General features: G+C 37.2%; 1 protein-coding gene across 2 annotated transcripts; it reads left to right on the top strand.

Moving 5' to 3' along the window:
- The first annotated feature begins 57,483 nt into the window (after positions 1 to 57,483).
- On the top strand, positions 57,484 to 132,828 carry RANBP3L (RAN binding protein 3 like). 2 transcript variants are annotated; one of them, XM_007487447.3, is made up of 16 exons: positions 57,484 to 58,274; positions 58,646 to 58,861; positions 83,499 to 83,557; positions 84,688 to 84,724; positions 85,452 to 85,523; positions 86,802 to 86,876; positions 93,269 to 93,340; positions 93,920 to 94,065; positions 96,372 to 96,472; positions 97,807 to 97,888; positions 99,704 to 99,806; positions 100,471 to 100,595; positions 101,071 to 101,191; positions 115,771 to 115,913; positions 122,798 to 122,987; positions 125,033 to 132,828. In XM_007487447.3, the coding sequence occupies exons 2-16, from the start codon at positions 58,729 to 58,731 to the stop codon at positions 125,074 to 125,076; spliced, it is 1,503 nt and encodes a 500-aa protein (XP_007487509.1). In that variant the 5' UTR covers positions 57,484 to 58,274; positions 58,646 to 58,728; the 3' UTR covers positions 125,077 to 132,828. The 2 variants fall into 2 exon arrangements, with proteins under 2 accessions (XP_007487509.1, XP_007487508.1); XM_007487446.3 differs by lacking the exons at positions 57,484 to 58,274; positions 58,646 to 58,861 and adding an exon at positions 70,824 to 71,798.
- Positions 132,829 to 144,179: the final 11,351 nt, after the last annotated feature.

Raw genomic sequence — 144,179 nt, 5'->3', positions numbered from 1 at the left:
CTCACTACAAATTCCTGTTAATCTAATCTCAACTCATCTCATGTTAATCTAATCTGAAAACATGAATTCTACTCCCAACTCCTTTGGTTGTCATATTTTTCAGGGTTTAATCTCATCACTCTGCCCCCATAAATTTACCACCTTCCTTCCTCCCTGGTCCTATCACTTTCCAGCACCATCTTATGCATTTGTTGAGTGTAGTGTAATGATTAAAAATTCCAAGAGAATGGATTCTGGGTAAGAAAATTAATTTATTGATCAGACTAGAAATAACCAAGAAATTAAATGGTCAATGATCTCTCTTTGTAATCCAAGTCAAAGACATACAGCATTTTGAATCATTATATACAATTTTGGAAGCTCATTATTCAGCCCTTCCCCTAGACAGCCCAAGACATCTCTAATTGGTGAATAGCTAATGAGAAGTGGGTCAAAATTCTCTTAGTCACTTTCTAATTCCTTGATAGTGATGGGAAATCAATGGGCCCAGTCTTAGGGTTGAAGAAATCAAGTTCTACCCAGTTAAAAATGACTTTATTCAATACTTTTCAATGTGAGACTCAAGGATGTTGTCCTGCTGCCTGCAGATGTACCTGACCTAAACTGAATTTTGTTCACTGGGCAGCATAGAACTTATAATTCTACTTTTCAATCAACCCAAATTAATAGAGAATGTGAAGAGCTTTCCTTGGATTTGTCAGAAATAAAGTAATAAGGAATGAGGTTTGAAAGATAGACCTGACTTTCAATAGCAATAATTCAATACAGAAATAAATCTTTTCAGTAGAGATTGTTTTGCTTCTTTGTATTTATAAATCCAGTGGCACAAATTAAGTGCTTAATAAATACTGTATATGTCTATTTCTCTATCAATCAGCTAGCCACACAGCAAAAATCTTAGGCTTCCATGATTAACTCTCAAATTGATTCCACATAGCAGTTCTTCCAGAATTTTTCATTCTCATTTTCATTCTCATTTTGAGTCTTCTTCATGTTCCAATCTCATTTTCAGTTAGCATTTGTCCTTGTCTCCTAGTTTACTGAAGAAACAGAGCCCATTAAATATAAGTTCCTGCTTTTCTGTTGTTCCATGCTTTTAAATACTATAAGAATTTAAATTTAGGTTTTATACTAAATACGAGAATTCTAAAATAATATTGTGGTCACCAATTTAAAAATGTTACAGCTTAAGTCGAAATGACCTTTAGCAGCTAACTTTATTTACTAAGAGGTGAAGAGTTAAAGTAGAAAAATGTAGATAAAGAGACAGAGTACTGCCTAGCTACCAATACCCTGAGTTTAATCCTAATGTCTCCAGATTGCAAATGCAAATCCAAAAGCAAATCTCACCAGAATCCAAAATCCCAATTAGGAAGCTGAAATCAGAAGAGCCAGGAGACACTGAAGAATCCATAGAGAACCTTCAATGTGCATGAGGCTAAGATCACTAATAATCTCACCAGAACTCACACTGAAGGGAGTATCCCACCAAAGTGCCAATAAGCAGAAAGGGTCTCCTCACCAAAGAACCAAAGAGGGAATAATTCCACTCACCACCACAGGATCCAAAGAAAGAGACTCCTCCTCTAGTCCACCTCACCTACACAGAGTCTGAAACTGAATCCTAGAGATGGCCTTTTAAAGCAGTTTTTTCAATGGCATTTTCTGTAGCTCCCCCACTTTACAGGAACCAATCACAGGCTTTCAACTTGCCTAGTACTGAACAAGTGGGGCGGGGTGGGAATGGGCAGTGGCCTCTGGAGTTGTCACCCACTCTAGCAAGTGACTTGTGGACTCTCATACATAGTGACTGGTATGATATTAAGTAGGGGTACTTAAGTTTTTTATTGATTAGCTTAAAATTTGCTGATTGATAGACAAAGAGAGTTTGATTCACTCTTCACAATACCTCTATCATCCTTCTGTTTGCCAAAGTCATCTGATTTGTGGCCTTGATGCCCTCTTCTCTTATCTCCTAAAAAGACGTGCCTTTGGATCACTTCTCAATACCAAACAATCTATCTTCTTATGCCACTCCCTGAGAGAAACTACTCTCTCTCAAGTTAATCATCTCTTAAATGTTAAACCTAGAGGGGTTTTTTTTCCATCATTTGTTTTTTGCCATCCTTGTTTTCTTTTGCCTCTATGAATCTTTTGGTATTATTGACCATCCCCTCATAGGGAGTCTCACTTCCCCTGGCTTTCATGACCCTGCTTTCTTCTGATCACTCCTCAATTTCCTTTGATGGATGATTATCTAGTTATTTTCCTCTAAGTGTAATGGAGGTGTTGATTGGACAGTACTAATGAGAGAGAGAATGGAACCCCTCCAGTTAAGGACAAGGGATGTGAGGAGTAGATGTTATTCTGCCCCAGGAGGTAGGATGGGGAGATGGGTTTGTTTCCTCCTTCAGTCCTCTTCAGAAATGTCTCCTCACTAAACCTGCCCTTTCCCTTTCTTCTGATTTGGCTCTCCATGTACCCTTACTGATCAATATTTTTATTGCTTTATGATCTGAAAAGGTTGCATTTATTATTTCTGCTTTTCTGCATTTGAGTGCCATGTTTCTGTGACCTAGTGTATGATCTATTTTTGTGAATGTGCCATGTGGTGCTGAGAAGAAAGTGTATTCCTTTTTGTCCCTATTTATTTTTCTCCATATATCTATTAACTCTAATTTTTCCAAGATTTCATTCACCTCTTTTACCTCTTTTTTTATTTTTTGGTTTGATTTATCTAAATTTGATAGTGGTTGGTTCAAGTCTCCCACTAATATGGTTTTACTGTCTATTTCCTCCTTCAATTCTCCTAGTTTCTCCATTAGAAATTTGGATGCTATACCATTTGGTGCATACATGTTGATTAGTGATATTTCCTCATTGTCTATACTCCCTTTTAACAGAATATATTTACCTTCCCTATCCCTTTTGATCAGGTCTATTTTTACTTTGGCTTTGTCAGATATCATGATTGCAACTCCTGCCTTCTTTCTACAAGTTGAGGCACAAAAGGTCTTACTCCATCCTTTAATTCTAACCTTGTGAGTATCAACCCGCCTCATATGTGCTTCTTGAAGACAACATATGGTAGGGTTTGGGGTTCTAATCCAATCTGCTATTTGTCTATGTTTTATGGGTGAGTTCATCCCATTCACTTTCAAAGTTATGATTGTCATTTGTGGATTCCCTGGCATTTTGATATCTTCCCCTAGTTCTGACCTTTCTTCTTTAGCTATATCCTTTTGAACCAGTGATTTACTTTAGGTCAGTCCCCCTAGTTCCCTCCCTTGATATGCTTCCCTTTCTAGCCCCTCCCTTTTTATGCTCCCTTCCCCTCCCCCCTCTCCTTCCCTCCCTTTTTATACTCCCTCCCCCCTCCCCCTCCTTAATTTTCCTTTCTTTCTTGCCCTAATGGATAAGATAGAATTCAGGTCCCACTAGATCTAGATGTTCTTCTCTCTCAGATTTTATTTCACTGAGAGTAAGGTTTAAGTAATTCCACTTCATGCTCTCTTCCTCTCCTTCTCATATGAGAGATCTTTCCCTCCCCTTACCATGTGTAGTCCCCCCCTATTTCTTGAAGTAAATCTTAGTATTGTTGACGCTTCCCCCCTCCCTTTTCCTTTCTTTGCCCCCCCTTCCACCAAATCTTCTTGATGCCCCAATCTTTCCCTATGCATGAGTCTTCTAACTACTCTTATGGTGCATATAATTTTTGAGAGTTACACAATACATTTTCCCCACATATTAATATATATAATTTGATGTAAATGTAGTCCTTATAGAAGAGAGTTTGACTTAAAGAAAAAGATAAGATTCATCTCCTTTTCCCTTTCTTTCATATTTACCTTTACATGTTTCTCTTGCTTTCTGTGATTGGATATCAAATTTTCCACTAAGTTCTGGTCTTTTCTTAGCAAATGCTTGGAAATGTTCTATTTTGTTGAATGCCCATACTTTCCCCTGGAAGTATATAGTCAGTTTTGCTGGGTAGTTGATTCTTGGTTGGAGACCCAGCTCTCTTGCCTTTCTAAATATCGTGTTCCATGCTTTGAGGTCTCTTAGTGTGTTAGCCACTAAGTCATGTGTGATCCTTATGGGAACCCCCCTATATATGAAGCTCCTCTTCTTGGCTTCTTGTAGGATTTTCTCCTTTTCTTGGAAGCTCTTGAATTTGTTGATTACATTCCTGGGGGTTGTCTTTTGGGGATTTAGTATAGAGGGTGTTCTATGAACCCTTTCTAGTTCTATTTTGCTCCCTTGCCCCAGAACATGTGGGCAATTTTCTTCTATAATCTCCCATAGTATAGCATCAGGGTTTTTGTTTATCTCTGGTTTTGGGGGCAGACCAATAATTCTCACGTTGTCTCTTCTTCCTCTGTTTTCCTGGTCTGTGACCTTTTCAGTGAGATATTTTATGTTTTCTTCTAATCTTCTAATTCATTAATTTTTTGGCTTTGCTTTATTAATTCTTGCTGTTTTGCAAGCTCATTGTCTTCCAGTTGCTTAATTCTGGTCGTTAGGGACTGGTTTTGCTTTTCAGCTTTGTCTGCCCTTCTATTAGATGCTTCCAGCTCTTTCCCCAATTGTGAAGTCTTGTCTATCAGACTGCTGATCTCTTTCTCCCATTTTCTTTCCAGAAGGTTTCCATCTTTTGGGTAAGCTCCAATTTGAGTTCTTCCAGAGCTTGTGGATAATTTCCATTTTGGGAGGCATGTTTTGATTTTGTTTGGATTTCATCCTCTTTCTCTTCTTTTCCTTCGGTACTCCCACCATAAAAGTTTTCAATAGTCACTTTTTCCCTTTCTTCCTGGAGGCTTGATTTTGGGCCATGTGAGCCATCCCTTTGGTGGTTTTATTCCCCTTTCCTTTTTGGTCTGGGGTCTGGGTGATATGGGTGGGTTTTCCATGAATTTAGGTTGCCTCAGACTAGTTCTTCCCAGCCTCTGAGGTTTCTTAGAGCGCAGGCCCCTGTGCTCAGTGCAACCACCCCTGCGTTCAGTACAGCTGCCCCTGTGCTCAGTGCAACCTCTACTGTGTTCAGCCCAGCTGCGCCTTTGCTCAGCACAGGATTCTCCTGTGAAACCTCCCTGAGAGGTTATTTCCTAGCAGTCTTTAGATCCCAAGGACCCTAGTGTGCCCCCCCAGACAGAGATGTTCGTCACTCATTCACTGTCCCAGTGAGCGCTCTGATACCTTACTCTGGTTTGGTGGGGGAGGTGGGGGTGGGGGGGAAGGGAGGCCCAGTTCATGTTTTTTGTGCAAGCTTTTCTTCCTTCTTATAGTGTGGAAATGTTCAAACCCCAAGGACCTTTGTTTCTGTGGAGTACTGGAGAGTCCCTCTGTTCTTCCAAAGGTGATTTTTATGCTCTTTTTAGGTAGTCTATTTCAATCGGTGCCAGGGAGAGGAAACGATTCACATCTAGATTGCAGCCATGTTAACCCGGAAGTCTCCCCTTTCTTCTAATAACTGTGATTTGAAATATTCTTCTTCCCTAGTGGAAGAGAGAGAAATCAGTTTCTCTCCCCTCAGCTGAGCTAGTGTTCTTCACTCACACTGAAGTCTGGATGGTAGATAACAGTCTTTATTCTAATAATTAAGTGGTCAGACTTAAACAGGAAAAATAGCTACAGGGTTTTGGGGTCTAGAGAAAAGAGGTGAAAGGAATCCCCTGCCTAAGTTTCCTTTCCCTCCCTCTCAGAGGTTCGGGTTGGGTGAACCCTGGTCTTATCACGGCTGAGCAATATCCAGATCCAGGGCATCACAGGGGTGTGATAGATCTTGAAAACTACTTCTTGCTTCTTTCAGGTTCCTGCCACCTCTCTTTGGGGATCTTTGAGGGTATGATGTTTGGGTTCAAATAGGGATCAAGTTCAGTGCTCAAGAGCTGGTCTCCTACCAGACCTTCTCCTTTGCCTTCTCAAGACTGAGAGACCCAACTGTTTTCCTCCTAGAATCTTCTCTTCTTCAGGATTCCAAGCCCTTTTCCCCATCCCCTGCTGTGGATGGAAACCTTTACAGTTCTTCCAGTTTCTGCTAAATCAAGTCTCAGGATCCTTCCTCTATCACATTTCCTGGGATCTCTGTCTTGATAGATCACCATTTCGTTCTTTCCTTCTTAGGACAAATATTCCCTGGGATTTCTGTCTTGATCTTCCCTTCTTTTTCTTCATTCTCTCCCTAATATCTCTTTAACATCCTTGGATCTATCCAATAAAAATTCTGTCACACATCATCAGCCAGCCATGGTGCTATACTCCTGTAATCCTGGCTATGAGGCTGGTGGATCAATTGAGTTTGGAAGATCTGAATTTTCCTATTTCTTTTGAGGAAATAGGAAATCACCATCATTCAAAGCACCCAGTTCCATAACCTGAGTCATACTTGATACTTCCTTTTCTCTTGTCTCCTCTTAACCTGCATTTGGATATCTGCAGGTGTCACAGTGGATTTCAAATCCTAGATTTAGAGGGAATAGACCTTCAAAATCATCTAGTATAACCCTTAATTTTACAGTTGAATTGAAATGACTTACCCTCGGCCACCCAGATAATAAATTGTAGAGTTAGAATTTGAACCTATTTGAACTCTGACTCCAGTTCACCACACTCTTTTCTACAATACCATACCACTTCATGGAGTTAGAGGAATTGAGTTCAAATTCAGGTTCTATAACCTACAACCTGTGTATCCTTAAGGAAGTCACTTAACCTTTCTGGATCTCACTTGTAAAATTATGAGGGTAAATTAGATGACTTCTAAGATCTCTTTCAGATCTAAATCCATGGTTTAATGATCCTTGATTCTCCCTGTCCAACATTACTCCCATCTTTTCCCTTATCCCCATAGGCATGACTTAAGTCCCTCACTCATGCAATAACCTCCTAAAAGATCTCCCTCTTTAGCCTCTCTTCTCTCTAGTCTACACACAGATACCAAAATAATTTTCCTAATGAACAAGTTTAACTTTTAATCCAGTGCTCAAAACCATTCAATAGGTCCTTATAAAATATAAACTTCATATTGTTGTTCAGTTGTTTTTCAATCATGTCCAACTCTTCATGATCCCATTTTGGATTTTCTTGGCAAAATTTTGTTTGCCCTTTCCTTCTCCAGCTCATTTTACAGGTGAGGAAACTGAGGCAAAGGTCACATGGTGGGAAGCATGTTAGACCAGATTCAAACTCAAGTCTTTCTGACTCCAGATTCAACACTCCATCCACTGATTTGATTTAATCTTGCTCCTACAGATCTTTGTAGCCTTACTTTATACTATTCCTTCTTATAAATTCTTTCAACCAAACAAAACTACTAGCTGTTCTCCTGACTCCTACCTCTCTGCATTTGTGAAAGTTTTGCACCACACTAGGAATGCACTTCTTGCACTTCTCTAATTCCTTGACTTCTTCCAATACTCAGGTCATAAGCTACTACCTCCATGAAGACTTACCTGCTTTCCCAAGTTGTTAGTGGTTTCTCCTTCTTCACTTCCTCTTGTACTATATTAACTGGAGTCCATGTAATATCTCCCCAGTAGAATAGAACAAACTTTCCTTGAGAGCAGACTTTAATTTTTATCATTGTATACTCCCATTGACTAATCATTCCTAACTTAATTACAAGAGGAATTTAATAAATATTTGCTGAATTAAATAGAATGGCACTTCCCATTAGACTATAGGTCCCCAGAAGATATGACCAAAACTTTTCCTGAGCTTTGTGGCTCTCCCATGACACATAGTAGGCATTTAACAAATAATTTGCTGAGCTGAATTGAATGGATGAATATTGAATTTCAGCAGAAGTGCTTGAAAAGAGAAAAGCTTTAGCTGCTTTTGCATTGTGGTCTTTGATATATCTTCTGTTCTAAAAAAGACAGATTGAGTGACTTGCTTGAGCTTTACAGTACAAGAAATTAAGAAAACAAAAACTCACCTTCTGCTTTGCCTTGTCAGAGACTATAGGAAGAATCTCTGAATTTCTTGGCTATGCAGGCCAAAAGGACATCAGAAGTGAGAGATGCCAAAGATAGCAGCTGGTAAGGGGCTCAACTGAAAACCCAGGGCAAAGGAAAAAGCCCTTTATAAGGAAAAGAGAGGGGAGAGGGGGAAATGCCAGGCAGTAAATGGCCCATTTTGGATTGCATACCAGAAAGCTTCTCAGGGAAATAACCAGGGGCAAGTGAATAGCCAAATCCAAACAGAAATGCCCCAGGTAAAAACATTTGGTAACCCCTCATGGTGTCCATAATATGCCTCTACACCCAGGAGACTTCTCTCAAGGGTTAGATCAATAACTCTCTTAGGATTTTTCCTAAAATTTTGAAGCCCTACCAGAAAAATAATATTCAGGCAAACCCATCCCCAGCCAAACCATGCCTATTAATGAGGTGGCCAATTCCCAGACAGTACTCTTTCCCAAATCCATCTCGGTTTCTAACTGTGCAGCTATGCACTCCACTGGGAATTTCATAAAAGCCAGTGGAACCAAGTAGAAGTAAAAAAAAAAAAGTTCCATATTTTTTCAAATGAACTCTCCCCAAAGTACTCTGAAACTCTTTTTTTAAAAATCATTATTTTATTTGGTCATTTCCAAACATTATTCATTGGAAACAAAAATCATTTTCTTTTCCTCCCCCCCCCCCACCTCTTCCATAGCTGACGCACGATTCCACTGGGTATCACATGTGTTCTTGATTCGAACCCATTTCCGTGTTGTTGGTATTTGCATTAGAGTGTTCATTTAGAGTCTCTCCTTAGTCATATCCCCTCCACCCCTGTAGTCAAGCAGTTGCTTTTCCTCATTGTTTTTACTCCCACAGTTTATCCTCTGCTTGTGGATAGTGTTTTTTAGATCCTTGCAGATTGCTCTGAAACTCTTAAAGCACGGATTCTTTACCTTTTTCTGTATCGTGGACTCTTCTGGCAGGCTAGTGAAGCTCAACCTTCTCAGAAGAATATTTTTGAATTCTTAAAACAAAATATATACAATTACAAAAAATTCAATTATTTCAAACTGGGTTTTCCCCCCTTCCAAATTCATGAAACACATAAAATATATTCAAAGATTTCTTGGGATCTACAGATCCCAAGTTAAGAGTCTCTCCCACAAAACATTCTCATAATAAAATGACTCTAACAATTGTTATTAGGGACATAATTTCATTGAGAATTTCATTGGGTATCAGGTACTCTTAGTGAGTAAACTTCTTTTATCAATTCAGATCAGATTGTAATACAGGTCAATTTTTCTTCAATTTATAGCCTGGGAGAATGATTGGGGACACTAAAGAGTCACATAGCCAGTATGTATCAGGAGCAGAATTTAAACTCAAGTCTTCCTGAAGCCAAAGTTCAACCTCTATCCATGCTATGCTTATTATTAACATTATTAGCTATAAACAAAAATAGGAAGCATCATCTTGTCTTAATGTTTTTTTTTTTCAAAATGGTACTATAAGACCTGAAGTTTCTTCAGGACTTTTTTTTAAAACCCTTACCTTCTCTCTTAGAATCAATACTGTTCATTGGTTCCAAGGCAGAAGAGTGGTAAGAGCTAAGCAATGGGGGTCAAGTGACTTGCCCAGGGTCATACAGCTAGGAAGTGTCTGAGGCCAGATTTGAACCTTGAACCTCCTGACTCTAGACTTGGCTTTCAATCCACTGAAGTGCCCAGACTGTTTAGTTCAGAAGATTGAGAGCCAGGCCTAGAGATGGGAGGTCCCAGGTTCAAATTCGGCCTCAGACACTTCCCAGCTTTGTGACTCTGGGAAAGTCACTTGACCCCCATTGCCTAGCCCTTACCATTCTTCTGCCTTGGAATCAATACACAGAATTGACTCCAAGATGGAAGGTAAGGGTTTAAAAAAAAGAGAAAAAAGAAACCACTTAGCTTGCTATCATGTCCAAGGTGTTACCTCTGTTAATTCTAATAGCCTATTCACTTTGGGATGACAGCATTTACAAGATGGAAATATGCAAGTTTCCTTGTAAGTCAATCACTACAAAATCCCATGAGTAAAAGTACAAATCTAAGAAATTGTGCTGTTACGTTTCTTTTTGAGAGGAGTTCCGATTCAGCTGATATATATGGGGAAAGGTACAGGACAAACTGAAGTGGGCTTTTCTCTTTGGAATCCACATACTGAACATTAAGAATTTGGGTTTGTGACTTGGAAGAATGGAGAAATCATTCCTGCCTCCCGAAGTAGAAGAAATGGTCTTTATCCTCTTTAGCAATGGATAGTGCATTAAGTTCACACACAGCCTAATGACAATTGATTGTGCTAAATTCTTAAGGAGAGAGGATTCCTTGCACTGTCTTGTGCTGCAGAGAAACAGCTGAAATAATATTTTTTCCCAATCTGTGCAATTAAAGGAAACTTAGCATAGTCAAATTTTATGTGACCTATGAGGCAAAACATCCTGTGACTTTTAGCCTTTTTTTCCTTCCATGGAAGTGACCAATCTGGAAAATTATGTAAGTGGACTTTGCATTGGCTGGAGACTTTACATGCCAATTATGTGATCCCTTCACATTAATCCAAATGCTTTCTTGCCAGGAAAGGATAAACTACTGGAAGAAATGAAGGTTTTTCTATTTTGAAGAATGAGGTAAAGAAGGAGGAAGAGAAAGAGGAAAAAGAAAAGTAAAATGAGAAGAGGGAAAAAGATGATGATGATGATGATGATGATGATAAGCAAGCTCCCCAAATCCCAAGGGATCAAGATATCTTTCTATTTGAAAAGGCCTTGGAAGGAGAAAAAGGATCACCACAACTGAATTGAACTTTGATTCTCATTGATTATAAAAATAGATCATTAATGGATTAGCCTGCCTATGGTCTACTCATTTCCCAGGGATAGACATAGACCTCCATGAGTTCCCGGATTTTATTGTTCTGACACAAAATGTGATAAATATGTTTAAAATTATTTAGCCCACTGGGTGATTAAATAGATTACCACAGAAGAATAGGAGTTTTGAAGAGATTTCTCATATCTCTTCCAAGTCTAAATCCTATGTTACTTATGTGGGGCTTAAAAGTGGATAAATGCTTTATACACAGCATCTCATTTAGGGCTTATAACAACCCTGTGAGATAGATTTGACAAATATTATCATCCCTCTTTCATTGATAGGGAAGTAGAAATTCAGAGAGATAGTGAGTAACTTACACATGGTCAAAGTTGGAGTCAGAGACAGGTTGTAAATCTCTGCTGTCAGTCAGCGAATCAGTTAACAATCACTTATTAAGTGCTTACTGTATTCCAGGCACTGTACTAATGGTTAGGAAGACAAAGAAAGACAAAATGTAGTCTTTGCCCCCAGGGAGTTCACATCCTAATGTGGGGAGACATTATGCAAACTTCTATGTATGTAGAGAAACATATAGGTGTCTATCTGTATATATTCTGTATGCATGAAAGATCCATACAGAATAGATAGAGGGTTATCTGAGAAGGATGGCACTAGAAGTGTGGGATTTGTACTGAGTCTTGGAGGAAGCCTAAGAAACCAATAGGTTGAAGTGAGAAAGGAGAAAATTCCATGCATCAGGAATAGCCACTGAAAAGGAGATGGAATGTCATGAATGAGAACAGCAAGGGCAGTATTTCTGGATCACAGAATACATTGAAGTAAAATATAAGAAAACTGAAAAGATAGGCAGGATCCAAACTGTAAAGGACCTTAAATGTTCAATAGAATATTTTGTATGTGATACTGAAGGTGTGACAGAGGCTGGCACATAAGAAAAGTGCCAGGCTGAAGAGTGCAGGGTCTGATCACCTCAATGGGGGAGGGGTCTGAGGAGGATGGAATCTTGAGGAGAAGCCAGAAGTTCCTTCTGAAGAGCAGTTGGTCTCTCTCAGTCTGGAGAAGCTGAAGAGAGAAGGTTGAATAAGACTTTCTCCTGAGGGTTACCTACATTTTCCTGCTTGTGACTGGAAATTCTTCCCCCCAACATTTTCCGATTGAAAGAACTTCTTGAAGAGAAACCTGATAAAAGGCATTTTGAATCTCTATCAGACTTTACCGCATCTCCTGTTCCCCTGGGTCTGAACTGTGGCCAAGGGGCCAAACTCAGGGTCAGACAACCTGACTATCTCTCAAGGGGCTCAGGCTGCCAAAACCCAAGTTCCCCCCAAATTTGAGAGAGGGAAAAGAGTTTAGATAGAGACAAGGACCCCCTTTCCCCCCACTATCTGTTCCCATTCTCCCTGTCAGTTATTCCTTTGTATTACCCTGATTGAGTTAATTGACATTAAATTGGTTATCTTTTCCCCAAGCTGTGAATCAAGTGTGAGTGAACAGATCAAGGGGAAGAGACCTCTTCCTAAGAAGAAACCCTTTGGTCTCAAGTAGTGGAGGGGGGACAAGATCAAATCTGGGAGAGCAGCCATAGTTAAAGAGGGAAGGCAGAAGGGGGAAAATCTTCAAACTCCCTCCCCTCTCTCTGAGCCAACCCTAAACATCTGCTGTCTCCCCTGAACCCTGCTTTGAGAAGGGAGGTCTCCACTCTTTTCCTCTCTCTCCATACTGAAAGTTACTTAACCCCTAATTACCACCAAACCATTTCTCTGGATTACAAAGGTAATAGAGAGCCACTGATGTTTATTGAACAGGGTGCAGCATGGTCAAGAATGTCCAGAAGTACAGAAAACAGTGCAGTAGCTTCTGGATTAGTAAACGGCCTGGCCCATGATAGATGCTGATGTTGACTTGACCTAAAGATCAAAGTAAAGATGATCCAAGACAAGCTAAGAGTCCAGTAAGGCGCATGTCCAGAGGAGTTTGAGCTCCTGAGAACTAGTGCTATGTGGCACTCTGACTCTTCCAAAGGTGACTGACTGCATTGCACATTAAGACCTAGGGTAGGGACTTGCTTCACTCCCAACTCCCATCATCTGAATGGGCTTTAGCTGTGGACAGCTCCCGGGCAATGCTACTGTTTTCCAATAGGAAACAGCTGTGTTCTTGTGATAGCAGATTAAACTAGTCCACCTCTTTGAAAGAAGAAAAATAGGTGGGGGTCATAAGGATGGACTTTAGTCAGGGTCTTCTCTATGGAGTTAACCTGACCCTGCTTTAAATAGTAATATTAATAATGTATAGTAACATAATAAATAATAATTTATTTATAAATAACAATAATAAATATAATATTATAAACCAAATACTGAGTAACAAGTATTTTTTTTTGCCTCAAAAGTAGAATTTATTCCAACTTCATGAGCAGTACCCTTTTTCAGTTTAGGAAATTATTCATTAGAGAGAATAGATAATTTTTCCAAATAATGCTCGAGAGCCTTTCTTGTCTATAGTTCTCATTTTCCTTACTGGGAACTATTTGGGGTCAAGGAATAAAGTGTTATATTCCACTCATTAATTTTGAAGCCTGGGTTCTTTAGAATGGCAAAGAAATAGTGCTGTGGGGTTGTCTATTCATCAAAGACATAGACAATTCTCTTTTGGAAGGTAGGGACAGATATAAATGTAAATGAAATAACAATTGAGGACTACTCAAAAAAGATAACTAATATTTTTTGGGTTTTCTCTGGTAATTGAAGTATCATTTAGAGGCTCTGGTCACCTGCTTCACATTAGATCATGTATATTATAAAGTATCTGATAATATTTATAATAAGGCAGCTAAGTGACTCAGTGGATAGACTGCTGGATCTGGAATTAGGAAGTCCTGAGTTCAAATTTGGCCTCAGTCATTTACTAGCTGTGTGAACCTAGGCTAGTTGCTTAACCCTATTTGTCTCAGGTTCCTCATCTTTAAGATGAGTTGGAAAAGGAAATGGTAAACCACTTTAAGATCTTTGCCAAGAAATTCTTAAATGGGCTCACAAAGAGGCAGACACAACTGAAATAACTGAACAACATGTTATTTATAATAATAACAGTTGATATGAGCTCTGTGATTTGTAAAGTGGTACTTTATATACATTACTTCATTTGATCCTCACAACAACCTGGTGAGATGGTTATTGGAAAGAGAAGGGAATACGCATTTATATAAGAGCAGTTAAGTGACTTGCCCAGGATCACAGACAGTATCTGAGGCTAAATTTGAATTCAAGTCTTTCTGACTCCAGACCCATCATTCTACTTACTATACCTGATCCTGTTATAGTGTTGCCTCTATTATATTGTTGATATTATTAACCCCATTTTACCAACAAGGAAGCTGAGACTCAGAGAAGTTAAGGGACCTCCCCAGGATCATTCAGATAGAAAACACTAGAGGCAGAATTTGGATATTCCTTCCCAGACTCTACATTCTAGCTAAACTACTTGCCCCTCTTCCCACTCTTGCCCTGTACTTTTCTGCATCAATGCCTTGGCTCACAGCATTGTCCATACCTAGAAAGAGATGCCTTCCCAGCTCTGCCTGTTGAAATTCAATCAATCCATTATGATCCCATTGAATTGCCACTTTTTACTTGAAACTTTTTCTGAAACCACCAACTAGGTATTTGGGTCTCCTATGAATTATTATAGCTCTTTGTATTCCTAATATACTCATAAAACTCTATTTTGTTATACTACTTAATACACATAACTTATTTCCCCTATAGACTATAAATTATTCTAGAGCACAAGTTGCTTTATTTGTCTCTGCATCTCTATCAGCATCTACTATAGTTCTTTGTCTACTTAGTAGGGAGTCATTGACTGGATTTATGAAGGAAGAAGAGATATTTTTAAAAGATGTGGTACTGAACTTGAGGTCAGATAACCTGGAATCAAGTCAATCAACCAGTCAGTTTTTGAAAATCCACTTGGCACTATGCCAAGCGTGGGGGGATACAAAGACCGGTAAAAGAGAGAATCTATTCTTTAGGAGCTCACAATCTAATGGAGGAGACTGTTTGCAAATCATTATGTACAAACAAGGTAGATATACAGGATAATTAGAGAAAATCAATAGAAGGAAAGCATTAGAATTAAGAAGGATGGGGGTGGGGGTGGGGGAGGTGGTTTCTTATAGAAAGGAGGATGTTAGCTGGGACTTTAAGGAAGTCAGGGAAGCCAGGAAGTAAAGATAAGAGAAGAAAATACTCAATAAAATTAAAACTAAATTAACCAGAAAGGACACATCTCTACATGAAAGGTATAACTATTGGGGGAAAAAACACAAGGGGGCCTAAAGAAAGAACTTCTTATAATAAAGAATTTACAAGAAAAAACAATCTATGGACTGGAATATCCCAAGGAAACACTGACATACAAGGAAAACCCATTTAAACATTTAACATTTAAAAAGCATCTTTGATGCTTCTATATAATTTGTATTACACACCAGTGTCTAAAATAACCATTATCAGAGGTCTCTTTTGCAACATTTCCTTTCCATAGGCAATAGAATCCTTGGGAACTGAATAATTCTTTTATTCAACAATACCAATGAAGCAGACTTGTAGATTTGCCTGGGGCACTCATTTTTTTTCAACGCTTACCTTCCATCTTAGAATCAATACTGGGTATTGGTTCTAAGGCAGAAGAGTGGTAAGGGCTAGGCAATAGAGGTTAAGTGACTTGCCCAAGTTCACACAGCTAGGAAGTGATAGGGGTACTCTTACTTATAGAGTAAGTAATACACCTAGACCAAAAGCTGCTTGAGAACTAAGGCTGTGTCCTTATATGTATTTGATTCCTTAGCATCCCTAATTATATATATGATTTCTCCATATATTTTATGTCTCCATATATATTATGTCACACAAAGTAAAAATAAATATTTTAATTTCAAACCAATTTTTATGGGGATAGTCAAGTACAGACTTGATACCTATGCCAATTGAGGAAGATTTTTTTGTAATAGGTGGTATTCTTTTAGTAATACCATATTAAAGAACAAGTATAAGAATGTCTGACCAGGTTATAACATTTCTCCACTGACACAAGCCAACAACTCAACAGAGACTTATTAAAATAGGGAGTTCCTGGCATTTCTTATTTCTCCAAGTGCTTTTAGAGTTCACATTTTAACTCTTTATTACTGCAGATAAGGGAATCCTCAAGGGATGCCATGACAACAAGATGGATAAAATAATTTTTGAGGAAAAGGACATGGAACCTCAAAGATGGTATTTCTACTTTAGCCTTTTTATGCTTCTCTTGAATTTTGTATTTGGATATCAAATTTTCTGTTTAAATCTGGTTGTAAATCCAGTTCCCTTGCCTTCTGGAAGTATATATTCCAAGCTTTCCAGTCCTTCAGTGTAGAAGCTGCCAGATCCTGTGTAATCCTTACTGGAGCCCCATGATATTTGAATTGTTTCTTTCTGGCTGCTTGCAATATTTTCTTTTTGACCTGGATGCTCTTGAATTTGGCTACAATATTCCTGGGAGTAGTCATTTGAGGATTAATTTCTGGAGGTGCTCTGTGGATTCTTTCAATTTCTATTTTACCCTCTTGTTCAAGAATACCTGGGCAGTTTTCTTGCATAATTCCTTATAATATGATATCTAGGCTTTTTTTCTTATCACAACTTATCACAGTCCAATAATTCTTAAATTGTCTCTCCTAGATCTATTTTCCAGGTCTTTTTTTCCATTCTTTTGATTTGATTTTATTGTTTCTTGATATCTCATGAAATCATTAGCTTCTGTTTGTCCTGTTCTAATTTTAAAGAATGAATTTCTTCCATGAACTTTTGATTCTCCTTTTCCTTTTGGTCCATTCTACTTTTCATGAAACTCTTTTCTTCATTGGATTTTTATGCTTCTTTTTCCAGTTGACCAATTTTGTGTTTTAAACTGTTATTTTCTTTTTGCATTATTTTCATTTCTTTATCCCATTTTTCTTCCATCTGTCTTATTTGACTTTTTAATTCCTTTTTGAGTTCTTCTAGTGCTTGAGACAAATTTTCATTTTTCTTTGAAGTTTTGCATGTGGTTTCTTAGATCTCATCATCCCCTACTGACTCTGTACCTTGCTCTTTGTTGCCATAATTTTTTTTTCTATGGCTAGGGGTTTCTTTTGGTATTTGCTCATCTTCCCAGCCTTTTTTTCCTGTGGCCTGGGAGTTCTGAAAGCTGATGATTCTGTCTTCTTTGTTGATGGCTTGCAGGCCTCAGCACTCTGAGCTATTTTGCCTTAGAGCTAAGTACTTCACAATAGTACAGGCTTGAAAGGGCTAAAAGCTAAGAACTTTCAGGCTTCATTGTGTGCTGGTCCCAGGGCCTGTGATTTCAAGGGGGTGGATATGGGATGTGAGACGTTCTGTTCTTGGTATAGGTGGGATCCCAGGATCCCGAAGTTGGCCTATGCCCACACTCAGAACTTGGCAATTGTTGGTCAGTGGTCAGCCACTACTCCTTTGTGTAATGCATTATTTAAAATATCTAAGTGTCAAGAGTCAGGATTTTAACCTATGTCTTCCTGACTCCAACACTGATTCTACTATACCACATTGTCTCTCTGATGGGAAATCTAAATGAAAATACTATGTAAGAGATAGAAATATAGGTCAGGAGCAATAGAAAGTTATGAATTAATGATAAAAATTTGGAAATCAACTGCATGGAGTTTAAACCATGGGAAAATTAGAAATGTTAAAGAAAGAAACTACAGAGAAGAGAAGCTAAAAATTAAGCTTTAGGGGATAAGAGGAAGACGAGAAGGTATAACAAGAAGTAAATCAAAAGTACCACAAGTATAAATTCACAAAGGAACATGAGACTCTTTGTCATTCCATAGCTATATAGGTATGACTCAGAGAAGAGCCATTAATGTTCCTTTCAAGGAAGGAGCAATCCTGTGTTAGATAACAGCAGTAGCTCTATGGGAAAGCAAACAGCAATTTCAGAGTAAGAGATGTTTCAAGATTCAGCCCTAACAATGTATGCCATTTGTCAAGGATTAATTGAGGTGGACAAAGTTTTGTACTTGGAATAAAGAAGACTTGATTTTAAACCCCACCCTGGACACTTACTGCATATCCCATTTAACCTAATTTTTTTTTCCTTTGTAAAATAGGAATACTAATAGCTCCTACCTCATAGGCTCAAATGAGATCAAGTATGTTATCTCTAAAATACTATATGAATAAAAGTTATTATCAAATCCCTTTTACTTTCAGGTATTATGTAATCTGTTTTGATCTAATGAGAACTGAAACTAGCATAGGGTGGCATGGGCTAGGCTATTGGAGACAAGAATGGGGACACTTTCTCCCTTGCAGAATGCTTGCTACTATTTTGCACTATTCTTTTGCCCTTTCTCAGGCTTCCCCCTCCCCAAGTTCTATGACCTTCACACCTCAGACCATTAGGAACCACTCCTCAGAGTAGAGAAGGGAATCAGTGCATTATAGGCAGCTGAGAAAAAACTCCCCACTGTCAACCTTTCTCATTTGTAAGATAGAGCCTACCTATTCACTTTAGAGGGTGGTTAGGAGGAAAGAGCTCTGAAAATGGTAATGTGCTATATAAATGCCAGCTTGCTAGATCATACCTTCAGCGAGCACCCAGGGTCCCACTTCAGTTCTAAAGAGTAGCACTGATTGAAAATATAAGCAATATATGAGTTTCCAGGAGGGAAAGTAGCTTAGGTTTATACGTAGTGATCAATGTCCTTGCAATTTAGAGATCAACAAAAAAGATCATCTAGTAGTCCAACCCATTCATAGAAATAGAATTGAAAGGGACCTAAGAAGCCATCTAACCTATTCCTACTGATATTCCATAGGAGAAAACTGAGACCCAGAATGGTCACTTGGCTTGCTAAAGCTAGTTACAATACTAGGCAGACACTTGGGGTCTTGACCTGGTTTTGCCATTTAAAATAATGTGAGAACCAAACTAATTAAATTATATTTATGACACTGAATAATATGGAATTATGAGGATTTATTCAAAGGAATATTTATTTCAATACCTCAGTGATCTATGATTTCATCAATGAGGGTTCTGCTAGGTCTTGATTAGTATGAATAATGAATTCCGTGAAAAGATTGCATTATCTGAATTCAGATTGATTGCAACCTAAATATATTTCCCCCACTGATTCTGCTCACAAGCTTTCTCCTAGGATAGTCTTTGAGAGTTATTGATCAGCCTGTGATGAGACTGGTGTTAGGTCTCTATAAACTCAGCTAGTTTAGTCCTTGGACAGCAGTCATTTTACTTGTCACTGTACCTTGATAAAGAAGTCCACCTCTGATACTTCATTGAGTGTGAGGGTGATACTGGGCTCTCAAAGATTTTCCCAGCAGGATTCAAAGCTTTGACAAGATTAGCCAAACTGAAAATATTTCAATATGAACCTGATTATTATTAGAAGGAATATCTGATGTTTTAAAAGTCTAATAATATGATGATCAATGAGATAAGCACTACCAAGAAAATGATATACACAATGTCTATAACACTGTTGATGAAAAGAAAAGATCAGAAGGAGAGAGAGACTAAAAGAAATCTGGGTGTTGGTCTTCCAGTCCCTCCGCCGGGTCAGTGCCCAAATCTCCACATGCCCAAATGTCTGAATCTCTGAATGTCCGTCTTCCATCAGCTCCGAGTGACTGATCCTTCACTCCAAGGACTGACTATCCTTTTTCAGTCTTTTTTCCTCTACTTAAAGACCAATCACAGCAGACACTTTTCTCCACGACTGCCCATTCTTTAGCTCCCACCTTCTTTGGTTAGATTTTACCTTTTTGGGTTACTTAAAACCTTTTTTGGTAAGTTCACCTTCTGTAGTTACTTAACACCTTTTTGTAATTAATTTGCCTTTTGTCGTTACTTAATACTTTTTTGTAGATTAAAATCTAAAAATAGATTGTAGCTTACAATTCTAGCTTCACTATAAAGTAAGAGCTAAATACCTTCATTGTTACAATCAAGAGATTACAATTTTATCTTCACAATAAACAAAGAGCTAAATATTTTCACTGTTACAATCAGGAGACAGCTAAATCCAATCTTCACATTGTTCTGCATAATTCTGTAACTTTCATTTTTAATTGTTTTATGATTTTATTAAAAGTGAGAGGTTTTTTAAGAATTAGCAATTAAAAAAAAAAGAATTTGAAGACCTGATCATGTTTGTTGATGGAAAGTGAAAAGACAATGCATTTACTATGCTATGAACAGGAAAAATGGAGAAAGGGAGGCCCAACATAATCACCATCATAACTCTATGCTCCACAGGTTTTGGTATATGCATTCTATTATGTAATAAGAAACAATTAAGGGGATAGTTTCAGAAAAACTTCATGTAAGTCAGAAAAGACTTACATGAACTGGTGCCAAGTGAAATGAGCAAACCCAAGAGAACAATGCATACAGTAGCAGCAATGTTGTTAAGGTGATGAACTTGGAAAGATTTAGTAACTCTAATGAGTTCAGTGATCGACCACTTATGATAAAAAATCATATCCATCTCTAGGTAGAGAACTGATGGATTCAGAGTGCAGATTGAAGTATATTTTTCTTCTTTTCTTTATTTTTCTTGCTTCTTTCTTTTGGAACATGGCTAATTCAGAAATATGCTTTCCATTTTTTCATATGTATAATGGATCTCATCTTTCTTGCCTTCTCAATGGGTGGAGGAGAAGATGTTGGGAGAGAGAGAATTTGGAACTGAAAATAAAAATAAAATTGTAAAATGAAAAGAGAGATTGGAAAAGATAATTACCTATAACATCCACTACATAACATCATTGGCTTGATACCTCTTAGTTGCTATTTGGGGGCAAGTTAGAACTTGTATCTATCTATATTAGTGTTTTAGTAACTCAATTAAGAGACAACATATTAGAGGAAAGAGTACTGGATTTGGAGTTAGAAGATGTAGCATAGAGTCACAGGCAGTTAAATCTGAGTTTAACTAAAGAGGCTTCAGTTTAAGCCACCTTTTTAAAATTAATTTGTTTTAGTTCTTTAGTTTTTAGCTAAAGAGAAGCAAAAAAAAAAAGAAACAAGTTTTCCTTAAATGCCTAATCTTTGTGCATTTTCCTAAGCATTTTATACATATTATCTCAATTGATTCAAACAACAAACCCAGGAAGTAGATGCTATTATTATTCCCATTTTACATATGAGAAAACTAAGGCAGAGTGAGTTGAAGTGATTTGCTCTGGGTCACAAAGCTAGTAAAGTGTCTGTGGCCATATTTGAACTCAGGGCTTCCTACTTCTAGAACAACTACTTTATCCACTATACCACCTTGAGACAAAGCAACTGGAAATTGTGTCCTAAGAATGTGTGTTTTGCCTCAGGGCAGAGGTGGGGAACCAGATCCAAATTCAACAAGAGAGATCCACACATGAGTTAGGCATTAGTACCAAATAAATACATACCTAGAGGAAGCAATTTCAATGGAAATTAGGAGGTTGAACCAGAAGAACCCAGAGAGCCTTAAAACAAGAACTGAGCTAACAAATCTAATGCTCACATGGGATTTCGGGGATTAGGTTCTAGGGTTACTTGTGGCATATATTCACTTGCAAAATAAAAATGTTTTATTGCCTTCTGTTCTAATGCACAAATATTCACATTTCCTTTCCAGACTCCCCTAGACCAGCTGTATCTTCCAAAAAGGGCTAAAATAGATGTAGAATTTGATTAATTGGCCAATTCTTATTAAGTTTGTTGGGATAGTGGTCCATGTTTAATCTTTAGCCTTAATTATAAATGGCATGCCCTGTTCTCAGTTTTCCTTCCTCTTTCATTAGCTTTAATTTCTATACCACCCCAGTTGATTCTGTCAATTTGGATCATAGTTTCTTGCCAAATTCTCATTCAAAACTTAGCATACTAAACTCAGAAATGATGTGACTGCATCTCCACTTTCGAGGTAAAAGCCCCTTAAAGGGGCCGTGAAAAAATTGTATCAAAAGATCCAAAATATTTAGCCAAATGTCTCTTTCATATCATCTCTGTACATTCAGAGAGCCCAGGATGTGGGAATTTAACAGCCTGAGAGGAAGATGTTGTCCTAAGCAACATACAGAGAGTACATAGGTAGCACAGTGGATAGAGTGCCAGGTTTGGAGAGGGTTCAGACCTGGCTTCAGACACTTCCTGGCTATGTGACCCCAAGCAAGTCACTTAACCCCATTTGTCTAGCCCTTGGCCTTCTATCTTATGGTTGTTACTAAGAAAGTAAGAACTTAAAAAAAAAGTTCTACGCAAAAAATAGCCAAACATATGACATCACTTGTCACTGTACATATGGGTATACGATTTAGGATTTGGGCTTTAAAAGATTGCTCCATAGAAAAAATGAATAATGTGGAAATAGGTATCAAGCGAAAACATTTTTGAACAACAGTGGAATTCCTTGTCAGATCTGGGAGGGGGGAGGAAGAGAGGAGGAAAGAAAATGAGTCTTGTAAACATGGGAAAATATTTTAAAATAACTATTTTTTAAAGTTCTAGCAAAGATAGCTAGAAAAATAGTAGTTATTACTGTCCAAAGTGAACAATATCTTCAGCTGGGTTTATTCTTCCTCCCTGTTGTCTAGTGGCTTTTAATCTAATAGTAAAATGACGATTCCTACAAAGGAAATTACACATATGAATGCAGGTTTAAAGGCAGAAGCATTTAATTAAGAGTTAAACAAAAACACATGAGGAAATTGGGTTAAATAAATGGAATTACCAAAGAAATTTTATTTGAATGCCTAAGATGGCTTTAAATCAGGGCTAAGAAAAAGGTCCAATATATTAGTTTTCTTCACACATTTAATGCCAAGTAATGAAAGCAAGAAAGTGAACAATCCTCCAAATGCCTCAGCTTGGAAGTGAATTTACAGCTTAGTTCATGAGCATTTGAAGTCCTCGCTGAGAAGGTGGGGGAGAAACTGTTCAGATGAAATGAGAAGTGACAACATTTTTTAAGGTCTGCAGAACTTAAGCTTCCCACCGTCCTCAGCTCACCACCAAACATCACTTTTCGTCTTCATGCATTCCTGCATTTCATGATCCTGGATGGCAGCCAGAGATGAAATATTTGAGAACAAGTTTGTTCCTTGAGTGTTTGTGGTCTAACCCAAGTAGAAGGCAGTGGTAGTAGCAAGCTATGTAAAACTGAGGGCTGGGGCTTAGAGTCTGTCAGACTCTGTGGCTTGAGCTCCAAAGTTGTTGGGTTTGGCCTTTAGCACAAAACCAGCAACTGCCATGTGACTGAAAGAAATATATAATTGAACAAAATAAAAATAATTATGACAAGTAATACTTAGGTAGATGTCATGAGGCTACATCAAGACTCTTGTCAATATTTATGCTTAAATGGTGCATCACAATTCTGGTGACACCCAATATATCAATGAAGATTTGCTTCAACAAACTCTTATTAAGCACCTAATGGGTATAAGGCACTGTGCCGGGTCCTGAGGTCCCTTATGAATAGCTAAATAAGGTAAGAAAGCATATGTTCTAGTATTCAATATCTCTATTTCTCTCCTAACCTGGTCCATGAGAGACATTGAAGATCAAGAATAAGTGGGGTGGAGGGAAAGCATTCAGGGGGTTCAATGGTGGGAGAATTGTTTTCAACTTGACAACACATATTTCTTACAAAGATTTTCTTTTTGTTTCTTTTCTTAATGTGTGTATAAATGGGTTTCAGAGAGAAAATAAATGCTCCTTAATTTTAACAAATAGTTTTTTAAAGTGATGCAACCTCTGTTATATTAGTGAAAGTCAGTGAATAAAAGAGTACTGTATAATCAAATTATAAAATTGTTTACTTTATCCATATTGTCTGGTTATAATTTTTTAACTTCCAATAAAATATGAATTCTAAATAGAAAAAAGAGGTGAAGGAATCAAAATACAGATTAATTTATATTTTGGGACATGGCCAACATGGGAATTTATTTTGCTTCAGTATGCACATTTGTTGCAAGGTTTTTGTTTTTCTTTTCTTTTTTTCTTTTCAATTGATGGTAGGAATTAGAGATAGGACACCCCACAATCACCACCACTACCAAATGAGAAGATAAATAGAGGAAAGCCAGAAGGAATCACAGTCAATCAGGACAGCTTTGAAGGTTCCATTTTGAATTTATTATTTAATCAAAAAGAAAATATGTAAATTTATAGTTTTATGATAACCTCTTTCTTCTATTCTATAGTATACATGGAAATGTTCGTTTTAATTGGTGTTTAAGTTCAGTACAGTTTTGTAACATTTTTGTAATATAGTCCCCTATAAATTGTAGAAGATCCACCAAAAGCACAAGTGGTCTTCCTTTAGGTCTTTTTATATTTTACATGTTGAAAGTACCCATGTAGTACTTGTGCTGTTTTATTCCTTAGTTGTTTAGTATGTCTGATCTTCTTTCTTTTCAAACCATAAATGACCTCAATGATATTTTTATGCCACTTCTTAAAAATAGATCACCAGTAGAAATAAGCTACAGTTTACTTGCACTACTAATGCATCTTCCCATTACCCATCAGGTCATCCCAAACTTTATTCCTCTAAGGCTGTAATGTTCCAAGATTTGTACCATAAATCATTCTAATAGAATGCTTGGATTGAAAAGATGGACTTTTCAAAAACAACAAGCTTGGGATCATTAAGAGTGATGCATAGACTCATAAACCTATTCTACTGTTAAATTAAGGGTTTGACTAAATATGTGAGAATTCTAAATTAATATTGTGGTTGCCAATTTAAAAATATTATAGTTCAAGCCAAAGGGACTTTTAGTAGCTTTATTTACAAAAAAGTAGAAAGCGTGAAAGTAGAAAAATATAAAAAGAGGGTAGAGAAGATGTCTAGCCTATCACACTAATTATTGCTCTGGTGGTTGGCTCAGCAGAGCTTATTAAGCCTCAACAAGGACTCAATGTTTCACCCACTCAGTATGGATTAAGTAGATTGATTAAAAATAGACAAAGAGAATAAAGAATTCCCTTTCACACTACCCTCTGTGGGGTAGATCTATAGTGCCTGTCTCAATATACACACTGATATACTAACCTCAATTTGGCCATTTAATGTCATGTTATAACCTGAACAATAGACATATTTTCATCCACTTTGTTTTTCTTGTATGAATTATTAGGATGATTCTCTTTGAATAATCATGGATCTCAATGACAAAGTCTAGACTCGTGGTCAGCAAACTACAGCCCATAAGCAAATTTGATTCCCCACTTCTGTATAGTTCATAAGCTAATAATGAGATTTATTATTTAAAAATAAATTGTATTTAAATTTTAAATAAATTATTCTTTTACAACTTAAAATTGTATGATTTTAAATAAATTATACTTTCAAATGTAAAAAACATTCTTAGCTCATAGGTCATACAAAAACAAGCAGTGGGCCAGATTTGACTCACAGGCCAGAGTTGGTTGACTCCTAGTCTAGCACTTAATGAAAGCAGCACAGTGTTATCAACAAAAGGGAGACTTGGAAAGAATCTACAGGGAATTCTCTTTCTACAGGGAAATTCTATTTGAAAGGATGTTTGTCAGAACATCTTCCTGGAGAGTAGAGAATCTCTTTGACAATTATACATTGCTTGGTTATAAAGCTTTGTTTACCTTCAATAATCAAAGAGACATTGAATAGAGTTTGTTCTGTGGTTGCATTTGTCAAGACATTTTGATGATCTTAACATATACTTGAGAGATGCTTATTGGAGATCTTTAGATGTTACATTTCATTCTACCAACTCAAATGCTCCCTCCTTCCTTCCTTCCTTCCTTCCTTCCTTCCTTCCTTCCTTCCTTCCTTCCTTCCTTCCTTCCTTCCTTCCTTCCTTCCTTCCTTCCTTCCTTCCTTCCTTCCTTCCTTCCTTTCTTCCTCCCTTCTTTCCTTCCTTTCTTCCTTCTTTTCTTCCTTCCTTCCTTCCTTCCTTCCTTTCTCCATCTACAAAAATGAATAGAGGAAGAAATGCTTAACTTACAAAAGATAAACAAGCTCACTATTAAAATAACAAAAGTTAAGTATACAACTGCTGTTGAAACTTAAAACACAAAGCAATCTACAGCACTTTTGAATCCAAATTTTACTTTCACCTTCATGCTTTTGTCAGGTCAGGTGCTCATATTCCAAAAAGACCTGAGAGGTCTCCTCTCAAAATGATTCTGGCACCAATTGAAGAAACAAGAGCTCCCAGACTCTCAAACTCATGATATCACCTCTAAGGCTGAAAAAGTTCATCTTATAACCACTGTTTCTTGGTCACCTAGCCTCAGAAAAGAAATACTAGGACTTTGAGGTCTCATCTCAATCTCATCCAGGCCAGTATTTGTTCTAGCTGCCATGTGTGAATAGTTCAACATAACTTCCCTTCCTTCTTTATCTCCTCTAGAGAAGACACACAGAGTTCTGACCTATTCTGCAAATGGGGAAAGAGGACAGCAGAGGGAGAAAGTAATTTCCTTTAGGTCCACTAGCTGGACCACTGCAAGTTCAGGGGCCAATGTTCTCTGATGCAGCCTCCTCCTTCTACACCTTTCACAGAATGATGGAGTAGGGTCACCTAGCCTCAGAAAAGAAATACTAGGACTTTGAGGTCTCATCTCAATCTCATCCAGGCCAGTATTTGTTCTAGCTGCCATCTAGGTGATGGTAGGGTGGCAGAAGACAGATTTATTCCAAAGCATTAAGTCCTTCCATGTTAAGTCAAGCTTCTTGGTACAGGGCACAGGCCTACACCTTCATAGGATGCACTCTAGCCAGAGTAGCCTAAGGGAGTCTGCTGTTTAGTCTTTATTGTTGTTCAGTCGTTTCAGTTCTGTACATAACTTTATGACCCCAGTTAGGGTTTTCTTGGCAAAGATCCTGGAGTGGTTTGCCATTTCTTTCTCCAAATCATTTTACATATGAGGAAATTGAGGCAAATAGTTAAGTGACTTACCCAAGGTTACACCACTAGTAAGAGTCTAAGGCTAAAATATCTGTTCTTGACTAAATCTGGTATTCTATCCACACCACCCAGCTGCCTCATCCTCATCTGCAAAATTAGGAAACAGGAAAACAGGGTTAAGTGAATTTCCCAGGATCACACAGCCCAGATCCACACAAGGATCTAAGGCTAAATTTGAATTCCTGGTCTTCCCGACTCCAGAACTAAATCCATTATGCCACCTAGCTTCCCTTTACTCTTCATTATAAATCCATTAATCTTCCAATTCTGTACACCTTATTTATCTAGCCTAAGACTCTCATTTTCTATTTTCTTACAAAAAATGTTTTACACCTCTCTGTAGGCTAAAAAGCTATCACCCTTGTAGCCACATGTGATTACAATGACTTTGGCTAATCAAGAAAGAAGCAGAATACTGAATCAATTGCACAACAAACAAGTACCAACCAAACTGAGCTATTGGGTGATTTTCCTACACACCTCATATCCTACCTTCTTTCCTTGTATAGACCATTCCCCAAATCTGGAATTTACTCCCTTCTTGACTGCCTCTTGGAATCCTTAGCTCCATTTAAGGTTCAACTTAAGTGTCATCTTTCAGGAACCTCCAAATCATTAGCACTCCACTGCTATATCCTCCCCACTTCTCACTATCGGGACTAAATGACTTTGTGATTATTTTGTGTTTACATGGAAATAAGATGTGGAGATTGGATTTGAACTCAGTAAGTGAATTCTAATGCCGGAATTCTTTTCTTTTCTTTTCCAATGTTATTAGAGTAACCACTTTTTAAAATACATGTAACATAATATAATGTAATATGTAACATAACAATAATATAAAACATATGATTTGTAATAAATTATAATAGCTATGGTTATCCCAAGAGAAACAATTCCTCGCATTAGTTATGTCCCTTCCCTCTCCCCCCCCACCCTCTCCAGGAAGGCAGATAATATGGTATAAGTTATACATATATTTCCCTGTTCATCATGTTGTAAAACAAGATACACATTGTTTACACTAGAGAAAAATTCATGAAAGAAATGAAGAATGGTATGCTTCAATCTGCATTTGGACTGTGTCTATACCTTCTGTTGTGGTGGGTAGCCTTTTTGTCATGAGTCCCTTGTAGTTGTCCTGAATCTTTGCCTTCTTGATAGTAGTTGTCATTTATAGTTGATCATCATAGAGTATTGTGTATAATCACAATAGTTTTGCTTTTTCATTAAAGAAACTTAATCTTCCTAGACTTGCATCTATTGCTTTCTTCCTAACCATAATCTTTTGAATTGGGGCTATATTTTTCTCTGGAAATCTATATCCTTCAATCGACTGATGATAGAAGCACTCTATGGACACCAACTAATGAAATGGCAGGGAGGTAAGTAAAGTCAAGGGGTAAAAAGAGGCAGCAGGGAATCCACAAATCTTTATATAAAGCTCCCAGATAGAAAATTGTTTGCATATTTTAAGCTTGGCTTCATTTACTATTTCTGTTAAAATGGAATTCATTTTAATATAGGTTCTCTTGAGTGGTCTAAGATTCAATTTGTATTCTCCTCTGGAAAGAATAGTTCAAAATCCAAATGAACAATTTCCCAAAAGATCTCAATGAAAAAAAACTAGTCTCTTATTCTCTTATTCCAAAAGGACTTTTTAAAAATAGTTTTTGTCTAATAGCTCAATTTTTTTTTTCATTTTGCCTATAGGGGACATGGGCAAATCATCTTTCCTTTTTAAAAAAAAATCATTATTCAGCTTTCTGCGAGGGTTCTTAAACATTATTTGCCAGATTTCAGGCAGAACTTGCTTCCTGAAATATACTCTACTTTATTCATCTAGAAAAAAGTGACTAGTTGCATTTAATACATGTGAACCCACCCCCCCCACCCCAGATCCTGTTGGACTTGTTCTGTTGGAACAAGGTTTCCCCATAGTGTTCTGATTAAACTTTTCAGGCTAGAACAGCCTACAGATGCAATCTCGAAAATAGTTTTAAAATCAGTGATCTGGAAAGATGACTAATGTATAGGTGAAATTAAGCTATGGCATACGTGCATAAGGTTAGAGAGGACAGATCAAGCCCTTATCACCTCTTTCTCATTGGGTCACTTGGGCAACAACTTCTTGAGTGGTCTGTCTCTTGCTAATCTTTCCTCGTGCCAAGTCACCCTTCATACAGCTGCCAAAATTATTATCCTGAAGTGCAGATCTGGCTATCACTCTCAAACCCACAAATACTCAGTGGCTCCCTATTGCTTCTAGAATTCAAGTACAAAATCATCAGCCTTGCATTGAAACCTCCACAATCTAGCTCCCACCTACCTTTCCATTCTTAGTTCATTTTACATGTCTTCATATACTTTCTGTTCTAGTCAAACTGGTTTGCTATTTGACGCATGTCACATTCCAAATTCTACCTCCATGGCTTTGCATAAATATTCCTCACTTCTAGGACATTCTCTCTCATCTCTGCCTTTTAGAATCCCTCACTTCCTTCAAAGCAGAGCTCAGGTGCCAACTCCTGCAAAAGGCTTTCCCTGCTCCAGGAATTGTTAGTACTCACTCCTTTAAAATCTTTTGTAACAGGGAAAGGTGGGGGGGGGGGGAGGAAAAGAAAATGATCTTTGTTTCCAGTGAATAATGTATGAAAACGACCAAATAAAATAATGTTTAAAAAAATAAATAAACAAACAAACAAATAAATAAATAAATAAATGAATAAATGAATAAATAAATAAATAAATAAATGAATAAATGAATAAATGAATAAATAAATAAATAAATAAATGAATGAATGAATAAATAAATAAATAAATAAATGAATAAATAAATAAATAAATAAATGAAAATCTTTTGTAACAAATAATCAGCTAGGTAGTATAGTGGATAGAATGCTAGACTTGAAAACGGAAAGACTTCAGTTCCAATCCAGCTGCAGACACTTGCTAATTATATGATCCTAGACAAGTTACTTAATCTTTGCCTACTTCAGTTTCCTTATCGGTAAAATGGTGGCAATAATGGCACCTATCTCACAGGGATGCTGGGAGGATCAAATGAGATACAGTGCTTTGAAAAACTTAAAATGTTATAAATTATAATATAGTTAATAGTATGTATATGATCCATGCTGAATAATAAGAGCTAATTTAACTATTATTATATAGTTTGTATTTCTATATTTGTGTATATGGTATATCATACAAATAGAAAAGAAGACACTAAGGTCCAAAGTCCTTTCCTCTTCTATCTTTAAAATCTATCCTTTGGTAATTGCATTTATTCAATAATTCATTCATTCAACAAGCATAAGTTAAATAACTATACCAAACTGGACCCTGGGGATATTAAGATAAAAACCAAAACAATCCCCACCCTCAAAAAGCTTATATTCTATGGGGGGGGGGGTAATGATGCATATAGAACATTAAATATTATAGATTATCTTTCTAGAACATACTGTGAGTGTGTATATATATATATACATGTATATATTATATATTTATAAGGCAGCTGAGTGGTACAGTGGGTAGAGCATCAAACCTGGAGTTAGGAAGAACTGAGTTCATGCCAGACTCTTACTAGCTATGTGACCCTGGACAAGTCACTTAACCCTGTTTGCCTCAGTACCTCATATATACAATGAGCTGGAGAAGGGAATGGCAAATCACTCCAATATCTTTTCCAAGAAAACCCCAAAATGGTATCACAAAGAATTGGGTATAACTGGAAATAACTAAACAACAGTATATCTATCTATCTATATATGTGTGTGTGTATGCTTTTACATATGTGTGCATGTGTAAATACATATATATGTGTATGTTTGCGTGTATTTTTGTTCATTTAAGGCTTTAAGGATTGGGTTCTCATTGGACAGTTCTCCTAACCCCCATTAAATGAGTGTTTTAATGGGGGGAAGAGAAACTGATCAATGAAGATCCCAGTCCTTCAAACTAAGATGAACAGAACTCTCTCTTCTCTGATGTGTTATTGTTTCTGGTTCAATGATCAGCTAAAAGTCATCTTCGTTACTGTGCAGGAAGCCTACAGGAAACAATTCTAGGATCCTTGAGATGCTCTCATGTGGAGAAGGATACATTTCCCAAGCCTTCTTGTACTTTGAGACCAGTGTAATAGATAACCTTGGAGGGTGTATATTTGATTGATAAATGATAACTAATGGATCAGGCAGTTATCTTCTTTGCCTACCCTCCTCCCTTTTATACCTCCCTTCCTCCCTCTTCCAATCTCCCTTCCTCCCCTCTTCTTCCCTTCAGTTTCCCTTCCCCCTTCTTCAGCCTCCTTCTAAGTCACTCAGGGTGAGCTATGATGTTTCAGAGAAAATACTCTTTTCTCATCTTTATCTCAAATAGAGGTTTAATGGGGAAAACAGGAAAGATGGAGGATGGAGGTAAGAGGGTTGGAGGTTTCCCTATTATCTACAGTGAATCTTAGATTGGAGGATATTGAGAGAAATGGCAATTCAGTCACTACCATGAAACAGCAAATCAGAGAGAGATGTATATGGACTATTGTCCTTCTTCTTCCTTCAAATCACCAGGCCATCTCCAGCTTGATTATCCCAAGTCCCAGAGATAATCCAGCTTCTTCCTTCCAAGTCACCACCATCAGCCAAAAAGCCCAGAAAAAGTCAGCAGTTGGCTCTTGCCTTCAACTGTTTCCCAGTAACATTCCAAATGGAATCTTCCTTTGATTGACAACTGATCAATCTCCAACTTCTTGTCTTGCTTCTCATCCTTTTGCATGCCTTATAATTTCTCTCCTCCACACCAGGTAAGGCATATTGCAGATGCCTCAAAGATTGGAGCTTCAATTTTCCAGCCCCTCATTACAAAAGAAAATAGATAGCAAAAGGAGGGTATTAGCAACTCAGGAACCTATCAGAAGGAATTCCTTTATATAGTTGAACTGATACACAAGAGCTGAGTCTTCAAAGAAACCATGGATTTCATAAGGCAAAAATGAGAAAGAAGGATGAACAATGACCTATATAAAATAATGGAGAAGAGAGATGGAAAGAAGGTAATGGGGAATAGCAATTTGATTAGAAAGTAGAGTTCATGAAGGAGAGTATTGTATATGCTTAAATAACATCATGAATAAGCTTTAAAAGGCAAGCTAAAACTAGATTGTGAAGAGTTTTAAAAACCAAACAGAGAAGTTTGATTTTGATCCTTGTGCCAAGAAAGAGCCACTGAAGCTTCTTGAGCAGGGGAGTTAACATGTTAGACTTGTGTTTTAGAAATACCAATCTGCCAGTTTTGTGGAAGTAAAGAGGTGAAGTGCAAGGTGCCTGATTCAGAAGCTATTATAATGGTGATGATGGCCTAAATGAGGATACTAGTTGAGTGAATGATGAGAAGGTAAGTGATGCAAGTTATATTGTGGATGGGGAATTGATAAGATGACAACTAGTTGGATTTGGGGGGTCAGGGAAAGGAAGAGTCAAGGATGACTCCAAGCTTGCAAACCCAGGTGATTAGAAAAATGGTGGTGGTCTTGACAGAAAGAGGGATGTTAAAAAGAAGGAAAGATCTGGTGGAAAGATAATTGAATTCTGTCTTTGGACATGTTGGGTATGAGATGCCTTTACTGTAGGATATTCAATGGGAGGTATCCTAGATCAGGACACTAGTAATGCAGTCAGTTGAGAAATTTGGACCTTCTATGTTGCAAAGACCTGTAAGTCATGTGCATAGAGAACTGAAACATTCCCAAGGCTTCAATTATCATTTTTATGTCAGTGAGCATCAAATCAGTATCTCCAGCCCTAACCTGCCTCCTAAGCTCCATATCCATATTTCCTACAACCTACAGGACATCTTTGTCTGGATTTAACATCTATACTTCCAACTTGAGATTTTTTAAGACTGAGTTGTTTTTTTTTTCCTTCTTCAAAAATCTGTTACTTTTTCTGACTTTGTTTTTGTCAGTAGCCCCACCTTTTGACCAAGTTGGAACTTAATCATTTTCACCAACTTTTCCCTCTTCCTCCATACTGTGACAAAGGACCATCAATTCAACATCTACAAAAAATATGGCTCGCATCTGTCTCTTTTTTGCTACTACCACCATCCTAGTAGAGGTCCTTATTGCTACCTCCTTGAACTTTTACCATGAGTTTTCTGTCAGGTATTCTGAGCTCTGCCTCATATTTCTTCCAAACCATCTAACACATTGCTTTCAGACATTTGCAAATAGTTAATAATATCATTTCACTGATTGGAACCTTTAATGGCTTCCTTTCTTTCCTACCAAGAAAAGATCATACGTTTTTCCTTGATATTCAAGACCCTATATAAGACTTTGTCTTTCTAGACATTCCATACTCTTCTCATGAACAAACTCTAATATAGGCTACAATCAGTAAGTTTTTCAATCCAGAGACACTTACTAAATGCCTCCTACATTAGGCATGATGGTAGGCATTGGAGATACAAAGACAAAAATTAAACAGTCATTGGCCTCAAGAAACTTACATTCTAAATTGGGTTATGAAATATTCCTCATAAACATCCTGTGCTTTCCCACCTCCAATTTTTGCTTATCATGTTCCTGACACCTGGATTACCCTGCTTTCTAACTTTTGGATTCCTATTCATCACTGAAAACCCAAATCAAATTTAGCCTTCTCCAGGAAATTTCCTTTGATCTTCACAATCCAATAATGACCTACCCCTCATTTTTTTAGTTTTAATATATAACTTTGTTTGCATTTTTTTATATACTTATCATGTCCTGTTTTATATTCTGGTTATCTCTGAGTGTGTCATCTCTCCCCTTCACTATCATTGGATTACAAATTTCATGAGGGCAAGAATGGTATCTTATCTCAGCTTTATATCTATTTCAGAAACGAACACAATGTTCCATACCCAGTAGCACTTAAGAAACATTTCTTGAATTCAAAGAAAGAAAAAAATTACTCAATACTTCATGGATTCTTTCCAGCTTAATTACTAAATTCTGTTTCACAATCTCCAATCCCTTTACAAAAATGATATCTGTCATAACAAGTATGGTTATTTGTCAATGTTGTCATATACTGAATTCTTCTGCTTGGTGTCAAGCCATCTGCTGGTGTGGTGGGAAACTATCACACACATTTTCTCCCCCTTATTCCTGTACATTGAGTTATTTATCATCAGCACACAGTATTCACTGAGTATCCAGTCCTCAGTATAATTGTTAAGGGTGTCCTTTGCATGACTTCATCAAGAGCAAAAATTTATATTTATAAATATGAAATTGTTTCCATAGCTCAGTATTTCTTTTTCTAAGCAAACCACATTTTAGAACTCTACAGATTTAGAATTCTCCTACCATAAAATTCTCATATTTATAGTCACAAGAGGTTAAAAATAATAATATAACTAAAAATTCATATTAATGTAGTTAATTTTGTCATTAATAATGACAAAAATACCAAAGTACAGCAAATTGTTGTCACTATAAACATTATATATGTATAAACATATTTTAATGTCTATGGTTACTGTATCTAATTTGGGGTTTATATATTTTCTTTAAAATATAAGAACAGAGATTACTTCAAACTTAAAATTTATAACCTAATCTGAAAAGAAATAGCTAGGCAATATAAAGCCAAAAAAATGTTGGTGGGGAATCCATGTCATCCAGGAGAAAATCATGGTGTAATTGAAAGGGCCTTGACTCTGAAATTGAAAACCTACATACAAACCTTGACTCTGGGTATATTTGGGTTAAACTTCTCTGCACCTCAGTTTCCTTATCTGCAAAGTGGAAAAATCACATCTATACTACTTACTTCAGAGAGCTTTGTTTGGCAAAAAGAAAATACAACAGAAGATGTAACACAAAGCATCCTGTGTTGACTGTGGCCAATAAATGACATCTTCAAATACTAAAAGATGGAGTCTACATGCAAATTGGAACTCACCATTCTTCACTTTATTATCTCCAAGAATTTTTCTCTAGTATAATGAAGATGTATCTTGTTTCACAATATGATGAACATGGAAATATGTATTAAATGATAATATATGTACAGCCTATGCCATATCACCTGTCTTCTTGGAGAAAGGAGAGGGGCAGGAAGGAGGGGAAGAACAAGGAGTGGAAAATGTCAGAAAACAAATATTAAAAACTGTACTGACAGTGTGAAAAAATTAAAAGAAAAGGAGAGATTAAGTGACTCACAGAATATTGCTTAGTACCAACTTCCCTGCCAAACAATAAACTTTAACTGAGTTACCCTCTTCCAAAAAATGCTAAAGGATACAGTATCATGTTTTAATTTCTAATGTGACTTAGAAAGGCAACTTTCCTACTCAACTTAAACTTTCCTCATAACGTATAAGTCAGTCCCAGAGCTAACATGGTTTACTTAGAGTGGGAAATGAAAGAGGGAGAGAGGAAAGCAGTCATCCAAAATGTTTTTATTAAGTACTTACCATGTGCCAAACATTGTGCTAAGCCTAGGTATTCAACTACAAATAAGCAACTTCCAATTGTGAAGGGTAGATAACAAGTTCATATTAAAAATATGCATTATGACTATGAGTGAATAAATACAGGCAAAAGCAAAGTAGTTAAATACAAAGAGTTTGGACACTAGCAAGTTAGAGAAGTCAAGAAAGGTTTCATATAGAAGATCATTCTTCAACTATCTTCCTCTTTTTTTAATCCTTACCTTCCACCTTAGAATCAATACCAAGGAAGAAGAGACCTAAGATTGAAGCAATTGGGTTGTGACTTGCGAAAGGTCACACAGCTATGAAGTACCTGAAGTTAGATTTGAACCCAGGGCCTCCTGATTCCAGGTCTGGCTCTCTATCCACTGAGCCACCTAGCTTCCCCCTTTAGCTATCTCTTAAAGGAAGAAGGGATTCTCTGAAGTAGAAGTAAAGAGAGAAAACCGGCCAGTTTGAATTGATTATAGTGTTAGGACTGAAAAAATATCTTGGGGCTTGGCTGCTTTGGACTTTAAGGGCTAAAGAGAAGTTGATTTTTATCCTCTAGATAATAGGAAGCCATTTAACTGAGATCCATGGTCAGATCTGTGCTTAAAGGAAATCAAGAAGACCTAGATTATGTTTCAGAATTAAGCAGTTCTCTAAAGATTGCTTTGAAGATGAATGTTGCAGGTACTCTCAGCTACATAGTAATATAAAATTTGGGACATTTTTGCTGGAGACCCAACAGTCCAGTAACTGCTCTTTGTTTTATAAACTCAGAAATTTGATTTTATCAACTCATCCAGGGGTGCCCAGGCACTAGAAGTGAACTCAGAAAAGGCAAATTCATAAACTTATTTATTAGCCAGAATTTTAATCTACTAATTTAGGATAAATAAAATCACTAAGTCATCCAAAATACTCATATCATTTAATCAACCCCTTCTCTTCCTAGGAGAAACTAAAGGAAAATTTAAAGACTGATAGATAGATAGATATAAAGAATAAGAACATAAAGATTTTGATAGTCTTAAGGAATCACTTTAGTAAATTGGGATTGCTTGATGCAATTTTCCTCATCTGCTACCCAAAGATGCACCTTTGTGTGTATTATAAACATCCCTATGACTATTCCTTGGTTTAGTGTATCATCTAATCGGGATACCCTGAATCTTAAATAGGGTGAGAGACACAATGAAAAAAAATATTATTCTTTGATTCTCCTTTTTCTCAAAGTTTCTATGATAAGATGACTTAATAAGGGCCATGTAGCAACTTCCAATATTAGAACTCATCTTTTACACATTACATTTTAAGTTGTTCATGTTTTTGATGACACTTAAGAGAGACAATTGAATCTTAACAGTAATGCATTTCCAAATTGCATGTTAATTTAAGTTGCTTCTGGAAAGATCTCAACAGATGACTAGTCCCAGTTCAACATATGAGATATATCTGGGAAGTCAACTCACTGATTTAATAAAAATGTTCTACTCTGAGAATTTTCCCCTTTTAAGTAGTCACCCCCAGTGACCATACCCTCACTCAAATAAACGTCTTTGCTCAGGACATTTTGAGGGTTCCTCTGAGTGATGTGTTGCAATCCTGCACGGAATTACTGATCTTGGGAAATGAAAAATATGTCAGTGGCATTCTATTCCACATTCAAAGGGACATATTCTTTTAAGTATCTTTAGTAATGATAAATCTTCACCTTCATTGGAGGTGTTAATTTTTTAAATAGCCTCAAATCACAGATTGCCAAGTTTGCTTAATAATGATGGAGCTGAGTCATGCCTTTTGGCATCAACAATGAAACATAACTGTAAAGCAAGGGCATTATCTCTCTTGTGTGATTAATAAACTGGCTATGAAGAAGAGTTCCAAACTCATGGTGAGCAATAGCAGTGCTGTGTATCATTCATCCTACTGCTACATTCGAGTTCCTAGAACCTGTCTGAGTATATCATTTATTCAAAACCATTCCTCATGAGCCCCCTTTTTTCACTGGATCTCTTCAATCAAGCAAAAATTGACTGATGGCCTGGAAATGCCAAAGATCATTTACTTAAACTAGTCAATTATTATATAGAGTTTATTAAGTGCTTACTATATGCTCGGCACAGGGAACATAAATACAACTACCAAGGAAGATAGTCTCTGTCCTCAAGGAGCTTACACTCTAATGGGGGAAGATAACACACAAAAAAGGAAACTGAAAAGCTGGGATGGAGTGGGTGGGTAGAGCAAGTACTTGAACCAGAACATAGCAGAGAGAGGTCTGGATGGTCAGGAATAGCCCAGAGAGGAAAGAACCAGTGAATATCATTGGGCATTTGCCTCAAAATGAAGGTTCTAGAAGGAACTGACCAATTAGCAGAAGAGGATAAAGGGAAAGATTGATCTTCTGGGGCAAGAAGCTTTCTGAGCATCAAGGAATAAGACCAGAGAAGGGAATGAAGGAATTATAAGGTAAGATCGTAAGACCAAGCAAGTAAATAGATGGTGATTAAAATTGAAGGGATGTAGGGATTTCAAAAGTTGAGGTGAAGGAGTGCAGTCCAGGCACAAGGAACCTTTTATAGGACAAATGCACTGAGGCAAGAGGATAGAATGTCATCTTCTAGGAACATTAAATAGGCTTGATTGTCTGAAATATAAAATATGTGGGGTGATCAATGGGAAATTAGAATAGAAAGGTAAATTGAAGCTAATCCATGAAGAATTTAAAATACCAAACAGAAAAGTCTATATTTTATCCTAGAAGCAATAGAGTTACTGAAGTTTCTTAACCTAGGGAGAAACATAGTCAAGTTTGTTTTTTAGGACCATCAATTTGGCAATTGTATAGAATGAAGTGGAGAAGGGAGTGGATAGAACCAGGGTGACGAATAAGTAAACTTGCGCATTAGTCCAGACAAGATGTGAGAAGAGCCTGATCTAGGTCTCTATTAGTAGAGGATATAAAACAGATGTGAGACTTATTATGGAAGAAGAATCATCAAGAATTAGCAACTAATTGGACATGGCAAGTAATTGAGAATGAAAAGTCATGGATGATTCCCAGGTTGCTACCAAGAAGAATGATACTCTCAAGAACCCACCAATATACGCATATATTTTCAATCCTTTATTAAATGTCAGACACAGGGCTGGGTTCTGGGAATTGTTGTTCAGTTGTTTTTCAGTCATATCTGACTCTTTATAACCCATTTAGAGTTTTATTGGCAAAGATACTGGAGTGATTTGTCATTTCTTCCCCCAGCTCAGGAGGAAACTGTGGCAAACAGGGTTAAGTGACTTGCCCAGGGTCACACACAGCTAGTAAGTGTCTGAGTTCAGATTTGAATTCAGGGAGATGGATGAGTCTTCCTGACTCTAAGCCTGATGATCTATCCACTGTGATACCTAAATGCCCTGGTTCTGGGAATACAAAGACATAAATGAAATAGTCTCTGCTCTTGTGGAGCTTACATGCTATGGCACTCAGCATGAGTATTTATATTCCCATCAGTATGTGCAAGAGTATTTAAATATATTTGAAATAAATGCAAGTTGATTAACAGGGAAAGGGACTAATAGGTAGGGAGAACAGTGAAGATTTCATGCATGAAGAAGTATTTGAAGTAACCACTGAAGGGCATTCAGGAATGTCAAAGGTAGAAATAAGGAGGGTATAAATTCCAGGCATGGAGGACAGAGCAGGTTTAGGAAAAAAGCATGAATTCCATTTTAGACATGTTAAGTTTGTTTATGGGATATCCAGCTAATTGGACACTTCAACAAAATAAACAAGGTATTTATGGTGGATAATTTAGGTCTATCTCTTTTTTTGCACAAGAGAGAACTGAGACCAAAAGAAGTTAAATGTCTTGAATACACAGTGTCTGAAGCAGGATTTGAACCCAAGATTCTCTGATGCCAAGTCCAAAACCCAACCACTACATTGTACTACCTCACATTCAGTGAGGGCTCAAGTAAGCTTATAAAATATAAATTTGCAGTGGACCTAGTTGGTACAGTTGTAGTGAGAGCTAACAGGCCCTATAATGTTACTATTACCAGTAACCATAAGTTAGGTGTATGAGTGGACAAATTCCTAATGGCCCACAAACTCCTATGGCAGCAGCTTTCTGTTTATTGTTAAAGGATGAAAGGAGGAGGAGGGAGAAAGGAAGAGAACTGAACTGAACAAATATCTTGCTGGTATTGGCTAGCTGTGTGTTGCTCCCAGAACCCTGAGGAGCCCTCTATTTCCCACCCTGTGCAGTGGGAGGAAAGGCAGCTGCAGGGGGTGGCACCAGGTCCAGCTGATGTCAGCTTAATTCACTGACCCTTCTTCAGACCCTCAACTGGAGATTGTTAAAGCAAATTCTTAATTTTTCAGTAGAAGTGCTACATGGATCAGGGCTTAACACAATCCCCTTAACATCCTGCAAATTAATCAACTTGAGCACTGGGAAGTTATTTGCTCACACATTTTTAATATATTATATAGATGTCTCTTTATTAAAATCTGACTCCCATGCCTCATCACAGCTTAGAGGTAATCCTGTTTCTCAAAGGTTCTACCAGCAGAATATAGCTCTAGGGCCATATTGGTGAATCTATGGCACATGTGCCAGAGGAAGCTGCTCTCTTCCCCCTCTCCACTCATGCCTAAGGACATTTCTTCCATCACCCCCTCCTCTGCCCAGCAACCCAATGGGAATGTTTCTTCCTTCCTCTGTCTGGGGAAGAGGATGGCTCACAGGAAGCAGAAGAGTGCAGTTTGGGCACTCAGTCCCTAAAAGATTCACCATCACTGCTCTGATGATCTTCCAAGTTGAAGAGCTATCAAATAGAGGCTCAATAATGGTCTGTTGTCTAAGGATGAGTCTGGCTATGTGGAGAGACCTTCATCTCCAGGTTAACCATCCAGAGTTAGATTCTTTTCAGAACACAATCATTCATGACTCTTGGTCACCTCACTGTAAGTCCCTTCCCTGTGTGATCTTTCCACACAGTTGCCAGTGACTTTACAAGAATACAAGTCTGATTACATTACATCCCTGCTGGATGAACCCCAGTGGAACAAAGGAAGGAAACAGGCACATAGCAAGTGCTTACACTATTCCAGGCTCTCTGTTGAGTACTTTAGAAATATAAGCTTATTTGATCCTCACAACCATGCTGGGAGGTAGATGCTCTTATAATCTTCATTTTGCAGTTGAGAAAAATGAGGCAAACAGAAGTTAAATTACTTTCCCAGGGTCACATAGCTAGTTACTACTCAAAACCAGATTTGAACTCAGGTCTTCCCAACTCTGGTCCTGGTTCTCTAACCACTGTACCATCTGGAAGTCAATGGAATGGTACCCTATCAACAGTAAGATCAAATACAAAGGCATCTGTTTCATTTTTTAAAACCCTTTTCAAAACGATTCCTGCCCAATAATCTAACCTTATTATACATCACTCTCCTTTAGACAGAATAACAATCTGGTTAAAAGAAAGTCCATCATCTCTAAACAGCATGCCTTTCCTTTGGCCATTGCCTACTTTTAAATTTAATCAACCAAAAGCATAGACACCCCTACTTAACACTAAGTAGGGGAGGTCCACAAGCCACTTACTAAAGTGGGTAACAACTCCAGAAGTGACTGACCACCCCTTGGGCAGTGCTAAGCAAATTTAAAGACTGCAATTGGTCCCCATAAAGTGGAAGAAGGGACAGGAAATGACCTAAAAGTGGCTATAAAAGATGATGAATTTTCTGTTTAAGAAGTCTTCATCCAGATTTCTTTGATTGAAGGAGCTTGGACTGGGACTGTGGTTATTGGACTGCTTCTGGTAAGACTGCTCCTGGATCTTCTCCCTTTGGATCTTCTACTAGTGAGTGAAATGCTGACCTTCCTTTCCTGGCTTCTGGAAAGATTAGTTCCAGAGAGGCCTCCCCTTCTTGGAAGAGGCCATGTGGGTTGAACCCTTACTTAATTAAACATGAAGTCCTCCAGCTGAGGGGTTAAGGAGCCCTGGGTGGGTTGAGCCAGGGACCAGAGCATCACTTAGGGTGATAAGCTAGACTTCTTACTCTACCCTCTCTTTCATTTCTCTACTTTAACTCTCTCCACATTTTTTGTAAATAAAAGCTGCTAAAAGTTATTTTGACTTGGCCTGAATTCATTGTTAAATTGGCAACCACAGTATTATCTTTAAAATTTTTATATATTTTAGTCAAATCCTTAATTAAATACCTTACACAACAATGCACTTACTCCTGACTTCAGCTTCTTACAATCCCTAGTTTCCTTCAAACTACAACTCAAGTACCATCTTCTATAGAAAGTACTTCCTAATCTCCCTATACCAGGGACTCATAACCTTTTTTTTGTGTCATAGACTCCTTTTGGTAGTCTTTTGGGCAGTTAGGTAGCACAGTGGGTAGAGTGCCAGTCCTGAAGTGAAGACTTATCTTCCTGATTTCAAATCACTTCCTGACTGTGTGATCCTAGGTGAATCACTTAATTCTGTTTGCCTCAGTTTCCTTATCTGTAAAATGAGCTCGAGAGAATGGCAAACCACTCTAGTATCTTTGCCAAGAAAACCCCAGATGGATCATAAAGTCAAGCATGCCTGAAAAACAACTAAACAACTCCTCTGGTATTCTTTTGAAGCCTATGGACTCCTTTTCAGAATAACCTTTTTAAAAATTTGAAAGGAAGATTAAATTTCAGCTACAAGTTAATAGAACAAAGATTTTTTTCTTACCCAAATTTAGGGGTCCCCATCAAATCTATCCAAAGATCCAAAGGATCTTCATCTAAGAATTCATGCCCTAAATGCTAGTAACTGCTTCCTAAATGTTATTTTTGAATTTATTATGTATATATTGGTATATGTAGTTTCTAGAAGTCAGAGACTAATTTTTGTATTTGTATACCTTATATCTAATCTTTTTTTAATCTATCAGAGCTGTTATTTCCTCAGTATACAGAGTCCCATTGAGCAACTCCTTCCATCAGAATAGACAGGTAGCTTCTTTTTAACTCACAATTGTATTAATATGGAAAAATCTTTTACATGATTGCACATGTCAAATCCCTATCAGATTGCTTCACATCTCAGTGAGGAAGGAGGGGAGGAAAGGATCGAATTCAAGGCTGAAAATTATTTTTACAATGTCAAAAATTGCCTTTATGTGTAATTAGTGAAAAAAACAAAATATCTAAGGTCTTAGAAGGGATCCTGGAACACTGAGGGTTTAAGAAACTTGTCCATGGTTGGTTTGTATCCGAGGCAGTCCTTGAATGTCTGACTCCTTGATCAGATCTCTGGCCACTGCTTGACACTTAATAAATGCTTGCTAGTTGATCAGTTCACCTACTAAAGAATAGGAGAGCTATGGTCTGTCCCAGAAGGAACATATATACACACTGACACACTGAGACCGGCATCTTTTGAAGACCTGAAGAAATAGTGCAATTGAAATTCCTCAGGCAGGTTCTAAAAGCGTTTGAAACCATAGCCTTTGTACCTCTATTTTGGCTTTAGAGAGCACACTACGATGAATTCTTTTAATCCACATCAAATGAAATTCCCATAACCATCTGGCTTACCTAACGGAGAAATGTGCAGTCAGTCAGTCAGTCAGGGAGCACTCTCAGGCCTTCTTTTAAGATGGTTTTACCATAGATCCATCCATCCCTTTCTCTGCATCTACCACCACCTTCAAGCCCCTCTTGAACACATATTTAAATCATTGCAAAGGTCTCCTAAGTAATTGCCCTGCAGCCATACTGGGACTTCAGCAGCCTGATCCAGGCAAGCCTGAAAGGTCAAGGGGCTGGAGCCTAGCTAGACAAGAATGGAATGGACAGACCCAGAACATGGCAGTGCCAACTGACTGCTTCCAGAGAAGTCAGCAAAGGTTATGAATGAGGGCAGGCTGGAAGGTAAGGGTTCAGAGTCTAGCAATGCAGGGATCAGGACCTCAAGAGACTGGGGCCACTGAGGCAAGGGTTCTGGGCAGCTGGGGTTAGAATTTAGCCTAGGGGCAGCCAGTTAGTAGATAGTGGCCAAGAGTTCAAAGCCTGGAGTCCAGAGGAGCTGGGGCCTCAGGCTCTTCCTAGCTGGAGAGTTACTCAACCCTGATGGTCTAGCCCTTCTCTAGCCCTGGAATTGATACTAAAAGAGAAGATAAGGGTTAAAACAGACTCAGTCTAAGGGTCTGGGCAAAAAGAACAAAAAGAAACCAACCATCATTAGGAGACTGGCAAAGGGCCTGAGTAACGGGATACTAGCAGCAAGAGCAGAGCTCCATAGGAAGCCAAGGACTTAATAAGGCACAGGGCTCCTTCCAACCTTCTTGCCTGGTGCAATGATCTCAGTGTGTGATTTGATTGTTATGAAAGGTCCTAGCAGCAGTGAGCAGTTTCTAAGTCATGCTTCATTAGTAGGTCATTGTACTTCTATATTTAGTCTGCCAGCACCATGGCATGTGGCATCACTTTGGGAAGGAGAGACTCACTCTTTTGTGAATACCGATGATGTTGACCAGGAAGTATCAAGCATTTAAAGAAGAACACATACATGTATTCTACATAAGTAGCTGGCTGACCGACAGCACTTTACACTTAAAAAGCTTTGCAGTTGTACTAAGAAGTTACTCTTTCATCCCCAGGATGATGGCTCTGGGGCTCCAGGTCCTGAGCTCTCTCTATCAGCATTGAAGAGGAGATGGTGGTCAAGGTGGCTTATGGTGGTGGTAGTAGTTTGAAGTAACTGGCTCATTCTATCTCTCGCTCTCCCTCAGGGTACTTTGCTCTTTCAGCTAGGCTAGCTTGTTTATTCTGTGAGTGGCAGTTGGTGAGGACAACTGGTGTCTTCACAGGAATTGTTTCCTGGAGTATAACTATAAGGTCTGGGCTAGAAGTGGAACCAGTGATCTGGGGTGGGGGTGGGAGGTGGTTGCCACTTCTAGGGCTCCTGAGCCTATCTGCCAATTAATTGGTGGTGGTAAGAAAGAAGGAGATTTCCATCTACAATGACTTCTCTGCCCATTGATAGTTGTAGGGACTGGGATGAAAGCAGGTCAGGTGGTTTGGGGACACTGCTGTCTTCAAGGCTCTGTGATCTCCAACAGAATCTGAGGGGGGAGATGGTAGTGAAGGGGATAGTGGCGGTGGTTTGACTTGCCTGGTTCATGCTGTTTCTTGGTTTTCCCTCAAGGTGCCTTGATGAAAGGGGTGGATTCAAGAGATTTCTATGAAGATAGAATCAATAGGGCTTAGAAACTGAGTGGGATATGGGTAGTGTGAGTGATGGAAGAGTCAGGAATGACTCACACTCAGCGGTCACAAATTTGGTGCCTAGAAAAATGGTGACAACAGTAAGGGAGTCTGGAAGAGAAATAGGTAAAGAGGGAAAGATAATGAGTTTAGTTTGTGACAGCAGAGTTTGAAATGCCCCTCCAATATCCAGGTGAAACTACCCAGCAGGCATTTGGTGAGGAGGGGCAGGAGAGAAAAAAGAGATGATAGTCAGATATATTGATTTGAGAGCTGTCTAGACAGAAAGAGGAATTGAATTCATTTTAGCTGATGAAATCACTCAGGGAGAAGATAGAGAAAGAAAAGAAGGCTCCTCTTGGAATCTGGGATATACAGAAGGAGGGGTGTGGCTGATTATCAAGCAAAAGAGATTGAGGTTTACTTAAGCTATATGAGGAGAACCTGGAGAGAATATTATAATGAAAAAGCAGGGGAAAGAAAGTAGACCAAAAAAAAGAACTTTGTTAAAAGTTTGGTTTAAAATGAGGATTAGGAGTCATGACTGAGTTTTAGTCTCAACTCAGCTGTGAGACTGGGTGAGAGTTTCCTTACCTGTAAAATGATGGGGTTAACTAAATAATCTCTAAAGTCTTTCCAAAATTTTTGAAACGGGATAGTTAGTTTCCCTAATACTTTTAAATTTTTATTACTTTTATTAATTTATTAATACTTTTAAAATTATATTGCTCAATTTGGATTCAAGACATGCTTCCAAGGGCATATCTATTATCCAAAAGCAAACTATATCTGCATCAACTGTTGATATTTGATCTGTAAATGTAATACAAGGTGATTTTGCACATCAAACAGCTGTGGACATATCAAAGAAAGATATGAATAAATTTTTTTAAATGAGGGTTGTCTGATTCCTGCCAGTCCTCTGAAATCTCTGCATCCATTTAGGCATTGCAATCCCCAAATTTTTATGGAAAATTTCACATCAGGCAGAAAAATGGAAGAAGAGATCAGAAAAGTCAGAGAAGAAGGATGAGAGTTATCAAGTTTGGGTGGTAGAGATTTAGAGAGAACCCCAAGAATCTATCCCCTGTCTTCAAGGGGGGAAAATCTCAACAATTCAAAGTAAAGAGAATCTATGCTGTGCTTTAAAAGGCCCAAAACATTTCAACTTGCCCTATTTCAGTATTTAACAGTCTTCACTGTCAAGAAATTCTTCCTTAAATCTCAGCTAAATTTCTCATTAGGCTTTTTTCTTTGGGTTAATTAAATTTCCCTTTGGTCCTTTCTTTTACAAGAAAGGCAAATGCAGTTCTTCAAATCTTTCAGAGGACTAACTTTCCAACTTTTTAATCACTCTTATGAGTGTCCCTCTAAACTTTCTCTAAATTGTTCTTTGTACTAATATCAATTGGCAGAATCCAGAGCATGATGTATTGGCCCAAGTAACAACCTGACCTAGAAGGAAATGATGACCTTTGATCTTGGCTTTTCATTTTTGCAAGATAAAATTTTGATTACTTTTTAAAGCCATTGCTAATTCTTTTTAAATCACTATTGCTACCTTTCTTCCCAAATATGGATTATGGGTGTGGTACATTGTCCACTGGTTGATTATATTAAACTGCTTCACTCCCCACTTTTTAAATTCTTTGTTACAAATGCTCTCTTTCATTGAAAATAAAACATTAAAATTTTAAGGCAGTGTTAAATGCCTGATTTACATTCAGCCTGGGATCACAATGCCTTCTAGGTATTATTGTTGTTTTTTTGCCACAAATACTTATCTAATCATTCTCCATCTCATGGGCTTAGGGACTTGAAGACATAAGAACTTCTTTTCTTTGTACACTTCAAGTTTGGTTGTGTATTATTACTAATTAGTCTGCATTTAATCCTTTAAGTTTAAATCAAATAAAATCTAATTCAGAAAATAATGATTAAGTGGTTGCTACGTGAAAGACAATATGGTTGCTGTTTGTTGCCCAGGCATTTCCATCATGTCTGACTCTTTGTGACCCCATTTAGGATTTTCTTGGCAAAGAAACTGGAGTGGCTTTCTAGTTTCTTCTTCAACTCACTTTACAATGATGTAAACAGGGTTAAGTGATTTCCCCAGCATCACAGGACCAGAAAGTGTCTAAGGTCAGATTTGAACTCAGGAAGATGAGTCTTCCTAACTCCAAATTCAGCCCTCTATCCACTGTACCACCTAATTTCTTGGGGGGAGGGGGGAAGATATTAGATCTTGCAAGTGGAGAATATGAGGAAGACTTCCAGTATATTGCTTTCCTTGTACACCTAGTTCATACTTTTTTCCTATGACAGCACTGTTGGGTAGACTCTCTCTGGTGAACTTTTGGAATAGCGTGGATAAGAATTAAAAAGAATGGGCAAATATGGATGGGTTTCAATCTGTTTCATTGAAGGGGTTTTCAGAATTGCTGAGGTCACAGATTCATCTGATGAGTTCAATTAAAAGTCAACAGGAATGACAGAATCTCAAACCTCATAAAGCCAGAACCTCACACTTATTGGGAATCTAACCCATACCTCTCTATAGAAGGGGGTTGCACTAAATGACCTCTGAGGTCCCTTCCAATTCTAGATCTGTTATCTTATGATTCTATGATCTCAAACCTGAACAAGAATCCCCTCTACACCATCCCAAACAAGTGGTCATCCAGCTTCTGCCTAAAGACTTTTAGGGAGGAGAATCCACTATTTCCTAGGGTTGAGGCCAGTGAGTGGAACGAATTCATGCATTCTCTTGGCAGCAGGGCTAAAACTGATGGTGGTATCCACACTAAATCTACCCACATAAGGAGGAGTACACATCAGTATTGGGATCAAGTCTATGAACGACTACTATACTTCCAAAGTGAGTGAAAATAGGAAGACTAAGTCTCCAAAAAAAAAAAAAATTCAAGCGATAATTATCTGGACGACATTTAGAAATTTTACTTATGATCTTACAAAACTACCAAAAATTTCAAAATATAAAGTTCAGCCTAAAATCAAGCAGAGTGTCCAGGATTCTTGTATCCATTTTCAAAAGCAGGTGATATCTAACATAATAAATTATGATAACCTAAGAGATGATGGCCTGCAGTGAAGATAAGAAAATACATTTTGCAAAGTTTACTACTCAGGCTAATCTTGTGTTTTCAAAAGGAGAAGAGGGACAAAAAGACAAAATGTTCTTTGAAAGGCTCCCTGGACATCAAACAGCTCTAACAAAACAAGATCTTAAGGAACTGATGTAAATAAACCAGATAATATTTCCCTTAAAACAAAGCTTTAAAATTATGAGAGGAGTCATACTTGGCAACAATTCCTATAAGGTTTTGCTGAACTCAAAACATTTATAAAACAGTGTGAAACATTTAACACAAAGTGCTGACATGCCCTTTTGTTCTAATTCAAATTAGTTTAGTATCTTTGATTTTCCAAAGTTTTTTCAGAAAAATAAATTCTAAATATTTCTAAATTGGCATAATATGAATATGTGCATTTTTTAGTCTGGATATATGGTTTCGTTGGTGTTAGGGAACTTCCAATGTAGAAAAAAAAATCTTCCACTAGTATAGATAACTCCTCTCTAACTTACAATTTTAGAGAATTAATGAGACAATGAAGGGTCTTACTGCCAGGATGCATTGGAAGCAGAACTTGAACCTAGGTCTTGGTGATGCTAAGGCCAACTTTCTATGCATTATATCAGACTACCTACCTAGGAAAGATTGTATAGAATCTTTGTATAGAATTGTATAGAATTATACATTAATTGTATAGAACTGTATAGAATTAGCCAAATCTAAAACAATGACAACAATAACAACAAAATCGTTTTCATCTATTTAAATCTTTTAACTATATGTTATAACTATATATAATTATATAACTATAACTATATAACTACATAAGATTTTTAAGCTATATATCCTGAGAAACATAAAAATTTATGGCATACAATTTTGGATATGTTAGCTTATATGGTATATTTCTAATCATTTAATACTATCATTAATTTCTTATCATCTTATATTTTTGAGACATCCCACCTAAGGATGAGATATCCTTGCTGATTTTTAACAATTTATTTATTTGTTATATTAAAATACCCAGTTAACTCCCTTTTCCCCTCTTCTCCCCCCATTAGAAAAGGCATTTTTTTACAAAAGGATACATATGTATATATAAAATTGTCTTGCTTATTTCTATTTATCAGTTCTTTCTGTGGAGGTGGAAATGCATGAATCATTCTTCAAGCAATGTTTCTGTTGCTATATAGAATGTTATCTTGATTCTAATTATTTCATTTTTCATAATTTAATGTAGTTCTTTCCATGTTTTCCTAAAATTCACTTGCTTACCATTTCTTACAATGCATTAGCATTCTATCACAATCGCATACCACAACTTTTTTTTTCAATTCACTGATTTTAAGCGGGATGTTCCCACTGACAAGATCCTTCAATTCTGCCTCTCCTCCCCCTGGAATGTTTTCCTAAATCCTATGACAGAACAGTTGGGTGTATTTAGGACTAGGTGAATGACTGCTGACAAAGAATAGCCATTAATGGAGCCATGTTGATTTGAAAGGACTTCTCCAGTGTAATGCACCAGAGAGAAGAGGGGAAATTTCCCAGGACATTCCATCAACTGGTTTATAATTTGCAGATCCTATGACCTTCAAAAAAATCAGGACATTTTTGGTGACTTTCAAAATTCTAGTCAACAATGGGGGGAGGAATGAAGGAGAAAAATGTGTGGTGACTCAGATATGCTTTCCCTTTGGACAATTTAGTTATATTTCAATTTTTGCAAAAATGCATTAAAATTGTGGGGAAAATACTAAAATCCTCTCTAAGCCAGATTGTCAATTAACTTTATGGTAGGTCAAGTATATAGGCACGATGGAATAATTATGCACATTATAATAAAATATTAATTTTCACATTTAAATGTTAATCAGTAAAATAAATGTTCTAACAGCAAGCATTTACTAAATACTGAGTTAAGTATGAAGAAGGCAAAAATTGAAATATAACTCAATTGTCCAAAGGGAAAGCATATCTGAGTCACCACACATTTTTCTCCTTCATTCCTCCCTCCATTGTTGACTAGAATTTTGAAAGTCACCAAAAATGACCTGATTTTTTGAAGGTCATAGGATCTACAAATTATAAACCAGTTGATGGAATGTCCTGGGAAATTTCTAGGAAGCATTACTAAAGGGATAGTTTCTAAGCATTTCAAAAGAGAAGCAATAACCACAATGAATTTGTGTGGCTTCATCCAAAACAAGTTGTGTTACTAACCTCTTTTCTCTTTTTTGATAGAAAATTGTATTGGTAGACAGATCTGGCAAATACTATAATCATAATAAACTTCAATTTCAGAAACATTTGACAAAGTCCTTCAAGGTTTCATTGTGGACAAAATGGAGATTCTGTAGAACAGATGATCTTATTTTTAGATGGATTTAAATCTGATTGAATGCCCAGATCTGAAGAAGGTTGATGGTGACTTGGAGGAAAGTCCCTAAGAAATACCCTAGGGCTCTGTCCTTCCCCACTCTTCTTATTTAACATTTTTATTTATTCTTGGAGCACACACACGCATATACACTTGTATATATGTACACACACATAGTGATCATCAGCCTTGTAGAAGACTCAAATGTGGGAGGCATAGCACATAGGCTAGATGATTACGTCAGGATCCAAAAAAGATCTCGACAGTCCTAAAAAGATGGGCCAGATGGAATAAATTCAAATTAAATAGGGATACATTTATATAAATTCTTTCATACAAAACCAATGAATATGGTTGCTTCTAATAAGTCAAAGTTATATCTATTCATAAACCTTTGACCAAAAAAAAAACCAAAGGAAGATCATTGTCAGTGAAGAGTCAAATGATGCAATAACAGTTCAATCTGGTTCAAATTACTTAACTTTACTTTGGAAATAATGCCATGAGGGTAGCAAGGTGGATACAGAGCCAGGTCTAGAGATGGGAGTTCCTGGGTTCAAATCTGACCTCAGGCACTGTGTCAAGTTGTTGAATCCCAATTGCCTAGCCCTTCTACTATTTTGCCTTAGGATCAATACTGAGTATTTTTCTTTCTAAAACCTTGACAAATTTTGTTTGGCAAATATACTCTATATGACTACCCATTCCCTTTCACTTGGTGGACATTATGGAATGAAATCATTTATGACTGTCCTTGCTACTGTTGCATTTGTAGTGTCCTGATTAAAGCATTCCAGTGAGATTATTTAATTGGTATGTGACTTCAGTGGGTACACACTCTCTCCTTCAGTCTCTGCATTAAGTCAATTCATAGTAGTCCAAAACACCTTAGAAATCAACAAACACCTCATTTTTAGTTGAGAAAAACAAGGGTCCAGAAAGGAAAGTGACAAGAGCCAGGATTGAAGCCAGGCCTTCTAATCCCAAATCCAGTACTCTTGCTTTTGTCACGATTCTTCTTGTCTAAAAACAAAAGCTAGAAATTTGAATCTATCAAAGTTCAGACGAGAATTGTTTTAAAAGTCATGTTCAACTTCACATAAACATATAATCGTACTGCAAATCCCCCAAAACAATTCTGTTTATGCTAGTTAAAATGCCAAAGAAGTGTGGATTGCATTTTTTTGGGACACTAATTATTATATTACGAGCTAAGATTTCTTGGGCCTCCAGGGGGCGGTCTGTACCATTTAAATCTGGTGTCACTGATGCAAGGGCCCTGCTCTGCCTAGACACAGAACCATTTTTTTCCCCAAGAATCTGGACCTGATTACTATAGGCTCAACAGATGAAAGAAAAAATGAGAGGCATTTTAGGAGCCTGCAAAATTTAAATAACTTAATCAATGCTATTCCAAAGGAAGTCGTCATAAAAATGTTCATCTCGCTGAAATCCAAAATTATTACTCTGATGTTCTTAGTAATTATGATGCTCTTCATTGAGAAAATTATTAGAATTGAATGGGTATATAATAACAGGATATGAAAGAATTCCAACTAAATATGTTCCCTTGGAAACAATGGATAAATTCCACTTACATTTCTCCCGGTGGTTGTAAAATCTGAACCTTGGACCTTATATCCATACTATAAATAATGTGATGGCTTACTATTAAGACATCATAAGCAGTTAAGATTCATTCCCTTTCAGAAATGTTCCTGAAAGTTCCCCGAGTTCCTAAAGAAAAACTAGAATATTTAGCTTTGGTCTCATTTCTAAAATATATAAGGAACTACTTCAAATTTACAATAATAAGATCCATTCCCTAATTAAGAAATGACTAGAGAATCTGAATAAGAAGTTCTCAAGGGGAAAAAAAAACCAAACTATCTATAGTGGTATTAAAAAAAAAAGTGCTCCATATCCCTAATAATTAGAGAAATGCAAATCAAAGTAATTCTGACTTACCACCATGATTGTATCTGTCAGATTAACAATGCTGTTCAAAAAAATTTAAAAATGACAAATGTTGAGGGGGCTGTGGGAAAACAAGCACATCAGTTCATTATTGGTGGAGCTGTGAATTGACATTCTGGAAAACAATTTGGAACTAAGTTCCCTTCATTACTAAGCTTGGCATACCCTTTCACTCAGTGATACTATTACTGTCTATATTCCCAAAGAAATTTTTTTAAAAGAGGAAAAGGTCTGATATATATATATGAAAATATTTATAGCAGCTCTATTTGTAGTGGCAAAGAACTGGAAACTAAGGGATGTTTATTAATTGTGGAATGGCTAAACAAATCATTGTATATAGTATATGACAATACTGATAGTTTCAAAGAAACCCGGAGGTGAACTCAATAGATCTAGGAGAAAATTTTATACAATAACAACAACATTGTATAGGAAAACAACTTCGAAAGATATAAGAATTCTAGTCAATGCAGTGAACAAAGACAATTCCAGAAGACTCATGATGAAACAGAATACCCATCTTCTAATAAAGAGGTAATAACTACAAAATGAAACAAAAATTTTTGGACATGGCATATGAGATTTGTTTTTCCTAATTATATATGTTTTTTACAAGGATATTTTGCTTTACTTTTTCACTGAAGGGGAAAGGGGAGAGAAAATTAATTCTTGTTATTGGGAAGAAATTAAAAAAATTTTAAACACTCTACAACCCTTAAAACGCAATAGATATCCTTTGATTACTTCCTGATTTTGTCATCATATATGTGGTATTAAAAATATCCCATCATCTACTTTAATTAATCATATCACATGGAAAAATGTCAAAGGTATATTGAATTTTTCATAGGAAACTGCTTCTGGGCCAGTTTCTGAATTTCTATACCACAATACTTCCAATTATAATGTGTAGGCAAAAAAAAAAAAAGCCCAATTGCAAGCAGAATCTTTTGGAAGTGCACCTGAAAAGTAATAGAAAAACAGCAGGTCTAAATCCAGCTGCAGCTGCTCCTGGGAGCATGGCTTTGCAGAGTAGGAATCAGTAGATGAAAATATCAGTTTCTTCTTAGGCTGAAACTTTGGCCTGACAAAAAGCAAAAGAACCCATTTAATTAAGCCACGCACATATCAGTAAGCCAAGACTTCCCTTGGTGAAGCTCAGACAAAGGGACCCAATGTGGAACAGGTACACAAGAGCTGGATGAGTAGTATATGTATCACTATGATTACATACTGAAGTGCTCACAGGAAGAGTGTATTAGAGATGCTGTTTGAGAACCTGTTGTTGTAGGTCACTGCTCAGTACCATCTAACATTAATTCCCCCCACCCTTTTGAAAGTTAATGAGTTAAATAGATTGGTAGCTAAATCTAGAGGGTTTCAGAGTAAACCAGTTTAAGTTTGTTTGTCCCGAATTTTTAAAACACTCTCAATTATCTCCTTTTTATAAACTAGAATTTCAATTTTATTTCCCTTATTTAAAGCTTCCCCACACACACACAGAAAAGAATGAAAACTTAAAAAAAAAAAGCAAAGAACAAAAACAGAACTGGGTATTAGGGAGAAGCTGATTCTATCCTAGGCTCTGCAACTAACTAGCTGGGTGACTTGGACAAGTCATTTGACCTCTAAATTTCTTCAGCTATAAGGTGATTAGAATCTTTCCTGAAATAAAATTCTAATATTCTACTCTGTAAAAGTTCCACTTCTGTAACATAGCAAACTATGGGAAAACATATGAAGAGATGCTATGGAAGGAAATTCAGGGAAAAAATATACCGTTACCACAACAATGTAAATGGAAAGAATTTTTTTTTTAATTTAAAACCCTTACCTTCCGTCTTGGAGTCAATACTGTGTATTGGCTCCAAGGCAGAAGAGTGGTAAGGGCTAGGCAATGGGGGTCAAGTGACTTGCCCAGGGTCACACAGCTGGGAAGTGGCTGAGGCCAGATTTGAACCTAGGACCTCCCGTCTCTAGGACTGGCTCTTAATCCACTGAGCTACCCAGCTGCCCCCGAAAGGATTTTTTAAAAAGAACATGACACTGAAAGCTACATAATTATAATTATGCTTGACCCATCCAAAAGGAAAGAGAAAATATACCTTTATTCCTCTTTGAAGAGGTAGAATCCTGTGGTATGGATTAGTGATTATACCATCAGACCCAGTGTTGAAGTATTAGTTAGTTTTATTGAGTTATTTTCTCTGTCTCTCTTTTCTTTGTTATGAGGTGGCTCTCTGGTGAGGGGAAGAGGAAAGAAAATATTTGGGAATGAGGTAAAGATGAGATCAAAATAAAAGTGATCAATGATTTTCTTAAAAGAACGAAATGCTCCTTCTACTTCCTAACCTTGAACCTTTGATTATCAGTAGTTGGTAAGAATGCCTTTATATTTATTTTGTACTTTTTAAAGCAGTTCCACTTTTAAATAGCAATTCTATTTAGGTCATGTATTATCATCACCATTTAAGTAAGAAAACCAAAGTCTAGAGAGTTAAATGACTTGCTCAAAGTCATTCAGCAACCAACAGAACCATGAATAGAATTCAAGTCTCCTAATCCAGTTTTCCTTCCAGAGTACTAGGCCATTCCTCATCTTCCTCTTTACCTGGCTTCACATTTGTGCATCATCCACAAGGGAAATGGAAGCATAAAAATGGAAGTGGTGCTCATCTATGGGACAGCCTACTTGGCAAATCAGATCAAATTCGGTGCTGCAGGAGCAGGGGCATCTATCAATCATCCTTCCAGCTGCACCAGGGTGATGAGAGAAAAGTCCAGGAGGAAAGTCATGGGACAAAATCACAAGAAAAAAATAGTATTGATTCTCACTGAGCATTGCACACAGAACACTGAAGGATCTGGAACAAACATTTCAAATTCCAAAAATTTCAAGGCCTAAATGACCTCACAGAATCAGCACTCTAAAAATCCTCCTTTCAAGGTCTGTCTTGCAGTCTTATTAAATGGTTGGACTTCTTGATATATTGATATGCTTCCTAGATAGGCTAATATCTTCAGAATATCTTGATATACTTACAGGTCAAAAACAGAATTATGTGTATTATTTGTGACTTACAACAGGAAAGATGACACTGACATAAAATATAATTCTAGTTACTTCCATGATTACTGGATTCATCACAAAAACACAATACTGTGACTAACTACCTTCCTTTGATCAATTAGTTTATCATGCTATAATCATCTATCTTTGGTCAATTGAAGGCACTGGTGATGAGTCAGGGTACAGAAATATTTTTAAAAAAACATATAAAACATTTACTGACAAATACAGTTGTATGACCATAGGTAAGTCACTTACCCTCTCCATGTCTCCAGAGAACTCTCTGGTACTATAAGTTGCTAATCTTTATATCTTAGAGTATATTTCCACCACAGAAATGATCTCCTCTAATGAATCGGCCCAGACCAGAAAAGGAAAAAAAACATAATAAAGGAAATTATAAAAGAATAATTTTCATCAATCCATCTATTTCCTGGATAAGTCTTAAGGTCCACCCCACCCCCAACTCTACAAAGAATTTTTACCTTATGAAAAGTGAGATGATCTTGGTCCCACAAAGAGGGCAAGGAATGGAATGTCCTGTTCTGAGATAGCCCTCCTATAAACAAGTGTGTCCTGTGCCATGTACTGAAGGAGAAGCAAAGTTTAAGGAAAACAGACTCCCTATCCTGAAGGAACTTGCAGTCCAGTAATGGGATAGGGAATAAGTATAACTATAGTAGATCATTCAATATTCTACAAATGCATTAGCATGGCACAAAAACAGGAAATAAAATGATCAATTGGGGAATGGCTAAATAATATATATAATATATATATGGAATGGAGTATTATTCTGTCATGAAAAGTCACAAAAATGAGGAATTCAGAGAAACATGAAAAAACTTGCATAAACTTATATAGACTGAAGAAAACAGAATGTACATAACTACAATAATATAGATAAATACAATATTAAAAGAAACCAGAAAATTAGGTTGAATTCAATGATGAATCTTGTTTTGAGAGGAAAGATTATGTCAGTTCAGTACAGTGGAAAGAAAGTCTTCTATTTTTAGTCAGAAAATTTGGATTCAAATCTTGATTCTGCCATTTACCACTTATGTGACTGGGCAAGTTATATAACTTCTCTGAACCTTAGTTTCCTCATCTGTCAAAATGAAAGGACTGAATTAGAATGCCTCAAAGATCCCTTCCAGCTCTAAATTTGTGTTCCCCTTGAAATATTTTTCTTGAAGCAGCTATAGGACTCAGTGAATAGATCTGGGTTCAAATCTGGTCTCACACACTTCCTGGCTATGTGATCCTGGGCAACTTAGTTAACTCTCCTTACACTTTTCTGTCTTAAAATTGATACTAAAATAGAAGGTAAAGGTTTGAAGTAGGGGGGCCCTTTTCTCTCCTCTCCACAGAGGTGGGAGACAAAATGTTAAATGGCATTGTTAGATGGGATCTATAAGGCAGCTGGTTTTGATCAACTGTTGTTCCTCCTAATAATGGAGAGTTCTGAGAGATGGTATACATTATAGATGTAGGCATATGGTCCAGTCATGGCTGACTCTCTTAGCTGTGCGACCAAGAGCAAGTACCCCCTTGCAATTCTTTAAGACTAGAAGTTAGTTGCTAAGCTGCCTCTATGTCCACACTGGAAATTTTCAGTACTGATAAAATCAGGTTTGATCTTGTCTCCACTCCATTCCACCTCCATGAAAAAGTTCGTTGGTGAAAGGGGTAAGATGGGAAGCAATGTTGATTGGAAAGTGAATGGCATAAAAAATTAAACAAAATAAGTCTGTGCGAGAATTTGAAAATAAAGGACTAGGTAAAACCAAAATCTAACACTAAGTCTGGGGTTAGATGGAGTAGAAAGGCTTCCAGAAACGTGGGAAGTTTGAATTAGTTCTTAAAGGCTAGGTAAAATTTCAGCTGACAAAAACGAAGAGGGAGGAAATTCCACACTTTCTTCCAGGCTGCACAGTCTGCGAGGCGTGAGTGCTTGCCTGCAAAAAGAGTAAGTGACCTAGAATTTTCACCTGTACATATATATGTGTCTCTGTTAAATGCCATGGCAGAACAATCTTCTCTCCGAAATCTCCCTTCTTTAGTCTCCCTCTCGCCTCTCTGCGCTTTGCACAGTTTGAAGCATAGTTGGCGCTTATTGGAAGCTTTTTGGTTTGACCTCCTCCCTGCCACCAACAAAAGAAGGGTTCACCACACTCTTCTGCTCCTGACAACGTGCCAAGTTCCAGTCTTTAGTTATTTCCCTCAGTAGTGTGTACTCTCCAGGTCTAAGGAGGTCGAGACTCAGCTGCTCTACCTTATGGTCCAAGGATTATCATTATCACCTGATCGAGGACTAGAAGGGCCCCCGAGGCCATCTATTCCCACTCTCTCATTTGACTGATTAAGAAACTGAAGTCCGAGGAAGTTAAAACGTCTTGAGTTCGAGGATGGGTGTTTTTAATCTGAAATCGCAGGAAAAGGTATAAGGAGACAGACTTCACAGGTAAAAGTCCTTAGGAAGCCAAGAGAAACTGAGCTAAGCAAGCACTGTGGACTGGGGTGATACTTTCTTTGGTGAGCATGATTGGGCGACAGGTCAAAGGTGGAGGCTCTTACTTTTCTAAGGAAAGAACTCCAACTAGAAATCCTGAAAGGCGAGCCACTCTGAACTAGACTAGGCGATCCCTCCCCCGAAGCCAGGTGGGTCTCCCCACAGGGGAGTCAGAAGTTGGTAGTTTCAGCACAACTTGTCTCGGGGGTGGGGGTGGAGGTGGAATGGTGGGAGGAGCAGCCCACGCTGGTCTTTATTCGCCGCAGCCCCACCTCCAAACTCGCACCTCAGAGCTACGCATCACTACTTTGATCTCCTGGGTTTCGTCCTTTCCCAGAACGAAGGGACCCGGAAAAAGTCTGCGGATTCCACTATTAAAAGACTACGCAGTTTCCCAGATGCCAACTTTGGTGCCGGCTATTCCGAAGGACTCCGTCATTTATTGGCCGCCTCTAGGCGTTAATCAGCCCCAGCTCTCTCGAGCCCCGCCCACCTCAAGCCTCGGTTAAACTGGATCCTTCTCAGCTGTCACAGCCCGCACTCCAGACAGTGCGTAGAACTCGCTTGACTGAGTTCAACCGGGCTTGCCTCCAGATTTCGAGAAGCTGCGTTGTTTAGTGCTGCCGGTTTGTTTGTTTAAGTTAGTATTGCCCTTTTCCTACCGACTTGCTTTGGGTTTCTCAAATATATGCCCCCTGGAGTAGGAGAAAGCCAAAAGAAGGGGGGGAGGGGAGGAAGGAAGGAAGAAAGAGGGGGAAAAAAGGCAGATTTCGTGTACAAGTGGAAACAGGTTCTCCGGGGGATTTTAAACTACAGGGGGAAAAAAGACCAGTTTATTTCAGATTGAAAGAATGAGTCCCTGTGCTCCAAAACTAGCTAAAGTGAAGCTTCCCTTCTCCCCCTCCCCCCATAGATAGGTAGATAGTACATAAGTGTATAGAAGTCGATTTCTCTTTTTTAAGTAGGAAAACTGGAAACTTTCTGCTGAGGGTATTTTTTCTGCATATTTAGGTTCTCCGTGTTTTAATGTCATCAATCTTGGCTCTGTGCATCTGTTGAAGAACAGAGTATTGGCGACTGTCCTAGGGAAAGAGATGTCCCAAGAAATACCTTCGATCACGAGCCAAATGATCGACTGCAGTTGTATTTCACATGGAAAAAGCCACAACTCCCAATTGGCCTGTTCTTGTTCCTGTGACTTGAAAAGGAACACCAACCACTGTCAAGGTAAGTTTTGGAGACAGAATGCCAGTATTGGTTATATGGTGACCTTCCAGCCCCTAGAAATCCTGGGGGCAGCTGAAGGCAAATATGAGGGAAGGGAAGCTTTTGTTAGGAAGTCTTCTAAATATGCTTGAGTTTTTGAACGATGAAGATGTGAAACGTGGCAAGGCATCAAGGAGAATTAATGAGCATTGAATGCCCACTTTTTAAGGGGATCAGTGAAAGGTCATTAAAAACTCACATTCCTTATGGCAGTTTTCATTTGTAAATCCCTTGACAAATTGAGATGTCTATACTTGAAATGACAATCTAAGTCTGAATCTAATCTGAATGAAGAGGTGGGAGGCAGAGAAATAACATAATTTGTGTAATTCTAAAAATTCATGGCACCAGGTTCAACTAGCTCCACATCAGCATGCCATGCCAGTTCGAGACTAGCAGCCCTCTCCTATTTAGGATATAATCTGACCTTTTGGTTTTGGTTTTTCATAGGTAAACCAAAACAGTTTTTTACAATTTCTTTTTTTTTAATGATCCAAGAGTAAATGGAAAAAAGATGGTCTGTGTTATAGATCCACTAGACAGAAGCATAACTGATCCAGTCTTCTTGACCATCCTCATCTGAATATCATGGTTGAACTGCCTCAGTCATGACAGATCATAGATTGATTGGTTTTTAGGCATAGAGACAGAAGAGATCTTAGAGGACATGACATACTAATGCTTCATTTTACAGATGAAGAAACTAAACCCCAGAAAGATCTGTAATTTGTCCAAGCCACATACAGGCAATGGTAGCATGAGTCTTCAAGCATGGATCATCTGACTACACCCCACACTTTATCCACTGTACTATGAAGTGGCTGAAATGAGCAGATTCAATTCAACAAATATTTGTCAAGCAATTATCCTGTGCAGATTACTGTGCTAGAGACTAGGAGAGAACCAAAATTCTATAACATGCTTTCCCTGCTTTTGCAGAGCTTACTAGGTGGTAGAAAGATGGGCTACATATGTATATGATACAAAATAACATGATAAAATGTAATATATGATACAAATAAGTGCATCATGGGCATTAGAGAGTTACAGAATACTTGGTGAGGTCAAAGCTGGGGAAAAATTTATGACTATTTGAGAAATGCCAGGAGTTTTCTTGGAGGAGTTTTCTTAGATGGGAAAGGACAGGAAAGACTGAAAAAGATTAGGAATTGGAGAAGGAGGGCACTGTTATCTTATAGACATTGAGAATAGGTGAGCAAAGATATACAGGAGTGAAAGAGAAGGGTGTATTCTGGGGACAAATGATTTAACTGAAGCAATGGAATGCTTATCAGAATGGGAAGGATGCTTCCAAATGGTGGAGGGAATTGAATATCAGGCAGTGTTAGCAGTAGGAAAGCACTGAAGTTTTTTGAGCCAAGGAAAGATATTTCCAGCTCTGTGCATTAGAATGACTAGTCTAGTAGCTATATAAAGGCTGAATTGGAATAGAAAGGTTTAACATGAGGTGCTCCTTCCACTCTAGAATCTGGTCTCTAAAGGGGATTCCAAAGAACAATCTGTGAAGATGAAATCCTCTCTCAAAAGTTAGGGAGTTGCTCCAAACATTCCTAAGTTTCCCTTAATTGTTGTGTATTATCTGCAAATGGATATAGCAAGTATTGCAGGATTTCTTTCATTTTCTCTTTCTTCCTCTCTTTTTTTCTTTACTTCCTTGTCTTCCTGAATTGCATTTTTCTGCCCCTTTTGTGGGTGGAGGTGGGGCAGTGTCACATATTCAAAGCCTTTGTGGTTGTTGTTATTTAATTCAGTTGTATCTGACTTTTTGTGGTCCCAGAGTGTAGCATGAAAATATTGTCCCCGGGGTTTTCTTGCCAAGGATCCTGGAGATCTTTGCTGTTTTCTGCCCTAGAGCACTAAGGCAAATGGAGGTTAAATGACTTGCCCAAGGTCACACAGCTAGTGTCTGAGGCTGAATTTTAACTCGAATCATTTTGGCCCAGCTCTCTATCCACTGAGTCACCTAGCTGCCCCAGACACAGCCTTAGTTTTCAGCAAAAACTAAGCAGAATAATCTGGCTTGAGAGAAAGATTGTTTTAATTATCATAAGAGCATCTGCATGTTGATATTTGTGGAATTTATGTGTTTATATTGTGATATATATATATATATATATATATATATATATATATATATATATAGGCCCCTTTTAGAGGGCCAGCACCATGATGTGCAACCAGAGGGCATAGCATGTTGGATTTAGAGTCAAGGAGACCTGAATTCAAAACCTGCCTTGGTTACTTCATGATCTTGGGCAAGTCACTTCATCCCTCTCAGCCTCGTTTCCCTGTCTGTTTAATAGATAAAATAATAGCATCTACCTCACATGTTGGTTGTAAGGATCAAATGAGATATGTAAAGTGCTTTGTAAATGAAGTGCCATATAATGATAGATATTATTTTTATATGTTACCAACTCGTGTCATATAAATGATAGTTATTGTTTTTTACATATTACCAACTTTGGCCAAATGTAATAAGTATTTAATGAGTGAAAATTTAACACTTGACAACACCAACAGTACCAAACTGTTGGAGGGAATTAAAGTGACTTTACACTAGACACACCAGAGTGTGTCCTAACATGTACCATTGCTTCAGCTTGAAAAAACCCATCACTCCTCCTCCTCCAGGGTAAGTCAATATTCCTAGAATGACCTAATGACCACTCCTAAACCCAGTGCTGGCCATGGCCATTACAGCCTGGCGCCAAGCTTATGGTGACCCACTTCTCAAAATATCCACAAGACTGTCATTTGGAAGAAACATTTCTCCTTTCTGTGGTCTTTACCAAAGCCTCATGATAACTACCACTAACCAAGAACTTCTGCAACTGAGCCTCACAATACCTGCTCTCTTAAACCACAATCCCTCAAATTCTCAGGTACACCAAAATAAACAGAAAAAACATCACACACCCAGAATTCCAGAGTGTATTGCAGACCAACCATAAGGGGAAGGGGTATCACTTGGAAGTCTGGGGCCAGTGACATTGAGTAAGCCATTTGTTATCTTGATAAGTTACATTCCAACCCTTGACCTAAAGTTCATAGGATCATTCCCACCATAGCTTTGGGTTTTCCTTAATGCTGGACTTGTGGGTTGTTAATCTGCAAGACCTAGCAGGTCCCCATGGAATGTACAGCCAGTAGTGCCTGAGAGTGCTAAAGTATTTGGGGGAAATGGTGTCTAGCCTGTCCTAGTTAAACTAAATTTCTCTCCCTTAGCTAACATAAAGGCTATAATTTTGTTGACCTTCACTTCTCAGAAACCATGTCTGGAGTAACCAAATATATATTTTCCTTGCCATTCCATACAACATAGTAATTTGCTTTCAATAAATGGCATGAGTATGCTTCTTCTCTGTTCCCTCATACTTATTTTTGGACTGTTTGGCTGCAAAATAGAGATCATAGATTTAGAATTAGATGAGATTTCCAATTCAACTACCTCCATTTTATTGAGGAAACTGAAACTCCCACAGGGAATCAAACCCTGGTCCTCTAACTCCAAATTCAACATCTCCACCATACCACAGCTTTAGTAATAGAGGCCATAGAAATCATCTCTTGTGAATGAAATGAATTCACTACTCATTTTTACTTCTCCAAATCTTTTTGTTTTCTTCAGGTTTTGCTCAGTTTTTTCATTTTCTTTCAGAACCCCTCCCTTACCCCCAAGAAAAGTCCATCTCCCTCCTTAAACTAACTTTATTTACTTATATACTGTTATGGTTCACACCCCAACCCACAGAATGTAAGCTCCATGAGGATACTGTTTTAGTCTTTTAATTCTTTAAACCTTCTACTTAATACAGTAGGTGCTTAATAAGTGTTTTGAATGGAACAGGGATTTTCCATAGAGATAGAAACAATATAAGATAACTATTCAGCTCCTGCTGACTTTTAGCTTCTTGTAGGTAACTTTCTACATGCATTAAAATATTCTCTGGTTGCTTTTCTACAGGTCACATGAGTTTAACTATATATATATATATATATATATATATATAACTTAAGGCAACTCCCTACCCCTATTTGCTTAGCAGGGCCATGATTGTTGATGTTTTGGACATATTCAGAAGTTACATTCATAGCGATTTTTGTCTTCCCACTCAATTCCAGGTCTGACTTTACTCTTTTATGTCCAGTCGGTTGCCCATAAAGCAAAGGAGCCAGATTTATCCTCCAGTTCCAAAGGTTTTCCCTCCTTGATGGTTGATCATAGATTAGGAGACTTCAGAGGTCTCATTTTATATTTGAGGAAACTGAGGCCCAGAAAAGTTATATAATTTGCCAAGCTGGCAGCAGAGCTGGAATTTAACCTCTGTTTCTCTGACTCCAAATCTAGTTCACCTTTTCACTGTGCAACACTCCTCTTGAGAAATGTGACAACAGGTACTAGACAAATGTGGAACAAAAAAAGACCATTCTATTCACTGATTATTTTATCCTCTCTAGCTTTCCCTGCATTCCTCTTTTAGGCTCTGGTTTCAGTCACATTCAGGCTTTGGCAAGTCTAAGCTGGACTCTTACATTATAAATATAAATAGGTTAGGGGGCTGATATCTTAGTGCATGCCCATTCTGCTGTTAAATTCATTTAGCATTTAAGTGATAGAACACAAAATACATTTTTCCTGTCTCAGTAGCACAGATACATGGCTATTTCTCTTCTGTTTTTCCACAGGGCTTTAGTGCTCTGAGCAGTAATGTTGCCTGCCAGCCACATGATGAAATTCATTTAAAGCAGCTAAAGAACTTTAGACTAGGGAAATCAGAAAGACCTATCCAAGAGCAATATTTGAATCCAAGAGGTTTTAGACAAATAAATAATACATGCTTTTACATAAGACTTACCCAAAAACTTACTTGATTTGTGATCCTCAAAACAGATTCTAATAATCATCCATTTTTCTAGGACATTGTAATACTCGTGTGCCTTGGTATGGATTCTAATATTGAGAAACTTATATAAACAGCATAACATTTGGATGGCTAACCCTTCTGCATATGCTTTTTCTTGCTCCCACCATCACCACTACTCTTTAACGCTTCTTCCACAAAGTCACCTTGTATTGGTTGTTTGTCTTCCCCTATAGAATGCAAGTTCTGAGGGCAGAGGAAACATCTAACCAATGTTTATTGATCAATTCTGTGATATCCTTTAAATGATGGATTATCTTCTAATGAAAGTAGAATATGAGTGTAATTTTTCAGTTCCCGGATTTTTACTTAGAAAAACAAAGGGTGAAGGGAAGGGAGCAAATATTTATGTGCCATAAATTATGTGCCAGATACTGTGCTGTTTTATAGATATAAATAGGGCTGCTAAGGCAAAGGCAGATATATATGTATGTATCTTGCATTTAATCTTCACAACAACGTTTGGGCAATAGGTCCAAAGATGGGTTGTATTTAAATTCCACTACATCTGCAAAACCTCCTAATACAAATTGATGAGATGATCCTTTCCAAGCCTGAGCTGACAGAGATGTAGTCCATCTTTAAAGAAGATAGGTTTAGTGAAGACAGAGATTTTGGGATATCAGTTTTCACAAAATTCAAAAGCTGAGAAGGGAATTAGAAATGAAATAGAGTAAAACAAAGTCCCTGATCAATTGGTAAAGGTAGTAATCAATAAAGTATACTTTTCCTTACAGAAAGCAGGCTTAAGGAATGAGCTTTCTCAGGCTGTAACAACAGATGGTCAATGGAACCAGGGGATAGCCCCTCAAGGATGGGATAAACCAGGTGTAGGATAAGCTATACAAAGGAAGGTCCATCCTCCCCAGTAGACGGTACTTCTGGCTTGTGTCCGATAAGACTTGATTGCCCATGTCAGTCTGCCCCGGTCATTAAGGCCACATTAAACTTAAAGCCATATATCCTTCATTAGCTTTGTATGAGCTCATTTTGCCTTTTCATCTCTCTCACATATGTAAACCTATAAAAACTGTCTGTAACTTTGCCTTGGCGTGGCTTTCACTAGGAAGGCTACCCTGGCCAGTTAGATATGTATTATTAATCAATAGACTAATAAACAAATGTTGGTTCCATTAATTGAACTTCTTGTGTCTGGACTCACTTATTGAAGTAAACTAGTAAGTAAACTACTTCAGAAATCCATCTCATCTAACCTTTGACCATCCTGAAAGATGATCAGTATTTTTTAGATTTGGGGGGGATGATGGTGAAGGGTTGGCAATAATCAATTAAAATTTTGACTTGGAATAAAGTTAATGATTATTTGAATTTCATTTGTTGCATGCTTATTGGCATGTATGACCTTAGGCAAGATGGGCAAGTTATAAAACCTCCTGGATCTCAATTTCTCATCTACAAAATGAGGAAATTCAAATAGATGAACAGTGGAGTCCTTTTAAACTCTAGATATAGTTCTCCTCTCACCCCTTCCCCACCACAAAAAACCCAAGTAGATATAAACTAGCTCTTCCAATTTAGTTCCATTTTAATGGATCTAAGCTTCCTTCTAACACTCAGTCTGATTATAAACTCCTTCAGAGAAGGGATCCTGTCATGCGTTATATTCATTATATAATATGCTGAGTATAAAATAGATGCTCAATACTCTCTTATTTAATGGAATTATAGCTCCATTGACCCAATATTTTACAGTATTTTTATCTGTGGCTCAGCTGGTCCTCAATCATAATATAAAGTAAAAGTCATAAATTTATCAACTCTGTGGGATAGTTAGCTTTTAATCTGCCTCACAGCGACAGACTACAAACCTAGTCATTGCCAGCTACCTTGTAAATGCATGCCATTCATCCCAAGAGGAATTGGGCAAGAGAATATCCATAAATGGACCTTCACACTTCTATTACCTCTCATGGAAGATAACTCAGAGCTCATGTCCTGCTGATTCTGAGTCAGCAATATTATCTTCATTGAAGAAGCCTGTTGCAATTAGAGGTAAATAGAGATGGAATGCAAAAAAATAGCAGCTTGACGTTATGTATGCCCCTAGAGCTGGCAGGGACCTGAGAAGAGAGAATGGTCTATGACAAGAGAGAATGGTCTGTGACCAAGGACAGAAAAGAGCATCCAAAATCATGAGTGGATAAAGGTTTTTTAATTAAGATTGGAGGGGGGGATTAGTCTCACTGGGGAGTTCTAGTTTATGGGTTAGCTATTACTGTGAATCATTAACAATTATATGTGCAATTTTTATCTATATTTCAACAAGTGAATTTTCACACCTGAGTTGTTACTTCATGAAGTCATCATTAAATCTAACAACACATCCAAACAAAGGCAGGAATACAGCACAGTGGTATTCCTATTAACAAAAAAAAAGAAATGTTTCAATAAAATATTCTTAGAAATTTCCCTACTACGACTGAAATCATTCAGAAGTCCTTCCAGGCCATCAGAAGGAGGAGTAGAGGAAGACTTTGAAAGTATCATTAAATACAAACTAAAATGGAGTCTAGTATGCTAAACATCACTTCAGAAAAACACATCTGGGAGTCGAGCAAAATCGAGATTTTTAACTTGGAGTCTATGAATTTTTTTTATATCTTGATAACTATATTTGAATATAATTCTTTTCCATTATAACCATATGCCTTCAAAACCATTATTCAAAGAGGTTCACAAAGCTTCCCCAGAATGACAGAGGGATCTATGATACAGAAAAAAAAAGAGTAAGCATTCTTCCCCTCCCTGGCCTAGAGAGAGTGGAAGAATAAAATTGGAGATGGGAATTTTCTGGACATCTTCATTGGCTGTCTTTGATGCCCAGAACACTCTTCATTTCTGTCTCCTGACTTCCTTTAAAACTCAGCTAAAGTTCAGTCTTCTGTAAGAATTCTTTCCCAGCCCTCAAACTTCGTGCCTTCCCCCCAGATTATGCTTAACTTATCCTATATGTTTTAAATGGAGTTGTTTGCAAGTTCTCTCCTATGTGAGTTCCTTGAAAGCAAGAGTTTTGTTGTTTTAGAAGGCTTTTTTGTTGTTGTGGGTATTTTGCTTTGTACATAGTAGGTGCCTAGTAAATGCTTGTTGACTTGGGGAAAAAAAAGGTTCCTCACCTCTTCTCCATAGAAATTGGGAGCACAGAATCTGGAGAAGATTCCTATGGTAGACAGGGAACGCTCTAGCTCTAGAACCTAGAAAAAGCAGGGAATTCTTGTGGAACCTACGCTTGTCACAAAACTCCAATCAGAGATTGTATCTGGGCCAACCCTCCCACTACCTTCTGAGAGAAAAAGAAGGCCACATAGCAAGGAAAGACCTTTGAACTTCCTGTTTGACCAGTCTTGGTGACTGAGGTCAGAACCCTTCCTGTTTTGATGTTAGGGACAATTTTGTTAGAAAACAAGGCACTGAGCCTATGAAATGAAGTCAGGAAGAGATATGATTTGGGAGGAGGAAGGGAGCATGTGATTTAGATCACAGGAATAGAAATATGGAAATCTTCATCATTCCACTATTTTACCTAGATGTGGCCTTGTTAGCCACCATCAGTTTACAAAGAGAAATCTTGGAGGGATATTTTTGTTGAATCTCAATCGGAATGTTGTGGTTTAGTCAGACTATGGTTGCCAAGTCATCTTCATGTGATTGATGAAAACTTTTTTAACAACACAGTCGGTTTTGTCATAAAGGAACTTTAATTGCCAAGGAATTTGTGAATTGAAATATCTTTGTGTTTTTGCTATTTAAAGGAAAACAAATGAACCAAAAACAAAGTTGCTTTTGCAAAAAGTTCCCATTTGACTGAATGTAGATCTTGGGAGTGGGAGTTTTGCTGGGGAGATGAAGCAAGGAAGTGTTTACATAAAAGAGTTTTTAACACTGGGTCTGTGAAGTTTGGGGGGGGTCCTATATTTTGATAATTATATTTCAATATAAATTGGTTTCCTTTGTGTTTCTTTGGATTCTTTTTTTTTTGTATTTAAAACCTTGATTCTCAGAGAATCTATATGTTTCGCCAGACTGCCAAGGAAGTCTGTGATACATACAAAAAGTTTAAGAATCCCAGGTTTAGAAGATCTTGTGGAGAAAGGAAACCTCAGTCTATAAATCTGGAAACATGCAAATAAAAGGGAAGTCTAGTAAATTACAGATCCTAAACTTTTTCTGCTTTTCTAGGGAATCTCCCTGGCTTCTACCCCATTTTTTTGCCAGGACATGTGATTTCACTGATATATGGAACTTCCAACAAGGAAAATCCCTCTACCCATGGAAATTGATGCCTCCTTTGTGATTTAATCTTAGTAAGTTGCCTGAGTTAATGAAAAGTCGTGATTTGCCCAGGGTCATACAGCTAGTAGGAGTTGGTAGCAGGATTGGAATCTAGGTCTTCCTGACTTTAGACTCAGCTATCTATGCACTATCCCAAACTGCCTCTCAGTCACTTTAAAGATGGTTCTTAAGTATTAGATTCATCCATTTGAGTTCAGTCATGACCTAAAACTTTCTTCAGTCATATCACAAACTCTACGGAGTCTCATGGGAGTATAGCAATGATTCTAGGTTCTCTAAAACTAAGCTAGTGGCACATAAGCTCCAGGATATTCTTACCAAGATGGAAATCCATGTCCAGTGATGTTGACTTTATATCTGTTATCCTTGGACCAGCTTAAGTTTAGATGGGGTCCTCTCCAAAATGACAAGAAAGAGGTGAATTCTTAACTGTTGTCCTTTTAAGTCATGTTATAGTAAGGAAATTAGAAATATTTTGATTAGGTTTGATAAGATATGGAATTTTGAGGCAAGGAAAACTCTGCATGAGCTGAGAACTTTAGAGAGAGAGGAGAGCAGCTAGACTTCTGACAGTTGGTCCCTGGCTTCTGGGGAGAGTGATTCAGCTCCGATCCTGCTCTGGATTTAGCTCTGCTGGTGAGAGGGAAGAGAGAACTCTAAAATCATTTTGAAGGGTTTTCACTTTCCTGACTGTAGAAATACATCAACTAAAAAAACTCAACAGATCTTCTGTTTGTGAGAGGAGAAAGACCAAATGCCTGCTTGCCTGAGCTCTGAGAGCCATCTCAGAGCCACAGTCTGGTCAGTTAGCCTTTAAGACATTTGGCTAACTGATTTGTCTACTTGGGGACACTTTTTACATCAATATTTTATTCATCTATAAGGATTTAGTTAGATTTTAGTCAGGTAGTGTTTTTATGGGAATTTATCTATTGGTAAGGAGTTCAGAGTATCTTCAAGAAACAGAAGATTTTTGTCGTGAGGCAAACGTAGAAAAGTAAGTGGATATTTAGTTTCCCTTTGGTGTTAAGCTTTCCTTGTTTATAATCCTTCTATTCATATCTTTTAAATACAAATAAATAGATTTTTGTAGATATATTTAGTCTCCAAGTAGTTGTGTACTGCCCAGTGAAGGGAAGTCACTCCTGGCTTCGGGCTGAAAAATACTTTGTGATCATCTAGCAAGGTATTCTCACTCAGTATGGTCCTTAATAACACCTTTTTATACCCAAATACTATATTGTCCAACTCTCTGGAGGTTTCTTGGCAGAGATACTGGAGTAGTTTGCCTTTTCCTTCTCTAGCTCATTTTCCAGATGAGGAAACCAAGGTAAAGAGGGTTAAGTAACTTGCCCAGGGTCACACAGCTAGAAAAAGCCAGACTTGAACTCAGCCTGGAACTCTCCTGTGCCACCTAGCTGCTGAATTCTTCACCAAAGACAATCTAATAAGTCTTGAAGAGTCTGCAGTCTGTACTTGAATAAGGAGCACCCACACTGATTAAATCTTAGATCCTTGAAATATTAGCATCATGGTCTCTTGAAACAGTGCAGGAGTTGGAGGGAGGGGGCCTAAGTCTGAGTCCCCATTTTGCTATTTAACACAATGCAAACTTAAAAAAAATTTCTATGCCTCAGTTTCTTCATCTACAAAATAAGGGACTAGCAGTAGATTTCTAAAATTCCTTCCAGCTCTAATAATCTATGAACCTAAATATATTTTGAGATCCCCAAGTCCAGAAGTGGCAAACATGCAGTTCACTGGTGCCTAGCACACTCCCAAGTGTGCACAAACCAGATTAAAAAATGTCATTGGAAAATATTTAGCAAATATAATTGGAAAATTAAAGATTAAAAAGATTTTTTAAAATATAATTGGAAAATATTAAGCAATATAAATAAAAATGTAATAGAACATAATGTTAATATGTGGTTTTCTAAGTCAATATTTTGTGGTCACAGTGATCCTTATTTAGGGTTTAGTGGGTCCCTTTTTCTGTTTGAGTTTGACACCATCAACTTAGTCTAATTGTTCTCTCCTCAAAGCAGTGTTTTGGATTATAAACATTGTGCTAAGAACCATGTAGAATATCATTTGTCATGACAAACAAAACTCACAACAGGGGAAGAAATAAACATAATTTAGTGTTTATCTCCTAATTGTATAGTTAGCAGGGAAAAGCACTGTTAGATCTTAAACATAACCAGATACACAAATGAGAAAAGGACCAAGAGGGGGAAAAAAAAGGCCTATGCAAGTAGAGAAGACACAAACCCTGGGGTATAGTGGGAGGAGCAGATACAGAGAGGAAATAGATGGGAGGAGAGAGATAATGGAAAAGATAAACTACATAGGTTTATCTTTTACAATTATTGAACCTCCAATTATTTTTGTGTTACACCTTCTTATTTAATAGGCTAATAAAAAGAGAAGTAGAGAAGTAGGGAAGGAAGAGGAAGAGGGAATGAAAGGAATGGAAGGGCCAGGGGGGATTTTTTGAGTTTTCCCAAGAATTCTGTTCCGCCCCAAAAAACTGGAACAGAATTTGCATTGTGATATTTTAGGATCATGAATAGAATTTTTAAGCTGTTTTTCATATACATATATATATATATATTTCATATATATTTATTTGTAAATGTATAGGGATTCTTAATTTGCATATATTATATACACATATAATATATGAAAAACTTAACTTAAACACACAGAGTTACCTAGGGTTATTCTTTCCACATAATGATTGCTTAAAAAATATAAGATTGAAAAATTTGAGAAATATCTGCAGTATCATGTCATTTCAGTTCCTGGTCCTAGAAGATGAGTAGTACTTTCAAATAGAAAAGCAAGGTATACTCCAGAGAGAACTGAGCGTTGTCTTTGTTATGAATTTCTTCTAGTTAATTATCTTTTGGTCTAGTTTGTTTCCTTCTGAGTAGACATGATTATAAGTTTAGAGCAGGGGTTCTTAGCTTTTCTTTGTGTGTGGATTCCTTCAGAAGTCTAAAGAACTTCTAGAGATCCCTTCTCAGAACACCATTTTAAATGCATAAAGTACAAAGGATTACAAAGGGAACTAATTACACTATAAAAGATATGCCTTAAAAAAAATTAGTTTAGAGAAACACTGGTTATAAGAACCTCTAGCTTATAGGCAGCTAGGTGGCTCAGTGACTAGACAGCCAAGCCTTGAGTCATCAGGTCCTGGGTTCAAATTTGCCATCAGACCCTGGACAAGCCACTTAACCAAGTTGCCTTGTCCTTGCCTTTATGTCTTAAGAGTTAAAGAAGTTAGAGAAGTAAAAGTTAAAAAAAAAAAACTAGTTCACAGAAACACAGATTAAGAACCCCTGGCTTGGAATTAGAAAGAACTTGAAGATCATCTATTCAAACCCCCTAATTTTACAGCACAGGAAACTGAGGCCCACAAAAGCAAAGTTACATGCTCAAGGCCTTACAAGTAAATTATCTGACCTCAGAGGATTCATTCTCCCTGGCAGTACCATTCATTTATCCCCAATCGAACTGGGGAATGAAGATCACCTTGCACCTATCTATTCAAAAGTTCCTAGAGAGAAGAATAAGAATTAATTTAAGTTTTGAGAATTCAAAGGAAAAGAGAACCTGTTTCTCATTGAAAGGTAAGAGTTTTAACTGATTTTTGTCTTCTTTTTATGTGCAGCTTTTCTAGCACAGAGCCTGGCACATTACTCATTAGACTGAACTTGAGAGCAGTGCCATTTTTTGTTGTTACTTTTGCTTTTCTTTGTATCTTTAGCAATTAGCATAGTTCCTGGTATGCCATAGACATTTAATAAATGCTTGTCGAATGACTTAGTAAATGTTTATCTATCTGAATTCAGATATTAAACTTCTTCAGTGCATTACTATATTTTGATAGCATGCTGCAATTACAGTTGAATTCCTAATAATCTGGTGTCTTAACCTAAATCACATTCCCAGTTCCTTGGTCTTCAGAGCTAGAGAGCAACTTAACTTGAGGCTATACATCAATTAATTTGTCCAAAAAGGGCTTATATGGCAGGTAGCCAAACAAAAAACAATCCAGTTCTTTTTTTCCCCACCATCAACAGAATAGTAAATGTGGAAGCATTTACACCATGAAGAAGACATTTTCATCAGCAGAGATTCTTAAGGTAACATGTACATTTCAGTGTGACTAGGCTGACCAAATATCTTCATATGTTTGAAGAGCATCCTACAGATAATTTTGTTCTTTAAATCTTAACTTGGATAGCTTTTAATTGTATGTCATCTTCATTTCCAAATATATCCTGTTCCACTCTCCTATTTTTCCAGGTAGCTCATATAAGAAAGATTTTTTCTAAAAAAGGAAAAAAAGCAAACAGTAAAGCCAAAATAATGAGATAATTTGAACCCATCATCCCCCACCTTCTTGCAGGCATCTTAAATGAGGACTTTGATGAAGAGAGCTCAAGTGTTTCTTCTGAGTATTCTTGCATTTTGAACAATTGATTGCTCAGTCAACAACCTCAAGTAGTAAGACTTTTGATTTCTTGTTTATAGACAAAATGATATTTGGACATCAGGAAAAAATGATGACTAAGTTTTTGAAAGAGCAATATATTCTTTCAAAATGTTGAAGTGTATATTTATACTTCAAAACTGAAAAGTCAAAATATCAGGATGCTAAATCATTGAGACTTCAAAAGCCTTCTGCAAAATCAGAAGATGAAAGCATAATAGAATCTGCAAAAATAAGATAGATGGATGAAGTCACACAGTATTTGCAGACAGGTAGACATGTGCAAAGGGAAAAGAAATTAGATTTTGTTGTAATAGCTCAATCAGCTTAAATGGACATATTTCAGGGTCTTTTCCATTGTAAATGACGTGAAGACCTAGAGAGGAATAAATAGAATATATGCTTTGATAGCATATCTGATAGGACAAGTAATATGAAGCCAGAGTAACAAATGATAGGCCACATTCACAGGTCAATATAAGATTAAAAAGCAATTTACATACATTATTTCATTTTATTATGGGTTATCAACATATATATATCCATTCATTACTTCAAGGAATTCAAGAAAGTAGTTGGTCAAGCTAACAAGAATTTAAGTGCCTACTAGGTGTCAAGTATTGTGCTTTGGGGAATACAAAAAAAAATTCCCTGCTTTTCGGGACTTCCTAATGTAATAGAGGAGACATAAACTGTGTACAAATAAAATAGATACAGTATTAAATAGAGATAATCTCAGAAGGAAGGCACTAACAAGCATTAAGAGGGATTGGGAAAGACTTCTTCCACAAGGTGGGACTTTAGCTGAGATGTGAAGGAAGCCAGGGGACAGGGGTGAGCATTCCAGACCTTAGGGAGAACCAGTAAGAAAGAATTTTTAAAAGTTGGTTAAAAACAGTTGGAAAATAGTGTGTCTTATCTGAGGAACTGCAAGAAGGCCAATGTCATGGAGAAAAGAGTACATTGAGGGGAGTATAGTGTATAAAAACTGGAAAAGTATCAGGGAACCTAGTTTATAAAGACTTTAAAAGCCAAACAAGATTTCACACTTGATCCTAGCAGTAATAGGGATTTTATTGAATGGAGGGATGGGGATATAAACGTGGTCAGAAAAGTATGTTAGGAAGATCATTTTGATAGCTGAATAGAGGGTTGATTGGAATGGGGAGAGTCTTGAGATCAACCAGCAGGCTATTTCAACAGCCCAGACTGGGGGTGATGAGGATTCCCATCAAGGTGGTTGAAGTGTCATAAGAAAGAAGAGTGGTATATACCAGAGATGCTACTAAGGTCAGAAAAACAGAACTTGGCAACCATTTGATTATGGAGAGTGAGGAATTGAAGATGGCACCCAGGTTATGAACATAAATGACTGATAGGATGGTGGTACTCTTGATAGTAATACAGAAGTTAAGAAGAGGGAAGTGATTAGAGGAAAAGATGACTTCAGTTTTCAACATATATAATTTATGATGTCTATGGGTCATTCAATTTGAGATGCTCAATCAACAACAGGAATGGGAGTCTAGAGGTAAGGAAAGAGCTAGGGCTGAGAATAAATTGATCTGAAAATCATCAGCATAGAGAAAATTAAAATCCATGGGATCTGATTAGATCACCAAATGTAATACTGTAGAAGGTTGAGAGAAGAGTAAGGAAGACAAAATCATGGGATGTACCCCAAAGCAGAGACAATTTGGCTGGAGAACTAACAAAGGAGATTGAGAAGTGGCCAAATGGTTTATAAGAGACCCAGAAAACAGTATCAAAGAAAACTAGAGAGCCGAGAATGTCAAGGAGAAAAGGGTGATCAGTTCTGTTAAAGGCTATGAAGAAGTCAAGCAGTATGGGGACCAAAAGAAGATCATTAGATGGGGCAATGAAGAGATCATTGGTAAACTTGGGAAGAACAATTGCAGTTGAATGATGAGGTCAGAAGCTAGACTGCAGAGCTAAGAACAGAAAGTGGGGAAAGGAAATGGGGTCATTGAGTATAGACAGCTTTCTCAAGGAATTTAGTCATGAAAGGGAAGAAAGATATCAGGTGGAATGAGTATGGGGCATTAAAAACCAGAAAAAAATGAGGAAACCCCCTCTTAGGAGAAAGCACTTGATCTGAGCTTTGAAGACAGTGAGGGGTTCTAAGAAGAAGAGGTATGAAGGAAGGCTTCTACATTCTCAGAACAATCTTCTTTTCTAGTCTTATCACATTCTAGTCCTCTTCAATACTGTACATTACAATTAAGATTGAATTACTAGCTTTTCCAAATTTCATTCTGTAGTCTCCCACCATTTTCCAGATTGTGTCCCGTTACTGTTATGTCCTCCTTTCTCATCTCTGCCAATTGAAATTCTTCTCTTCCTTGAGATTCTTCTCCCTTGAAAGATTCTATTCTTAAATTTCCTTATTGAACTTTCTGGGGATGTCTCTTTTGCCCTAACCCACTCTACTTTTCACTTTTGTATGTATCTATTTTATTGTCATATCAAACTTTAAGTTTCTTAAAGGTAGGGGTTTTTCTAATTTTTCATTTTTTTCCAACTTCCATGCCTAACAATTTTTTTGACCAGAAGACCTGTGACTTTTATAACATAGGACAGTGATGGTGAATCTTTTGGAGGGGTGGGTGATTGAGAAACATCCTCAGGTGAGAGGAAGGGAAACAACCCAGTCCCACCTCCCTCTGGCTTTCTAGTAACTAACTCTGTGATGTGGTAATGGTGCTCATGTCTGACCACCCAGAGGGCTCTGATTATCCCCTCTGGTACATGTGCTTTAGGTTCACCACCATGGCCATAGGGAATTCCTGGTGAGGAAACCACCTCTCCCCATGCCCATGGGCCACTTTTCTGCAATGTATAGTCTGAGAAATTTGCCTGTCCGTGCTGAGAGGATATGACTTGTCTAGGGTTACAAAGTCAGTATGTCATGGGAAGGACTTGACCTCAACTTGAGGTCTGCCATTCTATGATCATGTTGCATATAGTAGATGCTTAATAAATGTTTAATTGAATAGTACACCCAATGGTGGGCTGCCCAAGACAGGAAAATAAGAGTAGCACATACCTCTCAGGTTATCAGAACTGTATGATATCAGAATATGTTTGACACTACTGAAAAAAAGCATGGTATTGGTTCCATGGTCCCTTATCCCCAAGCAGTTTCCCTCATATCCCCTGAGTTTGCACTATATTCCTTTATGAATTGGCCTGGAAACTTCCCCTATAAACAGCTCTCAACAAAATGCTCTTTACTGCTGGATTCCTGGTTATGTGGAGGCTTTTAGGAATGCCATCTTTTAGCTAGAATACAGGCTCATATAAAAATATAACAGTGTCACGTCACCTTAAAGAATGTTATTCTGTGGGACTTACGAGCTATTTCTATATGGAAATATTTTATAGGATGGTTGCTAATTTGTGATTTATGCCATCCCATTTGCACATTTACATCGCTCCTCCATATAATGGTTATGAACTTGAGGAAGAGAATACCTCATGCTTGTGGTTACTTCATGAATTCAGTATAGAATCCTTCTCCCTTCCCTCCCTGATCCTCAAGCCCCCAAGAATTACAATTTATTCTTTCTGGAAATGTTTAAAAGTTTGATGTGCAGATTTTCATTGCTCTCCTTTTTCATTTTTCATTTTTGAAACACATAAAAAGAATTTTTCCAGTCTTTTAATGTGTTTGACACTACTGAAAAAAAGCATGGTGCTGGTTCCATGGTCCCTTATCCCCAAGCAGAAAGCACCAAACCTTTTTTTTTTTAATTACTTTAGGATCTCTTTAAATAAAATAGACATTTATAGCTTCACAGTTTCCAGCTTCATATTCCAAGTTCATGAAACAGTTTTTATATAAACTAATCTGTTTCTTTCAGTTTGCCTGGGGAGGCAATTTTCCAGATTATAAGGGATAGGTCATTTGGGAAGAGATTGCAAGAAATTTGTCCTCCCAAAAAAGAAAAAGATACAGTGAGATTCATATGGGTCTGCTCTTTCTAAAAGCTAAAGTGGTTAAATGAAAGGAAATTTAAAAAGCAAGATCCTATGGGAAAGTTTTAATCCTTACAATGTTGGTTCTTATATCTTTTCTTTCTTTGACTTTAAAACTAAGACGAGAGCAGGCTACCTGCTCCATGTGTATAAGTAATACACTTGAACGGCAAAGCCATTAGCTCCTTCATAGACAAAAAAATCAGTAGAGAAGGAAATAGCAAACCAGTTCAGTAGCATTGCCAAGAAAATCCAACTGGGGTCACCAAGAGTCGGATATGACTGCAAAACAACTTAACAGGAAGACCAAAATCAGTCGCTCTCTTCCCACCACCCCATCACTGGAAGACATACTTCTCCCAATACTGTACTTGCTTCTGGTCCTTCAAATCTGAACCCTTCTTTTATGAGGCCTTGGCTTTAATGTTTGTTTTTAATTTTTAAATTATATTCATTTATGTTATTATTATTATTATATTTAATATTTTCCTGCTGGATGATTATGCAATCATTACTCCTTGTGGCACTGTTAATTCTAGGAAAAGCTAATGTATTCGAGTGAATAGCAAAGTGCATTAAAGTAGATTCCTAACAGACAAGATTGATCATCCCTCATTTGTCCATTCAAGATATCCCTAGCTTTTGCAAATCTGACCTGTTGCCTTTTAGAACAAACTCTAAGAATACCTGGGTTATTTCATCACTATCTCTTATTGTTGTGCCTGGGACTCCCTCGATGACTTTCCTATTTTTTTCTCTCAAACCAACTGCAAGGAAAGACGCCAGGACACACACAATAAATATACACACAGAATAAACATATATGTACATACACAGATGTATTATTTATTTGTATTATATATGAGAAAGAAATCAATAAAAAGACAGATGATTATAATTGATTTGAAGAAATAAAAACCAAAGATCCAGTTCAGTTCAGCATGCAGAGAGTGTCTATTATGTGCTTGACACTATGCCAAATGTTTCCTGACATCAGTTTATTCCCTTGGGGGCTTTAGCAACAAAGAAGGACGATGATGGCAAATTCAGTTTCACAGTGACAGTTCTGGACCTGGAATTGAGAAGACCTGAGTTCAAATGTGCCCTCAGATAATTAGCCGTGTGATCCTAGGCAAGTCACTTAATTTCTCTCTGCCTCAGTTTCTTCATCAGTAAAATGAGGATAATAAGGTACCTATTTTCCAGATTAAGATGATAAACTAAGATAATTTTGACAAAGCATTTTGCAAACCAAGTTCTATGTGTACTGTTCCATTAATAATTTTGTAAATTAGAAAAACCTGAAATTAGAGAAGGAAAAGATGAAGGAGATGGGTCTTAATCATGTAATTTCATTCATAGAGGAAAATTCCAGGCAAAGGAGCTCCTTCTACTAATGTGAATAGGTACCTTCTCTACAAATTACAGTCTTAGAGAGTTGTTTAGAGCATTGAGAGGTTAAATGACTTGTCCTGGGTCATACAGTCAATATAGATGAGAATAAGAATTGGAGAAGAGAACCACTGGAATTAATTGTATAAAGGAGGGACTGATCTGCAATTTGGGGAAATTGTTTTGGCAGCGATGTGGCAGATACTTTGGAAAAGAAAGACCCTTGAGTCAGGAAAACCAATAAAAAGGATTTTTTAAATAGTCTAGGCCAGAGATCTAAACACTAGGGTGGTGATTATGTGAATAGAAAGGAGACAGAGGCTAGAGATATTGTAGAGGCAGAGTTGTTGACAAGTTTTGGGCGACTGATTGGATATGTGGAATGAGGGACTTTGGGATCTGAGAATGATATTGAGATTGTGAACCTGGGTAACTAGAAGGCAATGCCCTTGACCATAGTTAAAAGTAGCAGCTTCCAATCATATAGCACCCATCATGTGCTAGGCACTATGCTAAGCATTTTTTAAAAAGGGAAGTGGAGGGGCAGGTTGATGGCACAGTGGATAGAGCACTAGACCTGGAGTGGGGAGGACCTGAATTCATATCTCTGACTTCAGAAAGTCATTCAACTCTGCTTCAGTTTCCTCATTTATAAAATGAGCTGGAGAAGGAAGTGGCAAACCACTGCAGTATTTCTACTGGGAAAACCCTAAATGGGGTCACAAAGAGTCAGACCCAATGAAAAAGGCAACTGAACAATAACATAAGACTGAAAGGGTCCTAACAGACTTCTAGAAAGAAGAAGGACTTGCTATAGATCTATGGACAGATTCTTTTAAACATCCAAACTTGGTTTAGTCCAACTTCTGTTCTTAGCCAATGACCACTGCCACACCCACACTTGCTGTGACCTACATATAGCTCTGAGGCTACTGTCCCAGTTGAATTCCTGACGTTGGCCTCTTGGTTACGCATAAATATTAGGCTAGACTTTCCTATCAGGGAGAGGAATTTTCTTGTTCAGCCTTGAGAGGTCCATAGAGTAGAAAGAACCCTAATTCTGGAGTAAGAAGACCTAGATTGAATCTTGTCTCTGCTTCTCACTGTGTGACCTTTAGCAAGTCATTTAAACTCTCTGAGCCTTAGTTTTCTTGTCTGTAAAATGAAACAACTATTAAATGAGATTCTATATACTATGAAATATTGACTAGAATGTTAGACTTGAGAACTGGATGTTCTGGACCTGGGTTCAAGTACTGCCTCTCACAATTACTAGCATATGACAATGAGCAGATAACTTGGTCTGTTTTCTCATCTGTAAAATGGAGATAATAATACTTGGAGCTACCTCACAGGCTATTGTGGGGATTAACTGAGATGAGTATGTAAAATACTTTGTAAAATTTTTAATGTTATATAAATGCCAACCATTATAAAAAGGAAAAGAAAGAAAAGGTCTTTTAGAGACCTTGACTCCCTCAATATTCTCAGCCCTAGCAACTGAAGGAAGGAGAGAGATGCAGGGGAAACCAGCACAAGATTTGGATTCAAAAGACCTAGGCTTGAATCCAGACTCCACCATTTATTGTATGTACAAGCTTGAATAGCTCCCTTTACCCTCTGTACCTCAGTTTCTTAATGAGTAAAATAAAGAGAGTAAACTGGATAACTTCCCTTGTAACTCTAAATCTATAATCCTATGCAGAGAGAAAAGAAGAGGGGTGGGGGGAAAAGAAGGCCTGAGGAAGGAAGAGAATATAAAGCCTACATGGCATAGTAGGTAGAGAACTAGCCTTGAATTAAGAAGACTTGGGTGAGAAACTTGACTTGGACTTTTGCTTTGTGATCATAGGCGAATGAATCACTTAGCCTCTCTGTGCCTCAGTTTTCTCATTTATAAAATGAGGGAGATGGATTACTTAACCTCTGAGTTCCTTTGTAGCTCTAAGCCTAAAATACTCTCATGCCAAGATTCTTCTTGTATACGACAAGGCTTTTTAGCTTAAGTACTTAATAATGTTTGGCTGAACTGATCAGAATGGATATTTCAAAATTCTTGCACATGCATCTAGAATTTTATAGTCTCAATTTGACACATTTGTAGTAAATATTCAGATCCTACTCTTCCAGTTATAATTCCCCTTAAGATTCTAGGGGTGTCCTTGAGGGTGACTTTCTCTAATGTAATCAGCTCAACACCTCTTTCTGAAATGTTCCTCCCTCCTACTGCTAGCCACCAATGATTAGTGCCCCAGTTCTTTTTAATCAATTAACATCAATTAGATTTCACAAAAGAATATTTACTTTGAAGATGTAGCAAGAAAAAGAATGTATGTGTATTCCCCCTCCCTCCCATCCCTGGGGGCACACTCTCCCCCTACACTGCTCTAGTCCCTAGAGAAAATCAACACAATTTCTACAAGGCAGACAACACAATTTCTACATTGGGTTTGACCCCCCCCCCCCAAGTTCACTGCCAAATGCAGTGTGGCCAACAAATGAATGAGTCTGTGTTTCTGCTACTTTGGGGTTAGGTCAAGCAAGTCACTTGACACTCTCCTCACCTTTAGAGTATCATAATCATTGCCATCTCCAATTTCCTTCACCTAAAATAAGCCTGGACAATGGAAAGAAGGAAAGAGCCTCAAATGGGAAGTGGCCATATATAATTGCCTCTCTCAAAGGAACTACTACTCAGCAGGAAAGGGACTCAGTGAGGGGAAGAGCCTTTTGTAGTTCTGATTACAAAGCCAATCAATAGTTTGTTGCCTTAACACATCAATAACAGACCAGAACCAGGTATAGCACATGCTCCAAATTGGAGACCAAGACACTTCCATTACCCGTCATCATACCTCGCAGGAGTCCCCCAGTATGTTCCACATGAAGAACTGTATCAGTCCCTTCTTGCCCTACCTATTCGGATAACATGTTTGACATTCATGTTTGTTAATCCCTTTACGTACATAAAGGAAATGGGGAGAGGGAGAAAAACAAACTAGCTTAGGTATTTTGATGACTCTAAAGGACCACTAAGTGGTTGCAGGCAGTGATGAGAATTGGAATCCAATATATAGACTAAAGATTATGTTTTCCGGGATATATTTGCTCATATTCTATTTAAGAAAGGAACACTTCAATGGAGCCACAGGTAGCCTTTAATACCAAACAACCTTAAGTTTCCCTTCTTGCGCTATGAAGAATCCCAGAAGTGGTTTGTCCCTTTGCTTCTCTAAAGCAATAAATGATCTCTTCCATAGTTTCCCTGAGCAAGTGAGAACATCTGATGCTAGAACACCTTTAATAGGTTGTCTGGTATTAGAACATTAAAGACTATATGGGAGCCACCTACTCAGCATGTGTACATATACTCATGTGCACAGACAAGAGGGTTTATGTTCTAAATCCCTATCAGCTGATCATGGAGCCATGACAGATTCACTCGACATAATCCTCCTCTCAGACCAGGTTTTTGCTGGAAAAAATATCATACTTGCCTCAGAGAAATATGAGATGAGCTCAGTTCCCAGTATTTAAAAATCCTCAAGGTGTTATATTTTGAGTAAGTTTCTTCTTGCCTTGAAAAAACCCCACCCACAATTAAAAAAATAACTCTGAAACATAATTTTTATTACCTGAGAGGATGTTATCAACAGCCTTAGGCAAAAATGTTCATGTTTGCTATAAAAATCAATGTTTTAAAGCTATTAGAACTAGCCATCTCTTCCCAAGTCTTCATTGTGGTCCTTGACTTCCCTCTGTAGTAACTCCAGCTATATTTCATCTGTTTGAAGCATTCATTGGTTTCTTACCAATCCTCTGACCATTTTGGAATATCCTTTATGTTTCCCAACTAGTCTAGGAAATCAAAGTTAAGAAACTTGGTAGGGCCCAGTGTAATCTCCACTATCCTCTCCCAAAAATCTATCCCCCAAAAGTCAGTGATGCTCAAAAATGGAGTATACTGGTCTTTAACAAACTTTTAGGATCAGCAGCACACTGCTCAGTGATCACCTGCCTGAGAGCTTCCCTGTATTTGCAAAAGAAAAAGGACATGTGGTGGTGAGGAAGAAAAAAGGGACTAGTGTAAGATAAAAAAGAAAAGAAATAGAGCTAGAACAGGAAAATCAAAGACAGGGGGGAAAGGGGGAGAAAATCTTGAGGCACCCCACTCCCAAGAATTGCCAGCCACAACTGTTAGTTTTCCACTGGACAAATCAGCACAATGGGGGGAAAGAGTGTGTGTGTGTGGAGGGTAATAGTTGCTAAGCACTAGAGAAGTGGTTCCTAATTTTTTTTCTCTCTCACAGACCCCTTTAGTAGTTTGGGGAATCCGAAGGACTCTTCAGAATAATGGTTTTAAAAATGCATAACATAAAATACCTAAAAACAGCTTGGTCACTAATAAAAAGGAGACCATTTATAGTGAAAGTTATCAAAATATCTTTAAAAATAAATATATACACTCCCACCCCATCAGTCAACATTAAGAACCTCTGAACTAGAAGGATAAAGGGGAACCAGCACAGTATTTAGAATGAGGATCTAGACTTGCATCCACTTTCTACATGTGTAACCTCAAGCAAATTATTCAATCTTTCTGGGACTTAGTTTTCTAATCTGTAAAATGAGGAAGCAAGACTAGATAATATTCCTTATGGTGCTAAAACTGTTCTGAAAGAAAAGATGCAATGGAAGAAAAGGGGAAGGAAGAGAAATAGGCAGAGAGCCCAGAATGAGAGAGGCAGAGAAATGGGAAATTGTGGGGAGGGAATGGAAGGAGGAGATGACAGAAAATGCCAGGGCTGTAGCCAGGGCAGATTATTCCAGTCCTGGCAGCAATTAGAGGTGACCCATTTGGCAACAAGGGCACCTCTGGGGGAGTTGTCACTAGGTTCCACTTCAGCCAACACCGCATCCTGAGCAACTCTGCCTGAGGCTGGAGCTGCCTGGTTCCATCCAGTCTAGGAGAATGGGGTGACTATCTTTCCTCCTTGCTGGGCAGCCTGGGCAGGGCTGCCTTGCCCAGGGCCCTTGGGGTTATGCCAAACTGGTGCCTCCAGGCTGGAACTAGAAGTTTCTGTGCCCCCACCCCTCCTGCTGGGCTCCTGCTTTAGCTCCAGCTTTGGCACGCACTCCCTCCTCCAGATCCCTCCTCTTCCTGCCTGGCTGGAGGACAGGATCATGAACACACCATCAGCTTTCACAGATCCCCTGAAACCCCAACCAGTCCCTGGGGTTCATGTTTCCCAGACACGTTCAAATGAAATTCCCCATTAACTCACTCATCTTCTGCTCTAACATTCCACAATTCTGAAAGTCTTTTCTGATGGGGGAAGAAGAGAGAAAATTCTATGCAAATTTTTCTTTAATATGTTTTCAATCCTAAAGAGGAGTTGGATTTTTATAGTGGTTTTTCTTTAATATTCTTTTTCCTTTCCAGAAAAAAATGTTATCGCTCAGCCAGTATTTGTTTTTGAAAACAGAGATCAACCTTTTAAGGTAAACCTTTGATAAAATCTTCTCCTTCTCTTTCTCCCTCCCCCTCCATCTTCTTCCTCACTTTCAACTTCTCTCCTCCCCTCCTACTTTGTTGGTCTATTTTCCTGTGAAAGAAATCTACATAACTAGAAAATCTTACTGAAAGGTAATACTTTTTTTTCACCTTCATCTTTCTTTTTTTAACTAGGATATTTTTCTATGGTTACATGATTCAGGTTCTTTCCCTCCCTTCTTCACTCCCCCCCTCCCAGAATACTTACTTAAAAAAACAACAACCTTACTCTCAGTTTTAGAATCAATCAATAAATATTGGTTCCAAGACAAAAGAGCAGTAAGGGTAGGAAATGGGGGTTAAATGACTTGTCCAGGGTCACACAGCTAGGGAGTATTCAAGGTCATATTTGAACCCAGGAATCCTATCTCCAGGCCTGACTTTCTCTCCACTGAGCCACCTACCTGCCCCTATACTACTTTTAGACCTGTTCTTCATCAATTCAGTTTTCTCCTTTAAACTGAGATGAAAGACCCTTAGACACATCTCACTGAATTCAGAGTGTTTAATGTTATCATCTCTCTGGATATCACACCCAGATCATGTCCTTTAAGAAGCACTGTTATTTTTTTAAACCTTACCTTCCATCTTGGAATCTGCCTTGGTTCCAAAGCAGAAGAGTGGTAAGGGCTAGGTGGGGGTGGGAGGGTGGAGGGGGTGGGTTGTCAAGTGATTTGCCCAGGGTCACACAGCTAGGAAGTATCTGAGGTCAAATTTGAACCCAGGACCTCCCATCTCTGGGCCTGACTCTCAATCCACTTAGCCACCCAGCTGACCCCGAGAAGCACTATTATTAAAAAGGAATAAACCCATTTTGCTGCTGTTGTTGCTTGTTTGCCCCTTTTGGGGGTGGGGTTCGTCTTTGGATAATTAAAACCTGTATACAAACTTCTAACCTAGTAGTCTGTCACCCATCTAACCAGAGGAAAAAGAGGCCAGGAAGCTGCTTTGTCCTAATCCTTTGCTTTAAACTGTATCTACCTGTCTTTAGCAGATTCTTCTTTATAGTGAAAAGATACAAATCTGAAATAGAAAAAGCAAAAATCCAGATCTCATGGGCGTCTTTGTTTATTTCCAGAGGCCGGCTGAAGACACTCTTGACAAAATAGAATACGGTAATGACATATCCTGAATTTCCAAAATAATCTCAATATAAAGGGAGTGGATATAATGCATTGGTGTACCTCTAGCATATTAATAATGAATTGTTTCCTTTGATAAATTATACCTCTCTGGTGTTGTCATTTCTGTTTCAAGATGACATACTTTTCTTCATGCATTGTCCCTGGTACAATGATATAATGATGAGCCCAAGTGGGAGACAGACAGTTCTGCAGGTAATCCATTCACAAGGCAGTATGAATAGTATTATAAGGTGGCAGGGTTCATCATGATGTTTTTTATTTTTTTAAGCCCTTAAGGCAGAAAAGCAGTAAGGGTGAGGCCATGGAGGTTAAGTGACTTGCCCAGGGTCACACAACTAGGAGGTGTCTGAGGTCAAATTTGAACCCAGGACCTCCTCCAGGTCTGGCTCTCTATCCACCAAGCCACCTAGTTGCCCCACCATGATGGTTTTTTCAAATGAAATTGAAACTATGTCATAATGAATCTTCTATATCTATATATGATGTGCCTGTAGTTTATGATGTCCCAGTTGTTGCCGTCAATGTTACAGTATTTAAAAATATCCCAAAAGTGCCTCTTTGGAATACTTGAGCAATAGTACTTGAACAATATTTATTCAACAAATGATACTTAGTCTCTAATCCACTGCATGAGAAAGGAGGCTATAATTTTATGGTGAAAGATTTCAGTGCTCATTTCACATTGTATTTCCTCCAGGACTCTCTGACTCTTCAAGAAAACGGATTAGATCCTCATCTTTCACGTTCTATGCGGCAGATACCAATAGAGGTAGGGTCTTTACTTCTACCAATTCACTTTCTTTACAAACAACTTTCTGGTTTTGATTGCTATCTTTTGTTCTTATATTATGTTTATTTATGAATATAGCCCTCTGCCTCAGTTACCCAGCAAACTATGACTCACAATTAAGAATAAAAGGGGGGGAGGGGGGGCAGATTAAGTGGATCAATGGATTGAGAGCCAGGCTTGGAGACAGGAGGTCCTAGGTGCAATTCTGGACTCAGAGACTTCCTAGCTGTGTGACCCTGGGCAAGTCACTTAACCCCCATTGCCTAGCCCAGTGATGGTAAAATTTTTAGGGGTGTGGGTAATGTGAGAAATGTCATCAGACATACATGGAAAGGGAGCAGTCCAGCCCCACATCCCTCTGGCTTCCTAGTAACAAACTCTGGCAAACTCCATGCTGGTGCTATGGCCTCTGACAAGTGTACCATGGGTTCACCACCATGGGTCTAGCGTGATGGTGAACCTTTTAGAGATGGAGTGCCAGGCTCCATCCCCACCGCACCCTCCAGCCCAAGTGCCATGCCCACCTGTCACCTAGTGACTGAGTGTTGTGCTGGTCCCCCCCCCCCTAGGGAGTGCTGGGCATACCCCCCTTTACCCCATATAGGGGAGGAAAGAAGAGCCACCTGTGAGCTGCCCACCTTACCCCCTGTGAGTTCCCATTGAGCCAATGGGCAGAGGGGTGACAGAATGTGAAAAAAATGTCCTCAGGTACATGGAGAAGGGGAGGGGAGTAGCTCTGCCCAAGTCCCTCTGCCTTTTTAGTAAGGAACTCTGGTGGGGAGGGAGGGCAGGCAGGCAGGCAACCAAGTGCCCACAGAGAGCTCTCTGCATGCCACCTTTGGCACTTGTGCCATAGGTTATTACTCTTCTGTCTTGGAACTAATTCATAGGATTGATTCTAAAATAGAAAGTTAAGGTTTTAAAAGAATAAAAGAAAAGAAAGCTGTTTAACAAAACTAACTAACACATCAGCTAAGTCTCACAGTAAATGCAGTGTTGCACCTCTTCCAATTCACATCCAATGAGAAATAACAGAATATTTCCAGTTAGAATCATTTTTTTAAAATCACCATTTTAAAAATGACATTTTGTTCTAAGAATTCTATTAGCTACTGAGTTGTCAGTAACTTAAAGAGAATGTGTGCATTTTCTTGCTATATCTTCCTAACTAGTCATAATGTATATCTCCCCTAATAATAAAAAAAAACCCACACCTCCCAATAAACCAATTAACTTCATTTTCAAATATCTTTTCAGAGTCAACATCCTCTCAAAAACGAATAAGATCATCTTCCTTCACTGTCTTTCCTACATTTCCCCCTTCCCAACCAGGTAATAGTTTTTAAAGTCTCTAACCTGCTGGTCTAACCTGAATGACACACATTGTAAAAATGACTCACCTCTTCCTTTTCACCTACCAATGTATTTTAAATATTTTTGTGACTTCAACTACATGTGGAATTAAGTAGACATCAAACTGAAATGTTATATACAGTAAAATTTTGTGAATTCAGACTGTATTAATGTAAACATCATATCCTTATATCCTAATCTTATATTATATATAATATATATATAATCTTATAAAATCTTATAATTGATTAAGGGCTTTTATATTTATGATACAGTTTTGTGGAATATAAGTGTATTTATTTATTAGCACCCACTTGTTCATTGATGATGTATGCACTACCCAAAAGTAATTAAACTATACTTAAATAAATAATATCCTTCAACCTGGGATTTTTTACTTGCTCCAGCAGCAATTTCCCATCAGTTGGAATTAATGTTGAGTGGTTTCATTAAAATGGTTTATGTGCATTTCATATCCCTTCACATGGAGTTTCTGTCAAGCCTAATATGCTTTCTCCCCTTAACCATGCCTTGTAGGAATCCCTAACTTTCTTCAAGCTTCAGACTGGATGCCTTTCCTGATTCCCCCAGGTGTTAAGCATTCTCTCCTCCTCCAATTACCTTGAATTTATTCATCCTTTTGTTTTTATATCCCCATTTGTCCCCGAGGATAGTAGGCACTTGGGGTTTTTGAATTGAGCCAGTACCAAAGTGAATCAGAATATTTGAAACATCACTCCTCCAGTAAAATATTAACGCCTTGAGTGTAGGGACCATTTTATTGTTTACTTCCTATCTCCTAGGACTGGCATAGTAGCTTGAACATACTAGATGGCTAAAATGTTTACAATAGAATATTTATAATGTTGAGATGTTGCTAATAATATTTAAATTATTACTTAAGTCCTCTGATCTCTGAGGAAATGGATTCAGATTCCAGGGCTGGTGTTCTATTAAGGGAACTTGGGCAAGCTACTTAACCTCCTTGGTCCCCCTTTTCTCATCTATAAAATGAGTGAGTTGCACTAGGTAGCCTCTGACATCCCTTCCAGGCCTAAATCTAAATCCAGATCTAAATTATCTCAGGATGGCAGGTTCTGGTCCAATAGTAATAAGAACCGAGCAATTATTAAAAGCAGTTTTTGTTTATGACCCCATTTGGGGTTTTCTTGGCAAAGACACTGTAGGTGTGGCATTTTCTTCTCTAGCTCATTTTACAGATGAGGAAATAGAAGCAAATAGAATTAAGTAACTTGCCTAGGGTCACACAGCTAGTAAGTGGCTCAGGACAGTTTGAACTCAAAAAGATGAGTCTTCCTAATCCCAGGCTGGGTACTCTATCCACTGTGCCACTTAGCTCCCCTTATTAAAATCTAGTCTGCCCTATATAATACACACTACAAAAACCAACCTTGCCAAATAAGAAAAAAGCATGTGCCCTGTTTTAAAAAGAGTAATGCATCAACACTTGGAAACTATAAATGTAGTACAACAAATGAAATTCCTATTCTTCATTCCCCTATTGAGGATTTCAAAGACTAATCAATTACTCTAAGCTCTACTGATCATTAATAATATGCTAGGCATCAGTGAGATTGAATTTTGCCTACTTAAAGGGATATTAATCCAAGTAATAATTCATTTATGTTGCACTTTAAGGTTTACAATGCAATTTACATTATTATAAAATTACGTTATTACAAAGCAAATTACATTATCTTTGCAACAACCCTGTGAACTAGATAATACAAATATTATTTCCATTTTATACATAGGGAAACTGAGGCTCAGAGAACAGAAATATTTTTCTGAGACTCATATGTGAAAATTTATACAATAGACTTCCTGATTCCAGGTCAAATGTTCTTTCTATAACCCTACACTTGCTATATAATTGGCAAGTACAAGCATTAGAAAATTATATTAGCACTAGGGGAAATCTAATGTCAGTAACAGTAGTAATGGTGATGATAGTGGCATTTCTTTTTGTTGTACAAAGAACAGAATTTTCAAGCTTTTGGGAGAACAAACAGCAGGAAGTGGGTATGTTCTGATCTATATAGTCTCAATAATAAGAGCCATTTATCTAAATCTTAAATTGGAAAAGCTATTATCAAAGCAACCTGATGTGTGATTCTCTTTCCACCTTCCATTCAAATAAATATTCATATACTTAAGAGGACTCTTCATATTGTCCTCCATAATTCAAATTGATTCCATGGTTTTCCATTAATATTTGGCAAATACCTTTAGCAAAAGTACTCAAGGTGTGGTCAGCAGCCCCCTGATGATCCCCGAGACCCTTTCAGTAGATTATCAAAATCAAAACTATTTTGTAATAATACTAAATGTTGTTTGCCTATTAAAATTCTTCTCCCTTATCCATTTCCATGTATGAGGATGAATTTTCTTCATATTCTGTAACCAAAACAATGGATCTCAACAAATTGAACACAGAAGCAGCTCTGAGAATCCTGCTGTCTTCTGTTAAGTCACACATTAAAGAGATTTGCAAAAATATGTAAAAGCTACTCTTCTTACTTTTTTGTTTAGGAAAATAGTTATTTTCATCAACAATGTTATTATAACTTCTTGTTATTTTAAATGAATTAATAAATGTTTTAAAATTTTTATTGGTTTTCATTTCTAATATGGAAACTGTCAGTAGATATAACCTGTGCAAACAACAGCTCTTTGGGGTCCTCACAAAGTTTTAAGTGTTTAAAGGAGTTCGGAGGTCAGTTCTTTGAGAACACTGGCATATAGGGTGCTTGATATTGCTTGCATTTTTTACATGTGGAGACCGATTGAAAATTATAGAAACAATCCATGTCTTAATCCTACATCAACGTCTACCTCATGCTGACAATTACACACTTTTTGAAGAGTTAAAAGGCGATAATATGAAGTGTAAAGTGTAATAATAGAATCTGAAGGCCTCCAGTGTATTAAGTTGATCCTTTTGTAGGAGATTTACAAAAGGATAGGGAAGTAGGGGAAGGAATTTACATGGTGCTTGTTATGTGCCAGGCACTGTGCTAAGCACTTTATAAATATCATCTTATTTATTCCTCACAACAACCCTGGGTGGGTTGTGCTAATATTATCCCCATTTTACAGCTGAGGAAACTGAGGTAAAGAGCTGTTAAGTGACTTGCCCAAGGTCACACATCTAGAAAATATCTAAAGTAGGATTTAAACTCTGGTGTTCTTGACTCCAGCATTCTATCCACTGTACCACCAAAGAAATGAAAAACATGAGAAGGTCGGCATGCACTTTGCTCCAGTGGAAGGAATACACCCATCTCTTAAAGACATCTCTTAAAGCAGCCTGATATAGTGATCAGCATTCTAGTTTTAGAGTTGGGAAACCTGGGCCCAAATTGAGTCTCTAACATTTACTAAGGGAATAAGGCGCATGTCTTAGCTTGTTTGATCCTCAATTTCTCAGTTTCCTTATCTGTAAAAAGAGTGGTTGTAAAGATCCATTGGAATGATGTGTGTAAAGCTCTTTGTAAATCTTAAAAGGACAGTTTCTGTTACTATTGATCCAGCAAATGTACATTTACCTACTATATGGCAGGTATTGGACAAAAGTCTGATATTTCCTGCTCCCAAGGAGCTTACATTCCCTTGGGAGCAACAATGTATATGCATATAAGCTTATACAAAATATATACAAGATAATTTTTAAGGGAAATGGGGACACTAACAATTGAAAGGGCTCAGAAAAAGCCTAATGTAAGTGATATTTAAACTGAATTTTAGAGGGAGGTAAGGATTCAAAACACAGTATTCCACCCCTGCCCCAAATACCCCTTTTCCTAATTTTCTTATTTTGTTTTAGGACACCACCATTCTTCTAGTTAACCCAGATTCACAATCTCAGCGTCGTCCACAATTCCTCACCCTCTTTCACCCCAAAAACCCAACCACTTGACCAATTCCTACAACATCTCTCCCATCTGTTCCCCTTTCTCTACCTCACTGCCCTAGTTCATCATTACTTCACCCAAACTACTGAAATAACCTCTTATTGGGTCCCTCTGCTTCATATTTTTCCCTCTCTGATCCATCTTCCACATAACATGAGTTCTATTTGTTATCAATAAAATTGTGGCTCCATAAAAGCATTGTCAGTCAATTAGCATTTATTGAGCACCTACTATAAGCAAAGCCTCTATGAATACAAAGGCAAAAGACAGTCCCAGATTTAAGGAGCTCACACTGTCATGGGGGAGACTTACTAAAAACACCAATGTTTAAACCAGCTCTATGCAGGATTAAATGGAGATAATCTGGAAAGGCCCTGACATTGAGGGAGATTAGGCAAGATTTCTCATAGAAGGTAAGATCTCAACTGAGACTTGAAGGAAACCTGGGAAAGAGGGAAGGAAAGTATTCCAGACCTTGGGAAATGTCAATATTTTATCATATGAAAGAAAAATTCCATTTCTGTGCATTTAACAATGCAGCACAAAGGACCCTGGTATTTACAGTACTAAAGAAAAGCAATTGTCCATTCAGACCAGATCCTTCATCATCTGGGATTTTCCCTCTTCCACCGTTTCTTATACCTGCTCTTCCCTGAAAGAGTTTGAGTTAACAATTATCCACTCACTTTCGAGTCTATCCCAAATGATAGTAAATGTCAGAAATTAACCTAAGCAACAGAGTCATTAAGTGATAACAGCTTGATTATTAATGGAGCCAAGGCAATCTCAATAAAGTTCTTTTCTGAGAAGCCAAAGCCTGCCCATTTCTTCTTTTAATGCCAATGGCGACATCTACTGGTACATTTGCCACAGGACAGCTAGACGCCCAGAGTGCAGAAATTGGCAAGCAAATCAGTCTCACAGCTAAAAAAAGGTTTAAGCAATCAATGTAAGGGAACGTTATGATGATGTTAAAATAGTGGAATATATAGACACTCATAAAGGTTTATGTCAGAAATGTGAAGCAAAGCAAGCTGAAACAACATCCACAGTGACAACTATTGTCTAAAAAAAAAAGAGATTGTTATAAACACTTTACATGTGACAAGAATACAAAAACAAGCAAACGAAAAAGAAATAATCTGTGCTTTCAAGTAGTTTATCTTCTAAGAGGGAGAGGATATAAGTTAAAGGGAAATCAAAAGGTGGCACAGAGAACGTGGGTAATGACAAGCCTTATAGAAACACTGACAGGTTAAGCTTTAGAGTATTTTATTTATATTATCACTTTTGTTTCCAACAATAATCCTAAATGGTGGATACTTATAAGCATAAGAATTTTTAGGACTATGCCTGGCCTAAGATATTCCTTGTGTGACAATGGAAAAGTTACTTAACTTTCCTGCCTCAGTTTTCTAATCTGTAAAATGTGGTTAATAACAGCACCTATGTCCCAGGGTTGTTGTGAGTATAAAATGAGATCGTATTTATAAGTCAAACTTTAAAACACTGTAAAAAGTGCTAACTATTCTTGCTATCATCCCATGTTACAGATGAATAAACTGAATTTCGGCACATTTTTATGGTCACTCAGTTAGTGTCAGAGGCAGGATCAAAGCTTGATCTCCCCCGAAACCTCATTATTTCTAATATATTAAATTGCCTGACATATTGTATTTGGAAATCCATTCTCAGGTCATTGTCCTACTTATAGACCTAGACCTGGAAGGCCCCTCAGAGACAGCCCAGCCTCCTTCCTTGTCTTATAACTGAAGAAATGAGTTCTTAAAAAAAGAACCAGAGTTCATAATGGCAGAACTAAGTTTCCAGTCCATCCTCTGACAGCAAAGTGAGCATTTTTCCATGGAGCTAACAAAAGTGAAAATAGCTGTGAATGTATATTAGGTGATGGCATGGTTTAAGATTAGGGTAGCTAAGTGGCACAATAGACAGAGTGCCAGGGAGATATGGAAGGGAAGAAGAGAAAAAAGAATAAGACATACATTTTTGGATATAACTAATGTGAGAATCTGTTTCTCTTTGATAAAAGTATATTATAGTTTATTCCATGTTTATAATATATGATGTATGTTATATATATATTTAAAAATAAAAATGATAACTCCAAAAAGAAACAGGAAAACAACTTCCTGGGTTCAAATGTGGCCTCAGACACTTCATAGCTATGTGATACTGGGCAAGTCAGTCAACCTGTTTGCCTCTGTTTTTTCATCTATAAAATGAGCTGGAGAAGGAAATGGCAAACTGCCTGCCCCAGTATCTTTGCCAAGAAAACTCCAAATGTGGTCACAAAAAAGGTGAACACAACTGAAAAATGACTGAATAACAACAACATGATTTAAGGTTATATGCATATTAGATTGTTTTTTAAACCATCAAGGACATTTTAAAGTGCTTTAAAATTTTATTTTACAGTTAAGAAAAATAATGTTTTCATGACCACAACTGTTTCACAATGGAATGTTGACATTGCCAGGAAAGTAAAAGGTATGTAGCCACTTTGGTTTTATGTGTTTTGCTGGGACTTATGAGTTCATCAATGGGAAAGAATCTCTTGTGTCAAATATCTTTATTGCTGCAAGACCACAACTTGTAATTTTAGGGAGTTGCCTTGGTCACTGAAAGGGTAAATGACTTAGTCTTGGTCAGCCAGCCAGAAAGTGTCAGATGTGGGACTTAAGCTTCCATTTTCCTAATTCCAAGACTTGCTCTCTGTCTACCACCTCCTTCCCCTTTGGTGTAGCCACCATTTTAGCATACTGTGCTTTGAAGGTTTTTATTGACTATATCTTAGTAAACCACAATCAGTGATAATTCTTTCTGACACAGATCTTTCCCTTATTGTCATGTGTTATATGTACACAGTGTACTTATCTTGGAATAAATTGCTAGTCCTTTGGGTCTGTAAAAACCTCTGGGTAGGGTAAAGAAAAGAGTGAAACAGGATTAAGTGTAATTGTCTCAACCTCTTCTCTCCTGAAGAAACCTTGTCTTTTAATGGCCCCCAAAATGATGACCACATTTTGCTTCAAGATCGTATTTATTCTTCTGTTCTATAATATTAAGGCCCTTGGGAGCGGAATCAACAATGTCCTATTCTTAGACCTGCCATTTTGCAGCCACCTCAGTCTCTGAGATGTGTAGAAAGAAATGCAATTGGGCATGTCAAGGCTGTGGAATTTTCCAAGTCTAATGAAAAAGCAAAAACTCAGGTAAGAAAAATAACCTCTGTAAGATATTAAACATATTTTAAAGTTGAATTGAACTGAATCACTACAAGGGTCTTTTTGTAGAGATCCAAATTGTGTCCAAATAATGTTATATGTTTCCACTGGAAATAGCTTAGCTGAGAGTGGGCTCTGGAAGACAGTGTTTGCTTTAATCACAGTTTTGCCTTTGGTCTTTCTGAGCCCCAAACCACAAGCACCTGTTAATCACTTACTATGTGTCAGACACTGTTAGGTGCTAGAATCAAAAAAAAAGAGAGAGAGAGAGAGACAATCCTTGTTTTTAAAAAACCTCACAGTTTAAAGGGAAAAGAACATGTAAACAACTATGTACAAACAATATATATATTTATATATATGTAGACACATATATAAATAAATACATATGGCAAATGGCAAATAATCTCAGAAGGAAACGTTAGTATTCAGAAGTAACAGGAAAGTCTTTTTATCCCCCAAATGATGACAGTATGCTTATCCTTGTGTAAAGATTAGGCTGTTGACTTTACTTTTTTTTAAATTTTTAATGTTTACCAGTTACATGTAATAAATTTCCACTCAAGTTTTCCCTAGTTACATGAATGAATTTATCTCCCTCCCTCCTTCCCTCCTTTCCCCTCTCAGTGCTGCCAGGCAATTGGATCTGGGTTATTTGTGAATTATCATGAAAAACATATATAAAAGTCTTCTTGTAGAAGATGAGATAAGCAAGCCAGGAGGCAGAGATGAGGAGGGAAAACATCCTAAGCCTGGGAGACAGCGAGGGAAAATACACAGTTGGGAGACAGAGTGATGTCTACTGGATCTCAGAGTTCAAGAATGAGAATAAGGTGTAAGAAAACTAGAAAGGCAGGAAGGGAAACTGTCAGGGGAAACAGAAATACCTGTTCCACTTAAACTGTTAAGGATTGATTAAAGAGCTATTATTTCAGGCACAGTGAGGTGACTCTGTGGATTGAGAACTAGGCATAGAGCCAAAAGGTCCTGGGCTCAAATTTGACCTGGACATCTCCTAGTTGTTTAATCCCAGGCAAGTCACTTAACCCCTTTGCCTAACATGTACCACAATTCTGACTTGGAACCAATACACAGTATTAATTCTAAGACAGAAGGTCAGGGTTTAAAAAAGTGCTAATATTTCCCCCACACACCTCATCATAACAGTACTTTGCACATAATAAGCACTCAGTACGTGACTTTTCATTCATCCATAGGGAACAGCACTATGAAGATGTTAGAGCCAAAATAAAAATAGTCTACCTCGGTATTAATCTTGGCTTTGACATATTGCTAGCTTTGGATTCCTAGACACACCACTTTGTCCATTTTGGACTTCAGGTTCTTTGTCTTTGAAAGCAAAGGAGAATCCAGGGGATTGAATTTGAGCCTCGCGGCTCAAATTTTAATGATTCTACATAAATATATTATATCAATATGTGTATATTTACTTAACTAGCTAAAAGAGTAAAAAAGGTTTTCTTATAAAGCAGAAGATGAATTTCTGACCAATTTGGATGACTAGGGAGCTACTGCTAATGCTGATGCTATAGGGCAGGCAAGTCGCTCTAGCTGAAGCAGGAAAGGACCCTGAAAGAAAAATGCCACCTAGTTAAACCACCCCCACCCTATCTCAAGGATCACCTCCTCTCAAACCCCAATGAGGACAGCTCAGGAGCTTGGGGAATGGCCTTGCCCCTCTGACTACCAGCCCTGCCTTCATGGCTTCATTCATTCATGCTTTTTTTCAGTGGAAAAAAAAAAGGTGTTGGTTTTCTAGTTTAGAAATATAGCATTACCGAGGTGGAATTATTAACTACTCTAAAAATTAAAAGGCAGAAATTCCTTTAACTTTATCTTTCTCCCAACTAACCGTGTAGTGTGCATGAAATTTTTGGCCATACTTGACTGTAAAGCAGGTAAAAATTGACTAGTTAAAAGTTTATTTTAAAAAGTGAAATTGTAACGCAGAAGAAAAGCATATGGCATCACTTGTTTATATGAGTATATGATTTGGGGGGTTGGGTTTTAAAATATTATTACAAAAATGAATAATATGGAAATAGGCATGGAAATAGGATAGGATATATCTATCATGGAATTGCTTGAAAGCTCCGAGAGGGAGGAAGGAAGAGGGCAGCGAAAGAAAATGAATCATGTAAACATGGAAAAATATTTTAAAATTTAAAATAGATTAAAAAAGATAAAAAGTGAAATTCTAGTTCATTTCCAGTTCCATTTCTGAAGCAGTGGCAATATGATCATTTTTTCCTGAATAGCATTTTTTCTTTCAGCTTTCAGAAGAGAATCTCCATATGCTGAGTGAGAATTCATCACCTCACCCCTTAGTCAGATCATTTCCTAGTTTACACCTTTTTAGTCCCATCCCAATAAGGTGAGTTAATAAAGGGGGCGAAATAATTTGAATAGTAATTTCTGGTGATTTGGGTCCCATTTTCCTTTTTTTTTTTGCCTTTCACAAAAAATAATTGAGATCACAAAGATAGTTAAGATTACTGTGCACTATACATAGATGCACTATATATTTCACATTTGAAAAGACTTTTGATGGCTTAATGTTATCTTATTTATTTTATTTTGGCTTAGTTGGACTTTGAACTACTGGAAAACATTCCTATTTTGTTACATATTTAGGATTAGACTATCCCGGTTATTGGATTCTCTTGTCCCTTCCAGCTGTTTCGTTATTGCTAACTTCCACAAAATACTGGCAGAGGAAAAAGTGGGAAAGAAAACAGATGAATTTTTATCTGTAGTATCTGATGAAATGTTTGGCGTCAAGAAAGGGCAAGACAAGCAAGTGATTTCATTGTTAGTAGACCTAGGCTATGTCATAATAGGCAGCTGCATGCTATGATAAAAGACTTGGCCCTAGCTGTGTGATCAGAGGCAAGTCACTTAACTTCTCTGAGATTTTTCATCTGTAAAATGGGATCACATTTTAATCATACCTATCTCACATGTTGAGAGATTCAAATGATATATGTAAACTGCTTTGCAAATCTTGAAGTATTATATAAATATGAGCTATTATGATTACTATTATTGTACTTATGTGATCATGGGCAAGTCATTGGACTTCCTCATCCATAAAATGGGGATAATATTGTACAACCTACTTCACAGTGTTATTAAGAAAACTTTCAACTATAAGAATTTGCAATATTTTCAGTATCTGCATGTATGATTTGAAGAGGCTGGAAATATCTTCTCTTCCTTCTACCAAAATTTCCCTGACCCAAGTGCTGACATTCCACTTTCAGAAATTTAATACTTTGGTTTCCTATCTCTGCAGATGTTTTTAAAAACACAAATATTCCTGCTAGAGGTAAGATGTCAGGCAAATTTTCTATCAAATATTACTGAATTGTCAGAGCTCTTTGTTTTAAATTTAGGGGCACTTTGTAGGAAATATTGCTGGCTTCCTAGGGCCAGAAATGCAGAAAGAGCTAAATAGGGAGGAGAGGGAGACAGGAGGTAAGAGGCTTCAAAATATCCACAACATAATTTTAATTTTTGTCTTCTTTCCATTCATTATCACCTCTCGTCCAGCATCAACTATACTTTGAGTTGAATTTGTAACATAGATTGTCTTGAGTAAATCTCTGTTGTCATCTAGCCCTTTCATCTGCTTTGTTTAGTATTTGGAATGATTAATATCTCCACATTTTAAAAATAATACTTAAAAATCCTCTCTTTTCTTTCAAGTCAACCAAATGAAGACAGAAGTTCTTTACAAAGCAACAGTCCTGATTTCATTTTTGGAGAAAAGATGAATGAGAGAGTTTTGGTAAGATTTTATAGTAAAAAAAAATTCAATTATCACTTTCAAGAAAATTTTCGTTTGAGTACTTCTAATAGCAACATCATCAAAACAATAGTTAAATTCTAATATACTTTTTATCTCTCTTGGATGAAATGATATACATTTTCCCCCCTTTGAACAAAAGGAGCCTCATGGGAAGCATGTTCTAGTTATTAGGATAATAGCCTGGAAACCTCAGAGGAAAGGAGCCGCATAATTACACTATATTACATTTGTAATGCTGTTATATAAGTGCTTCGGCATGTGTTAATCAAGGCAAAATCCTTTTTTTGGTAAATCTCAGCAGTCTAGAGATACTTAGATATGCTCAATTGGTAATAGAATTGTTATTTAGCGTATTTCAATGGCACTGCACATCAGCAAACTGCTTTTTAATCATTTGTTAATGAATCTTCACAAAACAATGCTCTGTTGAAGTACAGAGATGAAAACCATTATAATTACCATTGAAATGTCAGGGAGCAGAAAACAGAGGCTCATTACATTTGAGTAACTTACTCCTGGGGCACAGACTCAGAAAAACTGAATTAGTGATTGATATTTCTAATTTTAAGCAGCATCCACTTGTACAAGGTATTGTGTTGGAATTCATGAAGCTCCGATAACCAAGTTCATGTGTAATAAGGCTTAGGGTTTCACATTAAATTTTACAAACATTTATTAAATACCAACTGTATGCAAGACCTGACATTAGTTGTGGGTCCAGAGGCAAGTCCCTTTACTTGTCTGAGCCTTTGACATTTCTCAAAAAATGAGTTCCAAATTATATACTAGGTACATAGAGACAAATGGAAAAGAAAATGGCAAACCACTCCACTATCTTTGCCAAGAAAACCCCACGGACAGTATTGGTGTATTATGGTCCCTGAGGTCATGAAGAGTCAGATATAACTGAACAGTTGAATGAGAATAAGAAAAAGATGGAGGGAGGCTTGGCACCTAAGAAGTCACAGATCCTTGATGTATTGAGGTATAAGACACTGATGGGGTACAAAGCTAGCAACAAGGTGGATGTGGATACTAAAAAAAAAAGAACACCACACACAATACAAGGAAAAGTAAGACAAGTATGGAGGTGTGAGGTACAAGCTACAAGGGAAGTTTAAGTAAAAAGAGAGATCTTTCACCTGGGTTTGGAGACAGAGAAAATAGTACCTGAGCTGGTCTCAGAAAGGAAGAGGAACTTTTAAAGATAGGAATGGGGAAAAGAATCCATTCCTGTGATAAGGAGCAAAAGCACTGAAATAAAAGAAGAGTTTTGAGATTGTTGAAAACTTTGGAAAGGGCAGTTACAGTGGAGAATTTGGCAGTCAGATTGAAAGAAATTGAGAAGCGAGGGAGACAATTAGAAATAGGCATGAGAAGGTAGATGTTGCTTGCCAAGATTTTGGTTGGTAAAGGAAGGAGAGATACGCCATGAAAGTTTGAGGGAATAGCAGGGTCAAAGTGGATAGGTTGTTTTTGTTTTCTGAAAGATAGAAAAATCCTGTGCATATTTGTAGGCATTAGGGAAAGAGAAAGTAAATTAGAAATGGTAAATGAGAGAAAGAAGGATTGAGCTCTCAGACAAAAATGTAGGAGATGTGATCAAGGGTACAAAGCATGTAATAAATGTTTCTGACCAGTAATGGTATTCATTCAACTATTTTATTATCTGGTACTAATCAGGAAAAAGCTAATTTGATTAATTGTTGCTAGTGTTTGATTGTGTATGAAAACAAAACCTTTTAATTCATCATATATAAAGGACGGTATTAAAGAATACATCTTGTTTTCTAGAGTCCACAAAAATCCATTGAGCTTCACCAAGAAAAGGAGCCATATAATAGGGAAAAACCATTCACTTCATCTGTGTCTTTCCCTCTCCACTTTTCATGTACAAGTAAGGATGCCTCTTCTTTTCTGGTCCTCCTCTTCTCTTCTCTCTGTGCTTGAGATGTCATTAAGAATAGCTCATATTTGTATTCTCTTTCAACAATGACCAAGATGGAAGTATGGTTTGCATGATAATACATGTATAACACAGGTCAAGTTGCTTACTCTCTCCAGGGGTGGAGATGGAAGGGAAGGAGGGAGACAGTTTGGATCTTATAATTTTGGGAAATGTATGTTTAAAATTGTCATTATGTGTAATTAGAAAAATAAAATATCTTAAATTTTAAAAATTTAAAAATGGATTTTAAAAAGGAATAGCTCATATTTTAGAATCAAATGAGTTATATTTTGAATACACCAATTATATATCTATATGAGTAAGCAGTATGTTAAAATAAACTACCCATGCAAATAAACAAGTAAAATTCATATTTAACCCTTTTGGATTGCTAAATACCACAAAATTTGAACTTCATGTAAGAAGATTTTATTTTGACAGTGAACCAGACTTTGAGCTTAATTAGGAACAGAAAGATTGTTTTGGAAACAGAGGTTGTTGAGTGTGGCCAAGGCAATATTTATGCTAATTTATATCAACAAAGAGCACCTGCTAACATGGCATATAACCCCAGTGTGGAGACTGATTTATTTTCACTTTCTCTTGGGAATAGGCTCCTGTAGAAACACAACCCTGAAGGAATCAGCAGCTGCATTCTCCTCTAAACTATCACCAAAATGTATACTGGAGAAAATTGAAGTCATAACAGGAGAGGAAGAAGAACATAATGTGTTGAAGGTCAGTTGGTCAAACATCTCATGACCTGATAACCCTCAGGAGGGCCATCTTTGAAGATGAAGGAACGCAGTATATTTCCTTGAAAAAGCATGTGAATTGATGTTGACTTTGGATTAGATCGAGCCAATATTTCACGCGGAGTTTTGCTTCTTAAGGGAAAAGGACTTCTTGTTCACAATGAGTTTCTATTAGATTATCTAGGTAGAGTATAATTGATTGTCAGCTCCAGTAGTGGGGAGGGTGAGGAGTGGGGGGAGAGGGAACATGGATCATGTAACCTTGGAAAAATATTTTTTAATAAACAGATAAATAAAAGATGGTCTACGTAGAAGATACTCTGGAATTGCTATATCACAAGAAATCCCACATCTTTCAAAACAATGAGATCCATTTAAAAGTTGGGCTATTGAAGATACTTGAACTAGAACAAATTTGCCTGTTTGACAAGTTGTCTTCATTTTTGTTTTTCATTCAGATCAACTGCAAACTCTTTGTATTCAAGAAAACAACACAATCTTGGACTGAAAGGGGCAGAGGAACGTTGAGGCTTAATGACACAGCAAATAATAGTTCCAGGATGCTACAGTCAAGACTGAGTAAAGAAAATCAATTTTATTTCTTAACCAAATCATATTTCTCAGGGTAAAAAGGATTTCAGACATATGTACCTTAGAAATAACTATTGATATATTTCTTAGAGATTCAAGTTTTGACATATGAAGATCTCACTTTATTGAGAAGTATTTTTGCATGATTAGAATGTGTAAATAGTGCATTTTAATAATAATAATATCTGTCATTTATATAAAGATTTTAAGGTTTATAAAATTCTTTACAAATATTATTTCATTTGATCCTCACAACAACCCTGGGTAGTAGGTCTTATTATTATTCCTATTTTACAGATGAGGAAACCAAAACAAAGGTCAAGTGACTTGCCTGGGTTCATGCAATCAGTAAATGTCAAAGCCTGAATTTGACTTTACTTCTTTCTGATCAGAGATTTTGCTCTAACTGCTGAACCCCTGGGATTCAGGAAGGATACCTTTGGCAAGAATGCAAGACTCCAAAACTTAGCTTAAAAATAAAAAGAGAAATTTAAAAGTAATGTTGAATCTGGCCAGAAGGATAGTATAGGTGGAACAGCAAGATGAAAGGCTATTCCCAGAATCCATCAATTCTGGGGATTATATACTTTTTACAACTGTGGGAATGTGATGTTGTGTCATGGTGTGGATGTGATTCTAGAGTGGTAAACACTCAGGCATTGGGCAGGGGGTTAGTCATCTGACCAGAGGCTGCCTGAAGACCCTCATAGTTTAGGGGACAGATGAATGCCTGAGATGCAGCCTGATGGTATCTAGGTGTAGCCTGGAGGAGCATCTGTATATCCATCTCAAATCTAAAGGATGATCCAAAAATGATAATAATCTCAGGGTCTTATAGAAGTTATCAGATGTTCTTAAGCTAGGAGTCACAAGGACAGAAGGGAGCAAAGGAATTTCCCCTCTTACAATTTGCCTGGGCTTGGGGGGTATGACGCCCATGCCATCAACCACTGTGCCGCCTGACTGTCAATAAATTCCATAATATATTAAAAAAATGTGTTATATGGAGGTTTGGATCTGAATTTTCCCTTAAGTAATTTTTCTTTAACTTAATTTATCTTTGAAGCTAGCATTTATTAACTGTTAACTACGTGTCTGGTACCATATTAGACATTGGAGAATCAAAGAGAAAAATGAAACAGTCAGTCCACAACCACAAGCAAAACAATGTGTATATATTTAAGTATGTACAAAATAAGTACAAGGTAATTTTGAGTAAGAGGGCATTAGTGGCTTCAGCAATCAGGAAAGTTTCTATGTCGATGGTTGAAATTGAGTTAAGTTTTGAAGAAAACTGGATTCATTGAGTTGGCAGGTAGAGGGGATGGGGGGAGCAGCATCTGGGAAAACATTTCAGGGATGTAGTCTCTCCCGGTTCCAATCAGTCTTCCAGACACTAAAGTGATTTTTAACTAAAGCACAAATCCAACTGTCTCCCTCACACACAGAAACACTCAATAAATTCCAGTATATTTCCATTGCCTTCAGGAGCAAATATAAATTTGGCATTCAAAGTACTTTACAGCCTAGCCCTGCCCATCTCCCACCACCATCACCTTTCCAGTCTTTTTACACCTTGTTCCCAGTGACATACTCTTCCATCCATTGATGGAAGCCTCTGGCTGTTCCACAAACAAGGCTTCTCTCTGGCTATCCCCCATGCCTAGAATGCTATACTTCTTCTACTGTACCTACTAACCTTCCTAGCTTCTTTTAAGTTCCAACTAAGATCCTTTTCTTTACTGGAAGCTTTTGTCAACTTCTCTCTATAATTCTAGGGACTTCCCTCTGTTAATTACTTCCTACCTATTCTCTATATTGGCTTGCTCTGTATATGTTTGTTTGCATTGTAAACCTTAAAATTTCTTAGACTTATGAATGTTGGAAATTTCACCATTGGAAAATTTCATACTTGGAAAAAATTTCCTACTGATAGTAAGAACTCTATTGGAATGTGAACCCCCCTGGCATGGGAGGATCTTTCTCCTCCCTACCTAAGACTACTTTAGGACAGAAACCTTTTGCTAAACAATGGAAAGGGCTTTGACCTATGCTTAAGCATAGAACAGGAAGTTCTTTGAGTCATGATTGATTTTAGAATTAATACAATAGAGATACTTGGAATGACAGAACCAGGTCTTGGAAAATACAATCTCCACCCTACTCAGAGTAACTGGATTTAGGAAGGGCTGCAGCAAAGGATCAAGATTTAATTATTTGAGAATATGACCTTCAACAGACATGTGCAAAGCCACAGACCTCTGGGCGGTCCTGGGTTAAGCTAGAGCCACCATTGGCACAAGGAAGACATGGACAGTGATTGGTAGATGTGAGAACTGAGGGGAGGGAACTTAGATGGTTTCCTTAAAGATAGCGGGGTCTGAGGACTGGGGGGGGGGGGGTGTTCAAGAGGTTTTGCTCTGAGAGGTTGTGCTCTGAGAAGTTTTGCTCTGAAGGAGGCTGGAGGTGGAGGCCCCTGAGACTGTTTCTCCATTTTGGTCACGTGAGTGATAGGGACTGATCTCTTTTCTTTGCCTCAGCTATCTAAGGGCTTGGGCCTTTTGGCCCAGCCTAAACAGAGAGGGTATTTAAGCCCTATTCCCTTCTCCTCTCTCTCTCTCTCTCTCTCTCTCTCTCTCTCTCTCTCTCTCTCTCTCTCTCTCTCTCTCTCTCCCTCTCTCCCTCTCTCCCTCTCTCCCTCTCTCCCTCTCCCTCCTTTCTTCCTCCTGTTTGTAATTTAAAAACTCCATAAAAGGTTGACTGCTGACTTGAGTTTTCATTTAGGAATTACATAGATGAATTCCTTGGTGACCTTAAATTAATATATATATATATCAGTCTTTTAAAGTTATTTCCTTGTCACAGCATGTTGTTCCCCCCCCCCCCCCATTAGATTATAAACTCCATGAGGGCAGGGACTGTCTCTGATTCCTTTTGAGTCACTATTATGAGAGATTATGTATATTTGTGTATAAGATTATGTATGACAAGCCTGGAAAAGTAGTTCAGGGTCAGCTTGAACTCAATAAATGTTTGATTTAAATGTAGATGAGTATGTTTGCTTAAAGTGAGCTATGTCTGTGGTTCTCTATCAAAACTTGATAAATCCCTACTTGAATTTTGAGAGGAAATTACGAGATGCATTCTTCACACTTACTAAGAAGAAAATATTCATACCATATTCTGCATTTTATGCACTAATCTTTTTAGATCATAAATATTATGGATCATAATAATTGGACTATTATAATGGCTATATATATTATTTTATTATTTATCATTATTTTATTTATATTTGTTTATTTTATACATTCATTATTTAATCATTTAAATAATTAAGCATTAGTTTAAATTTAAGGATTGTCCTGCCTGAAAGGGAAATGAGTAAACTGAAATTCATCCCTTCTGACATATCTCTAATACATGGCATTTTGAAATAACATTTGTAGGAACCTTGAACAAAGCACATTTCACAATATGACAAAACATGTCACATAGTTCAGGGTTAACATTCCATAGAACAATAGATCCATAATTCTTTTAGAATCCCCAGGAGAATCTTGCTTATAAAGTCATTAAAGCCTTCTTTGACCTTTTGCCTCAAGGATTTATGTGCTACCCTATTCTCATCTAGGTTATCTGTAATAATAAAAAGGACTTTTTTCCTACTGATCAGGACTTCTTCAGGAAATTGGTAGAGAAGATCCTGCCTTTAGGTGGATCATACTTTAATTCTTTCCAGGATCCCTAGTCCTTGTCTCCCTCTGATCACTACCCTAATGATTTCAAGGAAGTAGTCCTTCCTGATGCTGTTTCGAAAAGAAAGGAGCAGGACATTTCAGAACTGATGATTAAAGAAAGATCAACAAAGGATTCTTTTTCAAATTAACCCAAATACTTCAAATTAAAAGAATTTTGAAACATTCCCTTAATATTTCTAAAAAGTTTTGGCTGTGCTCCCATACTTCTTCGGGTTTTTTGTTTTGTTTTGTTTTGTGTGTGTGTGTGTGTTTTTGCAGTGGGAGAATTGATTAGCTGCTGCTGAAAGCTGTATTCACTGCCACGTTCCTTCAGCTGGAAGTCCAGCTATATACTATTTCTTTTGTTTTAATTTTTTTGAAAATTTTATTCAGTCAATTTAGAATATTATTCCATTACATGAATCACATTATTTCCCTCCCTCCCCTTCCCCCATCCCTTCCTGTAGGTAGCCAACAATTCCACTAGGTTTTACAATTGTGTCCTTAATCAGAATCCATTTGCATGTTGTTTGCACTAGGATATTCATTTAGAGTCTACATCCCCAGTCATATACCCTTGACCCATGTAATCAAGCAGTTGTTTTTCTTCTGTGTTTCTGTTCCCACTGTTTTTCCTCTGAATGTGGATAGTGTTCTTTCTCATAGATTCCTCCAGGTTGTTCAGGAACACTGAATTGCCACTAATGGAGGAGTCCATTACATTTGATTATACCACAGTGTATCAGTCTCTGTGTACGATGTTCTCCTGGTTCTGCTCCTCTCACTCTGCATCAATTCCTGGAGGTTGTTCCAGTCCCCATGGAATTCCTCCACTTTATTATTCCTTTGAGCACAATAGTATTCCATCACCAACATATACCACAATTTGTTCAGCCATTCCCCAATTGAAGGGCATCCCCTCATTTTCCAATTTTTGGCCACCACAAAGAGTGCAGCTATGAATATTCTTGTACAACTCTTTTTCCTTATTATCTCTTTGGGGTACAAACCCAGCAGTGCTATGGCTGGGTCAAAGGGCAGACAGTCTTTTAGTGCCCTTTGGGCATAGTTCCAAATTGACCACCAGAATGGTTAGATCAATTCATAATTCCACCAGCAATGCATTAATGTCCCAACTTTGCCACATCCCCTCCAGCATTCATTATTTTCCACTGCTGTCATGTTAGCCAATCTGCTAGGTGTGAGGGTGATATCTCAGAGTTGTTTTGATTTGCATTTCTCTGATAAGAGATTTAGAACACTTTTTTTCATGTGCTTATTAATAGTTTTGATTTCTTTAACTGAAAACTGCCTATTCATGTCCTTGCCCACTTATGAATTGGAGAATGGCTTGATTTTTTACAAATTTGAGTAATTAGACCTTTGTCAGAGGATTTGTTATGAAGATTGTTTCCCAATTTGTTGCTTCCCTTCTAATTTTGGTTGCATTGGTTTTATTTGTAAAAAAAAAAAACTTTTTAATTTGATGCAATAAAAATTATTTATTTTACATTTTGTGATTTTTTCCTAACTCTTCCTTGGTCTTAAAATCTTTTCTTTCCCAAAGATCTGACATGTATATTATTCTGTATTCTCCTAATTTACTTATAGCTTTCTTCTTTATATTCAAGTCATCCACCCATTCTGAGTTTATCTTGGTGTAGGATGTGAGGTTGATCCAAACCTAATTTCTCCCATACTGTCTTCCAATTTTCCCAGCAGTTTTTATCAAATAGTGGATTTTGGTCCCTAAAGCTGGAATCTTTGGGCTTATCCTAGACTGTCTTGCTGAGGTCATTTACCCCCAAGTCTATTCCACTGATCCTCCTTTCTGTCTCTTAGCCAGTACCACATTGTTTTGATGACCACTGCTTTATAGTCTAGTTTGAGATCTGGGAGTGCAAGGCCACCTTCCTTCGCATTTTTTTTCATTATTTCCCTGGATATCCTTGATCTTTTGTTCTTCCAAATGAATTATGTTATGGTTTTTTTCTAATTCAGTAAAAAAAAGTTTTTAGTAGTTCAATGGGTATGGCACTAAATAAGTAAATTAATTTGGGAAGGATTGTCATTTTTATTATGTTAGCTCATCCTACCCATGAGCAATCAATGTTTTTCTGATTGTTTAGATCTAGTTTTCATTGTGTGGAGAGTGTTTTATAGTTGTGTTCATATAGTTCCTATGTTTGTCTCGGCAGATAGATTCCTAAGTATTTTATATTGTCTCAGGTGACTTTAAATGGAATTTCTCTTTCTAATTCTTGCTGCTGAGATGTGTTGGAGATATATAGAAATGCTGATGACTTATGTGGGTTTATTTTGTATCCTGCAACTTTGCTAAAGTTGTTGATTATTTCGACTAGCTATTTGGTTGATTCTCTTGGATTCTTTAAGTAGACCATCATATCATATGCAAAGAGTGACAGCTTGGTCTCCTCATTGCCAATTTTAATATCTTCAATTTCTTTTTCTTCTCTAATTGCTTTTGCTAGTGTTTCTAGTACAATGTTAAATAATATAGGTGAAAGCTTCTATTTGTCTCCATTGCAAATGATGTTTGCTGATGGTTTTAGATAGATACTGTTTATTACTTTTAGGAAAGACCCTTCTATTCCTATGCTTTCTAGTGTTTTCAATAGGAATGAGTGTTGTGTTTTGTCAAAGGCTTTTTCTGCATCTATTGAGATAATCATGTGATTTTTGTCAGTTTGCTTATTGATATGGTCAAATATGTGGATGGCTTTCCTAATATTGAAACATCCTTGCATTCCTGGCATAAATCCTACCTGGTCATAGTGAATTACCCTCCTGATCACTTGCTGGAGTCTTTTTGCTAGTATCCTGTTTAAGATTTTGCATCTATATTCATTAAGGAGATGGTCTATAGTTTTCATTCTCTATACCATTTCTTTTATTTGGATGTTAAACTTCATCTTATGGGGGATTGCTGGGTGGCTCACTGGATTGTTAGCCAGGCCTAGAGATGAGAAGTCCTGGATTCAAATTTAACCTCAGACACTTCCTAGCTGTGTGACCCTAGGCAAGTCACAACTGGCTAACCCTTAGCTCTATTCTGCCTTGGAACCAATACCCAGTATTGATTCTAAGACAAAAGGTAAGGGTTTTGAGGGGGGAAAATATCAACTTGTTCCTGGATTGTACCTGCCTAAGCAGAAGAAAGATGTCATTCTCCCTTTCTTATGAATTGCTACAGGGGACACAGAGTATCCTTCTCAAGTTTTCATTACTATATGTATTTTTCTGAAGCACAAAATAGAATAAGCTCATAGCCTTAATGGGGTAACTCTATCTATACAGGATGGCACGGTTAGGACTAATCTAGAGTAAATGTGTTCTACTAGTATAGGGCAAATGCTGTTGATCCTTTGTCTTGATTACTTCTGAAAAATGGGGGGAAATGATCATGAATAACAGAGAATTTCTATTTCTTCACAATATAGTAGGAAAAATAGTGAGGACATGTATGGCTGTGAGAATTTTAAAGACATAATTGCCTCTTGAAAGCGACAACTACTGGGCCTGGAGTCAGGAAGACTTGTTTTCCTGAGTTCAAATCACATCTCAGACACTTAACTAGCTGTGAGAAAGTTACTTAAGTCCTAGTTTCCTCATCTATAAAATGAGCTAGATAAAGAAATGACAGACCACTCTAGTATCTTTGCCCAAGATACTAGTATATTAGTTACTGAGGTACTAAGTATCTAGTATCTTAAATGGGGTCATGAAAAGTTGGCCATGACTAAAAAATAACTAACAACTGCCACACAATTCTTACTTAATTACTTACTTAATTACTTAATGGACCTATGAGTTCTCCTCATACATAGACTATAGACCCTTGATATCTTTTCATCCTGTGTGATCTTATCCTTTCCAGCCTCTAAAAGGCATTCACCCAATGTTCTGGCAGTTTTCCTTTCATTGTTTCACTGTTTCCTTAGTGTCTGTTTAGCACATATCCTGGGACTGCTAAGTGCTTTCTCCTTCTTTGGTATCCACGTCTGTACTAACACTGTTTTGAGTCATTCTTGTTAATAGACTTCAGCCCATTATGCATCTTTCATTTTCTCTTCAGGACACTTTACAGGTTTTCTCTTTCTGAGGTCATAATGTTCCATGATTAGTGCAATGGAGCATCACCAGGCAAATATTGGTGTTAAAAAGAGGGTCTCCTGCAGCAACAGGCAACTTAGAATCATTGAAAACATGAGTTTCCCAAGGCCAATTCAGCTTAATTTCTTCTATTTCTTGAGTCTAAAATATTATCCATTTATATCACTTGTCTTCTGCATATGGACCAATGGACTGGTTCATTGGGCTGCACATCTAGTTGGTCAGATAATCAATGAGCATTAATTAAGCATTTACTATTCACCAGGCACTGGAGATTCAAAGAAAGATGAAAGCATGGTCCCTGTCCCCTCTAGCAGTTCTAATAAAGCAGACAATATCCAACCACAGGTCATGATCTGGGCACTAGGCATTCTTAACCTTTACAGATTTTTCTGGTATTATTAATCAATTAATCAATTGGTCATCAAAACAATTTGGTACTGGCTAAGAGACAGAAAGGAGGATTGCCTCCATGTGGGATTTCTTGGCAAAAGTCCTGAAGTAGTTTGCCATTTCCTTCTCCAGCTAATTTTATAGATGAGGAAACTGAGCAAAGAGGGTTAAAAGCGACTTGTCCAGCGTCTCCCAGCTAATAAGTGTCTGAGTTCAGATAGGAACGTGGGAAAATGAGTCTTTCTGACTCCAGGCCCAACATTCTACCTATTGTACCCCCAGCTGCCCCTTTATTAGACACGAGGGCTATCCAGATTGTAATTCGGACAGGCAGCTATCTCTGCTAATTTCACCTGCTACTTAAAGAACATCAGTTCATTGATGCTGTCAGGAAGGTGTGTTTAGCAGGCCAGTGCAACATCTGATGCCTGGTTATTTGTGATCCAATCCAGCAGAATGCGGGGGTACAGAATGGCACATAGACCAAATTAACGGTTTGCCTGCATGATTTGGTGTTGAGATTTACAAGTGTGAGTCAGAGAGTGAGAGTGTATATAGCACGTCTGAAGCAGATGGTTGCCTCGTCTATGAAATGAAGGAATTGGACCAGATGATCTCTAAGGGCCTCTCTAGCTCTAAATCTACGATGCTATGAAGTTGCTGATAACATTAAGAATGAGGGTCTGGCTTCTGTGAAGCTCAGTAGATCAGAGTAGGTGACTTGTAGGAGCAAGGAAGCGGTACTGGGATCGGCAGAAACAAGCACAGTTCATCGATACGTCAATCCTTTAAACTATAAATGGCAAGAGAAACAAAGACACAGAGAGAAACCCAGAAACGGAGTGAGGGGAAAGAAGGAGGAGGAGGGTAAGGTGCGAGAAAGAGTTTTTTAAGTGTTTTCTATATGCCAGGCACTGTTCTAAATCCTGGAGAGAGGAAAATAAGAAAACAAGCCAGTCCATACTCTCACTGAGCTTGCATTCTAATTGATAGAGACAAAATACAAAGACAGCAGCCTACCTAAACCTTGTCATGATACCCAGGTTCACTAGTCCCTGAGGTGGCCCAAAGGTGCAACCATCCCCAAGTTTCCTGGCAGGCAGGATTTGGAGCAGCCCCAAGGAAGAGCTGGAAGGGAAGAGTAGAGACTGTAGGATCTAGTACCCTCCTTCCACACATTCATAGCAGCATTTGTGGAGCGAAGAAGAAAGCAGTCTGAGCAGGGTTCTGAGCCCACAGTCTTCTTCACAAGAGGGAAGGAAACACCCACTTAGCCATGCAAGAGGAGCCTTCAGATGGAGAGTGAGAATTGTGTGAATGTGAGTCCACACGTCTCCTGTCCTTTGCTTTCATGTATATTGGTACTAGATGTGGAAGTGATCTAGTTTATTCAAAAAGGTATCAGCTCGTTGAATGAAGATCAGATATAAAGAGTACCAAGAATGAAATTAATATTGGTCGTGGCTCTTAAGAGTTAGCACCCATTGCTCTCCATTCCCTGCTCTGCCCCCTTACTTTTCCACAGTTCTCCTACAGTCAGAGCAAAAAGAGAAAGGGGCCTTGCTAGACTGGATTCTGCTCTTTATCTGTTTCATGGGTTACCAACGCCAAAATATTAGATATCTAGTGAACAGCTTTCTGGCGATAAGCTTCTCCATACTGAACTGGGCTTACTCTGATTACAAACATGTTCCATTGCTGCTGGGTATATTCCTTGGGAAAAACATCCAAAGCATGTACCCCAATGGCTTGCACTTCTGGAACCCATGAAGCATCAGAAAAGAGCTTTGTGGAAAAGTTCATATTTTACCATGAAAAATAGTTGTTGAATGAAGATATAATTTGTGGAGAACTTCCTGGCATTTGGTGTTTACCTCAAAGGCAAAGTTGAGTGTAAGAGGGGGCGAAAAAAACAGGAAACCTCCCTGTAGGGCTTAATTGCTTTTTTCTAGTATGCACTTAACATTCAGTTCAACTGTACTGAAGAAGGAATCAACTTCATAGGAGAAATTGGACCTTTAGTATGGCCTTCTTGGGCTTGACCCTGAAACACCATACTTAAACTCTATAATTTTGGTCACAAGCACAAGCAAGCCTTCAGAGAAATTACAGCTACATTGAGCCCCTTTGTTTATATTGCAAGGACATGTTTTGTTGACTCAGTTTTTCCAGGGCAAGGATTCTTCAAGTCGCCTGTTGGAATTCCTTTGCTTCCTGGAATTCCAGTGCAGCATAACAGAGGACAGAGAAAAGAGAAGCAAAATGCCATAGTGGTAAACAGAGCTGCAAATTAAGGCAGAACCAGAAATAAGACTTCACGATACTGACTCTGAATTTAAAAAGTCACTATGTTGGTTTGTGTTTTGTGATAAAAAAAAAAAGCCAGACATTAAAAAAAATATTATCTTGTTTTGAAAATGCAAAGAAAAGAAAGTCACCATATCTAATGTCAGGAATATTTTCTAAAAAGAAACAAACCCTACTTAGGCATAGTTTAATAGCTTTGTTTTTAAATTTCCTTTTATTTTCTGATTGAATTTCTTTCCCTCCCACCTCTTTCCTCCACTGAGAAAGCAAGATAAACAAGGCACATTAGAAATATGTATAACCAAGCAAAACAAATTCCCATATTACTATGTACAGTGGCAAGAGTTCCAGTTCTGAAGACATGAAAACATCTTAGTTGTGTGGCTCTGGACAATTCACTTAACCTTTTTTGCCTTAGTTTCTCGTCTGTCAAATAAGCTAGAGAAGGAAATGGCAAACCACTCCAGTAACTTTGCTAAGAAAACCCCAAAATAGAATTACAAAAAATCAGACATAACTGATAGATAGATAAACAGGTAAGTAGAAAGATAGGTACATAGATGATAGATATGGGAGAGAGAGAGATGAAGAGAGACAGAGAGAAAGACAGAGACAGAGAGAATCTATACTGAGTTAATCATCTCTCTATTAAGAGGTGAGTATTTAGTCTTGAGTACTCTGGAATTCTGATTAATCATTGTGTTGATTAGTTTCTTAGTCTTTCAAAGTTATTGCTGCTATTTTAGAAATTGTTTTCCTGGTTCTGAGTTATCTCTGCATCAGTTTATACAAATCTTCCAAGGTTTCTCTGAAACCTTCCCCCTTCATCATTTCTTACAACATGATAGTATTCTATCATCTGGACATAGCATAACTCATTTAGTCCTTCTCTAATTGTCGGGCACCACTTCATGTTCCAATATGGTGCTGCCACAAAAAGAGTTGTTATTAAAATTTTACTATATATTAATCCTTTTCCTCTTTCTTCAACTTGTTTAGCATAGACCTGTTAACAGATATTTTGCATGACTTAATAGCTTTTGGAGTCTTAATTCCAACTTGCTTTCCAGAATGTTCAGATCTGTTCACAGCTCTGCCAACAGTGTATTAATATGTGCCTATTTTCTCACAGTATTTGTCATTTACTTTTTTTTGTCAACTTCACCAATCTGAAGGGAGTGAAGTGAAATTTCAAGAGTTGTTTTAACTGACATTTCTCTATTAGTGACTAAAAGCATTTTAAAATATGATTATCAATAGCTTGAATTTCTTCTTCTGAAAACTGCCTTTTTTTACCCTTTGGTGTCATTTATCAGTTGGGGAACACAATTAAATAACTTTATACAGCAATGTAAGATGAGAGGCAGCATGTAGGCATGAGAGATCCAGGTCAGAAAGACCTGGATTCAAAACCTGCCTTAGAGCAGTTAGTTGTATGATGCCAAACAAATCATTTGGCCTCAGTTTTCTCAGCTGTAAAATGAGTGTGCTGGACTTGGCAGCTTCTAAATTCCCTTTTCTTTCTAAATCCCTGATCATATGAAATTGAACTTATGCTGAGCATTAAAGGATATAGAGACTGAAAAAAATCACTTTGTCCTTGGTACAGTGGAAAGAGTACTGGCTTAGGGATCACAGCCTACATTCAGGTCCCTACCTCTGATGTTTACTACCGGTGTGACCTGGGACAGGTCACTTAAAACCAAACCTTGGTCCTCATCTCTGAAGAAAGGGGGTTGAAGTAGATGACCTCTGAGGTCCCTTTATGTTCTAGATCAATTATTTTTGTGACCTTTTTTTTTCAAAGTAGAACCTCAAAACAAGGATTTCAAAAATCTAGCAGTTTCCAAATGCCTAATACTCTGGAAATGGAAATGAATATAATTTAAAATGTACCATATTTTTCTACTTTTCCTCCTCTTCTTAATAGTATTCTTGTTCTTTTTTCTTGTTCTGGTTCCCGTTGTTCTCTTGAATACCAGTATTTTTTCTGTTCTTGTCTAATCTCCATTTTTATACTGTTGACATTACACCAGTTTCCAAGGCCAGAATCAATATGAGACTTCCAGATATTTCTCTCTAGCACTGATACTTAAGAGGTGAGGCGATTATTTCCTCTAGAGCAGACAATTGATTCCTCTAGGATCCCATTGCCATCTTACCTTTGTCCTAGGTCCCACCTTCCTCCTAGGAGAGTGAATTTGCCTGGGTACCTGAATTCCTAGTGATGATTATACCCATTGCAGACTCCTCTGACTTGCTACTTGGCCTGGAAACTTCTATTACACAAAATATCTAAAATCATCTTGGAGGAGAGATGTGGCAGTAACAGAGACAACATGGTTTACCCATTGCCATTTTTTCTTATGATAAACTCAGTCCTCTCTTGTTATTAGCTTTCTCTATTTTCCCTTCTTTTCTATTTCTTTAACACTTTATTGATTGAAATGGGACAGACAACCTCTTCGTATACTTCACTGTCTGTCCTCTATGATCAATGCACTAATCAGAACTCTGAAATCTTTCCATGTAATTTCACCATACCTCCCTTTCTATAATTTCCTTTGCAGCTCTCTACTACTGTTACTAAACTCTCCTTTCCCCTAAATATCTTATTTTATCACATTCCTCCCGTCTTCTGGTACTCAAGGTATCAACTTATTTTTCCCTGAAGAAATCCCATCATTTGGTACCCTCTCAAGGCATCCTGTTCATTCTCTCTGTCTGTCTCTGTCTCTCTTTCTTCCTCCTCTCCCTCTTTCTCTGTCTCTCCCTTCTCCCCCCCCCCTCTTCCCCTTCCTCCCCAAAGGACCAGGAGAAAGAACTGTAATACTAATTGTTCCCCACTGGGACTTTTAGTTTCTACCTTGGTCAAAGTTACTCAGTAACCACCTCCCTTCCACATCTAAAAGTCGCTCTAAATTCTTTGGCTTTGGTGGTGCTATCATCTGTGAAATATGTCTCCTTCCTCTCCATAAAGGCCAACTCTCTTAATCTTTTTCTCCTCTCCAACTTCCACCTCTTCTCACACCCTGACTTTGCAGGTTCTTAGTCTTTTCAACTCTGATTTCTTTTTCCAGTTTTCCTCAACCAGTCACAGGAGTTCTAAGCAAGGTGTAATGAAGCAGAGGTCTAGATATAAGACTATATCTGGAGGCCTGGGCCATCCAGGAAAATATAGAAAAAAATCATGATCAGAGTATAAGTCTGAGAAAGTCAGTATCGAGAGAATGGAGACAAGCAGGAACCCACAAGGATTCAAATACAGAAGCATGATTTGGGGTTGAGGATAGAAGCCCTGAATAAAGAAAAAAGATAGGGAATGGAATTAGGACCAGGCAGGTAAATCGCTATAACCAAGGTTCACTCACTGGTTCTAGGGAAAGGGTTTTTGTCCTTTGCCCTGGGTTAAGAAGGTGAATAGAGCACTGAGTCTGAAGTCTGAAAGACCCAAGTTTTAATCTGACCTTACACACTTACTCGCTGTGTGACCCTGGGCAAGTCACTTCTCCCTGTTTGCCTCGGTTATCTCAACTGTGAAATGAGCTGGAGAAGGAAATGGCAACTACTCTAGGGTCTTTGTCAAGAAAACCTCAAAGGGGGCCACAAAGAATCAGATATGACTAAAGTCTTTGAGAAGAGAAAAATACTAGTAGGTTCATGCTTCTTGTTAGAGTAAGACAGGATTCTTTAGATACTTGTGTTTGCTACAGATATTACAAATTTTGTTAGCATTCTCCCAGTTTTTACCTCCCCTTTTATATTGAATTGATGGCATTTGGTTCTTTAAAAAAAAAAGTTTACAGTAAAATGAACTCTAAATCTAATTTGAAAACAAGACATCAATCCCCATCAAAACAATTATGATGGGCATACAATATGAAGGAATTTTTTTTTCATTTTGCTATCCTTCAAATGATAGAAAATCCTAAGAAGACTGATGAATTAATTTTTTTTCCTACAGCTCTTAACACATATACATTTCTATTTTAGTTATGCGAAATCAAGGCAGTCTACGGCTGATCCTCAACAGCAAACTCTGGGCTCAAATGGAGATACAAAGAGCAAGCCTCAAAAATCTACGCATCACTGCCACAGATTTAGATGACTGTTGCATCAAAATATTTTTAATCCAGGTAAGAAGTTTCAGGGTTGAGATTTTTGTTGAGTTTTTTAAAATATGATCATCTTATAGAACATATCTAGTCCACTGCAATAAGCAAATAACTTCAATTTTTCTACAATAATTACATTAGAAGCAGTGTTGTATCATTAGCATAGATGAAAGAACTGATGAATGAATGAAAACATTTATTTATTATGTCTACTAGATGCTAAACACTGGGGATCCAAATACAAAAATGAGACAGCTCTTGCATTCAAAGACCTTATATTCTAATGGGAGGTAATCCATTCTGGGGGAGTAGTGGCTGGGTAGGGAGTTAGGGTGTGAAGAGCCCCCCAAATGGTGACTTGTACAGTGGTGCAGTCAATTGGGATGCCCTTTCCAGGGGGCAATGGTTGTGTTGATTTTATTATGGTTCTCAGAGCAAGAGATTGGAAGGGAGCAGTGGATGGGAAAATGGCAAGGGTGAAGATAAACTTTATAGTTAAATGGCTTAGCCAGTGCCAGGCATGATCTACTTGGAAAGGTAGAATAGTGAAAGTGGCCATGACACAAAATGGCCCAAGTGAAAGAGCAAACTGACTTGATTCATTAACACTTGAGTTGAAGTCCTATTTTTTACCATTAGGGGACACTGTGATCATTCACAATTACTCTGTGTCCTTCCTCTCTAGGACTTTAAAATGCAGAAAAAGGTGTCTACCTGCATTAGTTGAAGGAATCTTTTCAGACTCAGCAAAGGTCTGGAGCCTCTCTTCCAGCCTCTCCCCCAAAGCTATTACTACAGTTTCTGACCACTCTTTAAACTTTTATAAATTTTACTTATATTTTACACACAATAGACCTGGGCAATCCAAACACTAACGTAGAATTTAGTCTAATATTAGAATTGCCCATCATTTCTCAGGGTGGTTGACCTAGGATATTGGTAACCACTGAGCAATGTAATATTTAGATCTTGTCACATTCTTGTCCTGTTCAAAATCCTTTGGAAACCCATCAAACTCTTCTCATGCCCATTTTCAGTATTTATTTTGATATTATTGGTATTCAGTATTTGGTATTGGTAGGAGAGCAGGATCGATATTTTAATTTTGGCTCCTTCCCCCACCCCCAGTGTTTTATTTATTGTTATTAGCAGTAGTGGCATAGTGAGAAGGACCCTGGATTTGACCCTAGAAAAGTTCAGATTTGTGTCACTCCTTGACTCAAAAAGCCTTTAATGATTTCCTGTTGCCAAGTGAATAAAATACAAACCCTTGATTCAGACATATAAAGCCTTCCATATTGTCATACCCTTCTCTAGACACCTCTCTTTCCCACCTTATATCAGGCTAGTCTTTTCTCCATATTTTATGTTCTTTGTCTCTAATGTCCCTCCCTCTATCCACTTCCCCATTTCTTTCTATGGAAATCCTTCTCTTAAAGTCTCATTTCTTATATTATTTCCATCCTGCCCCCATGTTCCTGCTCTTCCTCTCTTCCACAATTAAAAGCAATAAGTGGAATTTTCGCGTAAGAGGTGACATAAATGATCAAGTTGGGCTCCTAGGAAGGGAAAGAATTCAACATTTAGGCGCAGTTTTAAAGCTTATTTCAGCATGAGGGATGATGATACGAGCAAAGGTACAGAGACAGGATCTAGCTGGACAGGGTTAAAGAATAGTTCAGAATGACTAGACATACAGTAAACATGAAGAGGGAGAATGGGAGGTAAAACTAGATAGGAGAGTGATCATCAGGTTGTAAAGAGTCTTGAAGGCCAAACAAAGAAGTCTGAACTTTACTTTGCAGGCAGTAGGAAACCATTATGTAGTAAAATGACAAGATAAGAAAGATGAGTCTGGTAAGCAGGAGGATGAACTGAAAGTCAGAGAGAGTAGTCGAGAAGACCCTTTAGAAGGATAGTGCAGTGGTCTAGGTCGCTGGTAATGAAATCTGCGTTAATGGTAGTTGCTATGAAAATAGAGGCAATATGAGTAAAGGAGAGACCACACAGGTAGACTTGACAGGTCTTGGTAACTGTGTGGATTTCAGAGAAAAGACCCATTATAGCTCCAATATATTAAATAGAGGAGACAGAGCGAATGATACTGTCATTAAAAAATCATAATGGGGGGCAGCTGGGTAGCTCAGTGGATTGAGAGCCAGACCTAGAGACGGGAGGTCCTAGGTTCAAATCTGGCCTCAGACACTTCCCAGCTGTGTGACCCTGGGCAAGTCACTTGACCCCCATTGCCTAGCCCTTACCACTTCTTGCCTTGGAGCCAATACACTGTATTGACTCCAGGACAGAAGTTAAGGGTTTAAAAAAAAATCATAATGTCAGAAGGAGGAACAGTTTAAAAGGAAGATGGAAGATTAATTTTGGACATAGGGTTTGTGGAGGAGTTGAGGATGTTAACTCAACCTGAGTGACTAGGAAAATAATGATAGCTTATATAGTAATAAGGGAATTAGGAAGATGAAAGGGTTTGGGGAAGGGAAAAGGAGCTCAGTTTGGGTCGTGTTGAGGTTGAGATGTGTATAAGACATCCAGTATGATATGTCTAATAGGCAGTTAGAGATATGAAACTAGAGGTCAGGAGAGATGTTATAGCAGGAAAAATAGAACTGAGAATCATTTCCACAGAGATAATACTTGAATCCATAGAACGTGATGAGATCACCAAGTTAAGTAGTATATAAGAAGAGAAGAATGTCCAGAACAGTCTTGGGGGACATTTATGTTTAGCAGTTATGACCTAGATGAAGATTCAGTAAAAGAGACTGAGAAAGAGCTAGTCAGAGAAGTAGAAAAGAACCAGAGGAGATGAGTGTCACAAAAACCAGAGAGAAAAGGGTATCTAGAAGAGAGGGATTGATAATATACAATTGATTTCAAAGACGTCAAGAATATGAGATTTAAGAAAATCATATTTCATTTTTCTTCTTTGTCCTTCCATTCACATCTGTTTGGTTTCTCTAATTACACTCTATTCTTCTATAATATATTTCTTTTAAAATATTTTTTATTTCATTATTTCTAAATTATATGTAAAAAAAATTTAATTCATTAAAAATTTGTTTTGAGATCCAAACTCTCTCTCCTTCCCACCCTCCTCTTGTTTTCGAGATATTGATATTGATTATGCGTGTGAAATCATGAAAGTTTACTTTAATATTAACCATATTGCAAAAGAAAACAGACAAAAACCCCAGAAAAATAAAGTTAAATAAAGATATGCTTCAATACACATTTAGAGTTCATCTGTTCTCTCTGGAGGTAGATAGCATTTTTCATCATGGATCCTTTGGAATTGCATTGGTCATTGTCCTGTTCAGAGTAGCTAAGTCTTTCACAGTTGGTCCTCCTTATAATACTGCTGCTACTATGCACAATGTTCTTCTGGTTCTGCTTTCTTCACTTTGCATAAGTTCATATAAGTCTACTCAGGTTCCCCCCCCCCAAAAAAAAAACCCTTACTTTCCATCTTAGAATCAATACTATGTATTGGTTCCAAGGTAGAAGAGCAGTAAGGACTAGGCAGTCAGGGTTAAGTGTCTTTGCCCAGGGTCACATAGCTAAGAAAGTGTCTAAGGTGAGATCTGAACCCAAGACTTCCCTAAATGAGGCCTGTTTCTCAATCCACTGAGCCACCTAGCTACTCCTTTCCCAGGTTTTTCTGAAACCACCTTGTTCATCATTTCTTATGGAATAATTATATTCTATCACAATCATATACTATAACTTATTCAGCTGTTCCCCGATTGATGGGCATTCCTTCAATTTCCAGTTCCAATCTCCAATTGCCAAACCACTCCACTATTCTTGCTAGTTCATTGTTCTTGTTCAGTCATTTTTCAGTTGTGTTTGACTCTATGATCCCATTTGGGGTTTTCTTGCAAAGATATTGGAGTGGTTTACTGTTTCCTTCTCCAGTTCATTTTATGGTGAACTGAGACAAAGTTAAGCAATTTGTCCCAGATCATATAGTTAATAAGTGTCCAAGACCAGATTTGAATTCAGGAAGATGAGTCATCCTGACTCTAGGCTAGCATTCTATCCACTGTAGCACTTGGATAGCCATCTTTGCCAAGAAAATCCCACATGCAGTCATGAAGCAATTAGACACAACTGAAACAATTAAACTGTTTTATGCTGTTTTGTGCAAATAGGTCTGTTTTACTTTTCTTTGATTCTTTGGGATGTAGACCTAGTAGTGGTATTATTGGGTCAAAGATAATATATTTCACTTCCTTTACCTTTTGCCTACACTATTTTGAAAGTCTCCTAACTGGTTTCTCTGCCTCTAGTTCTATCCTATCCAATCCATCCTACATGTTGTGCCAAAGTAATCTTCCCAATTTTCAGGTCTAAGCATGCCATTACCCTTCCAAAAGACTTTTAGCAGTCTCACATTGTCTGTAGCATTACAGACAAACAACAAAGAAAACAATTTGTGATGGAATGCAGAGCCCTCTAAGATCTGGCTCCAACCTTCCTTTCCAGACTCCTTTTAGACTCACCATTTCCAGACCTTGCAGTATGCTTTTCTTATGCACATAGGCTGTCCCACAAGGTGAACTATTCTACATCTCTGCCTTTTTGGAATCCTTCTCTTCTTTTAAAATCCCCATCAGGTGGCACTTCTTTTGTGTGAAACTTTCCCTATGACAGGGAATGCTATATACCTCCAGAGAAAGAACTGTTGGAGCCATCTTTCATATCTTTGTATTTATGGTTTGATTTTTGGGTTTTGGTTACGTGTGAGGGTGTTCTTACAAAAATAACAATATGGAAGTGCATTTTGCCTAACAATAAAAATAAAATTTAAATATCTGAAGAAAATTCCTTGATTCCCCAGATGGAATTTATCCATCTCTAATCATTTTTCTCCTTTGCTTTGACTTTTCCAAAGAATGCATCACATTCAGATTTGTATTATAATTTTTGTGTTTATGTCTATCAGTCACATCATGTTAACAGCTCTGTATCCATACCACCTAATCCAAGTCCATTCTATAGCACAGGAAACAAATATTGAATTAAATTTAATTAAGATAGTCTTCTGAGACTTAGAAATGATCTGATTTACATCAATGATATATTTACTAATGGTAATGAAATCAAAGATCTTTGGAAAGATTGAAGGAACTATGGAGTCTAATTATGGCAAAAGAAATGAATTCTAAACCTAGCTATTTCTGCTATTTAGCTTATGATCTGGAATAATTTCGTCATCTTCAAAATGAGGATAATATCTGTCCTGCCTATCTTATAGGTTTCTTATGGTGAACAAATGAGAAAATGTCAAGTGTTTATCATTTGGCCTATAGCTATATGCTACCCTGACCCCAAAGTATGGTATGTTTCAGATTTTTAGGGGAAAAAAAAGTTTTACCCAATTAACTAATGAATATAAAAGAATAAGACCAAAGAGCCTAAATGAATGCCTGCAGTTGCCAGCATATTATTGAATTGACTCCTGTCTAGTATCATACTAACAGGTTTTGATAAATTATTAACTATAAATATAAAACAAATTTTGTGGTCCACACATATGAATTTCTAATCATTGAGCCCATCATGAAGGGAAAACAAATTTGATTTCCCTTGAGCTAATGTATGGGAAAATGCTTTGAAAACCATATTATATAAATATATAGTTATCATACTAATTCAAAAATAATATAGGAAGATATTCCTGTATTGTTTCTATAAAAGAAGGACACAGGAATCTGAAGAAAGCCCAAGAGTCAAGATTTGTCCTAGAAAAAGGAGGTGTATCAAGGGGATTTCCAAGCAGTCTTCTGAAACTACAGTGCCCTTTTCCCACATGACCTGCTCTCCCAGTAATCTGTTTTCCAAATGACTGGTCAGAGGTTTGGAATTTTTTGAATTTAATTTGACTTCCTGCTTATTGGAATTTGCAATGCTTTATAATTGATTCCTGAAGAAGTGGAAGAGTTCAGTTCCTCTTGAACAAATGGGAACATTGGAAAATTTTCTCTCTTACTCATCATGAGCTGTGAAATTAGAACTCCTAAACTGTACTTCTTATCAGCTAATGTTTACTTAACATTTGTAAAAGTTCTAGCCACTATTTAGGACATAATCCCTCTCCATAACCCACTCCAAAGATTATTCTCTAAAATTGATTTAATGAATATTCTTTTAAAAATGCTTTCATTAATTTGTTTGCTTCCCTCCATCCCTTTAAAACAATTTTCCCCCTTCATAATGCCAATTGAGGGTGACAAATAAGTGTGTTTACAGGATCAAGTCACAATTTCCTTTTCCTCCATGATGGGTCCTGCAGTCCATCCAAACCTTCTAAATTCAAATACAATATCTTTAAAATAGCTCAACTTTGCTTTCTCAATTTTATTCTGCATACGTTATATGTCATTACCATCTTACAATTATTCCTTATAGAATGAGGGTTGATTCAAGTTAGATTGTTTTTCAACATTGGAAGGGGAAGTGGTTATTATCTACTCATTCTACCTTTTTTCATTGTTCAGTCATTTCAATCATGTCTGGCTATGACATCATTTGGAGTGGTCTTGGCAAGGACACTATTGTAGTCTGCCATTTCCTTCTCCAGTTCATTTACAAATGAGGAAACTGAGGCAAATAAGGTTAAATGATTTGCCCAGGATCACACAACTAGGAAGTGTCTAGATATGAACTCAGGTCTTCCTGACTCCAGGTCCAGAGTTCTCTCCACTGCATCAATCTAGCTGCCTGTCACTACTAGATTTATGTTGCATAGGTACTTTCCTTCAAGGGACCAAAGCCAAGTTATGTTAATGAGGAGGAATGAAATGTCTTTTAAAAAACTCTAGATATATGAGATATGTTTAAAAATACTAGCCTATCAACATTTTTAACAATTTAATTTTTTCCAGGCAAGTGCCAAAGATGTTGGATGTCTTTATGCAGCAATACATCACCGTCTTGTTGCACTAAGGACCTTTTGCAAACAGGAACTAGAAGGAAATGAAATTGAAACTGAGTCAGAAACAGTCATCCAGTTATTAAGTTGTGATAGTTGTGATGAAGATGATGATATACTTAAAATCACCACGGGTGGGTCAGGTAAGTTGATTTTCATTCTTCTACCCCTAAAACACAGTTTCTGGTAGGATTTTTCAGAAGGCTAATCCCATCTTGACATACATACATATAATTGGGACACGGTTTATAGTTTCCATTTTCAGGTAATTGTCCTTTTAAAACTTTACATTGCCAAAAACTTATTTATTGATTTTTTCACTTTATTTCTTATCAATATTCATCTATGTATATATGTGGATATGTGTGTAGCAGAGGAGGACACAGAGAAGCAGAAATGGGACAATTAATTATTCAAGATTGACTTGTATTTATGAAAATCTTGTTTGTTCCTTTAAAAAAAAGACTCAATCTTAAGGCAGCTAGGTAGCACAGTGATTAGCCTGTAGTTGGGAAGACCTTCATTCAAATCTGGCCTCATATTTCCTGCCTGTGTGACCTTGGGAAAGTCACTTCACCCCCGATTGCCTAGCCTTTACTGTTCTTTTGCTATTTTCTCTGATATTTAGTATCAGTTCTAAGTCAGAGGGTAAGGGGTATTTCTAAGAGCAAATACTTTGGACAGATCCAACATCTCTTAACAACCAACCTTGTTGCTATTTAGGGAAAGTGTAATCATTCTCAAATACTCAAATTAGAACTGTGATCTTGATTCAACAACCAGCTTGAATGAAATCCTGTTCTATAATGAACAGTTGTAAGGTGGTAATAGAACATATGTGCACATAATCTTGGAAAAGTAGATATAAAAATGTGTTAAGGTTACTAAATTATCAATCTTAGTTTAATAAAAGATATACCTCAATAATTAACCTAGCTATATAGTAAGAGAACATCTGAGAAGAGACCTAAAAACTTGAAACAGATTAAACAAACTCCAATATTTCTCTGGCAAGTTGATTCTTTTCTTTGAAGACTGTTAGTGCTCATAATTTCTTTTTCAACTCAGAGACAGTGTAGGGGAAAGTGATGATTATATTAAATACTGGAAAAAAATTAATTATTACCATAAAGTGTTCTATAAGGCATCCTTTAGTACATTGTAGTGACTTTAAACTGTACCAAACCCTATATACAAACACATAATTTAAATTTTTTTAGTATTTCATAGAAGTTATTTCCCCTTTACTAATTTTGAGTTGAAAAGATATTGGAGATCATTAACAGGTATTTTTTTTTTTAGAGAAAAGGATCAACTTTTCAAAGAAATCATTGCAGTATGTTTCTTTTATCTCCAGTTTTTAGTTCCTTTCTCAGATTTTCTCTATGTTATTGTGTTCAAAACTTTGTGACCCCGTTCAAGGTTTTCTTGGCAAAGATAGTGTAGTGGTTTGCTATTTCCCTCTCTACTTCATTTTACAAATGAAGAAATTGAGGCATACAGGTTAAGTGACTTGCCCAGGGTCACACAGCTAGTGTCTATTTGAATTCAGGAAGTTGAGTTTTCCTGATTTCAGGCTTGGCACTCTATCTGTTGTGTCACTTAGCTGCCACAATTGAGGTATATCTTTCTATGGAATTGAGATCGATAACTTATATTAACCGTAACAGAATTTTGTATCTACTTAAAAAAAATCTGCCACTAGCCAGAGGCAGTATGACATAGTGGACTGAGAGATGGCCTGGTAGTCAGCATGTCCCTGGGTTTGATTTCTGTCTTTGACATATAATCACTGTGTGACCCTTCGTAAATCACTGAACATCTCAATGCCTTAGGCAGCTTTCTAACACTAAAAATTACCAAAGAATTATTGACCTGCTTCAAAATAGAGTACTCCATAATGGTAAAATCATAGGCCCAGACTCTGTTCCCCTCAACTAAAAAATAAATAACTAAATTTTGTCACTACTTGTTTTCAAGAAATTTGGACCAATTTTCTACAACTGGCTTATTTCTGAGAAGCTTTCATATGTAGAATTATTTGTTTGTTATCTGTAAGTATGGAAATGATATTTTTTTCCTTTCTTGCCAGTGAACGTTCTTTCAATTCAATTTTAACTGCATGAAATGTTATATGGAAAAAGTTATTTATGTTATAATAACCAGATATTTACATTTTTTTCTTCAGATCCTTCTAGATGGAACCACAGATCACCAGTTGCCTGCTCATGATAGAACTCTAATGATCCTGATTACAACTACAGAAGGACATTGAAAATCTTATACCATTCAAGCTCAACTTCAAGTGAGAAAATCCTATATATTCATTGAACGATTTTAAAGAAATTAGTTTTCAAGAGAATTAGAATTTGGACTGCTTCAGATTTTCTCATTTATGGATTTTAAATATTATATCCCTATTGCTTTTGATTTGGATTAATCTGAAGAAAAATTAACAGAATTTATGAAATATATCACAGACTCAAAACATCATTTTCAGAGCCATTATTTCAGAAAAGAACTAATTGGGATAATTCATCACATTGATGGATAGAATAATTTAAAACTAGGAATTATTAGGTTTTAAATGTCTAACTCAAATATTTATTTTCACAGTTATCTATAGCATATATATTTTATAGACTTAAAGGATTATTCCTTTGAAAAATGCTATTGTAAGTATAATCAAACTCATTAAGCAATTTTTACCCTTGGCAAAAATGTTCTATATTTTCCACCTAGATATGTGATTTAATAAAATATTAAATTTGTGTGTTTACAGTAAGTTTTTAAAAAATCTTTAAATATATACCATAACAGTATCAAAGTCTCAAAATATCTGATTTTTAATTATTATTCTCTACATTGTCATAATGAAATTAAATTATTTGCCTTAATATCATTTAAAGTATAACTATAAAATTATTATACTTTTAATACTTGAACCTACTCAAATAAGGCTTGTACTTTCAAAGTCATCTTGGGACTTATCCCAGTAATAATGTAATTGCTTAAGATTTTTGTTTTGTTTTTTAAATCTTTTAGAATTACCCAAAGATTTGATTTATAAGCTAAACACAAAATTAGTTTCATTACTTTGTAGTTATAATTTATTATTTAAAACCTAAAACTATAATGCTCAGTTTGATTATCAGATTTGGCTTTGGATAATTTTTGAGATTTCTAAAAAGCACCCCCCCCAAAAAAGTTCTGACAACAAAGAAAGAGTTAAAAGAATATTTTGAGTGAAAGTAGCACTGGAATAATTATATATTGTTTCATATTCATTATTCTGGGTGACAGAGTACTCACTTGTATAAATGTATTATTTTAAAATATAATTTTAATTTTAAATTTAAATTTTAAATTTAAATTATAATTACCTAGGCTAGAGGATCTATCTTTGGTTCTTTAGTCCCCCATGTATAGATTTCAAAGAGTCTATGACCTTAGATGGAAAATATATATATGTGTATATATATATGTGTGTGTGTGTGTGTGTGTGTGTGTGTGTGTGTGTGTGTGTTTAGATATATATAGAGAGAGTCTTTCTTTTCATTAACCTTTAGTTTCCTTTTTTATTTGTATTATATGAACTGAAAGCCATTATTCTTAGAAGGGGTCCATATGTTTCACTAAATTTTCAAAGAAGTCCATGACACAAAAAAAAGATTAAGAATCCAAATTATAGGCTGACTTTGTATTATATTATAGGCATTTAATGAGTCACATTCTCTATCTTTTCTTTAGGATCAAGGCATTTTTAGAAATTAGTGAACTAGTGAATTAGTAGGCTGACTTAGCAAGTTACTGTTTCTAAAGGGTTTTCTACTCTCCTACATTTGAATAATCCTTAGATGTAACTATTTAGGATGGCCCATTCTAGCTTTGTTTTCTATTCTAGCTTTATTTTTCATTCTTTTGCAATACTTTCATTTTCCAAAAAAGTACTCTTCCAATCTTATTTCTTGCTCTCCCATAGCCATGTCCTGGTTTATGCAACTCCATGTTCCTGGAATTTTATTTTGTCAGTCTTCTTGTTGAAATCCTACTCATCCTTTGAAATTCCATTTAAATGCTACTTTCTTCTCCTTGAAGCCTGCTCTGAATCTTCCTAGGTAGAAATAATTTCTCCTACCTCTGATCTCTTGTAGTATTTTGCTATTCTGATTTATATACTTAACATAGTTAACCTTTGCTATAATTATTTGGTGTATACACCAATCTCCTCTATTATAGACTATAAGCTATTTGAGGATAAGGGCTCTTTTAAAATTCAAATTTATATTCCCTTTAACACTTAATGAACTTTCTTACACAAATAAGAATTTATATAGTACTTTGCTATTTGTGAAGTACTTTTCATATTTTTTCTTTAAATTTTATTTTTTCTATTAATAGGTATTTATTTCCTCTCTATCCTACTCTCTCATTTTAAGTTAAAAAAAAAAAACAACAACAACCTTGTAATCAGTTTGCACAGTCAAGTAAAATAAATTCCCACATTGGGCACATCCAAAAATTTCTGTCTCCTTGAATCCATCATCTCTCAGGAGATGGGTAACCTTGCCATCAATCCTTTGGAATCATTATTTGTCATTGCATTGATCAAAGTTTTAAGGTTTTCAGAGTTGTTTGTCACTTGTAAGTCAGAAGTCACAAGTAAATCACAAAAATGAAGTGAATATTACAGATTCCATTTGACAAATGAGGAAACTGAGGCTTAGATTTTAAGTGTTTAAACAGCTAGTGTCAGCAAACCAAACACTCTATCTACTACCCCATGATGACTCATGGTAATAATATTCACAGATTAAATTTGAATAGTGCTTTTCCAATAGCCCTTTATATATGTGGTCTGAATTGATCTTTAAAACAACCCTGTGAGAGAACTGTTGTCTAGTCTCTGTTATAGTATCTCTATTATATAGTTAAAGAGAATGGAGCTCCGAGAGTTGATGTGTCTTACCCATGGTCACATAGCTAATAAGTCTTAGACTAGGAATTTGAATTTATGACTTCTGAATCTAAACTCAGTGTTCATTCCTATCTGATTACATGGCTAAATGGAAGCAGAAATTCACTCTTTCAATTCACTAAGAGGCCATGAAGCCCATTTTGAGAGAATTACACTAAAGGCTGTACTTTGTTTCTAATAACTCAAAATTGATTAATAAACATCTATTGAGCATCTGCTGTGTGGGAAACTACACTAAGTTTTCAGAATACAAATGCAGCAGTTAGACAGTCTCTACCATAAAGAAGCTTAACTTTTCCAGGGGTACAAGTTTACTGATAAGTAAATACAGGATATCTACCAATAAATACACGGTGTTGAGTTGAGTAGAGCTAACCACTAGAAAAAAAATAGTACATAGAGAAAGAATAAAAAGAAAATGGAAAAGTGGGAGGAGAATTGTAAAAGACAAAAGAAACATAGGAAAATGTAAGAACTGTAAATTGAAAAGCATATTGACAGAGCAATAAAAGGAATATGTTTTTTGTATCTATGGGATTTTAAATGTCAGATTTGTTCAAATGTTCATAAGGGAACATTAGTGACAGTCCAATTTCTACTGCTTTTGAAATACAAAAGTGGTTTTTGTTTTGTCTTTTTTAAAAAATAATAATAATCTCATTCAATTTCCTGGCCCATTTACTTTTGTCCCTTTAATCATTTCTTCACTATAAGAAGGGGGTGGGGGACAAGATCATACTTCCATAAGTCACCAAATCAGAAGATGATCAGATCTATCCTTTGCTTGCATTATTTTCTTAAATCTTGGCTGTCACTAACAAAAGGAGGAATAAGACTTTTTAAAGATAGAAACTTCAGCAGAATGGAAAAAGGTCTTTGTGTAAGGGACTGAGCTAAATCTTCTTTATAAGATGGTGATTTGGCATTTTTATTGCATAAAACCCTAATTGTTCTAAATACTGGTGGGTGTTAGCAACAGAAGCAAGAAGACTTTGAACCACATATTCTGTGTATGACAAAAAGCCTTTGTGATGTGAGTGCAGAATATATGGATGTTGAAGGTGGAGGAGGAAATCCTTTCTCAGAGACTGAGTTAATGTTTTCAACCCACTATTTCACATATAGTATTTTCATCACAAATCCATTTTCTATATTATATTATAGGAAGTTGTCAATGATTTTCTTAGGATGTTTTCCAAGAAACTTAAGTATATGAAGAGAGTAAGTAGTACAGTAGTCAGACAGCACCTTCCTTATCAACTGAACCAATAGGAAAGCTCTCTTAAATTTGGAATTGAACCAAGGAATATGCCCACAAGATTATCTTCTATATATGATAGTTTGGATGCACCCAATTCTTTGTTTTCTACATTAGAATTATAATGGAGAAAAGGTTTGAGGATCCGTAAAGGAAACAGGATCTAGAAGAGAGACAACTGATGTTTAGGGTTGGCTCAGAGAGAGGAGAGTGGGTTTGAAGATTTTCCCCCTTCCCCCTTCTCTCCTTAGCTATTCTCCCAGATTTTCTCTTGTCCCTCTTGTCTCCTCTCCACTACTAGATACTAAATGTTTCTTCTTAAAAAGATGTCTCTCCTCCTTGAAGCTTGTTCACTCACACTTGATTTAGAGCTTGGGGAAAAGATAACTACTTTAATGTCAATTAACTCAATCAGGGTAATACAAAAGAATAACTGGCAGGGAGAATGGGAACGGATAGTGGGGGGGAAAGGGGGTCCCTGGCTCTATCTAAACCCCTTTTCCCTCTCTCCTGTAGCCTGAGCCCCCTGAAAGATAGTCAGATTGGCTGACCCTGGGTTTGGTCCCTTGGCCACAGTTCAGACCCAGGGCACCAGGAGCTGAGGTAAAGTCTGACGGAGATTCAAAATGCCTTTTCTCAGCTTTCTCTTCAATAGTCTTTTCAATTAGGAAATGTTGGGGGGGAAGGATTTCCAGTCACAAACAGGAAAAGGTGGGTAACCCTCAGGAGAAAGTCTTATTCACCACTCCCTCTTCAGCTTCTTCAGACTGAGAGACCAACTGCTCTTCAGAAGGAACCTTCTGCTCCTCAAGATTCCAATCTCCTGGGGCCCCACCCCCATGGAGGTGATCAGATCCACACACTCTTCAGCCTGGCACATTTTTAGTGCCAGCCTCTGTCACAGAATATAAACTCCCTAAGGGCAATAATTGCTTTCTGCATTTCCTTCTATGCCCAGCGCTTAGCACAGTGCCTGGCACATAATAAATACTTAATAAGTGGGTACTGACTAACTGACTTACTAATAGTTCAAATCAAATATTGAGCAAAAGACATCTACAGGGAGGAAATATTGCAATTTCCTACCTTCTCCTGAGTCCCAGTATCCCTTAAACTACTAGGATATGCAGTGTAAGGAGTATTATTAAACCCTTTATCAGCCAAGAAAGGCCACAACATGCTCTTAGAATCCATGACCCTAGGGTGGAACACTCAAAATTATTGACAAGAGACTTTGTTATAGAAGTTTTGAGAGGGAGATCCTAGGTAATGCAAAACTAAGAAACAATGGCAATCAATTGAATAGTAAACACAAAGCTGGTAAATCTACATTAACATGATTCTCTGGACCAACATAAGGAGTCATTATTATTCTGTATTGGCCCAAATGGTATAATTTCACGAATATTAGAAATGTACATTTACTTTGAGGATACAAAATTGAAGAGCTCAAGTGTGCCCTAAAACACAATATCCTCAAACCAGTAATTCTTAGGCTATTGGGTATGTATGAAAGTATCTGGGAAGGGTGAGACACTGTTGAGAGTGCTGTTAAGTGGGTACTTAAGCAAAATCTATTTAGTGTCAGTCATCTCTGGGCTTCCCTTTCTGGAGAATTAGATAAGCAAAACTAATCTTGCTTTAGTTTATAAGCAGTTGACCACCAAGATAATCTCCTAAGCTTTAAAAAAAAAACTCTAGATGTATTATAAATTTTGTTTTGTTTCATTTTAAACCATGTGTTCCAGTAGTGGTTCCATATCTAAAGCAACAGATCAACACGCATTTGGGGGTTCAAATAAACAATCCCTATAAAACATTCAAAACATATTTTGAACTGTTTTGCTCTTGTTCAGTTTTCTCTATTCCCTACTGAGTATTCCCTCCTATTTAAAACGTATATAAAACATAAAAACATACTCAAGTACATTCCAGGTAAAAGCAATCTCTTGAAGAGTTAAAAAGCAGTCACTGGAATGTAAAAGCCAGCACACCTGCGGGTTAAAAGCAACAGGCAAGGAAGTGCTAAGGGTCTCAGGAGCCCCATGCCAAATTTCCCACAACTAGGTTCCAGATTGATCTACCTGGGGGCAAGGTTAAGTCAAATTGGTATAGTTTTTCACCATAATTTCTTTGTTCACAGAAGTCCTGTTGGTGTGTGTGTTGTGTGTGCCAGGTATTGAAATCATTGAGGAAGAAATGTCTTAGAGGTCTGTATACAACAGCTACCAGAATTTTAATTGGATGAGAAATGTTTATTGAAAGATTCTCAAAGGGGGAGAGATTACTAAGTGATGGTGGTAGAAGGAGAGCCTGGAAGTTTCAATGAGGAGCAGGAATACTACTACCTTGGGTAATTCTACTGTGACCAGTAGTAAATCAAGGTATGAGTAAAAATATGAGCAGTGCTAGAATGGGGATCTAGAGAAACTGAGTCATCAGGAAGGGAGTGCAAGAAGATGAAACAATCAAGAAAGGAAAAGGTTTTAGATGAAATCTAGATTGTTACCTGTGGAGCAGGCATTCTAGAGAACACAATGGAAGTGTTGGGTAACATGGCAGATTAGGATCATAAGAATAAGGAAATACTCAACAGGATGGGTATGATGGCTTGGAAATATCAATCAATGAGTTATGAGTTCAGGTATATATATATATATATATACTATAGGGGTTTGGCCTTGGGTCGAGTTGATGCTCAGGAAAGGGCAAAACAAACATTATGGAGTTGTGGGTGGCTAGAAAGGGTGCCTGGAGTGCCACTGAACGGCAGGACAAACAATGGAAAATTACCTAGTTTTAGGATGTGTTACCGTAATGTTTTGCCTATTTGCAACCCCAAATTCAATGCATCCCACATTTTTGAGTGCCTTCTATTTACAAAGAACTGTGCATTCGCCTTAGAGGAAATGGGATGTTTTATAGAAGTGAATTTTCCACAGATCTGGATCATAGGATTGGAAGTGGAATCTTACTCTGAAATGTCAAGCATTTGTTTTTTTTTAATGAAAGTTTTATCAAATGTATTAAGGGGGATTCTGAGAAGAACTTAACCTTTTCTTTAATAAAAATTTTATTTGATTAAGAAAAATTTTATATGGTTACATGATTCATGTTCTTTCCCTCCCTTCCTCCCAACCCCCTCCTGTAGCCAATGCACAGTTCCACTGGCTTTTACATGTGTCATTGATCAAGACCTATGAATTTTGTTAAGAATTTAACCTTTTCATGATGACTTGGGGCCATGTTCTAAAGAATATTGTGCTTAGAGAAATAAAGCTCTCTACTTTAACATTGTCCTGCCTCCTCCCTCAATGTCAAACTATCAGCTGTCAGGTGTCACTTTTCTGTTTGTCATTGTGCCTGTCTCTGATAGCCCCACTCCTCCCTCCACCCCTCTTCTAGTGAGTTGTGAAACAAATAAGGAAACTTATTCAAAGTTGTATGTTTTTTAAAACCCTATATAAGGCTGAGTGAGGGACCAAGAATAAAGTAAAAGACTGTTTAGTCCATGAGCTTTGGATTACAAGCTCACCCACTCTCATCCACACTTCATCAACTTTGATCTTCATATATGTGATGTATAACAGCGCTTTCTCCCCTTTAACACATTTACCTGGCTTTCAAAAAATATATTTGTTTGTTGCATTAAAATTCCCAGGTATCTCTCATTTTCCCTCCACTCCCCACATTAGAGAAGGCATCATTTGACAAAAAAATAAAAAATAAAAAAGTATTGATAAAACTATGTCTTTCTTGTTTCTATTTATCAGTTAATTCTCTGGAAGTGGACATACACAAGTCATTATTCAAACAACGTTTCTCTTGCTATATATGATGTTCTCTTGGTTCTGCTTATTTCACTCTTTGTAATTTCATGTAGGTCTTTCCATGATTTTTTAAAAACTTAACTTGCTTGTCATTTCTTATAGTACAGTAGTATTCCACTACAATCATATGTCATGACTTGTTTAGCCATTTCCCAATTGATAGGCCACCAGTTCTTTGCCATCACAAAGAGAGCTGGTATAAATGTGTTCCTTTTCCCCTGGTCTCTTTAGGAAATAAACCTAACAATGGTATTGCTGGGTCAAGATATACACAGTTTTATAACTCTTTGGGCATAATTCTAGATTGCTCTCCAAAATGATTGGATCAGTTCACAGTTCTACCAACAGTGTGTCAGTGTCCCTATTTTTCCACATCCCCTCAAACATTTGTCACTTTGCCCTTTTGTCATTTTAGCCAATCTGCTAGATGTGAGGTGTTATCTCAGAGCTGTTTTAATTTTCATTTCTCTATTCAATAATGATTTAGAGCATTTTAATTGAGTTATATGTAGCATTGATTTCTTCATCCAAAAATTGTCTGTTCACATTTTTTAACCATTTTTCAACTAGGGAATGACTCATGTTCTTATAAATTTGACAAAATATTCCATTTATTTTAGATAGGACACCTCTTTCCATGACACTGTTTATAAAAAATAGATAATCTTGAAAAGTTTGGTCAAATCCACTTGTTACTCTCCTGATGCTTTTATGGCCTGTTCAATTTCTTTTTCTAAAAGAGATTTATTTAGATATTCTATTTCTTCCTCTATTATTAGTCTAGGAATTATAGAAAATATTTATGTATAAAACAATTATATATATATAATATGTTCATATACAAAATAATACATAATTTAAAACAATTTATATATAAAATGTTATTGTAAACATTTTTCCATTTCACTTAAATTGTTATATTTGTTGGCATATAATGGGGCAAAATAACTACTAATAATTGTTTTGATTTCATCTTCATTACTGAAAAATGGATTGTTTTCATTTTTGATGCTGATTTGGTTTTCTTCTCTCTTTTAAAAAATCACATTAACAAATGGTTAATTTTTTTATGAAACTGACTCAGTTTTATTCATTAATTTGACTTTTTACATTCAATTTTGTTTATCTCACCTTTCTCATTACGTTTTACTTAAACTGGAATTAAAATACAGGCATTTTACATTCTCTAAGCATGGGATGCCTGAATGGTGCAGACAGATGACTTGAGCATATTCTGGATGATGGTGATAAGAAGGTCATTAAGAATGAAAACTTGACTGATTATAACTAAGTAGGTAATTTGCCAAGTAGGTAAGATGACTGAAGTTGTTTTACTTAGAACCATATTAATGTAGGTCTTTTTTTCTCAATCAAGTTCCAATATTTGCAAAGCATTATGTAATAGCTTTATTAGTATTTGATGTAGTCTGTTAAAGTATACAACAGAAAAAGGATTCTAGGATAGCTACTAAGAAAAAAAATTGAAACATTAAAGACAGCTCCTGTTTATATAGCAAAAGATAGAGAACCCTTTGATTCTTTTCCCAATTTGGAATAGAATGAACAGAGTAGGGAATAGAATGTAAACCTTTCCCAAATGCCATTTGCTGTTCAGTGCCAAGAACTATATTTAAAATAGTACAGAAGAGAGAGATCTTGTAGCTAGTTGCTTGGGCCTCACCAAATAACAAAACTTGGTAAATTCTTCGTTTTAAATGCAATTTCATTACTTCATCCTGGGATGAACTTCTTTTGGGGGACTAAACAAGAGACTGGTTTAGAAATCAGAATGCTATCTTAATTTTTAATAGGTGATGTTCCTTTCAGTGACTGGGTTAGTGTTTGTTATCCAAGGTAACTTCTTCCTAGATGTAGCTCCGGAGGAAGCAGAATTACTAACAAAAAGCTTTCTTGGCAAGCATGACATTTGGGCAAGGGGAGTTAGTTTTAAGTCTTCCGGCATATTTGAATCTGCTGGGGCAGAATCTGATAAATTATCATCATTGTTCTACTCTAATGTACATCTTTTCAGAGGACTGGAAGAGAACTGCTTTTGTGGCTAACAGTTAGCCCTGGGAAGATGTAGCTAGACGAAACAATGCTATAGGATAGTTACATTGTTCCATAAGAACAATGATTTATGAGTGACTACCTGCATAAGTTATGTTAGGGTTTTGCAATGTTATATTGGGCTTGGTTATAATGTGTTAATAATGGCATTGTGAAATGATATTTGGTCTCTCTTTACTTGTATCAGCCAAAATTCTTTTCTCTTTAACAGGGCTGTAGCATATTTTTAATTTGCTTCTTCTCTTTCTAAACTCTATGTGGCAAATTTCCCTTCTGTTGTGAGCACACCTCTATTACATTTTAATTAGGTCATAATTTATTTTACTTTGTTTATAACTTAACCAAGTTTCTTGGCATCACAGTGGAAGAGAAAGTTTGGCCATTAGTTAGTCCTAGCTTTCATCACATATCTTATTTATCTCTTTCAGTCATATTTCTTTGATGACATACTTTACACTCCTCCTCTGAAATATGTTGCAGCTTGCTCCTAGACCATGGCCTCTCTGCTGCTCTTTTTTTCAATCTTTATCTTAGAGGAAGTTTCCTAGTGTGTTGTATGGAGTCCCTGTTCTGAATTTATAGGACATAGACAACAGCAGAACAAGGTAAAGTGGCATTGCATGTCTGGGTGGTGATCGACACTGGCATAGGGAGTGCCTACATAGATGAGATCATAGGCCTGCCAGAGTATTGGAATAGAATTATAGTTTAGTCCCTTTGATTCTTATTAGTTTCAACTTTAGAGTATCCTTAAAGTTTGGGAAAATATATATTTTTTTGATCTTGTAATACTCCTTATATATTGACTATACTTAATACAAAGTACCTTGTAATCTAGGTTACAATGGAAATGACAGCCCCGTTAATGAGTTAATACCAACATTTTAATGAGTTAAGGTTTAATGGATGAAGATAATGCAGTATAAAATAATGTAGATTATTTAAAGGAAATTGGATCTTGGAAATTAAGGGAAAATCTATAAAATATAATCTAGTCTACCCTGCAAAGGACAGTAGAGGACAATATGAATTTTGTAACTGTATCCATATTCATTTTTATATGTCCCTGAATACTACCTTAAACCAGTTATTGATTGATCATTTAGGTACAGAGAATTCCCTGCTTTTGTTATTATTTTCCCCTTATATATTATCTTTATATATATTATATATTTTATATATTATATATTGTCTTTATAAACAGTCATTACATTTGTAGACTCTAGTATATTACCTTTATGTCATAAGCTATCATATATTAAAAGGGCTTGGATACATTTTGGGAGCTTTCCCACATCTTTGATTTACTACCTCAACCCAAATGATCTTGGTGCTTCATTATGACTCCCTTGTCCACCTCCCTTCCTCCCCTAGTGCATTGTCAGCAACTCCCCCTCTTAGCCAGAAGACTCTAATAATGCTTTAGCTCAATTTGTCTACTCCAACTCTCCATATTATCTATTAGGTATAATCTACTGTTATTTCCTTACCCAATAATTTCACAGTTGGAATCAACCCAGGATGTGTTATTAGAAAGCATTATCAATGCAAAGATTTTCATAATAGCATTTATATATAATTTCAAACAAACCCTCCCACCTCTGTCAACCTGCAACAAGCTGGAAATATTTGGTATATTTAAGAAGCAAATAAGACTAATAAGCATGAGTTATACAAATTATAGGATCACAGATTTCAAACTGGAAAGAATCTAAGAAGTTAGCCCCTTAATTTTACAGCTGAAGAAAATGAGGTCCAGAGAGTTTAAATCACTTGCTTAAAGGCACAAGGCTAGCAAATGGCAGATATGGGATTCATTCACACATTTAATTATTATTTGTTTAGTGCCAACTATGTGCCTGACACTGTGCCCATTGCCTGAAATATAAAGACAAAAATACCCCCAAAACAGTCCTAGTTGTCAAGGAGATCACATTCTATTGTGGGTGAGGGGGGAGAAGATGAAAGCAGCATTCAAAATATATGCAAAGTAAATATAAATAATATACTGGTTAAATTGAGCGTGAAGGGGATTTCCCTCTCTTTTAACATTGAAAATGTCACTAATGTTGGCTTCACTGAGTCTATACCAAACTAACCTTTCATTTGAAAAAACAACAACAGGATAATTAAATTGTTTAGGGAAATTTTACCTGTATATTTTGGTATTTTACCTGTATATTACCAATATATTTGAGGAGGACTTTCTTGATTGAATGATAGGACCAAAGAATAGTCACAAATCCTCTCCATAGATTGTCACAGTAATCTGGGTTTGGTCTTACCATGTTTGACATTATTATCAGTGACTTCAGTGAAGGCATACATGGCAGGATTTCAAAATTTGCTGAGGGCATAAAGCTGAGAAGGCTAGCAAGTATACTAGATGAAAAGTCAGATGAGAACCTTGGGCGCAAATTAAGAAGATAGGGATAAATTTATATTTTTGTACTTTATAAGTAGAAGATGGGGGAGAATGGGCCCAGAAGCAATTCATCTGAAAAAGGTCTAAGGATTTAAATGGACCTGGGAGACCAATGTTAGGTGACAATATGGTATAGCACCCAAAATGCAATCTTTGGCTGCCTTCAGAGAGGCAGTGTCCTAAGTAGGTGAGACTCCCACTTTGCTCTGACCTGCTTTGACAAAACCTCTCTAGTTCTAGGTGTCACACTTTGGAAAGGACATTGATAAGCTGAGGAATGGCTAAAGAGTACCACCTGGATGGCAAAGGGCTTGGAGGTCACGCATTATAATAAATCAGTTGAAAGAACTGGAGATGTTTAATCTAGATAATAGATTTAGAAAGGATATGACAGCTACCTTCAAATATCTGAAGGGCTGTCCTAGGGTATAGGAATTTTCCTGGCTCTCCTTGGCCTCAGATGACTAAACTAGGAGCAATGGGGAAATTTTAGACTTAGTGACAGAAAAACCTTTTTAACAACTGGAGCTACTCACAAATACAACGGGCTGTGTTGGAACAGTTGTGTGCAAAATATTTGGGAAACTCAGTATGGTTAAATTTTGTGTCAGCAATGTTCATGCAAAAGGTCTTTTGACACTAGTCTGACTTGATACCTAACATGGACCAAAATAAAACCAAAAAGACCTGGTTTTCCCACTTTTAATTGAATGCTGGATCTTGTTCCATGAATGTACATTGTTGGTCCTATTTGTTTTTAATTTGGGATTATTGAAGAAGGTATATTACTACATGGTGTTAGATTTAAATTGGTTGAGGTCTTAAACTGTAGTGAGTTAAAATGGTGGAAGATATAAATTGTGATAGATATAAGAGAGGGTGAGTAAATTTTGACCGCAGAAAATATGTTTCACTACAGTGTCTTGGTTTTTAAATCAAATATAAGGTGGTCGCCAGGGAAATATTCCCAATTATTCAAATACCCAAGTCAACTGGGTTTTATAGAGATTTTAATTAATAATACAATGAGTAATCAAAGAAAGAGTAAGAAAGGAATAAGTATGAAGGGCCTCAAGCCAATATGTCTTAGACCTGAGTCTTAAGAGAGAAATGTCAGTTTTTTTAACACTCACCACAAGATCTGTCTAAGCAAGGATTCCAGTGACACCAGGCCAGCATCATCTCAGCTGCTTTCACCAGCTCCCTCCTCCATCTGAATGTTTCAGAATCAGTCTTCCTCAAAATGAGTCCTCTTCAATCTGAATGTTTCAGAATGACCTCCAGCTCTTCTCTGAGCTGTTATTTTTAAGGGCAAAATCTCCTATGTCACCTCCCCTAAGTTCTTCCATCTACCAATCATTGTAGATGTTTTCCAAAAGACAGCCCATTTTGAATTCACAGCTGAGATTAATCTCTTTAGTAAATCAGAAAAAATGCTGCTGTGTCGACTAATTTCATTAAGAGAAAACCTCTGAGTAAGTTTTAACTTACTAAGTAGTTTACAAGTTGCCCCATCTTTATAGGCACTTAGCATCCCATTGTATCAATTCCAAAAATAGGCATGGCTCAAAGAACTCCTTTCCTTTATAAGTATGGTTTTCAAGTACTTTCATTGTTTAGCAAGGAGTTTTCTGCCCTAAAGTATTCTTAAGTACGGGTGGAATAGAGGTCCTCCCATAGCAAGGAGTTTTCACATTCAAGTAGAGTTCTCACTATCTGGTAGGGAATTATTTCAAGTAGGGAATTAGAGGATTCCTCAATGTAGAGTACAATTTTTAACATAAGTCTGTGAAATTTTAAGGTTTACAATGGAAATGGGGAAAAGTTTTAGTGTTTAAAGAAGATGCTTCAGGGGGCAACTGGGTGGCTCAGTGGATTGAGAGCCAGGCCTAAATCTAAAGTCCTAGATTCAAATGTAGCCTCAGACACTTCCTAGCTGTGTGACCCTGGGCAAGTCACTTAACCCCTCATTGCCTAGCCCTTACCACTCTTCTGCCTTAGAACCAATACATAGTATTAATTCTAAGACAGAAGACATAGGTTTAAAAAAAAAGATGCTTCACAGAACCAGGAGAACATTATATAGCTACAGCCATGTGGTATGATAAATAGCTGTGAATAATTCTCAGCAATACAATGATCCAAGTCAAAGCTGACAAAAAAATGCCAGCTGCTTCCATTTAAAGAATTGATGGAGTCTGAATCGAGACCAAAGTGTACCATATTTCATTTTCTTCATTTTTTTGTTTGAGTTTTCTTCCACAGAAGGATTAATATGGAAAAAAATGTTTTATATGGTTTCACATGTAAAATCTATATCAGATTTCTTATTGTCTCAGTGAGTGATGTGAGATTTAAAATAGTGAAGGTCTTAAACTGTAGTGAGTTAAAATGGTGGAAGATATAAATTATGATAGATATAAGAGAGGGTGAGTAAATTTGACCGCAGAAAATATGTTTCACTACAGTGTCTTGGTTTTTAAATCAAATATAAGGTGGTCGCCAGGGAAATATTCCCAAGTATTCAAATACCCAAGTCAACTGGGTTTTATAGAGAATTTTAATTAATAATATAATGAGGAATTAGAGAAAGAGAGAAAGAGTAGGAAAGGAATAATTATGAAGGGCCTCAAGCCAATATGGCCTAGACCTGAGTCTTAAGAGAGAGAATCAGTCAATCAGTCTTTTAACACTCACCACAAGGTCTGCCTAAACAAGGATTCTAGGGACACCAGGCCAGCTCCATCTCAGCTGACTTCACCAGAGAGCCTTTCAGCCAGAGACTATTCCAAAAGGCCTCTCTCCAGAGCCTCCAGAGGGACAGAGTCCCCCTAGAGGAGCTCCAGCGAGACCTCCTTAGTGATTGTCCTCCAAGAGCTTTCCTTCTCCAGAGCCTCTCTCAAGAGATTCTTCCCAATCGATCCTCATCAGAGATCCTCCAAAAGGAATTCCTTCAAAAGGATATCTCTCTCCCCTCAAGAGATTCTGCTTTTTCTTATATAGGGGTTTTTCTCCCATGCCACCTCCCCTAAGTCCCTACATCTACCAATCACTGTAGACGCTTTCCAAAGAACTGCCCATCTAAATTCTTGCTAAGTCGACCAATCTCCTCAGTATATCTGAACAAGAGAAAACACAGCTGAGTCAACTAATCTCATTAAGAGAAAACTTGCCTGACCCTTTTAGGTACCTAGCATCCCATTGTATCAATTCTAAAAACAGGCCTGGCTCAAAGAACTCCTTGCCATATTTTATAAGCATGGGTCCAAGTACTTTCATTGTTTAGCAAGGAGTTTTTTTCCCCTAAAGCAGTCTTAAGTATGATTGGAGTAGAGGTCCTCCCATTTCTGATCCTGGCGAGTTCTCACATCAAAATGGGGAATGTTTCTCAGTAGGGAATTTGTTCCAATTAAGAATTCCCTGATGGGGAAATTTTTAACATTCACAAGTCTGAGAGATTTCAAGATTTACAGTGAGGAGGGAGAGAATTTGGGACTCAAAATAAAAAACAACAAATATTAAAAATTATTTTTGCATGTAATTGGGGAAAAATAAACTTTGTTTTAAATATTCTTCAGCAGTTGTTGGTAGAAAGAAATTAAGTGTTTCAAGTATCAGTTGAGCCCACAAGGAATAAAGAGACCAGTCACACTGAAGCTCAAAGGAAAGTTCAATCAAAGATGAAAAATAAATGCTCACCAATTGGTTCTATAAAACATAATTAATCCTCAGAAAATTAAAAAAAAAAAACCTTCAGAAGGCTTGGCACCTGGGGGAGTGTCAGGGTAAGAAAGGATTTGCTGATTCCTCTCATACAATAGACACATCTTGAACACCAAGGGCAATTAAAATTAGCTGCTAACTGTTTGATGGAAAGAAAAAAAAACACCTTGGCATAGGCAAAATAATACAAAAGCTGGAACACTATAGACTGAAAAAAAGTAATTTTTACTCATGAAACTCTATTGATGAAAAACACTTAAAAATTCAAGGCTATGTCAACATGGAATGTAGAGGTCCCCAGACTTGTAGCCTGGAAAGATGTGGGGATCCCCAGTTTATTTAGTTTGGAGGTAGAAACCCCAGGTTTGGCCTTGCCACATGACAATTCCTCCCTGAGGGAAAGTCCTGATCTCAGACTAACAATAGACTTTAAGATTTGGAGAAGTAGGTAGCACATTAGTCTCCCAAGGGGAAGGTCCAAGTTCCATCCTCCGAAGGAGGGTGTTATATACTGAGAGAGGTTTCTGGAGACCTGGGGAGTCATTTCACATCTTAAAAGTCTATTGTTAGTGTGAGATCAGTGAAGTAGGACTTTCCCTCAGGGAGGAATTCTCATGTGACAAGGTCAAACCTGGGGTTTCTACCTCCAAACTAAATAAACTGGGAATCCCCAACTCTTTCCAAGCTACAAGTCTGGGGACCTCTAGATTCCATGTTGACAGCTATACCAAAACTATAGTAAAAGGAAATCCGGGTAAGTTTGCAATATCTGGGTAACTTCATTAAACTGCAGAACATTTACACCCTCTTCCCTACTCCCAGTATTTCGAGAATTTACTTTCTGTGGACCTGGAAGTCGACTCTATTGGGTAAATGTAAACTGAAAAAATATTGACAGAATGGGAAGAATTATTAATGAATTACAGAAAATCTCAAATGTGGAATATATCTTTGCACCATCACAAGTTACAAAAGGTGAAGAAATGTTTTCAAAGAATGGAACTAAACATGCTTCAACAGCCTGAGAACTCATCTGATTTAAGCTAATCTGTGGGTTGGTTATAATCAAAGTTAAACTTGAAAAAATAGATTGTCTGCCAAAGGTACACTTTATATTTGATGTGATGTATGGTTTCATGATGAAGATTTAAATATGTCCTAATCTTGTGCAACCAATGTCAAATGATGTAAAGGAAATGATGGAAGCAAAAAGATATATTAAAAAAAATTAAAATAATGTTAACAATTATGAGTTATTGTAAAAGTTGCTATAGTAATTATTTTACTCCAAATTATTCACAAACCATTGTAGGCACCGAGTTCTCTCTCACTGGAGATTTTCATGCAAATGCTGAATCATCCCTTTTTTGTAGAGAGAATTCTTGCTCAGGTAAAGGCTAATCCAGATGATTTTTGAGACCCCTTATAACTCAAACAGGCTAATCTAATTATTCTATTTAGAACTAGTAAAATTTTCCTTAATGCAATGATTCTGTCTTCAAACTATGCTTTATTTCAATCCATTGTTTCACACCAATCAGTTTGAAATATACATTTCTTTCAGGGTAATCTTAAAACTTGTCTTCCAGAGAGGACCTTTTGTACCTGACACTGTCTAAGCTGTTAACATCTAAACCCTGCTGTACCTAATAACTAGCCTATGATGGAAATGCATCCTTACTATATCCTCCAGTCTCAGTCGTATTTATGTATGAAGGACTATGTATTCTGTTCATGAGTTCATAAAATCAGATGGGCTACAAGGGTTTCTAGGGCTCTCACAGAGGTCATTATTTGAAATTTTCCTTTCTGACTCCTCAGGAAGGTTGAACAAAATAAAGTATCAAAGATTCACTTCATATCCTTCCAAACACTGAAGTAGGTTAATACTGCTTGGACACACAGAGAGGGCTAAAGGACATTTACTTCCTTTAAAAGTCCACAATAGGGAGTAGCTAGGTGGCTCAGTAGATTAAGAGCCAAATCTCAACATATAAAGGTTCAAATTTGAGCCCAGATTCTTTTTTTGGCTGTGACCCTGGACAAGTCACTTTACTCTCTTCTGCCTTGGAACAAATGCATAGTACTGATTTTAAGATATTAGGTAAGAGTTAAAAAAATTCCCTAGGTGGGCCACTTCTGGCTTATTGGTCAATTAATAGGCTTTGATACAGTTTCTTTTCATTCCCCTCCTCTCCTTCAGCTGACATCATGTATCGGGTCATGAGATCCCCTTCCCCGAGATTTTCTCCATCATTCCAAAGCAACAAACCTTTAAGAATTGAGCCTTATTTTCTTGGAAGTGGCCAGTATGAAGGCTCAGCACTTTCTGGGATGTGTTCTAGCTTGAGGAGGCCTGCTGTTTACTTCCCCATAGAACAGATAAATGACAGAGAGGTTATATGACTTGTCCAAAGCTCACTGGTAATCAATAGAATCAGAATTTGAACCCAGGTTCTCTCCCTACAAAGTAAGTGCTCCTTTTACTATTATCCAGGAACAATCACATTTAGTTTGATGGAAGATGATTTCTAAATTCCTAATGATAAAAGCTGCCTTCTATATCTCGTACGATCCTCGCAACAAATTTGAGAAGCTTGGTGGAAGCTCATTTTTGCACGTGCAGAGGTTCGGTGACTTTTCCATGCACACAGGTCTTAAGAAACAGGTGGTGTTTGCATCCAAGTGTATCATTCGGGTCATTGTGCACGACAGTCTCCCTATCTCTTGTTTCCATGCAAAAAGCGTAAGAGGAATGCAAAGAGCTGAACGCGACTCTCTTCCAACCGTTTAACTTCCCAGGTCAGCCTACAACCAGTGCAGACGATTAGCAAAATTGGAAAAGGTACGCTTTCGAGAAACTGGCGGGCCAGAGCCTGGCGGGAATCGCACTCAGATCTCTCCCCTCCCGTAATTGTAGCCACACCTTCCCTTCCCTTCCCCAGACCAGTTCCAGCTGGATTCCTCCGGGCGGGCTCCTCAGAAGCTTTCTAGCCAGACGGCCCCACCCCCAGGTCCCTGGCCAATCCCCTTTCCCGCTCCAGCTCGGTG

Source organism: Monodelphis domestica, chromosome 3 (genome assembly GCF_027887165.1).
Source record: "Monodelphis domestica isolate mMonDom1 chromosome 3, mMonDom1.pri, whole genome shotgun sequence".
NCBI lineage: Eukaryota > Metazoa > Chordata > Mammalia > Didelphimorphia > Didelphidae > Monodelphis > Monodelphis domestica.
Note: the sequence above shows the minus strand (reverse complement) of the source record. Positions and strands in the feature narration are given on the sequence as shown.

Coding starts and splice junctions, on each gene's coding strand:
- RANBP3L (XM_007487446.3), top strand. CDS start 71,600: ATGCTCAAGGCCTTACAAGTAAATTATCTGACCTCAGAGGATTCATTC. Junction 85,524..86,801: donor TGCGGCAGATACCAATAGAG/GTAGGGTCTTTA, acceptor ATATCTTTTCAG/AGTCAACATCCTCTCAAAAA. Junction 99,807..100,470: donor TCTCCACTTTTCATGTACAA/GTAAGGATGCCT, acceptor TCTTGGGAATAG/GCTCCTGTAGAAACACAACC.